At 42.9% G+C, this 144,179-nt stretch overlaps 1 protein-coding gene across 2 annotated transcripts; it reads right to left on the bottom strand.

Moving 5' to 3' along the window:
* Positions 1-34,231: 34,231 nt before the first annotated feature.
* On the bottom strand, positions 34,232-126,121 carry KCNK12 (potassium two pore domain channel subfamily K member 12). 2 transcript variants are annotated; one of them, XM_075267044.1, is made up of 3 exons: positions 125,627-126,121; positions 47,332-48,223; positions 34,232-34,521 (listed from the first exon to the last, which is right to left on the bottom strand). In XM_075267044.1, the coding sequence occupies exons 1-3, from the start codon at positions 125,967-125,969 to the stop codon at positions 34,470-34,472; spliced, it is 1,287 nt and encodes a 428-aa protein (XP_075123145.1). In that variant the 5' UTR covers positions 125,970-126,121; the 3' UTR covers positions 34,232-34,469. The 2 variants fall into 2 exon arrangements, with proteins under 2 accessions (XP_075123145.1, XP_075123146.1); XM_075267045.1 differs by lacking the exon at positions 34,232-34,521 and having other exon boundaries at positions 47,328-48,223.
* Positions 126,122-144,179: the final 18,058 nt, after the last annotated feature.

The following is a 144,179-nucleotide window of genomic DNA, read 5'->3' as shown; positions in this document are numbered from 1 at the left end:
CAGTTCCGGCATATCACCCCAGCCCTGCAGATAGATAGGTTAGTGTCACCAGTACCAGCATATCACCCCAGCCCTGCAGATAGATAGGTTACTGTCACCAGTACCAGCATATCACCCCAGTCCTGCAGATAGATAGGTTATTGTCACCTGAATCAAATTGGTCCCTTTGCAATTTACTCTATTGCCAAGATATTTCCTTTTTACTGATATGTAAATAGATTGATTAGAGCAATGAGGATGTTACCACTTTCCTCTTTGGAGCAATAATAACGTTCTCATAGCTGCAGACGAGTCATTTGCATTTTGACAAAAAAAAGCGTTATTTCAGAGACTGAGGCAGCGATTTATAGGGGTAAACACTGTTTGACTGAGGTAACTCTAACCTATTTATCTGCAGGTCTGGGTTCTGCTCATAGACTCCCTTTAAATCGCTGCCCATAATCCACATTTCCTAATTTCCCACTGAATATTCTGTATATTGTTGTTCCTTGCACTAGGTTCACACTAGCGTTCGAGTTTCCATAGGAGATTCTGTCCCACATTCCAATTACAATTGGTGGAGAGAAAAGTCCTGCGAGTGGTCGGGAGCGACACAACAGTCTATGGCAGTGAGAGGTGGAATACAAGTAGTTACAGACTTTCTGTGCACGTGACCAGGAATGTACGTGTTTTACCTTAATTTGATTTTTTTGCTCTTTTCAGCCACGTGTCAAGCATTTGGCTTTCATGTCCTTCTACTGTACTTGCCACATATGGTAATTGTCATCCAGTTATTGGCCACGTGGCACAAACCTCTACATATCGGGGCTCCCTGCTGATCCTTCCAATTGGACCAATTACCTGCAAACAAGCGAGTGTTTAGATACCCGAAGGATGGCAAAAATAGTGAATACAGGAATATTTCCAGAGAGAATGTAACAATAGTCGGACTGTACCAGAGTGCTCATGGATTACCAAGTCTCAGCTATACTTAGCCATTTTTTGAGGGCACCCCGAGGGAAATCTACTTAGAATGAATTGTCCTCTATGGAGAAGTAACCATGGAGCCAACAAGAGAAAAAGCATTGGTGTGTCAGGATTATGTGTCTCGCTTTACAAAGTTTTGTAGCTCCAAAGAGTCTCCGACTTTTATTACAAGAAAAACAATCAATGGCTTTTCTCAATGGGAATTTCACTTTTTGTTCTCATGCAAATATCCCAGTAAATAGGAGAACATTAGTATTGTGCCCCATCTGGATCCGCAGATGCAAAACCATCATCTTTCTCACTGCTAAATCCAATTTCACCCTCAAACAAAAAATGGGTTGGGCAAATTGGTGGAATATAATACAAGACCCCAAAATTCCCCTCTTGGCTCCCCAGTATCTTGTTCTGTTGCATCCATTATTACTTGGGACTTGGAAAACTGAGAAAAAGTTAGAGAGATACTGAGTGAAATAATCCTTCCATCATTTCTAATTGCTAGATTGTAAGCACTATGGGGGAGATTGATCATGTTTTGATAGTCTGCATTTCCAAAATTTGCACCAAATTTTTCAAGTATTATGCAATGTTTGAGGCATCTTTATGGCTACATTCATGTGGTGGGATTAGGGACCAATTTTAAGATGGATTCTGCCCCAAGATCAACACCAGATTCTGCCCCAAGATCGACACCAGATTCTGCCCCGATTGTAGTCATTGGATGGCCGAGACTAAAACAGGGCGCTGAAAAAAATAAATGCCATGCTCTTAGTAGTGGGCAGGATAGCTTAGCTAGTGAGACAGGGAGGGGGTGTAATGCAGTGAGTGAGAAGGGAGGGGAGCAATGACAGGGAGGTAGACAAGAAACTACATGGCAGGAAGTTAACACCTTGTAAACAAATGCAGAAGATGCCAGGAGCTCCCACAGACACCCAAATATCACTCAAAACACTGCTACAAGTATACGGGTGTATTTTTAAGCCATTAGTAGTAATAACAGACCTTTATAAAAAAATTGCCCAAAAAATTGACCGAGAATCAGAGTGTCAGCTGGGGAAGCAGAGAAACCAGACTCCCATCCTCCCCAGCTGCACTCTGCAAAGGTAATAAATGGGACTGCCCCGGTCTGCAGTATATATCAGTAATCCAGTGCAGGATATTTTTCACTATACACAGCCTAGGGGATAAATTGCACCCTGGGATGGGGGTCTGACCACTGGGACTCCAATAGATCACTAGAATGGGGTTATGTTGAGCCTCATTCTGAATGGAGTGGTGCTAGGACTGGCAAGTCCCCACTCCTCTTATCTCAATCCGACCACCAGAGATAGCCAAAGTAGAGCGCTCCACCCCCAGTCTAACCAGCAGACTTAGAGCGTCCACATCCAGGTACGTGACTATCACACCTACATTATAAAGTGCTGACTGTTCAGTCTATAATACATGACATCTCTAACGTACAGACCTGGGTATGTCATTTAGGGATGAGGGAATCTTTCTTCTTGTCCTTTATGTATATAACGCTCTCTCTTGTATTCGTGATTCCGGGATTGTGGTGGAGAATACAAGATGTGAACGTCAATGCAGTCTTTTATAATCTAGTGTCAGGTCACCAGGCAGCTCATCCTACACAATGACAGTATAATGGCAGCTCCGCAATGCTGGAATAGAATTGAATTTATCACATAAGTTGCTTTTCGTGTTCGAAATGGTCATTGCCTCCATAATTCTTAAAATAGAAGTGAAGGGAGCCGCATTGTTTCCTGCGCTGCAGCCATTACTAACCACTAACCTGGGCATAAAGATTTCTGGAATATTACATTTTATTATATTTTATGACCTTTTTTAATCTAATAGATTTAGACCTCAATGGCTGCAATGTTCTCTCGCTGCCCATGAAAACGTAGATATCCCTCAAAAAAACAAGACCCCCCCAGCGAAGGAGCAGGAAAGATAGAAAAGTTATCAGAGAATGCAGAAATGAAATGAAAATGTAACAAGTAATCGCTGCATGAAAAGAGAGATTAGACGCAGGGTTACTTTGTAACAAACATGTGTAGCCATTTTTATTCAATTTGCCAATCCTATAATGAAGATAAAGAGATGACTCTGCTGACTCTGACTAAGTCTATACAGCAAAGACCTCAATTAATCTGCGGAAGATGAAGAGTCAACCTATTGTGTCTAGTGAGAAATCGGAAACTTTTCAGGATTATTTTTACATGGACAGTCAACCAGAAAACACAAAAATAAAAGAAATATGTCCTTAATTAAAGTCTTAATAACGTAATGCGTCCTTCCCTTTAACATGCCGATGGTAGGGAAATATTAGGAGGTTTTTGCATATGGTTAGCTGCAGGCTTTGCAAGAACGTCAATTTGTGCCAGTGTCAGACGCTGCCAGGATTGTGCGAGTTTATAAACATGTCCTTGTGCACCGGAGGGGGCCGCGCAAAACAGGTGTAGTCCTTGCATTTAACTTATACGGACAGATGGTTTGCATGGAGCTGCCAGGGCGCAACCTTGGGCCATTTTAGGATAGTACATGCTTCAGAGATGAGAGTGCAATATGGATATTTATACCTGGATACTTGGATCTGGATCAGGGTATTAATATAGGATGCAAAGCAATGTGTGTCCTGTGGTTTAGCTTGTTCTTATTTATGATATATATAGTGCAGTGCAAAAGTTTTAGGCAGGTGTGTTAAAATACTGTAAGAATGATCCCGGGGTCACTGACAGATTGTGCTGCTGAATCAATTCCAAAGAGCCCACCATAGACTGCCAGGTGCTGTATTTCAGGGATCTCCGACAGCCCCATTCAAATGAATGTACTGGCACACGCTGTCTGTCCTGCTGCTCCATTCAAACCAGTGTGCAAAACATCTCAGCCCTTGTGATCTACAGGAGCCCCAGCAGTCAGACCCCCACCGATCAGCAAGTTACTCCTTATTCTTTTGGTAACTTGTTTTGGCCGGAATACTCCCTTAATAGAATAGATTGCAAGCTCACCTTGCACAGAGGCTGAAGTTGTCTCGATAAAGAAGAAACTGTCTCGTAATTCTTGCAGCATCTTCTCCCCCACCTCGGTAAATACTGATTTTATGGAAACTTCTAGATTTTGCCCTAAAACCCATTATTTAGAAATCCCTGACTCCGTTCACCCGGCTTCATGCATCACTAATTCGATTTCGAGATAATCCAGTTATGTTACGTAACCAATATCTGCTTCTCATTACCAGCGCACAAACATAGTTACTTAAATCCAGAAGCGTGGAAGGAGCGGAGAGGAAACCATAATTAATTTGTGGAAGAAATTCTGCTGGATAGAAATAATTGCGTTACGAAAAAATTGTCGCTGCTTCGTTTTATTTCCAAGGTCAGTATCCCGGCAGAGCGCTGAGAAAGCAATGCAGAGCCCTGGACCTGAGACTAAAGGGGCACCAAAGGTGAACTTGTAGATATTGCTTTACTTTTTTTCATCCTGTTTTATAGTTACATTTCTTTTTATAAGTATTTTTGAATTACAGAATAAAAGTACAAAAGTGAACGGAGGAAAGAGGATGCACAAGAGGCCACAACTACTAACAGTCACAGGGCAGTGCCACCTACTGGATCCACGGCATACTAGGCAGCACCTTCCATGTCTGTCCTTGTATGCCTGTAGGGGGAGAATATATGGAGGTATATAGCTAAGTGTGTGGGAGGAAGATGAAGATAGTGGAGCTGAGTGTCTGGAGGGAACCGTGTATGTAGTAGAGCTGAGTGTGTGGGAAAACATGGAGGTGTCAGGGCTGAGTGTCAGGAGTGAACTGTGTATGTAGTAGAGATGAGTGTGCAGGAAAAACATGGAGGTAACAGGGCTGAGTGTGTGAAGGAAAAGGTGGAGGTTACAGAACTGAGTGTGTGGGAAATGTGAATACAGCAAAGCTGCGTGCACATGCTGTGTACATGGAGGAAATGTGAAAGGACCAGAATTGTAGGTGTAGGGAGGAAGCAAAGAGGTAGCAAAGCGGTTTGTGTCGGAAGTAAAGCATATGGGTGGCAGGTTGTAGGTAGAGGGGAAACGCATGGATACAGTACAGCTAGCTGAGAGAGGAGAACATGAAGACAGCAGAGCTGTGCATAAAGGGAATATGGAGGGAGCTGTTTATGTAGTAGAGCTGAGTGTGTGGGAAAACATGAAGGTATCAGGGCTGAGTGTCTGGAGTGAACTGTGTATCTAGTAGAGCTGAGTGTGCAGGCAAAATATGAAGGTAACATGACTGAGTGTGTGAAGGAAAAGGTGGAGCTCAGAGTGTTTAGGGAAATGTGGAGGTTACAGAACTGAGTGTGTGGGAAATGTGAACACAGCAAAGCTGTGTGTAAGGCGAGCACAGGTTGTATACATGGTGGAAATGTGAAAGGAGCAGAATTGTGGGTGTAGGGAGGAAGCAAAGAGGTAGCAAAGCTGTTTGGGTTGGAAGTAAAACATATGGGCGGCAGGTTGTAGGTGGAGGGAGAAAGCATGGAGATAGTACAGCTAGCTGAGAGAGGACATGAAGACAGTAGAGCTGTGCATGAAGGGAATGTGTAGGGAGCAGTGTATATAGTAGAGCTGAGTGTGTGGGAAAACATGAATTTATCAGAGTTGAGTGTCTGGAGCCAACTGTGTATCTAGCAGAGCTGAGTGTGAAGGAAAAATATGAAAATAACAGGACTCAGTGTGTAGAGAAAAAGGTGGAGCTCAAAGTGTTTAGGGAAATTTTGAGATTGCAGAACTGAGTGTGTGGGAAAAGTGAAGTCAGCAAAGCTGAGTGTAAGGAGAGCACGGGCGATATAATACATGGTGGAAATGTGAAAGGAGCAGAATTGTGGGTGTAGGGAGGAAGCAAAGAGGTAGCAAAGCGGTTTGTGTTGGAAGTAAAACGTGGGTGGCAGGTTGTAGGTGGAGGGGGAAAGCATTGAGATAATACAGCTAGCTGAGAGAGGACATGAAGACAGCAGAGCTGTGTGTGAATGGAGTGTGGAGGTAGCAGAGCTGTGTGTGGAGGAATAATAAGCAGAACAGAGGTTGTATACAGCTGAAAGCATAATAGAGGCCAAATATAGCTAACTAACTTTTTTGTCCTTTGGGGCTAAGTACGGTGGTGGGGTCCGGCTTGCAAAAACTTTGGTTATTACTGGTTTAGAGTATTTGCCCTTTTAATGCCTATGTTTAACAAATACATATTAAAAAATTTTGGGCATACATATACATGACAAAATGAGAAGCTAGGTGTATATGTCTTATCTTAGCTTTCGTAGTCCAGGAGTCTAATAATTGCTTCTTCCATGTATTACTTTGCCTTCCTTTCAGCTCCCATACCTTGCCTAACCTTGGTCCTCCAATGGGTCGTGTGACAGTGACCCCCGCGCCCGCACAAACCATGGACACAAGTGATCCCTTTTCTGTAAGAAAACAGTCACCTCTTCTAATCTCATGTAACCCCTGTAATATAACATGTCTCCTTTAATAAGAAGCATCGCCGGCCACGAACAACCTTCCTGTCGTCTCGTAATCCTCCCTTCTCCCTTGATTTCCCCTTTAGTTGATATTAGTGATTCCACTTAGAGGGAAATCAGGAAATTGCCGGCCTGTTATTGGGATTGATGTCCAGGTCTGGGCTGTCTCACGTGTACACGCTGGGTAATTGTGTGTGAAGGTCTCCTGTATCTACTTAGTGACAGACAGAGCTGCGGCTCCCTGCTAAAGGTTGAGGTCAGTGCGCAGTGACAGGTTATATGCTCCCTGTGGAGCGCAGCCTGGCATCCTGCACCGAGCGCGCTCTCCCCTCTCGTTGCTGTTAATTGGCTGTGATTGCTTGGGAGCATCTCTTCACATGACATATGGCTCACATCGGATACGTTTGGCTTTGCCGGAGGATGATTACCGCGTATCAATGGCTTATTTATTGTGACTTTTTAACCTTTCTGCTGCAGAATCGCTGCCAATGCGTTTCGTTCTTGTTACGGAGCTTTAAGGATGACGATTATTATCATTTGTAATATTTTCCATTGCAGAGAACAGAAGTAATAATGGCAATTATCTCGGCGCTGGAAGGTTTTCTTATTTATCTGCTATAATGTCTGACGTGACGGCGATGCTCCGGTGACTGCTCTTATACATCAGTGCCACAGATATCTGTTGTAATGTCTAAGGCGGAGATATAAGTCAGGAAGGAGAGATTTCGGGAACACAAGGAACAGCCTGCAATGGGGCAAATTTATCAAGACTGGCATATTGTACGCCGGTCTTATTAAATGACCCAACTAGCTCAGGGAAACAGGGATTGTTGAAGAAGCTTCCACCAGTGCGCTTGTATGACCGGCGCTCCATACACTTCTATTGGACTGTAATCTCCAGCAGCGCCCGCGGCCCCATGACATATATACTGTGTGATACCTGCGGTTACAATGGCGGCCGATGGATTATATATGTAACGGTCATCCATACACTTTGCACTTTGCAGATACAGCGCCTTGGGAAAGTATTCGCCCCCTTGAACTTTTCAACCTTTTGCCACATTTCAGGCTTCAAACATAAAGATGTCAAATTTTAGTTTTTGGGGAAGAGTCAACAACAAGTGGGACAGAATTATGAGGTGGAGCAAAATGTATTGGATGTTTTAAACTTTTATAACAAAAAAACAGAAAAGTGGGGCGTGCAAAATTACTCGGCCCCTTTACTTTCAGTGCAGAAAACTCTATGCAGAAATTCAGTTCTGATCTCTGAATGATCCAATGTCATCCTAAATGACTGATGGTGATAAATAGAATTCCCCGGTGTAACAAGTCTCCGTATAATGCACCTGCTCTGTGATAGGCTCAGGGTTCTGTATAAAGCGCAGAGAGCATCATGAAGACCAAGGAACACGCCAGGCAGGTCCCGGGATCAGCAGTGTTTAGGTGAGCGCTGAAGTCCCATCACAGAAAACCAAGTATATTTGTACAGCTACTGGGTCTCCATCTTAAAGATACTTGAAAATATTCATTGAAAAGAAAATTAAGAAAATCTGAAACAAGTCCAGGGAATCACTTGCCGCTGACGTGATGCAACAAACTAAGAAATAGTTGGACTTCTATTGAGAACCTCCCCGTGCGGGCTCCGCACTGCGCCATTTATTACCTCTTGACCGGCGCCAGCTCATCTGAATAAGGTGTCCATAACATAATGCCATATATCCAGTTTTCTGCATGGCCAGCCGTGCTATAGGATTGTGCTGTGTCGGTAATTTACCCATATCTGCTTATTGTGCGGGACAGACTGTGCTCATCTTATGGATTCATTCCCAGCTCTGTATATAAATATATACTCAGAATATCACAATGACTTGTGAATTTCACAAGGAAACAACCAAACAGACAAAATGGAGTCACTTTATATTTATGATTAGAGATAAAACCCCATTTGTTTATTTCCAGGAAGAATAACAGAGGGACGATACAAGGCATCTAATGTATTGTGATGGATAATACAAATATTTACTAAAACAACCTTTAAATACATTCCCTTTAACTACAAGGCCCTGTGGAGATGATGGACTATGGCTAGCTATTGCTGCAGGAATCACTAAGGGACTTTCTGGGACTATAAGTCTTCCATATTGGGTCAGGACACAGTGCTCCTTCAATCAGTTGCTTTATTTTGCCTTAAAGGGGTTTTCTAGGATAAAATTAGTGATGATCTATCCTAAGAGCAGGTGATTGATATCAGATCAGTGGGAGTCTGGCACCCGGCGCCCCCATCAATCAGCTGTTCTCTGCAGCTTATAAATAGAGAATGGAGCAGGAAGCAGACAGCGCTGTTCTCTGTGTACTGGTCAGGCCGGGTACTGCAGATCAGTCCTTGTTCACGTGAATGGGAGCTAGACTGTAGTTCAGCCACTACACAGAGAACAGCGCTGTCTGCTTCCTGCTCCATTCTCTGAACAGCTGATCGATGAGGGTGCCGGGTGCCAGACCCCACTGATCTGATGCTGATGACCTATACCCATCAGTAATTTTAGCCCAGAAACCCCCCTTTGGTGTGAGTCCTATAGAATTCGTGTATTTTAATACTGTTTGGTGTCTCACCACCTTTTTTTGCAAATTTTCTCCAAAGGTTTAATCTTCCAGGAACTCCTCCTTGTTTCTGCTCCATGTTATGTTCATCTGGTTTTGGATCCTGCAGATTTTCGATCTGATTCGCTTCCCCTCTGCGGACTCCAGAATACTTTCATCTATGTTCCTAACAAACAGAAAGCTTTCCACTATCGATTTGCTTGTTCCCTCCGTTACCTTATTACGGTAACAGGCGAAGCGTCTTGTGTTGGTTTCCTTTATAGGATATAATGTGCAGCCATGCTTAGAGATTCCTTACCATATAACAGTCTCACAGAGTTCATTGTCTCTATCTGTAACATTCACATTCTCTGATACATTTATAAAACAAAATCCAGGAGAAGATCATAAAGGATGAGAACCTATAAAGTATATACTGTATACTGGTGCAGGCCATTGGAAGGAAGGTCAGGGGGGTGTAATAGAAGTGATAGCCAGGGTGGCAAGGTCCTCCACCAGGGCTGGTGCGGTGCAGAGAGGGCCTTCAGGGTGTATGATGGTGGCAGTGGTGTATGATGGTTGTAGTGGTGTATGATGGTTGTAGTGGTGTATGATGGTTGTGGTGGTGTATGATGGTTGTAGTGGTGTATGATGGTTGTGGTGGTGTATGATGGTTGTAGTGGTGTATGATGGTTGTGGTGGTGTATGATGGTGGTAGTGGTGTATGATGGTGGTAGTGGTGTATGATGGTTGTAGTGGTGTATGATGGTTGTAGTGGTGTATGATGGTTGTGGTGGTGTATGATGGTGGTTGTGGTGTATGATGGTGGTAGTGGTGTATAATGGTTGTAGTGGTGTATGGTGGTTGTAGTGGTGTATGATGGTGGTAGTGGTGTATGATGGTTGTAGTGGAGTATGATGGTTGTAGTGGTGTATGATGGTTGTGGTGGTGTATGATGGTTGTGGTGGTGTATGATGGTTGTAGTGGTGTATGATGGTTGTGGTGGTGTATGATGGTGGTTGTGGTGTATGATGGTGGTAGTGGTGTATGATGGTTGTAGTGGTGTATGATGGTTGTGGTGGTGTATGATGGTTGTAGTGGTGTATGATGGTTGTGGTGGTGTATGATGATGGTTGTGGTGTATGATGGTGGTAGTGGTGTATAATGGTTGTAGTGGTGTATGGTGGTTGTAGTGGTGTATGATGGTGGTAGTGGTGTATGATGGTTGTAGTGGTGTATGATGGTTGTAGTGGTGTATGATGGTGGTAGTGGTGTATGATGGTTGTAGTGGTGTATGATGGTGGTAGTGGTGTATGATGATGGTAGTGGTGTATGATGCTAGTAGTGGTGTATGATGGTTGTAGTGGTGTATGATGGTGGTTGTGGTGTATGATGGTGTAGTGGTGTATGATGGTGGTAGTGGTGTATGATGGTGGTAGTGCTGTATGATGGTTGTAGTGGTGTATGATGGTGGTTGTGGTGTATGATGGTGGTAGTGCTGTATGATGGTTGTAGTGGTGTATGATGGTGGTAGTGGTGTATGATGGTGGTTGTGGTGTATGATGGTTGTAGTGGTGTATGATGGTGGTAGTGGTGTATGATGGTTGTAGTGGTGTATGATGGTGGTTGTGGTGTATGATGGTGGTAGTGGTGTATGATGGTGGTAGTGGTGTATGATGGTGGTAGTGGTGTGTGATGGTGGTAGTGGTGTATGATGGTGGTAGTGCTGTATGATGGTTGTAGTGGTGTATGATGGTGGTAGTGGTGTATGATGGTGGTTGTAGTGGTGTATGATGGTGGTAGTGGTGTATGATGGTGGTAGTGGTGTATGATGGTTGTAGTGGTGTATAATGGTTGTAGTGGTGTATGGTGGTTGTAGTGGTGTATGATGGTGGTAGTGATGTATGATGGTTGTAGTGGTGTATGGTGGTGGTAGTGGTGTATGATAGTGGTAGTGGTGTATGATGGTGGTAGTGGTGTATGATGGTGGTAGTGGTGTATGATGGTTGTAGTGGTGTATGATGGTGGTAGTAGTGTATGATGGTGGTTGTGGTGTATGATGGTTGTAGTGGTGTATGATGGTGGTTGTGGTGTATGATGGTTGTAGTGGTGTATGATGGTGGTAGTGGTGTATGATGGTGGTTGTGGTGTTAGATAGTTGTAGTGGTGTATGATGGTGGTTGTGGTGTATGATGGTTGTAGTGGTGTATGATGGTGGTTGTGGTGTATGATGGTTGTAGTGGTGTATGATGGTGGTAGTGGTGTATGATGGTGGTTGTGGTGTTAGATGGTTGTAGTGGTGTATGATGGTTGTAGTGGTGTACGATGGTGGTAGTGGTGTACGATGGTGGTAGTGGTGTACGATGGTGGTAGTGGTGTATGATGGTGGTAGTGGTGTATGATGGTTGTAGTGGTGTATGATGGTGGTAGTGGTGTATGATGGTGGTAGTGGTGTATGATGGTGGTTGTGGTGTATGATGGTGGTAGTGGTGTATGATGGTTGTAGTGGTGTATGATGGTGGTAGTAGTGTATGATGGTTGGAGTGGTGTATGATGGTTGTAGTGGTGTATGATGGTGGTAGTGGTGTATGATGGTTGTAGTGGTGTATGATGGTGGTAGTGGTGTATGATGGTGGTAGTGGTGTATGATGGTGGTAGTGGTGTATGATGGTTGTAGTGGTGTATGATATTGGTAGTGGTGTATGATGGTGGTAGTAGTGTATGATGGTGGTAGTGGTGTATGATGGTTGTCGTGGTGTATGATGGTGGTAGTAGTGTATGATGGTTGGAGTGGTGTATGATGGTGGTAGTGGTGTATGATGGTGGTAGTGGTGTATGATGGCGGTTGTGGTGTATGATGGTAGTAGTGGTGTATGATGGTGGTAGTGGTGTATGATGGTAGTAGTGGTGTATGATGGTGGTAGTGGTGTATGATGGTGGTTGTGGTGTATGATGGTGGTTGTGGTGTATGATGGTGGTAGTGGTGTATGATGGTAGTAGTGGTGTATGATGGTGGTAGTAGTGTATGATGGTGGTAGTGGTGTATGATGGTTGTAGTGGTGTATGATGGTGGTAGTAGTGTATGATGGTTGGAGTGGTGTATGATGGTGGTAGTGGTGTATGATGGTGGTAGTGGTGTATGATGGTGGTTGTGGTGTATGATGGTAGTAGTGGTGTATGATGGTGGTAGTGGTGTATGATGGTAGTAGTGGTGTATGATGGTGGTAGTGGTGTATGATGGTGGTTGTGGTGTATGATGGTGGTTGTGGTGTATGATGGTGGTAGTGGTGTATGATGGTAGTAGTGGTGTATGATGGTGGTAGTGGTGTATGATGGTGGTAGTAGTGTATGATGGTGGTAGTGGTGTATGATGGTTGTAGTGGTGTATGATGGTGGTAGTAGTGTATGATGGTTGGAGTGGTGTATGATGGTGGTAGTGGTGTATGATGGTGGTAGTGGTGTATGATGGTGGTTGTGGTGTATGATGGTAGTAGTGGTGTATGATGGTGGTAGTGGTGTATGATGGTAGTAGTGGTGTATGATGGTGGTAGTGGTGTATGATGGTGGTTGTGGTGTATGATGGTGGTTGTGGTGTATGATGGTGGTAGTGGTGTATGATGGTAGTAGTGGTGTATGATGGTGGTAGTGGTGTATGATGGTGGTAGTAGTGTATGATGGTGGTAGTGGTGTATGATGGTTGTAGTGGTGTATGATGGTGGTAGTAGTGTATGATGGTTGGAGTGGTGTATGATGGTGGTAGTGGTGTATGATGGTGGTTGTGGTGTATGATGGTGGTTGTGGTGTATGATGGTGGTAGTGGTGTATGATGGTAGTAGTGGTGTATGATGGTGGTAGTGGTGTATGATGGTGGTAGTAGTGTATGATGGTGGTAGTGGTGTATGATGGTTGTAGTGGTGTATGATGGTGGTAGTAGTGTATGATGGTTGGAGTGGTGTATGATGGTGGTAGTGGTGTATGATGGTGGTAGTGGTGTATGATGGTAGTAGTGGTGTATGATGGTGGTAGTGGTGTATGATGGTGGTAGTGGTGTATGATGGTGGTAGTGGTGTATGATGGTTGGAGTGGTGTATGATGGTGGTAGTGGTGTATGATGGTTGGAGTGGTGTATGATGGTGGTAGTAGTGTATGATGGTTGGAGTGGTGTATGATGGTGGTAGTGGTGTATGATGGTGGTAGTGGTGTATGATGGTGGTTGTGGTGTATGATGGTAGTAGTGGTGTATGATGGTGGTAGTGGTGTATGATGGTAGTAGTGGTGTATGATGGTGGTAGTGGTGTATGATGGTGGTTGTGGTGTATGATGGTGGTTGTGGTGTATGATGGTGGTAGTGGTGTATGATGGTAGTAGTGGTGTATGATGGTGGTAGTGGTGTATGATGGTGGTAGTAGTGTATGATGGTGGTAGTGGTGTATGATGGTTGTAGTGGTGTATGATGGTGGTAGTGGTGTATGATGGTAGTAGTGGTGTATGATGGTGGTAGTGGTGTATGATGGTGGTAGTAGTGTATGATGGTGGTAGTGGTGTATGATGGTTGTAGTGGTGTATGATGGTGGTAGTAGTGTATGATGGTTGGAGTGGTGTATGATGGTGGTAGTGGTGTATGATGGTGGTTGTGGTGTATGATGGTGGTTGTGGTGTATGATGGTGGTAGTGGTGTATGATGGTAGTAGTGGTGTATGATGGTGGTAGTGGTGTATGATGGTGGTAGTAGTGTATGATGGTGGTAGTGGTGTATGATGGTTGTAGTGGTGTATGATGGTGGTAGTAGTGTATGATGGTTGGAGTGGTGTATGATGGTGGTAGTGGTGTATGATGGTTGTAGTGGTGTATGATGGTGGTAGTAGTGTATGATGGTTGGAGTGGTGTATGATGGTGGTAGTGGTGTATGATGGTGGTAGTGGTGTATGATGGTGGTTGTGGTGTATGATGGTAGTAGTGGTGTATGATGGTGGTAGTGGTGTATGATGGTGGTTGTGGTGTATGATGGTGGTTGTGGTGTATGATGGTGGTAGTGGTGTATGATGGTAGTAGTGGTGTATGATGGTGGTAGTGGTGTATGATGGTGGTAGTAGTGTATGATGGTGGTAGTGGTGTATGATGGTTGTAGTGGTGTATGATGGTGGTAGTAGTGTATGATGGTTGGAGTGGTGTATGATGGTGGTAGTGGTGTATGATGGTGGTTGTGGTGTATGATGGTGGTTGTGGTGTATGATGGTGGTAGTGGTGTATGATGGTAGTAGTGGTGTATGATGGTGGTAGTGGTGTATGATGGTTGTAGTGGTGTATGATGGTGGTTGTGGTGTATGATGGTTGTAGTGGTGTATGATGGTGGTTGTGGTGTATGATGGTGGTAGTGCTGTATGATGGTTGTAGTGGTGTATGATGCTGGTAGTGGTGTATGATGGTGGTAGTGGTGTATGATGGTGGTTGTGGTGTATGATGGTTGTAGTGGTGTATGATGGTGGTAGTGGTGTATGATGGTTGTAGTGGTGTATGATGGTGGTTGTGGTGTATGATGGTGGTAGTGGTGTATGATGGTGGTAGTGGTGTATGATGGTGGTAGTGGTGTATGATGGTGGTAGTGCTGTATGATGGTTGTAGTGGTGTATGATGGTGGTAGTGGTGTATGATGGTGGTTGTAGTGGTGTATGATGGTGGTTGTGGTGTATGATGGTGGTAGTGGTGTATGATGGTAGTAGTGGTGTATGATGGTGGTAGTGGTGTATGATGGTGGTAGTGGTGTATGATGGTGGTAGTGGTGTATGATGGTGGTAGTGGTGTATGATGGTTGTAGTGGTGTATGATGGTGGTTGTGGTGTATGATGGTGGTTGTGGTGTATGATGGTGGTTGTGGTGTATGATGGTGGTAGTGGTGTATGATGGTAGTAGTGGTGTATGATGGTGGTAGTGGTGTATGATGGTAGTAGTGGTGTATGATGGTGGTAGTGGTGTATGATGGTTGTAGTGCTATTCCTTTGGGATACATACTAGTGCTAAAGTCTCCCTGACAACTCGTTCACATCTGCGTTGATATTCTGTCCGGGGGAGTCCGCATGTAACAGAATATCAAACGCAATTGCAAGCGCTGGGCAGTAAAAGCACACGGACCCCACAGACTATAATGGGGTCCTTGTGCTTGCCAAGAGATCTCCGCATGAATCATGCAGACAGGATAGTAGATTGTGAACTACTTTCCTCTCTGCCTGTTCTGTGCGGAGATTTGGCTGAGGCCCCACGTTGCGGAAACACAGCTTTTTTGTTGCAGATTTTGTTGCGTTTTTTTGGAGCCAAAGATAAGAATGGCTACAAGAGGACTGGGAGATATATATGAAGTTCTTATACTTCTCTCATCCACTTCTGGCTTTGGATCAAAAAACTGCAACAAAAAAAGCTGCATTTCCACACCGTGGGTCCTTAGCCTTAAAGCATCAACATTATACTAAATAAGAGTGGAGCGGCGCAGTCTCCGACTACAAATTCATTGTCAGACAGTTAGTTATTGGCAGGAGCAGAGAAGACTTTTCATGTCCTTTCGTTTCATTTCTTTAAGTTCCAGGCTTCACGTTCTTCCACTTAGAATGAATAAGTCGGCTGAATATCCAGCTCGGGGGTCTGACACCTTCAAGGTGAATAGGAACAGTCTAGAATATTGCAAAGAAAGTATCTGTAATTGACATTGATGCCTCGGTGCACAGGCAGCAGATTTGCCCCATAGTCATGTACATGCAGAATAGATAGCAAACCTCCAATGGCTGGAAACTTCTCTCTTCTTCCTTCTAAGAACATATCACTGCTGAATCTTAAAATTTCAGGAGTCCCAAGGCAATGATCTGCAGCTGCTGTATGACAAGTATAATCTATGCTGCCTGCCGGAGAATTGCTGGTCTGGGCCCCGGTATTAGGATCAATAACATCTGCCTCTTTGAGGAATTAGTGGCTGTCGGGAAAGGAGAAGGATCTTCTGAAGGTTTCTGGAAGACGGAAGCTCTGTGTAAATTTCTCCTGCGTCTTTACCTTAACTTTTACTGACAAGTGAACTTTAAACGAGGACATCCGTAAAGTGACCCTGAAGGGTTAACGACCGTAGGCCCGCTATGGAGGTCGATAGGGTTGTATACGGTCTCTGATATCCTGATGGCTTTAAAGTGAGAGTGAAATTTGACAAGTATCATCTTCAAACCGGGACTCCAAAAACTCTCCGTAGTAGTGAATGGAGCGTCGGTCACACAGGCGTACTGGGGCTCATTCACATGGAGGGGGTGTTGACGACTTAGGTCCCCCGATTTCCTGATCGCAGAGGGTCCAGACACTTATCCCCTATAACCTTTCATGCAACTTAGTCTCATATAATAACATGTGATTCTGGACCAAAATGTAACAATGTAACAGACTTTATTTAACCCTTTATATTTTAATAGTTTGGGAATTTTTGGACCTGGGGATGTCTAATGTGTTTATGTTTATTTCTTTATATTTAGTGGTGATCTAGGAAAAGAGAGGATTTTTATATTTGATATTTTTTAAAATTTTAAATTTTTTCAAACTTTTTTTTTATTTTATAACTTTTTTTTTAGCCCTCCCACCCGGGGACTTGAACATGCAATCTTCAGATCACTTGTGCCATAGACTGCCATACTACTGTCACATTTAACTATGGCATCAGAGTGGTTAAATGCTAAAGTTAAAGTTGCTGCCACTAGGTGTCTCCCTTCTAGCTAATTTGCTGTTCACTCCCTGTTACTACGGAAGATCTGTAATTAGATACAGCAGGTTTTAAGATGGTTTCACAGTGAGTGGAAGGTGGAGGGACTGTTCTGTCTTCAGTCAGTTATTGCAGAGGGGAGGGCCCTTTGTTCTCCTCTGGAGACAGCTTCTGTGTGCAGGAACTGATAGAATTCTGCAGTATATACTATCCAAGGAGAATGTAAGATGATTATGTAGTTATATATACTTCTGACTAGCTGTTTTTGGTGTTGCAGATAGGACCTTAGTAAAACACAGTTAGCAGCTTTCCTTATTGTGCTCAGATTTCTCTTTTCCTGTGTCAGGGATGTTTTTGGCTGCATCATGTCCTGTCTTTGCAGTCTCTTGTTCCCGGATCTCCTATATTATGGTCTCTTTGGCGTTTCCCAGCTATTTGCTATTATACAAGTTACTTTACAGTTACTCCTTACAGAATTATATGTAAATAAACCAGTAGTACTAGTAATGGATAGGGGAGGGGGCAGAATGCTCTATACTGTACATGCCCCCAGCCTCAGACAGAAATATAACATGTGCTGCAGCCATAATAAGACTTTTAACAGGAGAAAATCTGATCGGACATCATGTATGAAGGTTTATACTGCCAGAAAGCAGACTGCCCAGCAAGAGCCTGTAAATAAATCAACTTTTCATGAAAACTCAGGTACTAGGGTTGGGCCGATCTTGAGATTTCAGGATCATTTTTAAAATCCGATTTCCGATCATTTTCCATCCAATCCCAATCCCAATACCGAACCTAATGAAAGTCAATGTGATTTTTTAATGATCGAAAATCGGATTTTAAAAACGATCCTGTTCACTACACAGCATGGAGTTCAAAAATTGAACGCTTAAATTTTTGGACTCCACGCTGTTTAGTGATTAAAAAATGCTCTAGCTACTTAGTCCCCTTCACTTACCTGCACAGAAGCACTGCCACTGCCGCTCCCTGTTGTTCTCAGTCTAGTCCTCTCTCATTCACAGGCCTGCAGAGCGCTGTGTGCGCCCCTGCCTCCTAGGCTAGTGTTACTGATTCTGGTAGTAGGCGGGGCTTGTTGTGGCTTAGGAGAGAGTGGACGGGTACAGGGTGGGGAGACGTGAGTGCATCACTTACATCTCCCCTCCCAGTAGCGGCCCACACTCTCCTAAGCCACATGCCCCACCTTCTCCCAGCATCTGTAACACTAGCCTGGGAGGAGGGAGCACGCACGGCGCTCTGCAGGCCTGTGAATGAGAGAGGACCAGACCGAGAACAACAGGGAGCGGCAGTGGCAGTGCTTCTGTGCAGGTAAGTTGAGTGATTGGGATTGGAATTCCATTCCCGATCTTTTTTAGACGGGTTTGGAACCAGAACGCCATTGTGAAATTTACTCGATCACCGATCGGGATCCGATCTTTTCCGATCCCGATTGCTCAACCCTATCAGATACCCTTCAGGCCCATCCACTTGTCAGAAGATCTTCGCACGTGTCCCTGGTGGGCCAACTCTAAGGTGACTACAAATGTTCTTCTGACAACTATTATGTTTAACTTCAGGGATCGTGGGTAGGGGTCAGAAATGCTCTGAACCCATAACCTTGGGCCCCCTATAGAGTTTGTACTTTTCTCGTGCAGGTCTTCTATTGCTCCAGGAATATCTGTAATATATCATGGCAGTATGGATGACAGGGGTGAGAGTACAGAGGTAAACCGCCCCGTAGCAAACTCCTATACAGAATGAGCAAATAAAATCATTCAAGGGGAAACAATTGTGCTATTATTGCAGTATTATGGCCTCCACCGGCGCAGTCAGCGGTGACACGATAATCTGCATTCTCTGGATGTCGGCTCCATGTCTATTAGACGCCAGTTATTCGGAGATTATATTGCCGGTTTATTCGCTTCTTTCTCTTTTCAGAAATACAAATAGACGGCTGGATACGGCGAGAGCGGCGATTTATTCTGCAGAGTTTTAATAGAGATCTTGACCCCTGAAGCGTCGGCTTGTATATTGTAGTCAGTGTAGTCACTTGTCTGGTTGCTCGTGTACAATGTTACTATAAGCTTTCTAATATTCTTTGGGGCACATTTATTATGGTTTCTATTTCGGGCTTTAAAAAAGTTGCAAACTTGGGTTTGCGACTTTGTAAATGCCAATTGCAACAATAATGTCCCGCCGACACAGGGGATATGAAGACTGGTGCTGCAAAAGAGCTGCTAATGCAGTAATTTGGGGACTCCAGCAGGAGGGGGCGCCACCTAACATATAATGGGACCTCCTAAATCTTCCCCGACCCAGATTTTGTGAGAGAAAGAATTGGGCATCATGCTTGTTCATTTACAGGGAGCTACGAGTAAGTCACTGCCATAAGTGACCAGTCATGGCAGCGAGTTGTTCCCCTCTCCCCATAGAGAATACATGCACACTCAGCCAAGGTGACCATGAAGGTTTATAGGGGGAAAGTCAAGAGAATTAGTCATCAGCCAAACAAGTGTTTCGCCCATATCTTATGTGTATGGCCAACCTTACATCGACCCTTCTGCTAGTGTCGAATTGGAAGGCAGGACTTGGAAGTTACTTTGTGCAGATTCATTTCTTACAATATCTTTATGGCAGAAGAATCGATGAGCTCAGCAGTGGGATCGCAAAAATATAGTCACAAAGAATGATCCGGGCACACAGATTATGTGAAACAGAAAATACTCCACGTGTATCGGCAGTCCAATGACTTGGTCTATAAGACCGGTTACTGTTCTCCAACTTGGGCACAATTCTTCATTTGAGGCATTCTCGCCTCCTCTAAAGGGATAACCACAAACACTTCTGTCCGCCAGCAATCCGGTAAGATTGGTTAGGTTTCTTTTCTTATCACCTCAACTTTGGAAGCCACTTTGAACATGTATTAGACATCTCTAGTATTTCTTGTGTCCATCTCCATTTGGGCTACATTGTAGATACACCTGTCACATGAGTTTGGAGTTACAATGTATCTTTTGAGATTCTATCATTATTTCTGTATCTTTTTGATGCCTTTGTACACTAAAATGTGTTTTCCTGGATTGTTTAACTTTCTTTATATACCATTGGTTAGATGTAATTTCATGTATATATTGTAAGGTTACTTGTCATTTGTCATCACCAATAAACATGGAGTATCTTCGGTTTCACATATCAGGTGCAGGATCTTTCTTTAGGTGGAGGATGGGATTGAGCTCCTTTCCATGCACCTGATACTTCTTGTTAACCCAAATAATGTGACATTATTGCCTATTACAATATAGAAGTATAGAAGACTGACTGCAGAAGAGACACCCCCCCCCCCCCGGTCCATCCGGTATGCCCTTATATTATTACCATTTTGTCTAGACACAAGTTTCCCCGAGACATTCTGACATTCTCTTACTATATATTTCCCATCTACACCTGCCGGCAGTTTGTTCCAAGCCTCTCCTACTCTTTCAGTGAAATAATCTTTCTGTACGTTGTTTCTGATCTTCCCCACAACTATTTTGGAATTGTGCCCCTTCCTTGCGCTTTTTACTACTGAGCCTTATTTATACCTTTATGTTATAGTTTCATTCATGTCCTTTTTCCTTTTTTTCCACAAGGTTATACAGATTAAGGTTCTTTAAGCTTCTCCTGATATTTTTTATGCTTCAGACCCTTCACTATTTTGGTAGCCTGGCTTATCACCCATTCTATTATATCTATGTCTTTTTGTAGGTGGGGTATCATCACCTCTGTACATTGGGATCACATTCTCTCTCTTCCAACTGGTTATACCTACAGTATATGTATACAGCCGAGCATCCTACAGGTTATACCTCTATCTATACAGCCAAGCATTCTGCTGGTTATACCTCTATCTATACAGCCAAGCATCCTACTGGTTATACCTCTAACTATACAGCCGAGCATACTAATGGTTATACCTCTATCTATACAGCCGAGCATTCTGCTGGTTATATCTCTAGATGTACAGCCAAGTATCCTACTGGTTATACCTATATGTATACAGCTAAGAATCCTACTAGTTATACCTCTATCTATACAGCTGAGCATCCTACTAGTTATACCTCTGGCTATACAGCTGAGCATCTTACTGGTTATACCTCTATCTGTACAGCTGAGCGTCCTACTGGTTATATCTCTAGATGTTCCACCAAGCCTCCTACTGGTTATACCTCTATCTATACAGCTGAGCATCCTACTAGTTATACCTCTGGCTATACAGCTGAGCATCTTACTGGTTATACCTCTATCTGTACAGCTGAGCATCCTACTGGTTATATCTCTAGACTTACAGCCAAGCATCCTACTGGTTTTATCTCTATCTATACAGCTGAGCATCTCACTAGTTATACCTCTAGCTATACAGCCGAACATCCTACTGGTTATATCTCTAGCTATGCAGCTGAGCATCCTACTGGTTATACCTCTATCTATACAGCTGAGTGTCCTACTGGTTATACCTCTAGATGTACAACCAAGCATCATACTAGTTATATCTATAGATGTACAGCCGAGCATCCTACTTACATGGCTGCCTGACTATACTGTGCTCTCATTTTGAGGCTGTCTGATATCAGGACCTCAAGACCCTTCTCTTCTGAAGTCCTGGCTATAAAACATCTGTCACCATTGTTTAACTTTTTTCCAATCTGGGTTGGAGACTCCTTCAAAGTGTGCACCAAGAACGGACACCTGATGGATTCCATTATACTTAATGGGGTCCACCGGACTCTGCATGTTGTTACAGTCCACCTATTTTTTGTTCCGGTCCTCCCAATGGATCAGAACAATGGAAAGGTCAACACAAGTGTGAATTTAGCATTAGTTCACTTTCCTGTTAAGGATTAGTTCATGGGGAACTAAAGAAAGTATGAGGAGTGGATGGGATTAGTGAGTGACACGGACAGCGCCCCCTCCTGCAGGCTCACGTACTGCCACACTAATACTTGCTTTATTGTGCCTAATGCTGGAAAAACAAAGTAGAAAAACTCATGTGTGAGTATAAGAGAGTCCATGTGTGTAGCTTCATGCAACTCATCTGTTCTTGTTATAAATTCACCTTGTTAGTCTGGAGGTCGAGTCTGCACTGCGCTGCTGCGTGGCCCTTCAGCTCTGCACCATTAAACTACCATAGATGTCACTGCTGTGCTAAACCTTATGCCTGCGGCGCCATAATGCTTGTGTCTATGTGTCATGATGCTGGCACGGCCCACATGACCTCTGAGGCCCGATCACAGACTTTAGCGGTCCCTGACCTAATTCAGGAGGCCATAAGAGGCCCAAATAAGACGGAACCTGCTCTGGAGCCTAAGGGAGGTGAGTATCACTGTTACATTGTGTCCTGCCACAATATTGTCAATACCGTTGACTGTGAGGTTGGATTATAATGGGGGCAAGTGGGCAATTACTTGCTGTTGGGCCCCCTGGCCGCCTTGGGATCCCGGGTGACAACACTTTTTGCTCTCATTATGATCTGCCCCCGTATGGAATGATTTGGCATCTAGCGTCTTATGATCCATTCGCTTTAATCTATATCTTGTCACGTCGTAATCTATACCTACGGCATATGGAGCGAAATGTGAAATTGAGCCCTACGCCATCTATACGATGTGTTATTTCATTTGAACATAATAAACTAGACAGTATCAAACCTCTTATACACAAGCCCTTGAGATGCGACCCAGCGCGCGGTGATCTGACACATCCCTTTGTATCTTGCCGCTTCCCGTACACTCGCCGATGTATCTTCATTGACAGTCGGCGCGGCTGTAATTGTATTCATCCTCTAAGAACACGATCTCGCTGCTAAAGGACTCAGACCTTGTTTATGCGGCACAAAGATGGAATAAAGGGCTTTATTTTCTTGATCCGCCCGACGTCTCGGCATGTCGATGTTTCATTACAATGATTATTTCATGAGTGTTTACAGATTTTCTTTCATTGACTTGCTTTTCTGATTAGACTCGCGCTCTCTGAGGATGACGATGACATCAGGATCCCTCGGACTCCAGGAGCAATTACATTACCTGGTATTAGGTCTGGGCTCTCAATACGTTTCTGGAGTACGGCAGCACAGGATGTACCGCGACACTCCGCGTCTTAGCTCGTAAATCTTCTCTATGGCTTGGTAGGTGCCATCCATTCTAATCTGGCTGCTGGCGGTCTCCGCAATCTCTACTTCTATAACATGCAAGGCCCCATGTAGAGAACTGCAGATTACGATGTGCTCCAGCCCCGTGACAACACCCAAGAATTGTCCATCCAAAAAGGAGACGGAAGAAATGGACCAAGTCTGAAAACGGACGTAAACTGAATCCCCACGTAGCGTCCCGCAGCAAAAAAAAGCGCTGAGTGAAAAACTGCGGCAGCAGCACATCGTGGCTTTCTGTTTTTTTCTTTTTAACGTAGATTGTCAGCCCCACATAGAGCTCACAATGTACATTTTTCCCTATCAGTATGTCTTTTTGGAATATGGGATGGAAATCCATGCAAACACGGGGAGAACATACAAACTCCTTGCAGATGGTTTTTTGCCCTTGGTGGGATTTGAACACCAGGAATCCAGTGCTGCAAGGCTGCAGTGCTAACCACTGAGCCAGCGTGTGGCCCCCTACATTGTGGTTTTCTTATAAAGTCCGCAGAGGTTTCCTACATGTTGTTAATTCCAAAACCTCAATGGTGTGAGTCTATAGCGTGTGTTTTCCCTGCAATGTGATTTGGTAGAATCCCATTCACTGCAGGCAGGCAAACCGCAACGTTTACGCCACGTGGGGCTCCGGTTGTAGATGGGAATTGTTGTGGCGCCTCTCAGCCAAAAATGTGCCACCTCCCTCCTTTTATATCAAAGTGGGTTGAGTGGGATGTAGACGAATGCTTGCCCAGCACATTTACTATAACTCAGGCCAGAAAACTGGAATAGATTATAATAGAAATGAGTCCTAACTGGTGCCTCAGGATTGTTAAAGGGGTCCTATCTTTAGAATCCCTATTTTTCTAACATGTAGGAATAACCTTAAGAAAGGCTATTCTTCTCCTACCTTTAGATGTCTTCTCTGCGCCGTTGTTCGGTAGATATACCGTTTTCCGTATTTAGGCAAATTAGTTCTCTCGCAGCACTAGGGGCGGGCCCCAGCACTCAAACAGCACTGGAGGCGTTCCCAATGCTGCGAGAGAACTCTCCAACGCCGCCGCCAATCTTCTACGCATGCGCAGTCGGCCTTTTACTTTACTTGTACCCTTATGAATGACTTATATGCTAATCAGTGATTATTATTCTATAAGGGGCATCTATATTTGGCTTTTGCTGCATAACATTGCATCCTTACATTGTGTGCTGTCGTCTAGTTGCCTTTGTCTGTTTTCCCTCACACAGGAATACGTTTATTACCTATACCTGTGAGAAGTTTTACCACACGTATGGATCATTATTCACATGCATGCACATAACTTGTATATATCCATACAGTGGGATATTTATGGTCTTACTGCGGTTTCTTGTTGTATCCGTATATCACTGGCGTTTCCCATCGGCCCTGCTGAATGTATTTTATAAAATTGGATAATAAGATTGATATGTTTTATAGATATATTGTTGTGATAATTCTTATCAACCTGTTGGAAATACGGCCAATGTGTTTTGGTTTGGTGTTTGCTCTGTAAGGCCTATTGTGTAGCATGAGGAACATTTGGTTTAATTGAGCTCTTGTAGTAAGCGGCCACAAAGAAATGGTAGGCCCGCTGGCAGAGCTGACTGCGCATGCGTAGAAGATTGAAAGCCAGGCCAGAAGATGACGCGTAGAAGCCGGTTCCTGAAGAAGATGGAGGTGGTGCTGGAGAGTTCTCTCGCAGCATTGGGGCCGCCTCCAGTGCTGTTTGAGCGCCGGGGCCCGCCCCCAGTGCTGCGAGAGAACTCATTTGCATAAAGACAGAAAACGGAATATCTACCGAACGACAGCGTGGAGAAGACATCTAAAGGTAGGAGAAGAATAGTCTTTCTTAAGGCTATTCCTACATGTTAGAAAAAAAGGGATTCTAATGATAGGATCCCTTTAAGAGGACGGAGCCTTTAATATTCAGATGCAGCAAGCACCAGCGAGGGAATAGATTACAGAATGCAGGTCTTAGTAGGTGGTAATAATACCCTATAATACCCTATATACTGTATACTACTTCTATGGGTTTCATTGAAGGAGAGGAAGCAAACACTTTCTACTTACATGAGTATTTGCTTTTGAAATGTTCATTCACATAAACTCTGGAAACGGAAAGTTGAATGGCCGACAGCTATCCCTCTAATACCCCCATACACATGCACACACATGATTTACCAGTGGGGATGGGAACAATGCCTTGCCAGATATCGCTAGCACTCCTTGAAAACCAATGGATGGAGCATGTTTATGTCCATTAGCCTGATCCTTTTTCCCTCCGATATCCAGGGAGAGTCAGACACCGCTTTACACATAACAGGGTCAGCAGATGACATTAACCTAATGTGCACTGACGGGACGGCCAAAGATTACCAGCCGTATCCCCATTCTCAGGCTACGTTCCTCGTCCCAAACTCGACTACACAGGAAACCAAAGTGATGCAAAACGATACAATAAGGAAAACGACCTCAGTGACCCATCACATTGTAACACAACGTATATACAATAGAGTAACCCCAGATTACAGAGATCCTCCAATCACCTTTCACTTTCTTTGCCGTTCTTTTTTGGACAAACTAGAACTTTCTGCCCCATCTCTTCCCTCCTCTTCCATGTTAAGTATTCATTCAGCCTCCATAGTACAGCAGTGAGCAGGGGACAGAGACTCGAGAGACAGGAGCTGGTTGTGATCTCATGACTTGGGGTCGGAACCAGTCCAGAAACCTGTATAAGGAACCATGGAGAAACGAAGTGGTGAAGAACTCCCCGGGGAGAACCCCTTTAAATTTGTAGATACAAGACATGACCCATCCTGTGCTCAGCTGCTGCTTCTATTATAGTCCAATTCTCCTGGATGTCACTGGAAACTGTCAGCAAGTTTGTCCTTAGACGGCCCAGACACATTAGTTGTGCTAAAGTGGAACTCTAGTAGATAACAAGTTCATTCAGATACTGTGACTAGAGTAAAACTTTACTGACAGATTTCAGCTGTAAATCCAGCAGTATTGTTAATGCAGCTCTGGATTATAATACAGTCTGTAACACAGGATCAGTCTATAACACACAGGATCAGTCTATAACACACAGGATCAGTCTATAATACGCAGGATCAGCACAAGATAATGTAGACCATAATTGTACTAAGATGTTCCTTATAGAAATGAGTTGATGCACGTGTTTTGTTACAAATACATAAATTGCATCCTCTCTTTGTTCCGTTAAATCAATGTAAAAATCATGTTGTAGATTTTGCTGCGTTTTTTAAGCTAAAGCCAGGACTGTACTGAGCAGAAGATCGAAGTCTAAGAAGTTCCTGGATAGTTCTCATTCCTTTTCTTGGCTTTGACTCAAAATAAAATGCAGCAAAATCTGCAACAAAAAAAGCTACGGCTGAGGCCCCATGTTGCAAAATCGCTGCATTTTCCTGCCGTGGAAACGAAACCTGCAAAGTGAATGAGATTCTGACTAGAGATGAGCGAACAGTAAAATATTTGTTATTCAATATTCGTTTTAAATAGCAGCTCAATATTCTACTATTCAAACGAATATCAAACCCCATTATAGTCTATGGGGAAAAATTGCTCATTTCAGGGGATCCCACCATTTGACTCAGGAGGGTCACCAAGTCCACTATGACACCCCAGGAAATGATGCCAACACCTCTGCAATGCAACTGGGACAGCAGGGGAAGCATGTCTGGGGGCATCTAACACGCCAAAGTCACTGTATTACGTCGGGATCCCTGTCAGCTTACGATATGCAGGAGCTGACTTTTTCCCATAGAAGGCTCGTCTGTGAGGAGGTGGAGTCTAAGATCGGACCAGAATGGAGACTGCTGTGGACCGATCATAGACTCCACCTCCTCCGGCAGAACCAGCGTTGATTGGGCGAATGCTCTACTCTGTATGGCATTTGGCCAATCAACGCTGGTCAATGCATTCCTATGCCGAGACGAAGCAGAGCTGGCCATGCGCTCAGCATGGCTACTCCGGAGATGCAGCAAAGCTGAGAGCATGGCCAGCAGTGCTACACCGGAGATGCAGCCACACTAAGAACCGCTGCTATACTGGAGAATCGCTGAACTCTGCTGCACACTCAGCTCTGCTGCATCAGAGATGTAGCAGAGCTGAGTGTGTGCTGAACCCTGCTGCTCACTCAGCTCTGCTGCATCCGAGATGTAGCAGAGCTGAGTGTACGCTGAACCGTGCTGCACACTCAGCTCTACTGAGATGCAGCAGAGCTGAGTGTGCAGCAGGATTCAGCACATCTCGGATGCAGGAGAGCTGAGTGTGCAGCAGGGTTCAGGGTTTGAACAGTGTCCGCTCATCTCTAATTCTGACTAATCCCATCCACACGTTGCAGAAAATCGCTACGGAAAATCTGGGTTGTCAAAAACGAACACGTTTTCCCCTATAGATTTAATATGGGACGAAAAATTGTAGAGAAAAATGCAGCAAAAACCGCTACAGAAAAAAATGCATTTTGCAACGTGTGGCCTTAGGCTGGTCCTACATGGCCATAAGGTAAGTCTGCAAATGGTCGGCAATTTAGGGTTTTCAATAGCAGACCATTTGCGGACACATTATATTCAGTACGGCCTCTTACACCACCGGATATATTATACGTGATGTGCCGGGCCTCCGCACTGAATAGAGCAGGTCCGTAAAGGCCTTGAATTCACGACACTGCACGGACTCGCCTGTAGAACTCTATGGGCGAGTGCGGCAGGACTCGGGCGTCTGTGGTGTCTATGTCGCTGATCAGCAACTTGCGGACTGTAAAATCAACACCAGCCTTAGCCTTAAGGCTAGTGTGCATTCATCTCCTATATCTGCACCTTTGTCATGTATATAGCTGCTCGGCTATCAGTAAGGCCAGGCCCGGGGTCATATCATACATAATGCAGCATGCTCGCTCTTCCTATATCTGCAGATACATCGGCCGCAGCTTATAAACTATTTAGTGTTGTCAGTGCAAAAAAAAACAACCTGCAAACAAAATACTCAAGTAGAAAGTTATTTTTGGCTGATTCCGACAGAATCTTTTGAGGCGCTCTATTCATGCAGAAATGTTCCTGTGTCTTAATGAATACGTGATGTCCTTCTGGTTGAGTGTGGATGAGTTTTAGGACCCAGGCAATTTTAGAAGGAGCGATGAACAGATGGATTCATTCTTCGCTCTGTACTGGTCCGGCTTCTACACATGTTTCCGTTCTGTCCTAATGTTGTTTTATGTATAAAAGTATAACAATGATTTGGTATCAGGAACATGAAAGTATAAAGTATATTGTATGGCGGGGACGGGGGAAACAGAAGGTACCAGACCAAGGAACGTCCAACATAAGGCTGGGCTGTTTTACAACCATTCATATCAATGGGGATATTTGCATATGCAATATATACAATAAGGTATTCACTTGTGGATGTGTCTGAATACTCCGCGTACAAAGCTCAGGGTTATAGATTCCCATCTCCCCTCTGCACATGGTGTCAAATGAATTAAACTAACTTTCTGCACTTGGCATTCATTTAGTGTTTGCATACATTATATCTTATGGCAATTCTGATTGGAAGCGATGGTCTACAGGCATCATTCCCATTGGATGAAGGCTAAATTTAAACTGTAAGACCTGTTACTATAAATGAAACGGATTGCCGGGATATCATTCAGAAGACATGAAGCATGCTACAGGTTCTGGGGTTTATTATCTTGTATTATCAGCTTTCCAACTGGAATCTTCCCTTCTTCCCCCAGAAGGTGCGTAAGAATTGGCAGCTCAAAGACAATTAGGTGAGATCCCTGTTTTAAGTATAAAACCAAATTCTACCATAACAAGGTCATTCCTATGATACAGGTGAAATTGTATATAGATGCTATCAGAGTTCTATACAAATGGAGCCATTGTTAACACGACTTTAGGCTGCTGGCAACTATTTTAGAGCTAAATCCAATTAGACAAATTACCAAAAACATAGCGAGGACAATATTACTGCTCCACTAATACTTATAGTGTTCATGTAATGTGATATCACTGTGTCACAGTACAGGGGTAATACACACAGTGATGTCATAGTACAGGGATAATACACACAGTGATGTCATAGTACAGGGATAATACACACAGTGATGTCACAGTACAGGATAATACACACAGTGATGTCACAGTACAGGGATAATACACACAGTGATGTCACAGTACAGGATAATACACACAGTGATGTCACAGTACAGGATAATACACACAGTGATGTCACAGTACAGGGATAATACACACAGTGATGTCATAGTACAGAGATAATACACACACTGATGTCACAGTACAGGATAATACACACAGTGATGTCACAGTACAGGATAATACACACAGTGATGTCACAGTACAGAGATAATACACACAGTGATGTCACAGTACAGGGATAATACACACAGTGATGTCACAGTACAGAGATAATACACACAGTGATGTCACAGTACAGGATAATACACACAGTGATGTCACAGTACAGAGATAATACACACAGTGATGTCACAGTACAGAGATAATACACACAGTGATGTCACAGTACAGGGATAATACACACAGTGATGTCACAGTACAGAGATAATACACACAGTGATGTCACAGTACAGGATAATACACACAGTGATGTCACAGTACAGGATAATACACACAGTGATGTCACAGAACAGGGATAATACACACAGTGATGTCACAGTACAGGGATAATGCACACAGTGATGTCACAGTACAGAGATAATACACACAGTGATGTCACAGTACAGAGATAATACACACAGTGATGTCACAGTACAGGGATAATACACACAGTGATGTCACAGTACAGGATAATACACACAGTGATGTCACAGTACAGAGATAATACACACAGTGATGTCACAGTACAGGATAATACACACAGTGATGTCACAGTACAGGGATAATACACACAGTGATGTCACAGTACAGAGATAATACACACAGTGATGTCACAGTACAGGATAATACACACAGTGATGTCACAGTACAGGATAATACACACAGTGATGTCACAGTACAGGGATAATACACACAGTGATGTCACAGTCAAGAGATAATACACACAGTGATGTCACAGTACAGGATAATACACACAGTGATGTCACAGTACAGGATAATACACACAGTGATGTCACAGTACAGGGATAATACACACAGTGATGTCACAGTCAAGAGATAATACACACAGTGATGTCACAGTACAGGATAATACACACAGTGATGTCACAGTACAGGATAATACACACAGTGATGTCACAGTACAGGATAATACACACAGTGATGTCACAGTACAGGATAATACACACAGTGATGTCACAGTCAAGAGATAATACACACAGTGATGTCACAGTACAGGATAATACACACAGTGATGTCACAGTACAGGGATAATACACACAGTGATGTCACAGTACAGGATAATACACACAGTGATGTCACAGTACAGGATAATACACACAGTGATGTCACAGTACAGGGATAATACACACAGTGATGTCACAGTCAAGAGATAATACACACAGTGATGTCACAGTACAGGATAATACACACAGTGATGTCACAGTACAGGATAATACACACAGTGATGTCACAGTACAGAGATAATACACACAGTGATGTCACAGTACAGGATAATACACACAGTGATGTCACAGTACAGGATAATACACACAGTGATGTCACAGTACAGAGATAATACACACAGTGATGTCACAGTACAGGGATAATACACACAGTGATGTCACAGTACAGGATAATACACACAGTGATGTCACAGTACAGAGATAATACACACAGTGATGTCACAGTACAGGATAATACACACAGTGATGTCACAGTACAGGATAATACACACAGTGATGTCACAGTACAGGGATAATACACACAGTGATGTCACAGTACAGGATAATACACACAGTGATGTCACAGTACAGAGATAATACACACAGTGATGTCACAGTACAGGATAATACACACAGTGATGTCACAGTACAGAGATAATACACACAGTGATGTCACAGTACAGAGATAATACACACAGTGATGTCACAGTACAGGGATAATACACACAGTGATGTCACAGTACAGGATAATACACACAGTGATGTCACAGTACAGGATAATACACACAGTGATGTCACAGTACAGGGATAATACACACAGTGATGTCACAGTACAGGATAATACACACAGTGATGTCACAGTACAGAGATAATACACACAGTGATGTCACAGTACAGGATAATACACACAGTGATGTCACAGTACAGGATAATACACACAGTGATGTCACAGTACAGGGATAATACACACAGTGATGTCACAGTACAGGATAATACACACAGTGATGTCACAGTACAGAGATAATACACACAGTGATGTCACAGTACAGGATAATACACACAGTGATGTCACAGTACAGGATAATACACACAGTGATGTCACAGTACAGAGATAATACACACAGTGATGTCACAGTACAGGGATAATACACACAGTGATGTCACAGTACAGGATAATACACACAGTGATGTCACAGTACAGGATAATACACACAGTGATGTCACAGTACAGGGAAGTTAACACAAGGCATTATAAGAGCTGGAGCATGTGATCCCCTCCCCCCTCCTTCCCTACTCCCTGTAAATTCTGACATTCATACAAACAGTAACTGCTGGGGAAGTATTGGGGGGGGGGGGATAGTATCTGCGTTCAGTGACCACCAGGGTATTGCGTGTCTAGTGCAGCATTGTGTCATGTTGGCAATGGCGACATTTGTATCTCTCTTACAAAATGCTATTTGGAGGTATCGCTGGCCTGATATCTGTAACCTGTGCATTTGTTTCATCGTTACTATATTACTATATTTGATACATTTGAGCTACAGTTACTGTCTGACGCATAATTATAATATCTCAGTAAAGGAGGGATCTTGTATACATCCGAAAATGGACTAATAAAAGGAGAAATGAACAATGTCCATCAGTCTGCTCGGCTTCTGTTCCGGCACTGCTTGGGTTTTGCTCTGGACTCTGCTTATTGGTCCCTTTCAACACACAGGAAATGCTGTTCAGCCAATCAGGGGCTGAGGCCGGCCTTCGCTGTGATTGGCCGAGTAGGCATTTCCTGTGTGTCAAGGAGGACCAGAAAGCAGAGACCAGCAGGGAATGGACCAATGGGGCTCCGGTGAAATGTATAAACTCATTGTAAGCTGTAAACAAATATTTTTCTCCACTAGAAAACCCCTTTAAGGGAACGCGTTGCTAAACTTACAGCCCACGTCAGCTGCTCCAATATTGGGATTTTTGGTTGAAAGTGAATTGATTAAACCTCTGAAAAAGCAAAGACTAAAGCGGAGCCCCAGGTATTGTACAGTCCCAGTATATTAATTACTTGTTATTGTGAAGATTGGACCAGGTCAATACTGTGTATTGGAGAAACTCATTAGACTCATTCAATCCCAAGGATAGATTTACACTTTACCAGTCCTGGCACAGAATCAAGTCATGAAGACGACAAGACATCTCAACAGACGGAGATGGAAAGCTGGTGCCTAAAGGGGGTGGAAAGCTGGTGCCTAAAATCAAGCTCTCCATGCCCCATGTCATCCCCTCCTCTGCAATGGTCCTCAATGATACGCGCATGCGCAGGGTAAGTCAAGCTCAGCACTGAAGTTGGGTATACATCCTTGGCTTCAACTCATCACTGTGCATGTACCAGGGCTCTGTGATGCAGATCAGCCTGGTGAAGCCAGATTTGTACAACTTGCTTTAGTGCTGATCTTGACTTATGCTGCGCATGCGTAAGATTTCATCACATTATACTGGTGACATCACAGGGGCGAGGGGAGCTCCAGTGCATCAGACGGGACGAGACAGATTGTGGGGAGCTTGTCTTTATGCAAAACTCTGCCCTTATATTTATATGTATTGGGAAAAAAGAGAGTACAGAAAACTAAACCTAAAAAATGTGTTAAAGGTGTACTTTCACTTTAAAAGGAACCCAAAATGTTGAAAAATCAATGTGTAGCATGGTATGGAGCAGGAGGAGCTGAGCATATTGATATAAAGTTTTTTGGAAGAAGTTTTAGTATTACTTGTTATTCATTGATTTAGGCATCATTCTGGGCTTAGGAGTCCAGTGGGCGGTCCTACACAGTGATTGACAGCCTTTCCTGTGTAAGGGTGTATACAGAGACATCTGTCCATGCCTGTGTAGAACGACATAGAGTAAGAAGAGGAATAAAATGAATAAATTATAACTTCTACTAAATCTTTTCCCCAAAAAAAACTATATACCCTGTTTCCCCAAAAGTAAGACCCCCCCCTCCCCCTTCACCTCCTGGACCACCTACAACCGGCAGTCATGGAAGCGTCGGCTTGACTGCCAATTGTTCCCCACTCCAGCTGCTGCATAAGACATCCCCCAAAAATAAGACAGGTCATATATTTCGTAAGAGAATTTAATATAAACACTGTCTTATTTTCAGGGAAACAGGGTATCACTCTGCTCAGCTCCTCCTACTCTATATCATGTTGCCCACATATTGCACCGCATGATGGGTTCTTTTCAAAGGGGACTTTTTTTACCACTTCTAACTTCACATATTTGCATCCTATAACAGGCTCCACTGATTCCTGCACAGTTGGAATTTTTTCTCTAGGCCCCACCGTTCCTGAGCAATCAATTCTATTATTTTTGGTACCCAATAAGATAAGTAGACTCTCCCCAGTCAGGTTGGTGGTCTCAGGCAGGAACAGGCACAAAGCTGTAATCAGAGGCAGAGAGTATCATGCCCCCTTGTCAACTCTTGTCCAAGGCCACCCACTTATATTGGGCACCAAAACTAACTGCATCGATTGCTCAGGAATGGTGGGGGCTAGAGAAGAAAGGTGGTATTTAAACAACCGATAAATTTGTAGTAGAAATTTTCAAAAACGAAACAAAAAGAAAACACCAGCCAGTAAAACAATAGACTTCTTTCAGAATTTTTTTTTTCTTTGTTTTTGTTTTTTTTATACAAATATCATTGTATCCTTTGTATCTCTTGAAATAGCACTTTTACAGCAATATGTTGTAATCATGCACAAAATAATAACCAGCTATAGGTGGAAAGCATTCTCTTAGTTGCATATTCATTCCATCAAGCACTTTGTGAATAGCAAACACAACAAAATAAAGAAGATTTTTTGTTTGTTTTTTTCTGTACAGAGTCTTATTTCATAAATCCTATCTGAACAAAATGAAGATGCCTTTAAGAAAAAAAAAATAGGTTTTCCTTTTACCCCAAGTAAATATTATCTTTAAAAAAATGTACAAAAGAGCATCGCAGGTATTAAAAATGATATCTTGTGCTTTTGCATGCCATTGGTTACATAAGGACCTGAAATCTAGAGTTTGCGTCTTCTACACCGCTCTGTGTTCTTTGTGACATCTGTAGTTATAGCAAAAAAAAAAAAAAAAAATAGAAATACCTAAAATATTAAATTCAATAAAATTGCATTCAGTTTCGAGTGGTAGGAAGTCCAAAGCACTGGTTCTTGCTGCTTGAATACCTGTTACACAAAGAGATGTTATTGTCGTTTCATATTGGCTGACCAATTGTTCTTGTCAATACTGAATATTTTATTTCGACATCCATTTACTTTCTTCCTGACACATTTTATTATGATTGTATTAAGGGGCGGGTAAAGGGTTAATAAAACATGTCCGCCTTCTTCCAAAAACAGCCACGTATCTAGCCATGGGGAGTATCTGATGCGCGCATGCGCAGGGTAAGTCAAGCTCAGCGCTGAAGTTGGGTGTTCATCCTTGGCTTCAACTCATCGCTGTGCATGTACCAAGGCTCTGTGAAGCCGGAGATATACAACCTGCTTTAGTGCTGAACTTGATTTATGCTGCGCATGCGTGAGATTTCATTAGATTATACTGGTGACATCATAGGGGCTAGGGGAGCTCCGTTGCAGCAGAGGGGATGAGACAAATTGTGGAGAGCTTGTCTTTAGGCCCATCTATCCATGGTGAGTATCTGATAGTGCAGCTATGATCTAGGTGCAATACTACACATAACCTGCAGACAAGGGTGGCGCTGTTTGGAAGTAGTCATGTTTTCCAATCCCTTTAAGAGTTTTTCCTTACTATTCCCTATGTCATTTATTTTAGTCAAAGTAAATTTAGCATGGAAAAGAATAAAAATATCAATTTTACTGATGTTAAAGGGGTGTACCACATGGAAAATGTGTTGTGACCTGCTGGCAGTATGTTATAGAGGAGGACGAGCTGAGAAGATTGATATATAGGTCTATGGGGAAATATTCAGTGTAACTTAACAGGTATCCATTGAAGTCTCTGATCTTTGTATGTTAAGAAATCTAGGAGGCGGAGCCATCGGTGATTGATAGACTTCCCTCTCTGTCAGTCACTGATAGCTCCGCCCCCTTGGTTTCTCAATCCTTTGAAAGAGCATATATAAGAGCATATACTGAATCTTTCCCCACAACCTATATATCAATCTGCTCAGCTCATTCTGCTCTATCTCACGCTACCTACAGATTGGGAGTCTTTGTACATGTGATGGTTCCCTTTAATGATTGCCCTTAGGCAGAGCCATGTGTATTGGAATCAAATAGTGGTGCCATACAGCATGGTCCCATTGAGGTTTATTGGTGGTATATTATGGCTCAGTGCAACCTGGAGGATGGTCGGTGCTGTAATAAAGTCGTGTGCAAGATCCCTCAGTATGGTTTAGAAATGTTAAAAAATTAAGAATCTTCTTCCTAGTCTGACTTATCAGAAGTTGAACTCAATACTAACTGCATAAATCTCTATGGTAAACTGTTGGGCAGTGGGGCTTTATGGCTCCCGTCCTCTCTGTAGCTCCGTCCATTAATATGGACATATAGGGACAATGACGTCATCAGACAATTCAAGCCAGCAACATCCTAACACTGTTATCTCTGCATTTACATACAGAGTTAACAGAGGCACTGATCAGCACTGCTCTAGTCCTTATCAGGGCTCAGTAGCTCTTTGAAGAGCTGACAGAGACTCCCTTAGCCATCGATCATAGCGAAGAGCATTGAAGTGGATGGACCACCCAGACCACTGCTGCTAGAAAGCAGAGGTGGTCCGAAACCTAGGCAATGAGCAATATATAACAAATGGATGGATAAGATGGCTAAAACAATGTATTGGGTAAATACATAATGACTCCCTTAGGTATCAATCACAGTGTAGAGATGAACAAATCAGCAAGGCCACTGCTGCTAAATAGCAGAGGTGGTCTGAAGCCTAGACAATGAGCTGTGAACTCCGAGGACGCCTAATGAGCAGTATATAATAAAAGGATAGATAAGATAAAGCAATGTATTGGATAAACGCTTCAGTTAGCTCAAAAGTGGTTATACAAGACTAGAAAACATGGCGGCTTTCTTCCTCTTCTCACACGTCCATTGGTCACATTGCCATACTGTAGCCCACTCCTAATCAAATTAATGGTACTGAGCCGTAGTGTGGCCATGAACCAATGGACATGATGTCACTTCCTGAGTAGAAGAAGCGGCCATGTTTTCCAATCCTTGATAACCCCTTTAATCTACAGGTTTAACTATGGTCCTGGAGGAGGGAATACCCCTTTAATGTATATGTCAGGAGCTCTCCCAGCGTATACACTATATGCAATTGTCAATGGGGGGTATCAAAGTGTTGAACTTGGGGATCCCCATTGTTATGCTTGATGGGGTCCGTGTTATTAGTGGGACCACTTCTTGGGTTAGGACAGGCCCCCCCATATTAAAGCCCCAGATATAAAGACCACTTCATTAGATCTCATTAGGTCTCAGTTCACACATCTGCTTTAGGTTAGAGGACACCTTGCAGATTTTGCCTCCCAGCATGCTTTAGGGTCTCCGTAATAAATAAGATGATGCCGGGATGTTGTCGTCTATCATCGGAGAGATGACCTGATCCGTTCCTGCCTCTGACTTAATCACAGGGTATTGGATGGAAGCCGAGTATTATAAATCTTTATGACAAGACATAAATAAAATTAATTTCCTCTTTCTGAAACTAGTTAGAAGCCGCGTTCGTTCTCCGTCAACATCTCTCCTAGTCCATAGGCCTCAAATGAATATGTTAATGGCCTTGATATTACATGCGATCCATTCATCAAGGCCCCGACTTCATCATAACACTTTTATCTCCTCTCCGTGGCTCCAACCATAACATTAGTCTTCAAGAGCCATTGAAGAAAGATGATGAAAATGGAAAATGGTCCTGAGGAAAAGCCGCCTCGGCGCTGCTAATGACCGCCATGGAATACTTAAGAGGCCGCAGTCCGTGAACGCATTTCATGGGATAGCAAACACTTAGTGGATCTGGGTTAGGTTCTATGTCACATTGGTTTTAAGAAGTAAAATGTTTATATCTCCAAAGTCCGGCAGATCTGGATGCTATGGTAAGTGAGGCCTAGCAACATGATCACAGGGGCTAAGGTTTGGCCTATTCCTATAAATATCTGCCTACCAATATCGACCACTGGAAGACAACAATAGACTAGTAGGACTGGAGTGGGAACAGATGACTATGATTCTTTTAAAAAAATTTCACCTACCCTGGCTTTTTTAAAATATAAAATTTTTGGCCGGACAACCCCTATAACATACCTCCCAACCATCCTGGATTCTGTGGGACATTCCCAGATCTGGGTTATATCCCGCCCAGGGCCGGCGTCAGCGCACGGCATAGTCGGGCAAGTGCCGGGGCCCTCAGAGTCTCTGGGGGCCCCCCGGCACTTGCTCGCCCCAGCACTTGCCTGTCCCGTCGGATGCCGATGAGCTGAATACATAGGCGATTAAAGCAGGAGCTGTGAGCTCAGCTCCTGCTTTAAAGCTGTGGCCCGGCGTGCGTGTGTAGGCGCGATGACGTCATCACATCGCGCTTACACACACAAACCGGCCGCAGCTTTAAAGCAGGAGCTGAGCTCACAGCTCCTGCTTTAATCGCCTATGTGAATGGAGTGAGAGAGCGGAGAAAGGAACGTCGGGGGAACGATGGAAGGTGAGTGTAAGTGTTTGTTTTGTATTAAATATTAACCCCTTAGCGACCCTTGACGTAACTGTACGTCATGGGTCGCATGGGGATGTATAGAGCGAGCTCACACGCTGAGCTCGCTCCATACACGGCAGATGCCGGCTGTATCATACAGCCAGGACCTGCCACTAACAGCAGCGGTCGGTGCCCGAGCCGATCGCTGCTGTTAACCCTTTACACACTGCGGTCAAACGCGACCGCAGCGTGTAAACAGCGCAGGCGGCATGGGCGCCGCCATGTTTCGCCGATCGCCGCCCTCCTGAACGTCACATGAGGGCGGTGATCGGTTGCTATTGAAGGCTTCCAGGCTTGTCTCTGCACTAGATCTATTAGACGATGCCAGAGGCCAGAGGCAGCCTCTAATAGAAGTGCTGGGATTCTGCTATTCACTGCAGTACTGTAGTATTGCAGTGAATAGTATGAGCGATCAGACTCCCTAGGTTTCAAGGTACCTAAGGGGTCTGATCATAAATGTAACAGAAGAAAAAAAAAGTTTTTAAAAGTATTAAAAAAATAAAAAAAATATAAAAGTTCAAATCACCCCCCTTTCCCTAGATCAGCTATAAAAGTAATTAAAGAACATTAAACATAAACATATTAGGTATCCCCGCGCTCCAAAATGCCTGAACTATTAGAATATTAAAACATTTATCCCGTACTGCGAACGGCGTAGCGGCAAAAAAAATAAAAACAGCCAAAAAGCGTTTTTTTCAACACTTTGCCTCCTATAAAAAATTGAATAAAAAGTGATCAAACCATCAGATCTTTCCCCAAATGGTATCAATAGAAACGTCATCTTGTCCCGCATAAAAAGACACCACAACCAGCTCCATACATGGAAATATGAAAAAGTTACAGGTGTTAGAACATGATGACACAAATTTTTTTTTCTATTTTGCAAAGTTTATCATTTTTTTTAAAAGTATCAAAAAATTTCAAATACTATATAAATTTGGTATCACCGCGTTCGTACTGACACGTAGAACACAGGTAACATGTCATTTGTACCAAACAGTGAACGCTGTAAAAATTAAACCCATAAGAAAATGGCGCAAATGCATTTTTTCTCCAATTGCGCCTCATTCTGAATTTTTTTCCAGCTTCCCAGTACATTGCACAGCATATTGAATGGTGCCATTACAAAGTACAATTTGTCTCGCAAACAATAAGCTATCATGTGACTCTGTGAACTGAAAAATGAAAAAGTTATGGCTCTTGAAATGTGAGGAGGGAAAAACGAAAATGCGAAACCAAAAAATGGCCTGGTCCTTAAGGGGTTAAGGTGGAACATAATGAAGGGGGCCCATGAAACTGGGGGGCAAATGAAGGGGAGGGGGGGAACGGCATGACACTGGAGAACATGAAGGTGGTGGGGAGAGAACGGCATGAAACTGGGGACAAAGATGGAGGGGGCCAATGAAACTGGGGGGGCAAATGAAGGGGAGGGGGGGAACGGCATGACACTGGGGAAGATGAAGTGGGTGGGGAGAGAACGGCATGAAACTGGGGACAGAGAAGGAGGCGGTTCAATGAAACTGGGGGGCAAATGAAGGAAAGGGGGGAACGGCATGACACTGGGGCAGATGGGGGGTGGAACAGCATGACACTGGGGCAAAGACGGGGGACATGAAACTGTGAGCAGATGAAGGGGGAGAACGTGATGAAACTGGGGACAGAGATGGAAGGGGGACATGAAACTGGGGGCAGAGGAAGGGTGTATATGAAACTGGGGGAGAGATGGAGGGGGGGCATATAATTTACAGGTGACTATAGGAGGATTATACTGTGTGGGAGCACATGATAAATAAATGAGAATGGGCGGAGTCAACATAAAAGTGGGTGGAGCCAAATTTGCAGCGGCGCGCAGGCCCATAAAAACCTGGAGCCGGCCTTGATCCCGCCATTCCAGTTGGCTGGAGGTATACCCCAGCTTCAACTTATCTGCATTCGGAGGACGCGGATAAGTTGAATACACTGGTGAATGAAGCAGACAGCTCAAGCTTCACCGCTGTGCTCCGGCCCCGGGAGCTGTAGGCATTAACTGATGACGTCAATCACATCGCACCTACAGCTCCAAAAACGCTACTTAACCGAGACTGCAGACAGAGCAGCAGGGGAGCGAGGAAAGGTGAGTATCAGTATTTTTAATGTTAAGCTGTGAGGGCAAATTGAAGGGGAATATGATGAAGGGGGCACATGAAACTAGGGGCAGATGAAAGGTGGGCAGATGGAGGAGGATATTAAACTGGGGGCAGATGAAGGGGGGCATGAAACTGGGGGAAGATGAAGGAGAGACATTAAATTGGGGGCAGATGAAGGGGAGCACTTAAACTGGGAGGGGTAATTAAGAGGGAAATTAAAGTGGAGACAACTGGAGGGGGACATTAAACAATGGGGGTCACTGGAGGAGGACATTAAACCGTGGGAGTAGCTGGAGGGGGACCCATACTCCTCTAGTTGTCCCCAGTTTAGTGTCCCCCTCCAGCTACCCCTACCGTTTAATGTCCCCTTCCAGCTGCCCGCGTTTAATGTCCATGTCTAGTTCCCCACAGGTTAATGTCCTGCTCCAGCTGCCATTAATTTATTTTCCCCTCCAGCTGCTCCAGTTTCATGTCCCTCTCTAATTTCCCCCGGTTTAAACTGGGGCACCAGGAGAGGGGTAGTTGGAAGGGAACATTATAATGTGGGGGCATATAATGTACGGGTGACTGTAGGAGCATTATACTGTATGTGGGCACATGGAAAAATGGATGAGAATGGGCGGAGTCAACGTGAAAGTGGGTGGAGCTAAATTTGTTGCGGCATGCGTAGCGCTCTGCACATTTTGTCCCTCTTCCTATTCTTTGTAAGTTGGGAGCCTTTAGGACCACATGCACACAACTATATTGTGTATCCGTACAACCTCCGAGTTGGACAGTGAGCAGCCGTACCAAACCTATAGAAATCCATGGGGCCATACTATATTGTTTGGCAAATCCATGACAGAACCCCGGCCTCACCCGTAGACTTTGGTGCCAGGATATATGATTAACTTGAAATACTATAGATTGTCTGAAGGTGACCTCCATATTCCATAGACCTTGCGAATGTGTCTCCATATCAAGAAAGAAACATATGACTTCCCATGTACATGTATCTCCATATTAGACAGTTCTGTAATTAAAACTAGAAAAGAAAATCTCGCTTTCATTTCCAATGATAAAGAATTTTCCCCTTGAGATTTCTCTCCCAGCTGCACCAGAAATTGTTATTTTTAGCAAAATTAATTATAGAGTTGTGTTTTATCATAAAGCGATTGTGCTGACACGGACGTTACAAAGTGAATGTGACAAACGTGTCATACGTAGTGTGCAGATCAGAAGTAGGAGGGAAATCACCGAACGATCAGCGGGAAACTGTAACGGAAGCAAAAAAAATCCTGCACTTACAATATTACCATAGTAGCGCCATTGGGATTCCAACTCTCAGTGGATGTTCATAGACACATTATTGGAGACTGTTCAGATGGTAAGTAACCTATCTATCTGCAGGGCTGGGGTGATATGCTGGTTCTGGTGACAGTAACCTATCTATCTGCAGGGCTGGGTGATATACTGAAGTCTGGTGACAGTATAACCTATCTATCTGCAGGACTAGGGTAATATGTTGGTTCTGGTAACAGTAACCTATCTATCTGCAGGACTGGGGTTATATACTGGGTCTGGTGACAGTAACCTATCTATCTGCAGGGCTGGGGTGATATGCTGGGTCTGGTGACAGTAACCTATCTATCTGCAGGGCTGGGGTGATATGCTGGTTCTGGTGACAGTAACCTATCTATCTGCAGGACTGGGGTGATATGCTGGTTCTGGTGACAGTAACCTATCTATCTGCAGGGCTGGGGTGATATGCTGGTTCTGGTGACAGTAACCTATCTATCTGCAGGGCTGGGGTGATATGCTGGTTCTGGTGACAGTAACCTATCTATCTGCAGGGCTGGGGTGATATGCTGGGTCTGGTGACAGTAACCTATCTATCTGCAGGGCTGGAGTGATATGCTGGTTCTGGTGACAGTAACCTATCTATCTGCAGGGCTGGGGTGATATGCTGGTTCTGGTGACAGTAACCTATCTATCTGCAGGGCTGGGGTGATATGCTGGGTCTGGTGACATTAACCTATCTATCTGCAGGGCTGGAGTGATATGCTGGTTCTGGTGACAGTAACCTATCTATCTGCAGGGCTGGAGTGATATGCTGGTTCTGGTGACAGTAACCTATCTATCTGCAGGGCTGGGGTGATATACTGGGTCTGGTGACAGTAACCTATCTATTTGCAGGGCTGGGGTGATATGCTGGTTCTGGTGACAGTAACCTATCTATCTGCAGGGCTGGGGTGATATACTGGTTCTGGTGACAGTAACCTATCTATCTGCAGGGCTGGGGTGATATGCTGGTTCTGGTGACAGTAACCTATCTATCTGCAGGACTGGGGTGATATGCTGGTTCTGGTGACAGTAACCTATCTATCTGCACGGCTGGGGTGATATGCTGGTTCTGGTGACAGTAACCTATCTATCTGCAGGGCTGGGGTGATATGCTGGTTCTGGTGACAGTAACCTATCTATCTGCAGGGCTGGGGTGATATACTGGTTCTGGTAACACTAACCTATCTATCTGCAGGGCTGGGGTGATATGCTGGTTCTGGTAACACTAACCTATCTATCTGCAGGGCTGGGGTGATATACTGGTTCTGGTAACACTAACCTATCTATCTGCAGGGCTGGGGTGATATACTGGTTCTGGTAACACTAACCTATCTATCTGCAGGGCTGGGGTGATATGCTGGTTCTGGTGACAGTAACCTATCTATCTGCAGGGCTGGGGTGATATACTGGTTCTGGTGACAGTAACCTATCTATCTGCAGGGCTGGGGTGATATGCTGGGTCTGGTGACAGTAACCTATCTATCTGCAGGGCTGGGGTGATATGCTGGGTCTGGTGACAGTAACCTATCTATTTGCAGGGCTGGGGTGATATGCTGGGTCTGGTGACAGTAACCTATCTATCTGCAGGGCTGGGGTGATATGCTAGTTCTGGTGACAGTAACCTATCTATCTGCAGGGCTGGGGTGATATGCTGGTTCTGGTGACAGTAACCTATCTATCTGCAGGACTTGGGTGATATGCTGGGTCTGGTGACAGTAACCTATCTATCTGCAGGGCTGGGGTGATATACTGGTTCTGGTGACAGTAACCTATCTATCTGCAGGGCTGGGGTGATATGCTGGTTCTGGTGACAGTAACCTATCTATCTGCAGGGCTGGGGTGATATACTGGTTCTGGTAACACTAACCTATCTATCTGCAGGGCTGGGGTGATATGCTGGTTCTGGTAACACTAACCTATCTATCTGCAGGGCTGGGGTGATATACTGGTTCTGGTAACACTAACCTATCTATCTGCAGGGCTGGGGTGATATACTGGTTCTGGTAACACTAACCTATCTATCTGCAGGGCTGGGGTGATATGCTGGTTCTGGTGACAGTAACCTATCTATCTGCAGGGCTGGGGTGATATACTGGGTCTGGTGACAGTAACCTATCTATTTGCAGGGCTGGGGTGATATGCTGGGTCTGGTGACAGTAACCTATCTATCTGCAGGGCTGGGGTGATATGCTAGTTCTGGTGACAGTAACCTATCTATCTGCAGGGCTGGGGTGATATGCTAGTTCTGGTGACAGTAACCTATCTATCTGCAGGGCTGGGGTGATATGCTGGTTCTGGTGACAGTAACCTATCTATCTGCAGGGCTGGGGTGATATACTGGGTCTGGTGACAGTAACCTATCTATCTGCAGGGCTGGGGTGATATCCTGGTTCTGGTGACAGTAACCTATCTATCTGCAGGACTTGGGTGATATGCTGGGTCTGGTGACAGTAACCTATCTATCTGCAGGGCTGGGGTGATATACTGGTTCTGGTGACAGTAACCTATCTATCTGCAGGGCTGGGGTTATATGCTGGTTCTGGTGACAGTAACCTATCTATCTGCAGGGCTGGGGTGATATGCTGGTTCTGGTGACAGTAACCTATCTATCTGCAGGGCTGGGGTGATATACTGGTTCTGGTGACAGTAACCTATCTATCTGCAGGGCTGGGGTGATATGCTGGGTCTGGTGACAGTAACCTATCTATCTGCAGGGCTGGGGTGATATGCTGGGTCTGGTGACAGTAACCTATCTATTTGCAGGGCTGGGGTGATATGCTGGGTCTGGTGACAGTAACCTATCTATCTGCAGGGCTGGGGTGATATGCTAGTTCTGGTGACAGTAACCTATCTATCTGCAGGGCTGGGGTGATATGCTGGTTCTGGTGACAGTAACCTATCTATCTGCAGGACTTGGGTGATATGCTGGGTCTGGTGACAGTAACCTATCTATCTGCAGGGCTGGGGTGATATACTGGTTCTGGTGACAGTAACCTATCTATCTGCAGGGCTGGGGTGATATGCTGGTTCTGGTGACAGTAACCTATCTATCTGCAGGGCTGGGGTGATATACTGGTTCTGGTAACACTAACCTATCTATCTGCAGGGCTGGGGTGATATGCTGGTTCTGGTAACACTAACCTATCTATCTGCAGGGCTGGGGTGATATACTGGTTCTGGTAACACTAACCTATCTATCTGCAGGGCTGGGGTGATATACTGGTTCTGGTAACACTAACCTATCTATCTGCAGGGCTGGGGTGATATGCTGGTTCTGGTGACAGTAACCTATCTATCTGCAGGGCTGGGGTGATATACTGGGTCTGGTGACAGTAACCTATCTATTTGCAGGGCTGGGGTGATATGCTGGGTCTGGTGACAGTAACCTATCTATCTGCAGGGCTGGGGTGATATGCTAGTTCTGGTGACAGTAACCTATCTATCTGCAGGGCTGGGGTGATATGCTAGTTCTGGTGACAGTAACCTATCTATCTGCAGGGCTGGGGTGATATGCTGGTTCTGGTGACAGTAACCTATCTATCTGCAGGGCTGGGGTGATATACTGGGTCTGGTGACAGTAACCTATCTATCTGCAGGGCTGGGGTGATATCCTGGTTCTGGTGACAGTAACCTATCTATCTGCAGGACTTGGGTGATATGCTGGGTCTGGTGACAGTAACCTATCTATCTGCAGGGCTGGGGTGATATACTGGTTCTGGTGACAGTAACCTATCTATCTGCAGGGCTGGGGTTATATGCTGGTTCTGGTGACAGTAACCTATCTATCTGCAGGGCTGGGGTGATATGCTGGTTCTGGTGACAGTAACCTATCTATCTGCAGGGCTGGGGTGATATGCTGGTTCTGGTAACACTAACCTATCTAACCTATCTATCTGTGGGGCTGATATGCTGGCTCTGCTGACAGATTCGCTTTAAGGACAGAAATGATGTTATTTCACTATACCCTTCCATGTCCTTAGATGATAATATTTAGAGAACACTTACATTGGGATTCTAATATTATCTGTTGGGGGTTGTGATCTATAATCCTATGCTGATATATGAATGCCGATAAGTAGAAAATCACAACTTTTGCACTAGTCTGACCCCACCTGGTGCATTCATTTCTTTAGGGACAAATCAGACCATCATAATTCATCAAGACTGGTTTATTGTACGCCAGTCTTGATGTCCCCTCTGCCAGTGCAGGGAGTGCTTAGTGTATTATGAGGCTGCATCTCTCCGGATCCCTTGCCCCTGGCTGGAGTAGATTTTGCCATCATTTGTGGCATAAATGATAAAGAACATGGCGCAGGGTTAGCTTTTCTACCATGTCACCAAGATTAGAAGACGATTACTCTGGAATCCTTGTCCAGTTTATGAGAACTGCAGTGTGTCCAGGCATTGTAACATAGTAACAGCACCCCTCTTGTCTGTAGGCTGTGTCTGGTATTGCAGCTCTCATTTAAATGTAGTTAGTCTGTAATATCAGACATATTGGGGAGAATTTATTAAGACTGTTTTTTCTTACACCAGTCTTAATTTATTCCCCCATTGGTGTGAGGTGTGCCTGAATTACGAGGCTCCGACTTCTTCATAATTCAGGTCCTATGTGCCAAAACTGAAATCTATGCCAGACAGGCACCAGGTCCCAGGTGTGGATGCTACTGTTATACCCCTCGTGCGTTGCGCCCCTTGTGTTAGGTGCCGTACATTCGGAACAATTACCCCTGCAGAGGACACAGCCCCAGCCCTGTAGACCATCAGAAGTAACTTTAAGGCACATTTGTTTCTTACCTCATTGGATAATATTAGAATCAGTGATTTATGCAAAACTCCAGAGAAATATGATGAGCATGATGGGAAAAATTGATGCTGATGAATGGAGAATATGCATTATAAAACAGAATGGCTGATACTTGTGGTCCAGGGATTGGGCGCTCTCTGTCCCTATTACCCATCGTGTGAAAGAGAATTGGTTTATTTTAATTAAAAATTAACTAGTCGGTAGGATATTTTCTAGACTGTCTAGTAAAAGTAGTAGATACAAATCGCAACATTGTTTAGTGGTGTGCTAACACTAGACAAGGCATGTGAGTCCCACTTCTGACACCAATTGTGGACACCACTGTAGGTTCTTCTGCTGACTGGTCTCCAATTTCCCAACATGACCCATCACAGGTAGGAGACGACTGCCCTGCACCATACAGACACCAGAAGTGTCCAAGTAAGTAGCCATATATATCCATATACACTACACAATGTTACATGCTGCAACGGCTTCATTCCATGTATTTATTTTGAAGCTGCGAAATCTGTAAAATATAATACTTTTGTCTAAATTTTCTTCTGCTATAAAAATGACACAACTCTGTAAGATTCAATCGTAGGAACTTTTTCATCTACGGCTTCAGAGCCTCGACATTCACATTTTTTAACAAAGCCTCTTCCATCGTGCTCCGATCTAGAACCTGCAATACGACTTGTCTTTCTTAAAGCTATGAGCAATTGTATAAAAAAAGGATCGACATTCGATAGCCGGCCAGCGTTTCCACCGGCCCACAGTCCATTGAGCTACATGACGTAAACATATCGAGTTTTGCCTGAGAGGATTAGAGTGATTGTTTCCTTCTATTGATGAGATGCCAGAAGATGGTGATGAAATGGGAAAAAAAATAACTTCAGTGCAAATAAAATGGTGGTTCAATGGGTTGGGGGTCCGGGATTTTTTTTTTTTTAACCATGAGTTTGAGACTTTTTTTTTATTAAAAAATATTAATGAATTTATAGAAATGTGAAAAAAAACTCTACCTAGAATCACTTGTTTCTGCCAACCTATTGTTCATGATGGCTAAAGCTCCGACCCCTCCTGAGAAGCCGTTCTGTCTCGTGTTGATGCACACAGTTCTAGGGTAACCATTGGCTGTTTCCGACAACTGCTTCTGTAATATGGCAAGAGACACCTTATTGGAGGCCGTCAGGTCCCTCATGGAGATCATCTCCCCAGACAACCTCCTTCCATCCGCGTCACTGTCGTAATTTCCTTCCGTCTCCATCGACAACTTGTTCCTGCGGAATCGAGATCCAGGGGTGATGGCATTTCGGCGTCCGAGACGCGGGTTTGATTTATGGCACTTGTTACAGCATCGGCACCGTAATTTTTTTAGAATCCAGTTTAAAACTTGCTTGATTACAATCGATATGACGTTAAAAAGTGAGTAAATGCAACAAACTCCCAAAAGTATAAACATGAAATTTCCAAACCTGTAGAATCCCTGATATTTGTACACGGCGTTTTGGCTGCTTACCAAATCTCCAAATCCAATGGTGCTAAAAGTGACAAAACAATAATACAAAGAATCAACGTAATTCCACCCTTCCACTGGGGTATACATGGCTGATGCACAGCAAGAGAGGGTAATAGCAAAGATGCCCAAGATTAGCATCACATGGTAAACCGATGGCTTCCACCCAACAAGGCTGTCGACTTCTGATACAGATGAACCTCTTCGGACTGTTGGAGGTAGAAGCCCGTTTCTTCGTAGACGTCGTTCGTGACAAGCTTTCATTACAAATGCCAAGAGCGATATTATCCTTTCCAAAAAGAGGTTGAAAAACAATATTGTCCCAGCACATCCAAAGAGGCCGTAGAAGATGAGGAATACTTTTCCCGCTACAGTGGCTGGCGTGGTCATTCCAAAACCTGAAATTGGAAACAGAAACAATCGAACATTAGAAATTGGTGAAGACTTGCATATGGTGACATGAATGAAACAATGGCTCATCCTAAATTGTGCACATGGTCATCTCCGTAGTTAGGCTTAGCAGTGTGAGTTATATTCAGCACAGATTCACCTTGAAGTTAGACCTTCGATACGTTTCAGAACTCAGAAGATGTCATTGGACTCTTCTCTAGGCTCATGAAAGAATCAATGGAAGGGTGGAAGACAATCCTATTTGGATCAGATTTTGAGGTCAATCGCCTGCTATTAGGGTCTGATCCTTATAGGATATATTCTTACAAAAGTATTTCACCTGCTTAATGGTGGGTCCTATACAATGATTGGCCACGTTTTTGCAGCCTGGTGGTTCAGTGGTTAGCACCGATGCTTTACCACGCTGGAGTCCTACGTTCAAATCCAACCAACGACCACATCTGCAAGGAGTTTGTATGGTCTTGGTCTGGGTTCTTCCCACGTTCCAAGGACATACAGATAAGGAATTTTTCAGGTGACAGATTCCCTTCACCACTACAGAACTATCGGAGACTCTGACTTATAACATGTGATGTATTTCTACAGAATCAACTGACATACAAAGATGTCACTGCCATGGAATCTATCAGTAGGAAATCTCATCTTGAAGCCATCAGATGACAGACCTGAGTGAGGACACACATCCAGTTTATGTTGTTATAGTTGAGGCCGGTACAACCTACAAGTAATAATACCGCCGAATGTTTCCTCGTACCCCTGTAAATGTTCCATTTGTCTTTACCGCCTTCTTTTTTTTTTCTATCTTACAGACAAAAAGTGTGAACAGAATAAAAGTGACGGCGCTCGGCAGTCGGGGGAATGTACCCTCACACTGTATTATTGATTGCGCCTTGAAATTCTGCTATTGGCCTTGAAGCCATAATGAGCCGTTTCGTTATCCAGATAATTTCCCTCTGCGAAGGACACACATCCATATAGAAGACAAAAGGAATCAGAGGGACACTTACTGCCGTACAATTTTCCTAATCCAGGACCCCATGGGACCCGGCAGGGCTGAATGATCATATTCTGAGGAATACTGTGCTCATGGGCAAAAAACGTAATATTCACCATATAGATACAATGTAAAAAGCAAAATGACTATAATAAAACTAAAGTCATTTCTGTTACCAAATTAGACCTATGGAATAGGGAATTTTTGGTAGAAATAGAAAATAAAATGGGACACAAGCCTCAGATGAGACCTAGATATGGCTGAATGGCTCTTGACTACTGTAAATGCCCCCCTCCCCCACTGCACTGTCTACTATAGGTCAGAAGAGCAACCTTATGCTACATCATTTTGTAAGAGGGATTTTCTCTTTATCAGTAGTTTGCAGGGTCACCTCTGCCATGAGGCAAGATGAGTATCTCGCCTCAGGCAGCAGATTGCCAAGTGCTTAGCCAGCACCGCTAGTAAAAACTTCAGAGCCTATTGCCTGAAATTGCAGCTGCCCTTAAACCCAATGTGGTTTTTGACACCCGTTGCATGTCCACACACTTGCAGCTCTTTAGCAGGGGCCGCTCACTGCTCATATCTCCCATTCCACCCATCACTTACTCTATAGGCACGGTGACGTACACAGGGGAGTTGATATTCTCTGTGTGAAGGTGCAGGAAAGAGCGCTGAGCGCCTTGTCCGGTCCACAGAGTCTTATGTAGTCATCATAATAATAATATAATACATTCTATTTATATAGCGCCAACATATTCCGCAGCACTGTACAAATTGACAATGATAATGATAATACCAATGATGTATTTTTCTTCAATTTTTTTTTCAGGATGAAACATTTGCAAGTAGAATAAAGGCTTTATATTATTGCCTTGGATTTTATGTTTTATATCTGGGGCCGCTGTTAAATGGCTGAGACCTGATTTATTTCTGATCCTGACCATTGCAACAAGGTGTCAGCGTGATGTATGAATACCTGCTCTATCTGCTGTACTAGTGTGGCGTCGGGTGGGAAGGGGTTAAAGCATATGTCCACCTATATACACTGTATCCTTGCAGAATTCCATATATATATATACAGTATATCGGCTTATTGATGAAGCCTTCAGTCAGTCATCTCTAATATCTAAGTCTCTTTTTGACTGATTTCCCCGGTTTTCTATATTTAGCTCACTGATTCCTTCTAATGTTATTGGATCAATAATGTCTTAATTCGCTGTCAGAGTTCCTTCCCTAATTGATCTATTATTTCTGGCTGCCTTGCTGATAGGAAATCCTACTAATATTATAAATGTGAAAGTTTGTGTGTTTGGATGTTTGGATGTTTGTGAGTTTGGATGTTTGTTCCTCAATCACGCTAAAACGCCTGGACGGATTTGCGTGCAATTTTCCACAAACATAGTTTTCCCTCAGGATTGAGTCACAGGCTACTTTTGGTGCCACTAAACAACATGGCTTCCTAGCAGGAGACTCACAAAAGCAGGACTCCTAGCCCCAGCTATAGACTCCCACACACTGCCTGGCATTTCCTGCCTCAACCTGCCTGCACACTCCTTACTGTCACCTCAGGAGTCGCCCTCACTCTACTCACTCACATTTACATATAGCTTTCCACTATACATACACAATACAACACATCACATTGTAATTACATGTATCTCCTATCACTGCTATATACAGTACCTGATACATATATACTCCTGTACACAGGCTGTATATACTATATATTACATGTATCTCCTATCACTGCTATATACAGTACCTGATACATATATACTCCTGTACACAGGCTGTATATACTATATATTACATGTATTACCTATCACTGCTATATACAGTACCTGATACATATATACTCCTGTACACAGGCTGTATATACTATATATTACATGTATCTCCTATCACTGCTATATACAGTACCTGATACATATATACTCCTGTACACAGGCTGTATATACTATATATTACATGTATCTCCTATCACTGCTATATACAGTACCTGATACATATATACTCCTGTACACAGGCTGTATATACTATATATTACATGTATCTCCTATCACTGCTATATACAGTACCTGATACATATATACTCCTGTACACAGGCTGTATATACTATATATTACATGTATTACCTATCACTGCTATATACAGTACCTGATACATATATACTCCTGTACACAGGCTGTATATACTATATATTACATGTATCTCCTATCACTGCTATATACAGTACCTGATACATATATACTCCTGTACACAGGCTGTATATACTATATAATTACATGTATCTCCTATCACTGCTATATACAGTACCTGATACATATATACTCCTGTACACAGGCTGTATATACTATATATTACATGTATCTCCTATCACTGCTATATACAGTACCTGATACATATATACTCCTGTACACAGGCTGTATATACTATATATTACATGTATCTCCTATCACTGCTATATACAGTACCTGATACATATATACTCCTGTACACAGGCTGTATATACTATATATTACATGTATCTCCTATCACTGCTATATACAGTACCTGATACATATATACTCCTGTACACAGGCTGTATAACACATCACATTGTCTGTATCACAACATACACAATATAACACATCAAATCACATTTGCTAGCCCACCAAACTTTTTAAAGCACTTTTACAGTTTCACTCGTCTGTGTCCGCCCAATTCTCAAATCACCGCAGACGAAGTCGCGGGTAAAAGCTAGTCTATAATAAAGATGAAAAACCATTATGTAAAGCTTTACATTACCGGGGTATGGGAATGCTTCTTATTATATGATGCACTGTAGTGTGATGTCATATGTGTATATACTGTATCTACATATATATTCCTCTTCATTATGCCAGGTTTTAGAATACTAGTTTGCCAGGGATTTACCCAAGTAACATGAATTTATTTTTGCAAACTGGGTGGCATGTACTAGTTTATACAGTAGAGAAAGGATGACACTGAGTACCCTCGCTGCCCACTTAGGACCACAGTGTGCACCCACTATTCCATCCCTATCCATTGCCAGCATGCGATGGTTTATATATACAGGGCACTTGAGCAAAGGTCCAGTCTAAGGTGTATTCTCTGCTGAATTGACCCAAGTCCGACCCAATTACAGTCCTGTTTACAATGTCATCCTGCTTTATTCCAGACTCTGCCCTTGGCTCATTCCAGAACCTGCCCTGACAAATCTGCCTGTTCCTAGACTATGCACATACTCCACCTGCCCAAACCTTAGTAGACTATGCACATACTATGCACATACTCCACCTGCCCAAACCTTAGTAGACTATGCACATACTATGCACATACTCCACCTGCCCAAACCTTAGTAGACTATGCACATACTATGCACACACTATGCACATACTCCACCTACCCAAACCTTAGTAGACTATGCACATACTATGCACAGACTATGCACATACTCCACCTGCCCAATCCTTAGTAGACTACACACATACTATGCACACACTATGCACATACTCCACCTGCCCAATCCTTAGTAGACTATGCACATACTATGCACACACTATGCACATACTCCACCTGCCCAATCCTTAGTAGACTATGCACATACTATGCACAGACTATGCACATACTCCACCTGCCCAAACCTTAGTATGTACTTGTGTACTCAACCTCAGAGTCTCTTGACCATAGGCCAACTGTCAGGAATACCACCAGGGCTACTCACTGACAATCTCCCTGCAGCAAAGTCCAGATCCCTGTATAGCAGTCAAAGGGTCAAGACCAGGGAGGCTACAAAGACAATGCCCTTAGAAGAGGCTCAAAGTCAAATATCCAACACATTCGATCCACAACCTGCTGACTGTTACATTATCATGGCAAATACATCTGCAATGGAGGAGGGTTAAGAATCTATAAGTATAGGCCACATGTAGTCAAGTGCTTGCCCTAATATACTATACGAGGTGTTCGCTTCATGTGTCTGAGACCTGTGGCCATTGCTTTCTTTTGCCTTGGCCATTACCAAGTAATTCTTTCAGATCTGCATTGTTGCAAGACCTCATCCAGATTTAATACCGATTCAGTTCAACTTCATCCCTCCAGCTGTAATAGTGATTCATCTCGACTTCATTGTGTGTCTACTGCCAGGTTTACTACTCATTCAACTCTGCTTCATCACTGCAAATCTTCAGCTTTATCACTACCAGGCTGCTTTTCTTTTTGCCAAATCCTTCATCATACCCAGCTTTCCAGCATTGCTATACCATCACATCAGCCATATATAAAGAGATTGCACCACTACAGATACTGTCCGCTGGGGATAAGTGTCAGATTGTTATAGGTCAGACCACGGGGACCAAGTGATCTGGAGAATGGGGACTAAAAAGACCCCAGAATATTTGCTGTAAATGAATGGCTTGTGCAATAGTGTAGCCAGTGCTCCATTCACTTCTATACTCAACCACTCTCACGCTTCATTCACAGGGGAAAGTCAAGGGAACTCTCTGTTCCCCATACGTTTTGGGGGTACCTAACTCCTAAATATGGCATAAGTGTCTGTAATGACACAACCGATTGCAGCTTTGTGGATCCGCCACATGTGCTATGTCCATAAGACCGTCTCCCCATGAGGTCTCCCACCACGGCATGTATGACCACAGAGAAAGGTCACAAAATCAAGAAAAATAATTCAAAGCATTATACGGTTTTTAACTTTTCCTGTTCTACGGTCAGGTCAGAAGACGACACCAATAGTGTCTTGAGTCGGTCCTAAAATTTAAGGGATGGTGAGACCAGGTAAAGGGCTGAATGTCCTCAGGTCGTACAATCTGTAACATTGAGCCAGTAAATATCTAGCGTTAGTAAATGATACTTTGTATCTGAGAATATTGTTATTTTAGATTTAGTCATATAAAATAGCGCGTGAACTTTTGCTATGTAAGTCATAACCTCATGTACTTACATGTAATAGTCTGATTCATAGGTTTGGCTTTGTACGGTATAGACACTGCATACTGTATAGACACTGCATATTGTATAGACACTGCATATTGTATAGATACTGCATATTGTATAGACACTGCATATTGTATAGACACTGCATATAACATGCTACAATGAAGTGGAAATACAGCGATGTGTAATGGAGGTTCAATTCAACCTGCTATGCTTAGATCAGGGGCTTAGCAGTAAAGGGTGCGGTGCTGGCAGTTACTACTGGACCCCAAAGGTCCTACCACTATTCTAAATGGCACAAGGTAGGTATGGACCCCATTGCCGAATTTGCTTTGAGGCTCAGGAACATCAAGTTACGCCTCTGGCTTGGACCTTACCTCTACCTCCAATAAAGGGGCCATTGTGCCATTCACTGACATCACATATTTGCTTTGTTCTGAGGGGTTCGAGCTCATGGACCACAAGGATGGAGGCTGCAAATATATAATATAATACTTGAGAGCATACATTGGCACTGAAGTTTCTTTTAATGGGGTTCCCCCTATAGACACATAGACCTACACAATATGCCAAAAATGTCTAATAGTTTAGGGTCTCCCATCTACATCCTCAATCACTGTATGTCTGATAGGGTCAAAACAAATGATAGTTGTGCTCGTCCCCCTGGTGAGTGTCAGTTGACCCTCCCCCTGCCCAGAGCTGAATGGGGGATGGGCATGTTTATTGATGATGCAGCAGTGCTCAGTAATGCTAGGTGCATACCTTGAGTCCTTCGAGTCCGCACGGGGACAAAAAAGATGTAAACAATGTCCACCGAAAAAAGTGGTTACCTGCCGACCCCATAGACTATAATGGGGTCCGCCGAGTTTCCAACAATGAAATGATGGCCTGTCCAATGGAGTAAAACCAATCTCCTCTGCCAAACCAACCAATCAGATCAGAACCTCTCCGTCACCTAAAATAAGGGGTTACGCCATTGCCGCCGGTCGTCTATTGCCTCGTACTTTCTATACCAAATACATTCGTTCTCCTGGTTTATATTTACTCTGCTCCCTGTCCCAGAAAAGTGAGAACGTCGGTGACTCTGGGCGAAATAATATCGTCTTTGTACAGAAATATTTCCTATTCTCTTTCCTGTTATCTCCAGGGCGAGCGGCGGCTGCAAACACGAAATTACTGTATTTGTTGCCTTTCTGTTGTCTTAGACGGTTTATTGTTTGTGGGTTTGTATCTCGCACAAAAACATTGCGGGAAATGACTTCACACTTCTCCGTTCATCGTCTAAGTACAGCCTGTTGGGATTATGACAAGAAAATTAGTATTATTGAGTCTGGAAATGTCATAGAGCAATGATGTGTCAATGATTCATAATTTAATCGGAGCGAGCGTTCATGGAAACCCCTCAATGGTGTTAAGTGTTTACAATGTAGCCTTTAATTAAAGTTTTATGTCTATTTCCTCCTGACAACTGGAACAGAACAGTAAGAGGCAGGAACGAGCATAGGAGATGTAGAGTTTATTTTCTAGAATTTCTCGCTTGTTTACAACAGAAAATTCTCCTTGGTCCAGATATAAAGCCTAACCATGGATACTGGACATGAACTGAATTTTTGGTTCTATGCCGTGTTCCTGTATTTGCAGTTAGTTTCCCTTTCAGCAGCCAGAGTGTCCAATAAACAGAACCAAAAATTGTAGCTGGAGCCCCCCCAAAATGCAGGTCAGAGAGTGCCCTCATGTACAGCACCAAACCCTTGATATAAAGGAACCCATTAATTTCATTCGGCTCAACCTATTATCTTATGTGTATGGGGGCCTCTTTTCAGCAGCTAGAGTGCCCAATAAACAGAGCCAACAATTCTAGCTAGAGACCCCCCAAAAATGCAGGCCAGAGAGTGCCCTCATGTACAGCACCAAACCCATAGACTTCCCTTGATATAAAGGAACCCATTAATTTCATTCGGCCCAACCTATTATCTTATGTGTATGGGGGCCTCTTTTCAGCAGCTAGAGTGCCCAATAAACAGAGCCAACAATTCTAGCTAGAGACCCCCCAAAAATGCAGGCCAGAGAGTGCCCTCATGTACAGCGCCAAACCCATAGACTCCCATTAATATAAAGGGACCCATTCATTTCAGGGACCTAACCTATTATTATTTGTATGACCTCTCCCCTGACTGATGATGTAATGGAAAGGGTCGGTGCGTCAGATTTCAGCAACCTATTTGTTTTCATGGGAAGTAGAGATGTCCGCCGGGGGCTTATTTCTACCTCCCCACTGACAACACAGACTAATACGACACTGAATATCCAGGCCAGATATTATATATATATATAAAAGTGAATACAAGAAAATAGCCAGACGTAGGAGCAACATGGTGGCTCAGTGGTTAGCACTGCAGCTTTGCAGCACTGGAGTCCTGGGTTCGAATCCTGCCAGGAACAACATCTGCAAGGAGTTTGTATGTTCTTCCCGTGTTTGTGTGGATTTCCTTCCATTCTACAAGGACATACTGATAGGGAAAAAAAAGTTACATTGTGATCCCTATATCATATATCCCTATATGGGGCTCACAATCTACATAAAATAGCAAAAAAAATTGCCAGATGATTAAGTAACAACCCCCCAGCTTTTAATATTTGGCCTAAAAATAAAATCCTATGGATCACCAAGAGATGCAAAACTGATATTTACATTACCCCATAATATCGAAACTGAGCACCAAGAAGGAAAAGCCTTGGAATTCTGGAAATCACAGGATGGATGGACATGACGATCATATGAAAATGATACAAAAAGGAAACAAAATATTTCAAATATTTACATAAGATTATTCATGGTTGGCCCAATGAATGCAATCAAGCACCAAATCATCAGGATTGGCCGCTGGCAGCAACCTTTGCAATTCCTGACCAATAATGTCTGAAATGGGCATTGCAACAAGAGGTCAGCTGATTTAGCCCCATCATATACAGATGTAGCAGGGTTAACCCGAATTTTTGCAATTGGTTAATGTGCTGCAGCGAGATATCTTATCACAGAAGAGAACAAAGACCAATGAATGTCGAGGAAAATGCTTTTTTCATTGGCCATTTGTTCTCTGCTGTGATAAGATATCTCGCTGCAGCACATTAACCAATTGCAAAAATTCGAGTTAACCCTGCTACATCTGTACATGTAGTGGGCGGCACGGAAGGGGTTAACCTCTTAAGGATAAGTCCTAGTTTGGGCCTTGCAGACTTTTATTTCTTACGTTTTTCATCTTTACAATCCTAAAGCTATAACATTTTTATTCTTTTGTCATTGTATTTTTATTGCACAATAATTACTTTTGTGTAGCTGGATTCCAAGACCCATAACAGTTTTATTTTCAGCCCATGGAGCCGTATTAGAGCTTATTTTCTGCAGAATGAATTGTAGGGTCTGATCATTTTTGTACAATTTTGGAGTAAAATTTAACTTAATTACTTTTTATTTCTTGCTTTGTTGGATGGGATGGTGATATCCTGGCATGTAATTATGGCAGCCAGTCATAGCAATGTGGTGTGTAGTCGTGGCTTGGTCTTATGAATCCAACTTCACACTGCAAGGACTGGCTGCCGAGGTCACATCATGTAACACCTTCTGTGGCTAGAATCCATTGCATCAACCCAGCCCTGCAGATATGCTGGTTCTGGTGACAGTAACCTATCTATCTGCAGGGCTGGGGTGATATACTGGGGTCTGGTGACAGTAACCTATCTATCTGCAGGGCTGGGGTGATATGCTGGGTCTGGTGTCAGTAACCTATCTATCTGCAGGACTGGGGTGATATGCTGGTTCTGGCGACAGTAACCTATCTATCTGCAGGGCTGGGGTGATATGCTGGTTCTGGTGACAGTAACCTATCTATCTGCAGGACTGGGGTGATATCCTGGTTCTGGTGACTGTAACCTATCTATCTGCAGGGCTGGGGTGATATCCTGGTTCTGGTGACAGTAACCTATCTATCTGCAGGGCTGGGGTGATATGCTGGTTCTGGTGACAGTAACCTATCTATCTGCAGGGCTGGGGTGATATGCTGGTTCTGGTGACAGTAACCTATCTATCTGCAGGGCTGGGGTGATATGCTGGTTCTGGTGACAGTAATCTATCTGCAGGACTGGGGTGATATGCTTGTTCTGGTGATAGTAACCTATCTATCTGCAGGGCTGGAGTGATATGCTGGGTCTGGTGACAGTAACCTATCTATCTGCAGGACTGGGGTGATATGCTGGTTCTGGTGACGGTAACCTATCTATCTGCAGGGCTGGGGTGATATGCTGGTCCTGGTGACAGTAACCTATCTATCTGCAGGGCTGGGGTGATATGCTGGTTCTGGTGACAGTAACCTATCTATCTGCAGGGCTGGGGTGATATGCTGGTTCTGGTGACAGTAACCTATCTATCTGCAGGGCTGGGGTGATATGCTGGTTCTGGTGACAGTAACCTATCTATCTGCAGGACTGGGGTGATATCCTGGTTCTGGTGACAGTAACCTATCTATCTGCAGGGCTGGGGTGATATGCTGGTTCTGGTGACAGTAACCTATCTATCTGCAGGGCTGGGGTGATATCCTGGTTCTGGTGACAGTAACCTATCTATCTGCAGGACTGGGTGATATGCTGGGTCTGGTGACAGTAACCTATCTATCTGCAGGACTGGGGTGATATGCTGGTTCTGGCGACAGTAACCTATCTATCTGCAGGGCTGGGGTGATATGCTGGTTCTGGTGACAGTAACCTATCTATCTGCAGGACTGGGGTGATATCCTGGTTCTGGTGACTGTAACCTATCTATCTGCAGGGCTGGGGTGATATCCTGGTTTTGGTGACAGTAACCTATCTATCTGCAGGTCTGGGGTGATATGCTGGTTCTGGTGACAGTAATCTATCTGCAGGACTGGGGTGATATGCTGGGTCTGGTGACAGTAACCTATCTATCTGCAGGGCTGGGGTGACATGCTGGTTCTGGTGACAGTAACCTATCTATCTGCAGGGCTGGGGTGATATGCTGGTTCTGGTGACAGTAACCTATCTATCTGCATGGCTGGGGTGATATGCTGGGTCTGGTGACAGTAACCTATCTATCTGCATGGCTGGGGTGATATGCTGGTTCTGGTGACAGTAACCTATCTATCTGCAGGGCTGGGGTGACATGCTGGTTCTGGTGACAGTAACCTATCTACCTGCAGGGCTGGGGTGATATGCTGGGTCTGGTGACAGTAACCTATCTATCTGCAGGGCTGGGGTGATATGCTGGTACTGGTGACACTATCCTATCTATCTGCAGGGCTGGGATGATATGCTGGGTCTGGTGACAGTAACCTATCTATCTGCAGGGCTGGGGTGATATGCTGGTTCTGGTGACAGTAACCTATCTACCTGCAGGGTTGGGGTGATATGCTGGGTCTGGTGACAGTAACCTATCTACCTGCAGGGCTGGGGTGATATACTGGTTCTGGTGACAGTAACCTATCTACCTGCAGGGTTCTGGTGACAGACTCCCTTGTATGTCACTACTGCCCTTCCACCTGTGACATAGAGCTCATCCATAACCTTCTAATTCTATGGGTTACTTTCTGCTCCACCAACACCTCTTAGGTCAGCAGAGCTTCTCTCATTAGGTGATGTCACTATTCTAGGACTGATGACATCACTGGCCATTCCCAGGCTTCTACATGTGATCTGTATTTGTTACTTCACATTCTATCAGACATGTTTCCAATACATGTGAGCTGCAATTATCAGACAGTGAAGTTGTTCTTTACCTTCTGTCTTACAGTCAGTCCTATGAGACAAAGCCTTGCTTACCAATGCTGTAATTTTCGTCTCCAGTATATTTAATTTGCCTTTATTTCCCCCTTAAACTAAAGCAAGAAATGCCAGAGCGAGGCGGAGTGCGGCTTTATATAGAACACTAATAGGACCTAAAGCCCACAGGCTGTAGCGGAGACAATGGAAGCCTTAATAAGACGCTGAAATGTGCAATACATTATGTTTTCCAATCTCCCTCCATATCGCCCCATTCTGCAAATTCCATAAAGACTCAGATTTATTTCACATGAACTGATTTGTCTTCTGGCGAAAATCAAACATGCAAAAATGTTATTCTTTACTCTCCAAGAATTCATCGAAACGTCACCTACAAGTAAACGCAACGAAAATACAATGAAAAATGAAATTATATATTTATATTTTACCAATTATTATTATTGCAATTATTTTATTTTTATATATATTTTTTAAATTTAGTATAAGATTATTCTTACAACCAGCGGCTGCAGATTTAACCTGTGACTTAGGCAGATACAACCTATAAGGCCTTGCACTATTTTCTAGGTCGCTGGAAGGGACCTTGGAGCTTTCTGCAAATTTCTGACATTACTCAGAAATAAGAACCAAGTCTGAGACGTCTTCTCTGCCCGGCTTCCTATTAACATACATTTTTGTTATGATTTTGGAAGGCTAAGGACCCATATGGTGTCCCGCAGCCAAAAAGTGCTGCAGGAAAACCAGGTATACAGGGACTCTCTGCTTCTATTATCCCTATAGGGGAACCGCCGGCCTTTCCATAGGTAGAATCATCCGCTGTGCATGTTTTACTGCAAAATGCAGATGGGACTGGACTGTAAAATGTCTACACCACGTGGGGCCCTGGCCTGAGGCAGTAATAGTCCAGATTTACTATTGTGGTTAGGACTAGACACTGGCATGAACATGGTACATATTTGGTGCAGTGTGGGGCCTCTATGGTGCAATGTGGAGCCTATTAGCTAATTTAGGTTGGACTAGAAGTTTTCGACACACTTAACATCTGGACGTGGTTCAAATGTGCCACAGTGCACCAACAATGCACCAACAATGCACCAAAGTAGTGCTGAAAAAGTAAGCCAAGTAAAAGGAAATATAAATAGAGCCTTGTCAGTCTAAATCCAGCATCAGTGACTGTGATAAATCTGGAGTAGTATCAGACTGCCTGTCTAGGTTTGCACTGTCTAGCTAATCGTAAACCTGGGCCACTGTGTGAATACAACCTAAAACCCAGACAGGTCATGTAAATAATACTAATTATCAAGTTGTGATTAGAGATGAGCGAACAGTGAAATATTCGATATTCGTTTTGAATAGCCCCTCAATATTCGACTATTCGAACGAATTATAGTCTATGGGGAAAAAAGCTTTGTTTCAGGGGATCCCACTATTCGACTAAAGGAGATTCACCAAGTCCACTATCACACCTCAGGAAATAATGCCAACACCTCTGCAATGCAACTGGGACAGCAGGGGAAGCATGTCTGGGGGCATCTAACAAGCCCAAGTCCCTGTATTACCCCACTAATAATGCAGGAGCTGACTTTTTCCCATAGGAATGCATTGACCAGCGTTGTGTTGATTGGCCGAATGCCATACAGTGTACAGCATTCGGCCAATCAATGCTGGTTCTGCCGGAGGAGGTGGAGTCTAAGATCGGTCCACAGCAGTCTCCATTGTGGTCCAATTTCAGGTATAGCAGAGTTGACACAGCACTGTTACATCTCAGTGCGCTCAACACTGCTACATCTGAGATTGGACCACAATGGAGACTGCTGGGGACCGATCTTAGACTCCTCCTCCTCACAGACGAGCCTCCGGCAAAACCAGCGTTGATTGGCTGAATGCTGTACTCTGTATGCCATTCGGCCAATCAACGCTGGTCAATGCATTCCTATGGGAAAAAGTCAGCTCCGGCATATCGCAAGCTGACAGGGATCCCGACCAGATGGAGCCCCAAAGAGCTGGGTGAGTGACATTCCCCCCTAAATAAAGGTAATCCCTAGCTAACCCTCCTGTACATCTGTCCCTGTCTCACAGTCTCATATGAACCGAATATTAAATCCACCATTCATATAAAGTGGAGGTCACCTGATTACGGCAGCCAATTACTTTTTCCGATTTTTTTTTCGATGCCTCTGTAGTTCCTGTCCCACCTCCCCTGTGCAGTTATTGGTGCAAAAAAAGTGCCATGGAAGGTGGGAGGGGATACGAATTTTTAGTGCGTTTTCCGCATGGTATTCGATTGGAATCGAATATCTCGAACAGCCTGATATCCGATCGAATACCAATTTGATCGAACGCCGTTCGCTCATCTCTAGTTGTAATATATTAGGCTAGGATTACACTGCCAATGAATATCCACTGATTTCATATGACAGAGGATCAGGACAACAGACAGAAAAACTTCCCTTTTTAATGGATATAAATGGAAGACTAATTCACTTCATTTTTAATATGATTTAGGTTTTTTTAGACAGGAACAATAACTCTCGAGCAGGGTTGAGCGATTGGGACCGGAAAAGATCGGATTCCGATCAGCGATCGAGCAAATTTCACGACTGGAAAATGATCGGAAATCGGATTTTAAAATCGATTCTGAAATCTCAAGATCGGCTCAACCCTACTCTCAGGTCTAGATAGAGTTTTATTTTTTGTTCAGAATGTATTTAGCGTGAATGAGGTTGGATACAAATGTAACATCTTCTGTTTTAATCTGTTCGTAGGTAAAACTTCTGTTTGTTGTTCTGATCCTCTGAACCTTCTACTTTCATCTGTGCTGGTCCTATCCATGAAGGCCAAACATTGCAACCCACAGGACTTAAAGGGGCTGTCCAGGACTATGATACTGAGCTCCATCTCTTCTCAGGTAGTTACCATCTCACATGATGTCACCTTCTGAGAAGACATGGAGCTCAGTATCATAGTCCTGGAGAGCCCCTTTAAAAGATCTGCTGTCGGGGACCTTCAGAGGTCTTGTGCAGTCCATGCTTCAATGGGTCACACTTGCTTTGGGAACATGAGTGGTTTCTACGTGATATTAGTCTGGGGGATTTAATGTGTAGACACTGAGCCTCACAATCCACATGATTATAAAATGCCGAAATCTTATAAAAATAACGCCAAGCAGGAGATAATCCTTTTGCCTTCCTGCTTTAATTTTGCAGATTAGACAATAAGTAAAGTTTGCACCTTAATCCATTCTAAGAAGAAAAGCGAGTAGTAATAAATGACTGTGATAAAACTGAGGAGTATAAAAGCCAACAGAACAATATAAGACACATCACTCTCTGAGCCAGGGCCGGAACGTCTTGTTCTATTTCTAAATTTCCACTTGAGAAATTTATAAGACTTTGGGTTGAGGATTATCTCATAGATCAAATATTCACAAGACGTTTCGTTGTCACCATTTATAATGCGAAGGCAACAAATAAGAGCGGGGCGTTTGGGCCGACACATTATATGGCGAGGATGAGTTCCCCTGACGCCCCGGAATCCCATAGTTGACATTCAGCGAGGACGCTAACGCCATGTACTGCAGAGATCGCTCCTGTTTGACATAAATCCAGAACGCAGGCAGAGTTGCGCTCACATTGTCACCAAGTCTTATAGATTTGTTCTTCTTGTCAGCAAAAGCATAAAAAAATTTATAAAAAATTCTGGACCTCGTGTTCTAGAAGATATCAGTGCAAACCACAGAATGGTCACATCCAGAACTTTCCAAGCAGAACACATTCATCTTAGATCATTGCTGATCAATGTGACGTCCAGCTTAAAGGGAACTTGTCAGAGACGATTCGGGACACTAAACCACGCACAGGTCCTTATGGACCAGGGGTACAGTCTCCCAAATTGCCCATATTGAAAAGCAATCCGGCCAACCCATGCGACTGTACTCCCTTTGCCAGCACAGTACACCTCAGTTTCAGTGTGTCGGACTTGTGCGCATGCGTGGTGAAGCTCGATAGTACATCCCTGGATTCACTGTAGAACTGCGCAAGTACGGGAGCAACAGAGAAGAGCCTGAACCTACTCATCAGACTCATCTCTAGGTACGTATAAAATTTTGGTTTTTTTACATGCGGCATGGGTGGCATTGATACAGGTCTACAGGTCTGTAATTGATATGCTACAAGATAGACACCCGATGGACCCCATTACAGTTACATGATACCATAGGAGTTGTGCGTTTTTGGGATAGTCCTAGTTGAATTTCTTAGCATGATGTCATGGCTTACCTCCTACCATCATAGATCTTTTGCTTGAGGACAATCCAAAGGTTCTCAGTAGGGTTGAGGTCAGGGGAGGACGGAATAACAATTTACCACAATTCATGTCACGGCGGCCATTTTAGATGATCAGAGATAAATCCCAAATTGTTTGGTTTTGTTAAAACCCAAACAGTTTGGGATACACAGGTCAAACCCGGCTCATGACAAAGCGGTCGGCCCATCTGTAATTCTGCCCTTCTCTGTGCTGGGATAGATAGTGTGGACATTATATATGTATATAGGATAACAAGCACGACACAGGTATTTTCCTCCCAGGATACAGGACAGTATACCGCCTGTTATATCGCTTGCTCTAAAGCCTATAATGTCTACTATAAAGCACTTAACACCCCCTTCCCTCTCAGACGTCATCATATATCCAGTGCATCAAAACTAATGCGCACAAATTGGCTGAAAATCAATTTATTCACCTCAGTTAAGAGTCTCGGTAAGTTATCTGAGAGAACGGCTTATGTGCACGATGGGTAAATGGCCGCTATGAAGCAACAGATACACTACAGATGAGATACGCCAATATGTGACCTGGACAAAGATGTTTCTGCTGCTCCGTGGACATGACTATGATGTGAAGGAAAGCGACCACTGCTGCAAACAGGGCACGGCAATGGAGGACGGCTCATTGGTTGCAAACATTGATGTGTCTGACTTCATGGCCGGCCTAGTAAGAAGCGCCTACATTTATTTTATTTAGAAAGATGTAATAAAGTACAAGATAAGATAAGATAAGATAAGGAATGACACGATGCAATGGCGGGCACTTCTTTGACAACACAGATCAATATAAAGACCGGTTATGTCTCTCATTACTCTTGTGCTTAGGGCGAGATGGAACGAGACAAAGATTATGACAGAGAGTCTTACCACTTCTCAAGACAGGGGCAAATCTATCGGGGGCAGAGATAGCAATTGCTCCAGGGCTCCCATGTCTAAGGGGGCAAAAGACCCCTCTGCCATGTCAGCATTATATATGGCACATGGTAGCGAGGGACCCTGTTGTAAATTTTGCGTTTAGGCCTGGGATCTTCATCTTACATATTTGCTTATGGTTTCTTGATAATATTTTCAGACTTGACACCGTGTTATGTCTCAAACCGCCCCCCAAAAAATCATGTTTCTCACAGGTATGTCATTCAATGGAGGGTTATTGGGTGAAAGATCAACTTTTCACACATTCGTCGCTCACTAATTGCGCAAAAACCATTGGAGTCCAAAAAAAATTTAAGGTACAAAATGTATCAAATCAGTGGTGTAACTAGGAATGGCGGGGCCCCGTAGCGAACTTTTGATACTTACCTCTCCTCCGGCGCACTCCTTGCTGATGCCGGCCATCTTCAATGATGGAAGAGACGTCACTTGAGCCGGGGCTTGTGTCGCGATACATAAGGATGGAAGCCTGGCCCACGTGATGTCTGGGACATTACACAAGTAGACCTGAAGCTTTCTGGAGCAAGGCGAGGTAAGTAACAGTATTTTTTATGTTAACCTCACCTCTCCTGGGCCTCTGATCATTATTAGAGATGAGTGAACAGTAAAATGTTCGATATTCGCTATTCGTTTCCCTCAATATTCGACTACTCAAATCGAATATCGAATCCTATTATAGTCTATGGGGGAAAAATGCTCGTTTCAGGGGTAGGTAATATTCGATCAAATAGAACTTACCAAGTCCATCAGTGAGGGTCGGGCTGGATTCTCCGAGAAGTCTTCTCCATGCAGTGTCCCCGCGGCGTCTTCCGGCTCTGAATTCACTCTGCCAGGCATCGGGCCTGGGCAGAGCCAACTGCGCAAGTCCACACTACAAGAAAATGGCCGCTTACAGTCAAAGCGGCCATTTTCTTGTAGCGCGAGCATGCGCAGTCAGCTCTGCCCAGGCCCGATGCCTGGCAGAGTGAATTCAGGGCCGGAAGACGCCGCGGGGACGCTGCGCGGAGAAGACTTCTAAAGGTAGGAGAAGAACCAGCGTTATTGGCAGACTGTATAGCATTCGGCCGAATTTTTCCATTCGAATAGCGAGTGGTACTCGATCAAGTACGAGTATTTTGAATACCGTAGTATTCGATCGAATACCTACTCGATCGAATACTACTCGCTCATCTCTAATCATTATACTTGGGGGTCTTGCATCTCAAGCCCACCACATTAAGAGAATTGAAAAGATATATAGAAAAACCGGGAACTGGCAGAGCGCTAAAGGCAGCAAAATCCGTAATAGACTTGAAAATTAAAAATGACGATATGCAAGATTAAGATGAATTGGTTCTGTTTTATTGCTCCAAGGACATGAACAACAGCTTAAAACGGCTACGCGTTTCGACACCGGGCGGGTGTCTTCTTCAGGCCACTAAACTATACAGTAACAGACAAATACTAGAATTAAAATCAATAATCAAAACATTAAGAGAATGTGGGTGGTGCAGAGCAGGGATTGGGGTGGGCCGAGTTGTCCCTGCTTTGGCCCAACTGATTTTTAAAAACTTGCATAGATTTCCATTTTGGCCCCAGAACCTCCGACAGATGTATGCCAGTGTATGCCAGTGTAAGGACCAGGAGGCTGTGGCATCTTCATTCATGAAGGTGCCACAGCCTCCTGGTCCTTACACTGGCATACATTCATGGTCGTATGATCCATTGACAACCTATCTAGACAACAGACGGCCACCACTAAGATGAATAGAGGAAATATTTGCAAAATTATTAATGACTTATATTTGCAATTTTTAATTGTCTACTCATGGAAATATGGTCATGATAACGGGAGACTCCTTTAATAGGAACTGTGCACAAAACTCTCCCGCCATGCTCTGGTTCCTCAGCGGCTTTACTGGCATCTCCCACCCCCGATGTCAATGCACACAGGACATGGAGGACTGGAGTCTATGTGGGGGATGCAGAGGGGTCTCCGGGGGACGCTCTCTGGAGCAATATTGCAAATGAATGAAAATCTAGTAATGATTTCATAATAATAGACAGAGGGGCGAAACTGGAGACTGTTCCTCCAAACAGATATGTTGGCGTCATGGTAGGAGAAGTAGCGGCACATGGGAGGTCCAGCCCCACTGAATTGAATGGGTTATTGACTATGATGGGTCATTTTTTAAATTGAAGGATATTTCTCTCCGCAAATCTTCGCGACACAGTGTCCAACGGAGACTAAGATGCAGATGTGACCTTGGGATTATAAAACTGTCCTACCCTGCGGCATTGGCTGGTGTATCATTCTCATGTCATTCCATTCATTTGATACAATGTCATAACATTTAGCAGCAGGATCAATGGTGTCCTAATAAAAGAACAGTGGGGTACAACGTGGACCTGTACATCGAATGCCGTTCCATAGGAAAGCAAATAAGACCTTGAGATGTATCTGCCAATTACTGGAGTAAATCCCTCTGACCCCCACGACAGGACTCAGAAATGTCTCCTCCAATCAATGTAATTGGCGCATATGTCAGTCTTCTTGTTAATGAAGATGTGTATACGGCTGCAGACTCTATATACTCTGGGGTTAGTGCAGGAAATATACCGCACTTATTACTGTATAGCTGTCTACATCACTTACACTCAGGAAATGGAAATATAAGATTAGACTGCAGTATATGGCGGATACAGAATACATCAGCCTCAGATTCCTTACTCAGCTTATTCTTAGTTTAACTGGGAAGCAAAATCTAAGCGAGCTCTGGGCAGATCCATCATCCGCGCACCAATTATATCCTAATAACAGCCACTTAATAACCTAATTACATCCATTAATTATGACAAGTACACTCATTTTCATAACATCATATTCATGTAGGTAAAGGGCTCCGGCAATAAACAGCAAAGCAGCCGCCTCCCAATAGGTCTGAGCCGCCATGTAGTCCAAATATCTGCATTAAACATGTCATCATCTCACAATCATACAGAGTATATTAGATACATTATAGGCCCATAGGACACAGATCTGTAATATAGTCACGTATAGGATATACTAGACACATGATCCGAATGCACTAGCAGCAAACTGCACGAAGGCTGCACATGGTCACACAGGCTGGACCTACATACATGTATATAATATGTCACATATTACAAGCAAAACTTGTAAGGGTGCATTCACACGGAGTAAACGCGCCGCGCAATGTGACGCGTTTACGGCGCGTGTACGCTGCGTTTTTTACGGTGCGTGATTACGCCGCGTTTACGCCGCGTTAACGCGGTGTAATCGCGCACCATAAAAAATGCGGCGTACACGCGCCATAAACGCGCCACATTGCGCGGCGCGTTTACTCCGTGTGAATGCACCCTAAGGCCCCGCTCCATTAAATACAGGATAATACACACAGTGATGTCACAGTACAGAGATAATACACACAGTGATGTCACAGTACAGAGATAATACACACAGTGATGTCACAGTACAGAGATAATACACACAGTGATGTCCAGTACAGGATAATACACACAGTGATGTCACAGTACAGAGATAATACACACAGTGATGTCACAGTACAGGATAATACACACAGCGATGTCACAGTACAGAGATAATACACACAGTGATGTCACAGTACAGAGATAATACACACAGTGATGTCACAGTACAGAGATAATACACACAGTGATGTCACAGTACAGGGATAATACACACAGTGATGTCACAGTACAGAGATAATACACACAGTGATGTCACAGTACAGAGATAATACACACAGTGATGTCACAGTACAGAGATAATACACACAGTGATGTCACAGTACAGAGATAATACACACAGTGATGTCACAGTACAGGATAATACACACAGTGATGTCACAGTACAGGGATAATACACAGTGATGTCACAGTACAGAGATAATACACAGTGATGTCACAGTACAGAGATAATACACACAGTGATGTCACAGTACAGGATAATACACACAGTGATGTCACAGTACAGGCTAATACACACAGTGATGTCACAGTACAGGATAATACACACAGTGATGTCACAGTACAGGATAATACACACAGTGATGTCACAGTACAGGGATAATACACAGTGATGTCACAGTACAGAGATAATACACAGTGATGTCACAGTACAGAGATAATACACACAGTGATGTCACAGTACAGGATAATACACACAGTGATGTCACAGTACAGAGATAATACACACAGTGATGTCACAGTACAGGATAATACACACAGTGATGTCACAGTACAGGATAATACACACAGTGATGTCACAGTACAGGATAATACACACAGTGATGTCACAGTACAGGATAATACACACAGTGATGTCACAGTACAGGGATAATACACACAGTGATGTCACAGTACAGGATAATACACACAGTGATGTCACAGTACAGGATAATACACGCAGTGATGTCACAGTACAGAGATAATACACACAGTGATGTCACAGTACAGAGATAATACACACAGTGATGTCACAGTAAAGGATAATACACACAGTGATGTCACAGTACAGGCTAATACACACAGTGATGTCACAGTACAGAGATAATACACACAGTGATGTCACAGTACAGGGATAATACACACAGTGATGTCACAGTACAGGGATAATACACACAGTGATGTCACAGTACAGGATAATACACACAGTGATGTCACAGTACAGGGATAATACACACAGTGATGTCACAGTACAGGATAATACACACAGTGTTGTCAGAGTACAGGATAATACACACAGTGATGTCACAGTACAGGATAATACACACAGTGATGTCACAGTACAGAGATAATACACACAGTGATGTCACAGTACAGGGATAATACACACAGTGATGTCACAGTACAGAGATAATACACACAGTGATGTCACAGTACAGAGATAATACACACAGTGATGTCACAGTACAGGATAATACACACAGTGATGTCACAGTACAGGATAATACACACAGTGATGTCACAGTACAGGATAATACACACAGTGATGTCACAGTACAGGATAATACACACAGTGATGTCACAGTACAGAGATAATACACACAGTGATGTCACAGTACAGAGATAATACACACAGTGATGTCACAGTACAGAGATAATACACACAGTGATGTCACAATATAGAGATAATACACACAGTGATGTCACAGTACAGAGATAATACACACAGTGATGTCACAGTACAGGGATAATACACACAGTGATGTCACAGTACAGGATAATACACACAGTGATGTCACAGTACAGGATAATACACACAGTGATGCCACAGTACAGAGATAATACACACAGTGATGTCACAGTACAGAGATAATACACACAGTGATGTCACAGTACAGGGATAATACACACAGTGATGTCACAGTACAGAGATAATACACAAAGTGATGTCACAGTACAGGATAATACACACAGTGATGTCACAGTACAGGATAATACACACAGTGATGTCACAGTACAGAGATAATACACACAGTGATGTCACAGTACAGAGATAATACACACAGTGATGTCACAATATAGAGATAATACACACAGTGATGTCACAGTACAGGATAATACACACAGTGATGTCACAGTACAGGATAATACACACAGTGATGTCACAGTACAGAGATAATACACACAGTGATGTCACAGTACAGGATAATACACACAGTGATGCCACAGTACAGAGATAATACACACAGTGATGTCACAGTACAGAGATAATACACACAGTGATGTCACAGTACAGAGATAATACACACAGTGATGTCACAGTACAGAGATAATACACACAGTGATGTCACAGTACAGAGATAATACACACAGTGATGTCACAGTACAGGGATAATACACACAGTGATGTCACAGTACAGGGATAATACACACAGTGATGTCACAGTACAGGGATAATACACACAGTGATGTCACAGAACAGGATAATACACACAGTGATGTCACAGTACAGGATAATACACACAGTGATGTCACAGTACAGAGATAATACACACAGTGATGTCACAGTACAGGGATAATACACACAGTGATGTCACAGAACAGGATAATACACACAGTGATGTCACAGTACAGGATAATACACACAGTGATGTCACAGTACAGAGATAATACACACAGTGATGTCACAGTACAGGATAATACACACAGTGATGTCACAATATAGAGATAATACACACAGTGATGTCACAGTACAGGATACTACACACAGTGATGTCACAGTACAGAGATAATACACACAGTGATGTCACAGTACAGAGATAATACACACAGTGATGTCACAGTACAGGATAATACACACAGTGATGTCACAGTACAGGATAATACACACAGTGATGTCACAGTACAGGATAATACACACAGTGATGTCACAGTACAGAGATAATACACACAGTGATGTCACAGTACAGGGATAATACACACAGTGATGTCACAGTACAGGATAATACACACAGTGATGTCACAGTACAGGATAATACACACAGTGATGTCACAGTACAGAGATAATACACACAGTGATGTCACAGTACAGAGATAATACACACAGTGATGTCACAGTACAGGATAATACACACAGTGATGTCACAGTACAGGATAATACACACAGTGATGTCACAGTACAGGATAATACACACAGTGATGTCACAGTACAGGATAATACACACAGTGATGTCACAGTACAGAGATAATACACACAGTGATGTCACAGTACAGAGATAATACACACAGTGATGTCACAGTACAGGATAATACACACAGTGATGTCACAGTACAGGGATAATACACACAGTGATGTCACAGTACAGAGATAATACACACAGTGATGTCACAGTACAGGGATAATACACACAGTGATGTCACAGTACAGGATAATACACACAGTGATGTCACAGTACAGGATAATACACACAGTGATGTCACAGTACAGGATAATACACACAGTGATGTCACAGTACAGAGATAATACACACAGTGATGTCACAGTACAGAGATAATACACACAGTGATGTCACAGTACAGGATAATACACACAGTGATGTCACAGTACAGGGATAATACACACAGTGATGTCACAGTACAGGATAATACACACAGTGATGTCACAGTACAGAGATAATACACACAGTGATGTCACAGTACAGGGATAATACACACAGTGATGTCACAGTACAGGATAATACACACAGTGATGTCACAGTACAGGATAATACACACAGTGATGTCACAGTACAGGATAATACACACAGTGATGTCACAGTACAGGATAATACACACAGTGATGTCACAGTACAGAGATAATACACACAGTGATGTCACAGTACAGGGATAATGCCCATTATGACATCATAGCATAGAGATAATGCAGACACATATAGCACACTGTGTACACTGATCTGACAGCATAGGGAGTAAGTAGTTATAGTGATGTCCTAGTTGAATTCAATTTGCCACATCCGCTTCCATCATCCATCTTTCCAGTAGAAATGCCCCCCTAGTTTTTGAGCTACATATCAGCTGCTATATGTGCTTCTCTGGTAGTTTTACCCATCACATGACCCACAAGCCCATTCACAAAACACTAAGGGCACAGGGGACATTGGGGCGCCCTCATTCTAGTGATCTCTAATCCTCTAGCCTGTAACTAGGTGTCATTAGTGGGAAAACCCCATTTACAAAGGATTTTGGTTTCTACCTGTATATTTTCCATAGACTTCCCATGTGACAGTATAACAGACGCTATCTCGTGAGTATCTGGTGTAGACAGGCAGGTGGATTGGTGAGCGCTTACTGCTGTTCTACCGCCTGCAGGCTGCGGCTATGTGCGGTACATCATGTTCTGCCACTAGTTTATTTTTAGATATATACAGTCCTATGAAAAAGTTTGGGCACCCCTATTAATCTTAATCATTTTTAGTTCTAAATATTTTGGTATTTGCAACAGCCATTTCAGTTTGATATATCTAATAACTGATGGACACAGTAATATTTCAGGATTGAAATGAGGTTTATTGTACTAACAGAAAATGTGCAATATGCATTAAACCAAAATTTGACCGGTGCAAAAGTATGGGCACCTCAACAGAAAAGTGACATTAATATTTAGTACATCCTCCTTTTGCAAAGATAACAGCCTCTAGTCGCTTCCTGTAGCTTTTAATCAGTTCCTGGATCCTGGATGAAGGTATTTTGGACAAACAATTCAAGTTCAGTTAAGTTAGATGGTCGCCGAGCATGGACAGCCCGCTTCAAATCATCCCACAGATGTTCAATGATATTCAGGTCTGGGGACTGGGATGGCCATTCCAGAACATTGTAATTGTTCCTCTGCATGAATGCCTGAGGATTTGGAGCGGTGTTTTGGATCATTGTCTTGCTGAAATATCCATCCCCGGCGTAACTTCAACTTCGTCACTGATTCTTGAACATTATTCTCAAGAATCTGCTGATACTGAGTGGAATCCATGCGACCCTCAACTTTAACAAGATTCCCGATGCCGGCATTGGCCACACAGCCCCAAAGCATGATGGAACCTCCACCAAATTTTACAGTGGGTAGCATGTGTTTTTCTTGGAATGCTGTTTCTTTTTGGACGCCATGCATAACGCCTTTTTTTTATAACCAAACAACTCAATTTTTGTTTCCAAAATGAAGCTGCCTTGTCCAAATGAGCTTTTTCATACCTCAGGCAACTCTATTTGTGGCGTACGTGCAGAAACGGCTTCTTTCTCATCACTCTCCCATACAGCTTCTATTTGTGCAAAGTGCGCTGTATAGTTGACCGATGCACAGTGACACCATCTGCAGCAAGATGATGCTACAGCTCTTTGGAGGTGGTCTGTGGATTGTCCTTGACTGTTCTCACCATTCTTCTTCTCTGCCTTTCTGATATTTTTCTTGGCCTGCCACTTCTGGGCTTAACAAGAACTGTCCCTGTGGTCTTCCATTTCCTTACTATGTTCCTCACAGTGGAAACTGACAGGTTAAATCTCTGAGACAACGTTTTGTATCCTTCCCCTGAACAACTATGTTGAACAATCTTTGTTTTCAGATCATTTGAGAGCGGGCTGTCCATGTTCGGCGACCATCAAACTTAACTGAACTTGAATTGTTTTGTAGAAAGAAATGGTCCAAAATACCTTCATCCAGGATCCAGGAACTGATTAAAAGCTACAGGAAGCGACTAGAGGCTGTTATCTTTGCAAAAGGAGGATCTACTAAATATTAATGTCACTTTTCTGTTGAGGTGCCCATATTTTTGCACCGGTCAAATTTTGGTTTAATGCATATTGCGCATTTTCTGTTAGTACAATAAACCTCATTTCAATCCTGAAATATTACTGTGTCCATCAGTTATTAGATATATCAAACTGAAATGACTGCTGCAAACACCAAAATATTTAGAACTAAAAATGATTAAGATTAATAGGGGTTCCCAAACTTTTTCATAGGACTGTAAATGTCCATCACAATGGGGCTTATAAATGTTTAATTTCTGTTGCCATATGATTTTTCATTTACTAACCCCTTAAAGAGATTTTCCCACTTTGCCTATTTGTGACATATTCACACTGTGTTCCCTGATAGATGAGGATTGAATTGTTGTCAGAACTTTAGTTTTGCAAACAAGGGCGGCCAAAAGCGACCACATCCTGCAAAATCCCAGTGGAGAGATGTCCGGAATGTCCACCATTGGATACTATGTTGTTGTCTTATGTAAAGAGTATCCAATATTCATAAACAAATGATACAAGTAACTATTAGAAACAATGTATCTTCCTGAAGACACTTCTATCTCTGTTCATCAGTCTTATCTTAGTCTTTCTTTCTTCTTTGTCCCCCTTCCCTCTCCATAGACTTCTATATTAGTGGTAACTTGTCCATGTCCACTCTTAAAATATGGGTTGTGCTAGTAAAAGGGAAATCAGTCAGATAAGCAGAGAAAGAAGCGTTTTCTTTAATAAGGAATATGACTAAGTCATTTACGGAAAGCTGTTGTAGAATTAGAGGCGCACTTTATAGAAATCCAAAATCCTGTGCTGATAAATCTCAAAATCTCTCTTTATCGTGTCCGTATTCTGGCAGTCTCCGGCGAGCTTGGACACAACACTTTCCTGTCTCCACCACCTGATACTTTCCCATCGCCTTTCATGTATACTGCTCTCCTAATCTGAGAGATTATAAGTATACGGCTCATGAGGCTGAGGCTAGCTTACTGGAGACTCCACTGACTGACGAAAACCATAAATTCTGCAATCTGATGAAATCTCCACCGACTTCAGTATAACGATGGCGGACACCCGAGCGCAGATGTGATCTGAGCCTGAGCTGTGATCTCCTTCTCCATAGTAATATGACAGGGACCGTCTGCCTGTGTGATACAAGACGTCACTTAAGATCCTGCACATTTTATTAGGTCAGGGTGTAAGTCACATGACGTAGCAGAAGAAAAGGAATTGGAACAAAGTCCAGTCTTCAGGCAGAATGTTATAGAGCAGGAGCGGAGTAGGTTGATATACAGCATTATGGAAGAATATCCAGCATAGCAGGTAATATATTCTACTCATTCTGGACTTAGCTGCCAGTCACGGATTAGGACCGCCCACTAGACTCCTAGCTCTGTATGTAGAGGAAAGGATGTCAGTCACTGATTAGGACCGCCCACTAGACTCCTATCTCTTTATGTACAGAAAAAGCTGTCAGTCACTGAGCAGGACCGCCCACTAGACTCCTATCTCTGTATGTACAGGAAAGGCTGTCGGTCACTGATTAGGACCGCCCACTGGACTCCTAAGCACACAATATGCAAGTAAATCGTATCCTATAAAGCTATATATCAATCTGCTCAGCTCATCCTGCTCTATAACATGTCGCCCACAGACCAGGCAATGTTTTTTAATGTGATGGTTCCCCTATAAGCTTAATGTATGCAGTAGACTCCTAAGCTCTCCCAGCCGGAATTGTAACATTTAGGCCTCACGTAGCGGAACGCAGTTATAAACTGTTATCTTTTATGATAAGATATCTTGCTGCAGTGGTTTCCCCAATTCCACAAGTTCGGGTTAGCTCTGCTCCATCTACATCACTAAGCCCCGGACTTAGAACTCTCTGTGTCAATAAAGATGTCTAAGAACCAATAAGAAAAATAACCATAATAATAAGAATAAGAATAATTCCTGGAATGGGAACAATTATCGCTTTGTCTCTGCTTATAGATATTTCCATATGTCTTCAGTTTGATGAGGTCGGAAATAAAAAAAAAAACAACTTTCTTAATCAATTCTTAATGGAGTCTGAATGTGCAATCTCCATGTTCAGCCTTCGTGAAATGTTAATGGCTCTTAAACTTTTCGCTAAAGTAATCGAATTGAAATTCAAAGCGCCGAGTCAGCAAAAAAAAAAAAAAAATGGATGTGATTGATCAGGCAATTACATTGAAATAAAACAGTGGGACATTAAAGCGCAGATAAGGTTTCGGCAAATTTTTCAAATTTTTTTTTTGTGTTTAAATTTTAATAGACGATATTTTAGCGCCGCCGTTTACAAGTGACGGGGAAGCGCGGCCTGAAGAGTTAAGGGATTTTATTTGATTTATTATTTATGATTGTTACTCTTCACATCAGATACTATGTAATCTACGCAGAGCTAAGAAGCTCCAAAGGGATAGTCAATGTAACGGCGGCTGATGAGAAAAAACTGCTCATATGCAAAACATAAAAAAATAATTACGAATATATTTAACGGGCCGGGACAGCTTTACGAAGAAAATAGCGAGAAGATTTTACGAGTCGTTTTTCTGCTTCGACATATGTTTGATTCATTGTTACAGACGTGGCAGATTCTGATACAATGTTTTATCGACTGCTCTGTCATCTGAGTTGATGTCTGACAATGACTTGTCTTTCTAGTGGTGTATGGAATGTTTCTAGGCATTAACCTTTAATTAAAGGGATGGAGAAGTAACACTGACTTCTATAGGAGAGTGTAGAGGGCATGCTCTGTGTCATGGTGACTGTGCAGGGAGAGGGAGGAGAGGTAGGTGGCGCTATAGCTATCACCTAGTTTCATGGGCGGATCCTGTGTTATCTGCGTTTAGGTTCATTACATAGGTGCTATCTTTCAGGACTCATGCACATGAAATTCAAAAATAGCTATTGCACACCGATTTTTAGGACACATTGGGGGAGTTTATCAATCCCTCTACCCGTATGCTAAACCTCACTCATTGCATTGTGCAAATTTTGGCAAAGCAGGGTGGAGGCCCAAGATAACACATGCCAGTTCTCACGCGATATATCTACATTGTGGCACAAGGGCATCTACTCTATGAAGAGTCCTATCAAATCTGTCCCATTGACTTCAATGTGTCTATTCACATGTCAGTTTTCTTGATGTTCCTATTTTTCTTGACATGTCCTACGTTTGCCCATTTAGACAGATCCCTCTATAGACTTAAGGCTGCATGCACACGACTGTATGCTTTATCTGTCTCTTTAATGGATAGCCCACTCACCCATTCTTTCCTTATGGCTCCATAGACATGACTGTGGATTATGATGGGTTGGTCTGGGGGTGCGTGAGCCTGGAGGGAAAACTCAAGACAGCGGCTTCATTGAAATGTATGGCTCCGTGGAGGGCGTGAATAGGATATGGATACCATACATGTACCGTTATGTAAAATTCGACATATCACAAATGCAAAACTGGTGTGAAAATATGAATTGCTGCGGGTCCCATTCAGAGAGCTGCGGGGCCCCAGTGCAAAATCTGTAATAGGGCCCCTACCTACATTAAGAATAGTGGCATATATTCTGTGGCAGAGGGACCTTTGGGGTTCAGGGCCTGTAGTGACTGCTCCCCCTATGTGGTGTCTCAGTGGTCATTCCCCTGGAATTAGACATTTATACAACAGGAGATCCCTGGAGGCAAACATTTTTTGCAATAGTTGGACACTTCTCTACCCCACCACTGTTACTTTTGAACACTTCTGTATACATGACGTCTATATTTTACCTTCATGAAGTCAATGTATTCACTGAGACAAGCCAGTTGGGATACAGAAGTGACCCCATAAAGCTCAGGACCACTGATTCTTCTATCCCCATTCTCGGCTGGCTATCCCGGGAGACAAGGGGTTACATCTACTGAAATACAATTCTTCACTCTAAAAATTCATTTTGGAAATTTTTGCCTCCACAAACAGTCCTCGAGGCTATATTTATGCATAGTAGAGAAATGAAGCAATAACGTGATACAGCAGAGTCATGGACTTTGATGAACTTTCAAGGAAGCCGACTCTACATATACATAAATAAGAAACCTTAGACTGCAGAAATATATTTCCATATCAGCTGCATAATGGAATAGTTTGCAAAATGAACCAACAAAAAAAGCAGAACCAACAATGCAATACCAATGAGAGAGCTGAGAGGACACTTTGGGGGGGTACCTGTCACCAGGTTTGGCGTCTCTAAACCATGAGCATATCCTTGTACATCTGGGGTTTACTGTCCCAACCCTGACAATATCCGTCCCATCTGTTTTTGTGTTTAATAGCTTTTTTCTTTAGCCCCCACCATTCCTGAGTAACCAGCGCACTTTAGCACCCAATATGTTAATTAGGCTCTCTACTGTCAGGTGGGTGGTCACAGACTATGTGTTGTAGCCTTGACAGTAAAGAGCCTAAGTTTGGGTGCTGAAACTTATAACCTCGGTTGCTCAGGAATGATAGGGGCTGGAGAAAAAATTCCAACTGGAGCGGAATCTGTTGAAGGAAGCAAAGAGTGGAGTTTATGGATATTGTGAATAATTCCCTTTAACTGCATATGGAAGTTGTATTGCCAGGTTTGGAACCCTATATAAGAACATGGTGGAGGTTTGGTGGCCCCAAACCTGGTACGGGTTGCCTCTAATGACCCATAAGGTGTAAAGGACTGACTGACATGGCACAGATGACTTGTAAAGTGCTGCGGAATGTTGGAACATGTTTTAAGTTTATTATTGTTACAGACCAATCATCAGACCTAGCTCTTATATTCCGGGTTGTCTGGGATTGATCCTGACTGTGACACTCGGAGTCAGGATGGAAGTTTTTTTCACCTAAGATGACGGATATTGGCTTTGTCCTCATAGGACATGTCACCCTCTGGGTTAGAATTGCAGGAGAATAGGAAAAGTCAATTTTTTTTTAACTTTCACTAAATAGTGAGATTTTCCCTCCAGAAAACATTTCACTTCTAAACGTATTTGCATTGAACAAGACAGCTCAGCCCCGTATCTATTTATCACCATGTTGTCAGGACTCCATTTGTAAGCAATGTGATAATTACGTTGGAATGGACACTTCTTAAAATTCAGCAGAACAAGCTGCCAAGATACATCAAGTAAGGGCGAGGAGGAAAACTACGTCTATTGGCAACTGTTCATTCCATAAAGACAAAGTACTGACTCTCCTTGCGGAGTCTTTAGGGCAATATCTCCCCATCAGATGTCAGACCACTGTCCTGTAGTGCCCCCTATAGTCATTGTGTGACCCTTCAGTCGGCCAGACCAGCTATCCTAACTGTAAGCAGAGCTGGATATCGTATTGTGATATATTTTACACTGATACTATTGTACTGTAGTTGAAAGATGATTTCAAGCTAGGGATGAGCAAACCGATTCGATCAGAAATTTCCAAAAGTTTGGGGTTCGGCCTAGCACAGCTTTTGAGGTTCTTCACCAACAAAACATTATTCTCCTCTGGGGCTTCCTCCTCCAGGAAAGGTGAGGGAAAATAACAAATACTTATGCTCACCTTGCCGGATCTCTCCTGGAGGTCCGTCAGTTCCTTGGGGTCATCTTCAGGCATCTTCTGGCTGATGTGACCACTAGATATCACTGGTGACACAGTATCATGATGTCAATGTATCCCCATGACATGGCCTCAGCGGTGGCCCTAGGGTGTGCGGCATCAGCTCAGGGGATGCTGGGGGACCTCTAGATGACCCAAGGGTGCCCCAGATACAAGAAGCAATGTGAGTATAAGTGTTTGTCTTCAAATGGACAAATATAAAACTTGTCTATTTTTTTAACTTCCATTTTTTCTGCCATTTCCAATACCAGTCTTAATAAAGTCTCTGATTGGTGCGAGGCGCCCCTACATCCTAATAAATTAGGAGAACTCCCATGTGCCAGAGTGCAAATCTACAGAACCCGTGTAGAAATCCTTTGTAACTCACACCAGTTTTCTAGCAATGAGTTATAATGAATTTATGGGGTCGAAGTGTCCCTGTCTCAGCCCTTCTGGCTCTCCACCCACTTTTGCAAAAAAATGGCAAGCAAGGCTCAGTACAAGGGATGTGGTGCCTCTTTGGCACAATAAAGGCCTGTGCACCAAAGATGTGCTGCATTAACAGATTGGTTAATTAATACCCCCTTTGTTTTAACACTACCATGTCACACTTGTCAAGTTAGGGCCAGAGCTTAAGAATTCAGCAGAGGCCCGGCCTGACAGGGATTTCCGTGTCATGATGTGCAAAGTACTGCAGCATTTTAGAGGTTAATGTCCTCTGGTTAACCGGGGTCTATTTAGGGTTACTTGCAGGCCAGTGGGCATTTTATTTATGGTTTAGGGGCTATTTAACTCCCTTTCTCTCTCCTATTTGTCACTCCTCACCTGAGATTTTCCCACCCGCCCTCCCTCTTTTCTGTGTCTTCCACCCTCATCTTCCTTGCTTTTTTCTTAGTGTTTTTGTTTTCTTTTTCAGGTTCGCACCGTCCTCTCTGTCACGACAGCTGGTGGTAGGAAGGTCTTGCAGGGCACACTTTAAGGAGGAGTTCCGGTGAAATACAGGGGACCCATGGAAGGTACCTCTGCGGATGTTTGTTTATCACAAGAATAAAGGTATCAAGGTGTAAGTGGGATTTCATGGCAGTATCGGGACATTTGTCTGCTCCCGAGTCGGTGCGATGCGGCTGGGAGGTTTCTTATTGTACTGCCTTGCTTATGTGGGCCCTGCCAGACCTTCCATTAAGAATTCTTTGTTATTTCCTTGTTAATATGTTAAAACATTCAATAAATTGGCTGTTGTGGCCGCTCTTACTCCATCGTACCTATTTTTGTCTGTGTCTTTATTATTTGGTCAAGGGATATTTAGTAGGCTATTCTTATCTTAATATGGGTGTGTGTGGGGGGGGTTGTGTTGTAGTTTCACCCCTTTATGACATAGGAGTATCCCGACTTAGACCTTAAGCTGGGAGAGGGAAGAGGGAGGGCTGCTGCAGCAGTGTCTCTTCCTCATGGTCTGAGACTCCTGCTGTGAGAGGGGAGGGAGAGCTTTGATCTGAGACACTCTCACAAAGCAAACCATGTCACCAGATTTCCATTGGATAGGCTGCAGCATGAGACGGCACAGCACGTTAGTACTGCAGGAAAATCTACAAAGACGGGTGTCAATGCTGGAGTGATGGGGGACTGAACAGGGGCACTGAGTAATGGTTAATCTACTTTGTTATTTTATGTTGTGTTCTTCCCTTTCCCAATTTTTTTTACAGCCCTTTACATCCTCAGTCTTGTTGTGTCTGAAGCCTTTTATGGTCTAGGGAATTTTGCAAACTTTTACAATTTTGTATCGCACAGAATGTGATGTATTTAGCTCTCCATAACCCCTAGCCACACAATTCACCTCACTGTGTATCAGGTTATCAAATCATGGATGGAACGGTAAAAAAAAAAGTAAAATATACTGAACCTCCATGAGCGGCTAATACCAGCCGAGGAGAGGCCAACAGGTGTCTACGCTCAGGATAATGCGGCTGAATGTTGGCTCGCCGAGAGGATTTACACATTTTTCATCTTCTAAAGCTGCCATTTAATATTTTACATAACATATCAATAGAAAACTTCAAAGGGAATAGAAATCCTAATCTATCTGGTAATCCAGACACAGCTTTGCCTGACATGAGCGATGTACAACCATTGGTGCCTTTTAATAAGCCATTTTTGGGGGAGATTATGATAATTGTGTCTATCTAAAAAGTTACATTTGTTAACATGAGAATTCCAGAGGGTTCTAATCATTTCTTACATAGGTGATAAGTAACACATACGTAGACATATAATGAACCGATCATTCCATATATAAAGTACGGAGGGCGACACTTTGTTACTACAATGTTGTCTTTCTGTCTGATAGTTGGATATGTCTAGTAGAAATTTTTGGCACCGCCAGATAGATCTATAGATGTGAGCACTGAGAGAATTGAGCCATATACAGATGTAGCCGTGAACAAGCGAGAGGTGCTAGTCTGCAGTACCTACGCTATTTGCATAATGCAGTTATCATCCACTTTGTAGGGTAGAATCATTTCCCCTGATGGGCCCAAAAAAACCCAATGTGACTCAAAAAGGACACAAATGGTTACACAACTCATACCATAATCCAGCTTTTTTGATGATTCTGTCAACGAATAACCATCAAACAAATGTCTGTTTGTGCCCATTTTTAGACAGATCCCCCCGACTTCATTCTTCATTCTGAACATGTAGAGAGAAAGAGCAGATACACCATCTATAAAAGAAGATACCCCATCCAAAAGAGCGGATATACCATCCAAAAGAGCAGATATAACATCCAAAAGAGTGGATACACCATCCAGAAAAGCGGATACCCCATCCAAAAGAGCAGATACGCCATCCAAAAGAGTGGATATACCATCCAAAAAAGTGGATACCCCATCCAAAAGAGCAGATACCCCATCCAAAAGAGCAGATACACAATCCAAAAGAGTGGATACACCATCCAAAAGAGCAGATACACAACCCAAAAGAGTGGATACCCCATCCAAAAGAGCAGATACCCCAACCAAAAGAGCGGATACACAATCCAAAAGAGCGGATACACCATCCAAAAAGAGGATACCCCATCCAAAAAGCGGATATCCCATCCAAAAGAGTGGATACACCATCCAATAGAGCGGATACATGGTGACAATGCTCCAAAAGCACACCGGCAAATGGTTGTATAAACTCATTGAACCAATGGGTTTTTAAATGACCCCTTCTGATCCATGTTTATGATCTTTTGATGGATCACAGAAACTGATTCCTACGCAGACGTGACCCCAGCCTGAGATTGAGTAACACCAAAACCCTCCTGCATTGGCATATCCCCTGTCCTGCTTATATACTGTCTAAACCTACATACAGATGAACATTGTACAAAATTGTACAATTCAGCCATATGATGCCCGTTAATAGAAATGTTGATCACATGGTCGATTTCCACTGTCATGTGACTGTTTGGTAACCTTCATGTCTTTAAAGAGTCCCGCAGTCATAACCTGGACTATTCAGATTCGTATCTGGGTTCATATACTTGTAATTCTCTGGCTACGACGTTGCACATTAAATCTAAGGTTTGGTATAAAATATAAACAGAACAGAAAAAAGCTCAAAAGAAATTCAAAAGAAACTGAATAAAAAGCTATTGTCTATTAAAATATTCATGGGCCAAACCGAGCATTGAATGGCCATGTCCTACAGTCTATAATCCTACAAGGCTGGGCAATGGTCTGACGCTGTGCCAGATATACAGTATATACAAGATAGATACACAATAGATACACGATTCCTTCATCTTCAGCAACTCATAAAATCCAAATCATTTAAAAATTATTTTAAATGTTTTATGAATTTTGTTCAAGTGTTTCTAACTTCTAATTCCATAAGGGAGGACAACCATCTGGTAGGCTAAGTAATTAAACAAATAAATTACAGTTATTGTATAGGAAACATGCCGCATAGATTGTAGAATAAATAATATATCTCATGTACTCAGTACAGAGATAATACACACAGTGATGTCACAGTACAGGATAATACACACAGTGATGTCACAGTACAGGGATAATACACACAGTGATGTCACAGTACAGAGATAATACACACAGTGATGTCAAAGTACAGGATAATACACACAGTGATGTCAAAGTACAGGATAATACACACAGTGATGTCACAGTACAGAGATAATACACACAGTGATGTCACAGTACAGAGATAATACACACAGTGATGTCACAGTACAGGATAATACACACAGTGATGTCACAGTACAGGGCAATACACACAGTGATGTCACAGTACAGAGATAATACACACAGTGATGTCACAGTACAGGATAATACACACAGTGATGTCACAGTACAGGATAATACACACAGTGATGTCACAGTACAGAGATAACACACACAGTGATGTCACAGTACAGGATAATACACACAGTGATGTCACAGTACAGGATAATACACACAGTGATGTCACAGTACAGAGATAACACACAGTGATGTCACAGTACAGGATAATACACACAGTGATGTCACAGTACAGGATAATACACACAGTGATGTCACAGTACAGGATAATACACACAGTGATGTCACAGTACAGGATAATACACACAGTGATGTCACAGTACAGAGATAATACACACAGTGATGTCACAGTACAGGATAATACACACAGTGATGTCACAGTACAGGATAATACACACAGTGATGTCACAGTACAGGATAATACACACAGCGATGTCACAGTACAGGATAATACACACAGTGATGTCACAGTACAGGATAATACACACAGTGATGTCACAGTACAGAGATAATACACACAGTGATGTCACAGTACAGGATAATACACACAGTGATGTCACAGTACAGGATAATACACACAGTGATGTCACAGTACAGGATAATACACACAGTGATGTCACAGTACAGGATAATACACACAGTGATGTCACAGTACAGGGATAATACACACAGTGATGTCACAGTACAGAGATAATACACACAGTGATGTCACAGTACAGAGATAATACACACAGTGATGTCACAGTACAGGATAATACACACAGTGATGTCACAGAACAGGATAATACACACAGTGATGTCACAGTACAGGATAATACACACAGTGATGTCACAGTACAGGATAATACACACAGTGATGTCACAGTACAGAGATAATACACACAGTGATGTCACAGTACAGAGATAATACACACAGTGATGTCACAGTACAGGATAATACACACAGTGATGTCACAGAACAGGATAATACACACAGTGATGTCACAGTACAGGATAATACACACAGTGATGTCACAGTACAGGATAATACACACAGTGATGTCACAGTACAGGGATAATACACACAGTGATGTCACAGTACAGGATAATACACACAGTGATGTCACAGTACAGAGATAATACACACAGTGATGTCACAGTACAGAGATAATACACACAGTGATGTCACAGTACAGAGATAATACACACAGTGATGTCACAGTACAGGATAATACACACAGTGATGTCACAGTACAGAGATAATACACACAGTGATGTCACAGTACAGGATAATACACACAGTGATGTCACAGTACAGGATAATACACACAGTGATGTCACAGTACAGAGATAATACACACAGTGATGTCACAGTGCAGAGATAATACACACAGCGATGTCACAGTACAGGATAATACACACAGTGATGTCACAGAACAGGATAATACACACAGTGATGTCACAGTACAGGATAATACACACAGTGATATCACAGTACAGGATAATACACACAGTGATGTCACAGTACAGGGATAATACACACAGTGATGTCACAGTACAGGATAATACACACAGTGATGTCACAGTACAGGATAATACACACAGTGATGTCACAGTACAGGATAATACACACAGCGATGTCACAGTACAGGATAATACACACAGTGATGTCACAGTACAGGATAATACACACAGTGATGTCACAGTACAGGGATAATACACACAGTGATGTCACAGTACAGAGATAATACACACAGTGATGTCACAGTGCAGAGATAATACACACAGCGATGTCACAGTACAGGATAATACACACAGTGATGTCACAGAACAGGAAAATACACACAGTGATGTCACAGTACAGAGATAATACACACAGTGATGTCAAAGTACAGGATAATACACACAGTGATGTCAAAGTACAGGATAATACACACAGTGATGTCACAGTACAGAGATAATACACACAGTGATGTCACAGTACAGAGATAATACACACAGTGATGTCACAGTACAGGATAATACACACAGTGATGTCACAGTACAGGGCAATACACACAGTGATGTCACAGTACAGAGATAATACACACAGTGATGTCACAGTACAGGATAATACACACAGTGATGTCACAGTACAGGATAATACACACAGTGATGTCACAGTACAGAGATAACACACACAGTGATGTCACAGTACAGGATAATACACACAGTGATGTCACAGTACAGGATAATACACACAGTGATGTCACAGTACAGAGATAACACACAGTGATGTCACAGTACAGGATAATACACACAGTGATGTCACAGTACAGGATAATACACACAGTGATGTCACAGTACAGGATAATACACACAGTGATGTCACAGTACAGGATAATACACACAGTGATGTCACAGTACAGAGATAATACACACAGTGATGTCACAGTACAGGATAATACACACAGTGATGTCACAGTACAGGATAATACACACAGTGATGTCACAGTACAGGATAATACACACAGCGATGTCACAGTACAGGATAATACACACAGTGATGTCACAGTACAGGATAATACACACAGTGATGTCACAGTACAGAGATAATACACACAGTGATGTCACAGTACAGGATAATACACACAGTGATGTCACAGTACAGGATAATACACACAGTGATGTCACAGTACAGGATAATACACACAGTGATGTCACAGTACAGGATAATACACACAGTGATGTCACAGTACAGGGATAATACACACAGTGATGTCACAGTACAGAGATAATACACACAGTGATGTCACAGTACAGAGATAATACACACAGTGATGTCACAGTACAGGATAATACACACAGTGATGTCACAGAACAGGATAATACACACAGTGATGTCACAGTACAGGATAATACACACAGTGATGTCACAGTACAGGATAATACACACAGTGATGTCACAGTACAGAGATAATACACACAGTGATGTCACAGTACAGAGATAATACACACAGTGATGTCACAGTACAGGATAATACACACAGTGATGTCACAGAACAGGATAATACACACAGTGATGTCACAGTACAGGATAATACACACAGTGATGTCACAGTACAGGATAATACACACAGTGATGTCACAGTACAGGGATAATACACACAGTGATGTCACAGTACAGGATAATACACACAGTGATGTCACAGTACAGAGATAATACACACAGTGATGTCACAGTACAGAGATAATACACACAGTGATGTCACAGTACAGAGATAATACACACAGTGATGTCACAGTACAGGATAATACACACAGTGATGTCACAGTACAGAGATAATACACACAGTGATGTCACAGTACAGGATAATACACACAGTGATGTCACAGTACAGGATAATACACACAGTGATGTCACAGTACAGAGATAATACACACAGTGATGTCACAGTGCAGAGATAATACACACAGCGATGTCACAGTACAGGATAATACACACAGTGATGTCACAGAACAGGATAATACACACAGTGATGTCACAGTACAGGATAATACACACAGTGATATCACAGTACAGGATAATACACACAGTGATGTCACAGTACAGGGATAATACACACAGTGATGTCACAGTACAGGATAATACACACAGTGATGTCACAGTACAGGATAATACACACAGTGATGTCACAGTACAGGATAATACACACAGCGATGTCACAGTACAGGATAATACACACAGTGATGTCACAGTACAGGATAATACACACAGTGATGTCACAGTACAGGGATAATACACACAGTGATGTCACAGTACAGAGATAATACACACAGTGATGTCACAGTGCAGAGATAATACACACAGCGATGTCACAGTACAGGATAATACACACAGTGATGTCACAGAACAGGAAAATACACACAGTGATGTCACAGTACAGGATAATACACACAGTGATGTCACAGTACAGGATAATACACACAGTGATGTCACAGTACAGGGATAATACACACAGTGATGTCACAGTACAGGATAATACACACAGTGATGTCACAGTACAGAGATAATACACACAGTGATGTCACAGTACAGAGATAATACACACAGTGATGTCACAGTACAGAGATAATACACACAGTGATGTCACAGTACAGGATAATACACACAGTGATGTCACAGTACAGGGATAATACACACAGTGATGTTACAGTACAGAGATAATACACACAGTGATGTCAGAGTACAGGATAATACACACAGTGATGTCACAGTACAGAGATAATACACACAGTGATGTCACAGTACAGGATAATACACACAGTGATGTCACAGTACAGAGATAATACACACAGTGATGTCACAGTACAGGATAATACACACAGTGATGTCACAGTACAGGATAATACACACAGTGATGTCACAGTACAGAGATAATACACACAGTGATGTCACAGTACAGAGATAATACACACAGTGATGTCACAGTACAGGATAATACACACAGTGATGTCACAGTACAGAGATAATACACACAGCGATGTCACAGTACAGAGATAATACACACAGTGATGTCACAGTACAGGATAATACACACAGTGATGTCACAGTACAGGATAATACACACAGTGATGTCACAGTACAGGGATAATACACACAGTGATGTCACAGTACAGGATAATACACACAGTGATGTCACAGTACAGGGATAATACACACAGTGATGTTACAGTACAGAGATAATACACACAGTGATGTCACAGTACAGGATAATACACACAGTGATGTCACAGTACAGAGATAATACACACAGTGATGTCACAGTACAGGATAATACACACAGTGATGTCACAGTACAGAGATAATACACACAGCGATGTCACAGTACAGAGATAATACACACAGTGATGTCACAGTACAGGATAATACACACAGTGATGTCACAGTACAGGATAATACACACAGTGATGTCACAGTACAGGGATAATACACACAGTGATGTCACAGTACAGGGATAATACACACAGTGATGTCACAGTACAGGATAATACACACAGCGATGTCACAGTACAGAGATAATACACACAGTGATGTCACAGTACAGGATAATACACACAGTGATGTCACAGTACAGGATAATACACACAGTGATGTCACAGTACAGAGATAATACACACAGCAATGTCACAGTACAGGATAATACACACAGTGATGTCACAGTACAGGATAATACACACAGTGATGTCACAGTACAGGATAATACACACAGTGATGTCACAGTACAGGGATAATACACACAGTGATGTCACAGTACAGAGATAATACACACAGTGATGTCACAGTACAGGGATAATACACACAGTGATGTCACAGTACAGGGATAATACACACAGTGATGTCACAGTACAGAGATAATACACACAGTGATGTCACAGTACAGGGATAATACACACAGTGATGTCACAGTACAGGATAATACACACAGTGATGTCACAGTACAGGGATAATACACACAGTGATGTCACAGTACAGGGATAATACACACAGTGATGTCACAGTACAGGATAATACACACAGTGATGTCACAGTACAGGGATAATACACACAGTGATGTCACAGTACAGAGATAATACACACAGTGATGTCACAGTACAGGGATAATACACACAGTGATGTCACAGTACAGGATAATACACACAGTGATGTCACAGTACAGGGATAATACACACAGTGATGTCACAGTACAGGATAATACACACAGTGATGTCACAGTACAGGATAATACACACAGCGATGTCACAGTACAGGATAATACACACAGTGATGTCACAGTACAGGATAATACACACAGTGATGTCACAGTACAGGATAATACACACAGTGATGTCACAGTACAGGATAATACACACAGTGATGTCACAGTACAGGGATAATACACACAGTGATGTTACAGTACAGGATAATACACACAGTGATGTCACAGTACAGAGATAATACACACAGTGATGTCACAGTACAGGGATAATACACACAGTGATGTCACAGTACAGAGATAATACACACAGTGATGTCACAGTACAGGATAATACACACAGTGATGTCACAGTACAGAGATAATACACACAGTGATGTCACAGTACAGGGATAATACACACAGTGATGTCACAGTACAGGATAATACACACAGTGATGTCACAGTACAGGATAATACACACAGTGATGTCACAGTACAGGGATAATGCACACAGTGATGTCACAGTACAGGATAATACACACAGTGATGTCACAGTACAGAGATAATACACACAGTGATGTCACAGTACAGGGATAATACACACGGTGATGTCACAGTACAGGATAATACACACAGTGATGTCACAGTACAGGGATAATACACACAGTGATGTCACAGTACAGGATAATACACACAGTGATGTCACAGTACAGGATAATACACACAGTGATGTCACAGTACAGAGATAATACACACAGTGATGTCACAGTACAGAGATAATACACACAGTGATGTCACAGTACAGGATAATACACACAGTGATGTCACAGTACAGGGATAATACACACAGTGATGTCACAGTACAGGATAATACACACAGTGATGTCACAGTACAGGGATAATACACACAGTGATGTCACAGTACAGAGATAATACACACAGTGATGTCACAGTACAGGGATAATACACACAGTGATGTCACAGTACAGGGATAATACACACAGTGATGTCACAGTACAGAGATAATACACACAGTGATGTCACAGTACAGGGATAATACACACAGTGATGTCACAGTACAGGATAATACACACAGTGATGTCCACAGTACAGGGATAATACACACAGTGATGTCACAGTACAGGGATAATACACACAGTGATGTCACAGTACAGGATAATACACACAGTGATGTCACAGTACAGGGATAATACACACAGTGATGTCACAGTACAGAGATAATACACACAGTGATGTCACAGTACAGGGATAATACACACAGTGATGTCACAGTACAGGATAATACACACAGTGATGTCACAGTACAGGGATAATACACACAGTGATGTCACAGTACAGGATAATACACACAGTGATGTCACAGTACAGGATAATACACACAGCGATGTCACAGTACAGGATAATACACACAGTGATGTCACAGTACAGGATAATACACACAGTGATGTCACAGTACAGGATAATACACACAGTGATGTCACAGTACAGGATAATACACACAGTGATGTCACAGTACAGGGATAATACACACAGTGATGTTACAGTACAGGATAATACACACAGTGATGTCACAGTACAGAGATAATACACACAGTGATGTCACAGTACAGGGATAATACACACAGTGATGTCACAGTACAGAGATAATACACACAGTGATGTCACAGTACAGGATAATACACACAGTGATGTCACAGTACAGAGATAATACACACAGTGATGTCACAGTACAGGGATAATACACACAGTGATGTCACAGTACAGGATAATACACACAGTGATGTCACAGTACAGGATAATACACACAGTGATGTCACAGTACAGGATAATATACACAGTGATGTCACAGTACAGAGATAATACACACAGTGATGTCACAGTACAGGATAATACACACAGTGATGTCACAGTACAGGATAATACACACAGTGATGTCACAGTACAGGATAATACACACAGTGATGTCACAGTACAGAGATAATACACACAGTGATGTCACAGTACAGGATAATACACACAGTGATGTCACAGTACAGGATAATACACACAGTGATGTCACAGTACAGGATAATACACACAGTGATGTCATAGTACAGAGATAATACACACAGTGATGTCACAGTACAGGATAATACACACAGTGATGTCACAGTACAGGATAATACACACAGTGATGTCACAGTACAGGGATAATACACACAGTGATGTCACAGTACAGGATAATACACACAGTGATGTCACAGTACAGGATAATACACACAGTGATGTCACAGTACAGGATAATACACACAGTGATGTCACAGTACAGAGATAATACACACAGTGATGTCACAGTACAGAGATAATACACACAGTGATGTCACAGTACAGGATAATACACACAGTGATGTCACAGTACAGAGATAATACACACAGTGATGTCACAGTACAGGATAATACACACAGTGATGTCACAGTACAGGATAATACACACAGTGATGTCACAGTACAGGATAATACACACAGCGATGTCACAGTACAGGATAATACACACAGTGATGTCACAGTACAGGATAATACACACAGTGATGTCACAGTACAGAGATAATACACACAGTGATGTCACAGTTCAGAGATAATACACACAGTGATGTCACAGTACAGGATAATACACACAGTGATGTCACAGTACAGGGATAATACACAGTGATGTCACAGTACAGGATGATACACACAGTGATGTCACAGTACAGAGATAATACACACAGTGATGTCACAGTACAGAGATAATACACACAGTGATGTCACAGTTCAGAGATAATACACACAGTGATGTCACAGTACAGAGATAATACACACAGTGATGTCACAGTACAGAGATAATACATACAGTGATGTCACAGTACAGGATAATACACACAGTGATGTCACAGTACAGAGATAATACACACAGTGATGTCACAGTACAGAATAATACACACAGTGATGTCACAGTACAGGATAATACACACAGTGATGTCACAGTACAGGATAATACACACAGTGATGTCACAGTACAGGATAATACACACAGTGATGTCACAGTACAGAGATAATACACACAGTGATGTCACAGTACAGGATAATACACACAGTGATGTCACAGTACAGGATAATACACACAGTGATGTCACAGTACAGAGATAATACACACAGTGATGTCACAGTACAGGGATAATACACACAGTGATGTCACAGTACAGGATAATACACACAGTGATGTCACAGTACAGGGATAATGCACACAGTGATGTCACAGTACAGGATAATACACACAGTGATGTCACAGTACATAGATAATACACACAGTGATGTCACAGTACAGGGATAATACACACGGTGATGTCACAGTACAGGATAATACACACAGTGATGTCACAGTACAGGGATAATACACACAGTGATGTCACAGTACAGAGATAATACACACAGTGATGTCACAGTACAGAATAATACACACAGTGATGTCACAGTACAGGATAATACACACAGTGATGTCACAGTACAGGATAATACACACAGTGATGTCACAGTACAGGATAATACACACAGTGATGTCACAGTACAGAGATAATACACACAGTGATGTCACAGTACAGGATAATACACACAGTGATGTCACAGTACAGGATAATACACACAGTGATGTCACAGTACAGAGATAATACACACAGTGATGTCACAGTACAGGGATAATACACACAGTGATGTCACAGTACAGGATAATACACACAGTGATGTCACAGTACAGGGATAATGCACACAGTGATGTCACAGTACATAGATAATACACACAGTGATGTCACAGTACAGGGATAATACACACGGTGATGTCACAGTACATAGATAATACACACAGTGATGTCACAGTACAGGGATAATACACACGGTGATGTCACAGTACAGGATAATACACACAGTGATGTCACAGTACAGGATAATACACACAGTGATGTCACAGTACAGGATAATACACACAGTGATGTCACAGTACAGAGATAATACACACAGTGATGTCACAGTACAGGATAATACACACAGTGATGTCACAGTACAGAGATAATACACACAGTGATGTCACAGTACAGGATAATACACACAGTGATGTCACAGTACAGAGATAATACACACAGTGATGTCACAGTACAGGATAATACACACAGTGATGTCACAGTACAGGATAATACACACAGTGATGTCACAGTACAGGGATAATACACACAGTGATGTCACAGTACAGGATAATACACACAGTGATGTCACAGTACAGGATAATACACACAGTGATGTCACAGTACAGGATAATACACACAGTGATGTCACAGTACAGAGATAATACACACAGTGATGTCACAGTACAGAGATAATACACACAGTGATGTCACAGTACAGGATAATACACACAGTGATGTCACAGTACAGAGATAATACACACAGTGATGTCACAGTACAGGATAATACACACAGTGATGTCACAGTACAGGATAATACACACAGTGATGTCACAGTACAGAGATAATACACACAGTGATGTCACAGTTCAGAGATAATACACACAGTGATGTCACAGTACAGGATAATACACACAGTGATGTCACAGTACAGGGATAATACACAGTGATGTCACAGTACAGGATGATACACACAGTGATGTCACAGTACAGAGATAATACACACAGTGATGTCACAGTACAGAGATAATACACACAGTGATGTCACAGTTCAGAGATAATACACACAGTGATGTCACAGTACAGAGATAATACACACAGTGATGTCACAGTACAGAGATAATACATACAGTGATGTCACAGTACAGGATAATACACACAGTGATGTCACAGTACAGAGATAATACACACAGTGATGTCACAGTACAGAATAATACACACAGTGATGTCACAGTACAGGATAATACACACAGTGATGTCACAGTACAGGATAATACACACAGTGATGTCACAGTACAGAGATAATACACACAGTGATGTCACAGTACAGGATAATACACACAGTGATGTCACAGTACAGGATAATACACACAGTGATGTCACAGTACAGAGATAATACACACAGTGATGTCACAGTACAGGGATAATACACACAGTGATGTCACAGTACAGGATAATACACACAGTGATGTCACAGTACAGGGATAATGCACACAGTGATGTCACAGTACAGGATAATACACACAGTGATGTCACAGTACAGAGATAATACACACAGTGATGTCACAGTACAGGGATAATACACACGGTGATGTCACAGTACAGGATAATACACACAGTGATGTCACAGTACAGGGATAATACACACAGTGATGTCACAGTACAGGATAATACACACAGTGATGTCACAGTACAGGATAATACACACAGTGATGTCACAGTACAGAGATAATACACACAGTGATGTCACAGTACAGAGATAATACACACAGTGATGTCACAGTACAGGATAATACACACAGTGATGTCACAGTACAGGGATAATACACACAGTGATGTCACAGTACAGAGATAATACACACAGTGATGTCACAGTACAGAGATAATACACACAGTGATGTCACAGTACAGGATAATACACACAGTGATGTCACAGTACAGAGATAATACACACAGTGATGTCACGGTACAGGATAATACACACAGTGATGTCACAGTACAGGGATAATACACACAGTGATGTCACAGTACAGGATAATACACACAGTGATGTCACAGTACAGGATAATACACACAGTGATGTCACAGTACAGGATAATACACACAGTGATGTCACAGTACAGGATAATACACACAGTGATGTCACAGTACAGAGATAATACACACAGTGATGTCACAGTACAGAGATAATACACACAGTGATGTCACAGTACAGGATAATACACACAGTGATGTCACAGTACAGGATAATACACACAGTGATGTCACAGTACAGGGATAATACACACAGTGATGTCACAGTACAGGATAATACACACAGTGATGTCACAGTACAGAGATAATACACACAGTGATGTCACAGTACAGGATAATACACACAGTGATGTCACAGTACAGGGATAATACACACAGCGATGTCACAGTACAGGATAATACACACAGTGATGTCACAGTACAGAGATAATACACACAGTGATGTCACAGTACAGGATAATACACACAGTGATGTCACAGTACAGGATAATACACACAGTTATGTCACAGTACAGGATAATACACACAGTGATGTCACAGTACAGGATAATACACACAGTAATGTCACAGTACAGGATAATACACACAGTGATGTCACAGTACAGGATAATACACACAGTGATGTCACAGTACAGAGATAATACACACAGTGATGTCACAGTACAGGAATAATACACACAGTGATGTCACAGTACAGGATAATACACACAGTGATGTCACAGTACTGGATAATACACACAGTGATGTCACAGTACAGGATAATACACACAGTGATGTCACAGTACAGGATAATACACACAGTGATGTCACAGTACAGGAATAATACACACAGTGATGTCACAGTACAGGATAATACACACAGTGATGTCACAGTACAGGATAATACACACAGTGATGTCACAGTACAGGGATAATACACACAGTGATGTCACAGTACAGGATAATACACACAGTGATGTCACAGTACAGGAATAATACACACAGTGATGTCACAGTACAGGATAATACACACAGTGATGTCACAGTACAGGATAATACACACAGTGATGTCACAGTACAGGGATAATACACACAGTGATGTCACAGTACAGAGATAATACACACAGTGATGTCACAGTACAGGATAATACACACAGTGATGTCACAGTACATGATAATACACACAGTGATGTCACAGTACAGGGATAATACACACAGTGATGTCACAGTACAGGATAATACACACAGTGATGTCACAGTACAGAGATAATACACACAGTGATGTCACAGTACAGGGATAATATTCACAGTGAAGAGCGAACATATTGAGATAGGACAAACGTTATCTTGACACGTAAAACGTTAAATACTCTGTTGCATTAAACACTGGAGGAGATTTGTCAGGACTACTGTATCACACACCAATGTCAATCTCCTGTGCGCTGAAGTTGAGATTTGCCTAATTTATCGTGTGGCAAATCCTTTTTTAGTAAATTAGGCGAATCTCCCGCAGTTTATGCACCAGAATGACAAATCTGCGCCTGCTAGGAACTGACATGGGCTGTGTGATATTTTATCCTAAATGATAAACTCTCCCCATTAACTTGACTCATTCAATGGATTTTCAGCATTCAGTGAGAAATGATCACGCTGCAGCAAGTTATGAGTGTTAAGTTAAAGTATGCTGCATCTATAGACTCGGAAGCCTTACTCATATGTGTCCTAGACTCTGACATTCAGCACAACGACTCTTATATCTGCTAAATGATGGAACAGGAGCATAAAATCTCCAGAATTACAAAGTAACCCATCTTGTCATTGTCCCTTCCATGTAGTTGGCTTGCCTTGCAGTCTCCGTAGCTCCAGCGCACGCCATATTATGCCCAATAATGTATTCTGAATCACTAAAACAGATTAGGATGTATGGCAGTAAGGTCTGCTGTCTGTCCGGGGCATGTAATGGTCACACTCGTATAGCTGTTAGTGCGATTCAGCTCGTAGCTTCTAATTTAGTTTTCCTCTATTGTTTCTGGCAGACTCTCAGCTTTTATGGCCAATATAAGTCAATATCCCTTTATACACTCCACCGAAATGCCAGTCCATAGGACAAAGTGCTGAGGAGAAAGTATTGCAAGCTCTTGTTATACATCTTATCTATTAGCCTCAATAGAAGAGGTCAGAAGCTTAAAGGAACATTCCATGGAAAACCGATACACTGTGTTATACCAAGGGCAGGACAGGAAGGGGCAGGGCATGACGTGTCCTGAATCTGTGCCATCATGCACTGATCCTTCAGGTCTGTTACAGACAGAACACATTGTATCAGTTATGTCTGGAGAGTTCCTCTCACCTTTCCTTCAAAAAAATAGACTTAATTTCAATATAAAGAAAAGTTCTATTTCTGAAAAATTGGACAGAATTTAGCCGACTAAAAGAGAATCGATCTGTTATGGGTCTCTATGACTTTTCTATAACCAACCGTGGTTTGTAAAGGTCAAGAAATTAGATCTTAATAAGCTATACTTTGCTGGCAGGATGCCATTTGATCCAGGTGGCCGGTTATGGTTTAGGGATTCCATTTGATCCAGGTGGCCGGCTATGGTTAAGGGATGTCATTTGATCCAGGTGGCCGGCTATGGTTAAGGGATGTCATTTGATCCAGGTGGCCAGTTATGGTTTAGGGATGCCATTTGATCCAGGTGGTCAGTTATGGTTTAAGGATGCCATTTGATCCAGGTGGCCGGTTATGGTTTAGGGATGCCATTTGATCCAGGTGGCTGGTTATGGTTTAGGGATGCCATTTGATCCAGGTGGCTGGTTATGGTTTAGGGATGCCATTTGATCCAGGTGGCCGGTTATGGTTTAGGGATGCCATTTGATCCAGGTGGCTGGTTATGGTTTAGGGATGCCACTTGATCCAGGTGGCTGGTTATGGTTTAGGGATGCCATTTGATCCAGGTGGCCGGTTATGGTTTAGGGATGCCATTTGATCCAGGTGACCAGTTATGGTTTACTATTTGCAAATTTGGATTACAGTTCTGTCTGACCCTCTGGATAAAGCCACCTTGTCAAATCTGGCTTATATCTTAGGAATGGCTGAACAGATTTGGATAACCAAAACACCAAATGCTCAGGGTGACAGCGCCGATCAGATGATGGATGTCATTGGGCTTTTAAGATCTGGTGACAGGTCCTCTTTAAACACATGTTAAACATATAACCCAACATTTCTTTCACTACATATTGAATTTTCAAGAATTGCGTACCCTTGCTGTAATATACAGAGGCCTCACCAATGACAGTATGTGTATAATATGATGATATTCTGGTAAGAACCTTCTAGAGACATCTCAGTTCTGAAGTCACCCTGTACTACATCACTTCATGCTAATATAATGAAGCCTACATAAAATGATGGAGTCGGTATCTCCGTCTGCCTACACACTCAATGCCTGTTTTCGCTGAACTGGAAGCTGAAGATTTGTACAAGAAACATATTATTTCTTGAGCTGATCTTGCAGATAATGTAGCTTCGGTTTCCTTACTTATCCTTCCGTATTAGATAAAACAAGTGTAAGATTTTACTGAAGCGCTGCCAGCACAGGAAAAATCGTGTCACAGTAATATCGGAAAAGACACAGGTCCTGAGGCGAGGCTTGATATGCCAGAGTCTTTATCTCCTATATTTAACCTCCTAATGTTGAAGGGGAGTCAAAGAAAAGCAGAAAGATGATACAAGTATGGAGACCGGAGAACTAGGAGTCATCAAACTGCCGCGTCTCCTTCTATCCATGTCCATGTCTCCTTCTATCCACCTACCGAGCTTTGGATTGGGCTTAGACATTGTAGCCTCTTTATGATTCCCTAGGAGTCCAACACTTTGTATCCCAATGATCAGACTTATTTTTAGGCTACATTGTAGCCAATACTGGTTGCGTGTTCACTTTTCGGTTGTATTTCGCCAGTACGGTGAGCAAGATCCCGTTCACATTACTCCTGAAGATCGTAACAGAAAGGGGATATATGTATTTATAGATAACTGGTAGCCCAACCAGATAAAGACGGAAGCTGACAGTATAGACTAAGAACCAAGGAGTGGATACAAGCACCACTAACATATTAGGAAGGCGCCATTACATGTAAAATGGCAGCAGTACTCACCCAAGTACCACTGCCGCCTCATACAGCAAACTGGTGGGAGTGCCAAGTGTAGGACCCCACCAATCTGATATTGTTGACCTGCAATAGGGACAGGTCATCAATATTTAAGTTCTGGACAACTCCTTTAGGGCTGAAGCTCCACCTTGCTCCATTTTTTGAGCCAAAGCCAAGAATGGCTACAGAAGGAAGTGTATCGGAAGTTCTTCTATTTCTCCCTCCTGCTCCATCCACTCCTGGGTTTGGTTCAAGATCCAAAGCAAAATCTGCAACAACAAAAAAAAGCTGCGTTTCCGCATTGTGGGGCCTCACCCTAAAGGTGTAGAAGGGAAGAGACTGTTGGAAATGACATGAATGATACCAAGAAGACAATGAGGAATGGGAAGGACTCACTTGCTGCTGATGGTGCTCATTTTGCACTGGTTCTGTATTCCAAATTTTGCTATGGGGCTATATAAACTCTTATTCCTTCCTTGGTCTAGTTACATTGTTATTTGCCTTGACTGGTGTATTACGCACCAATGGTGTCTCACCGCTAAGTCTGATCACTGAGATGTCGCCTAGTAAGCCTGCATGAGGTAGAATAACGCAGTGTAACAAATTGTTACGTTTTTTCTTATTAAAATCCCCTTCCCCTTCAAACTGAATGACTCCCATAATAACAATGTATCAGAACGAATTGTAACCTTCTCGCTTTTAGCAAAGTATCTATTTTACTCCTTAAAATTCTGTTATAGAATTTACATAATTGGTTAATTTGTGTTTTCGTCTTGTCAATTTTTAGGACTTGCTGAAAATAAAATCCTGTATTAACAGATCAAACTTAAAATAACGTTCAGCCTTTAGACTAAAAGAGTAGATGACTGTGCGCAGCTATTCCTGGCAGGCTTGTCAAACATTACATGCGAGTGATTTATTCTCATCATTTGGAGCCGGAGAAGTTTTTTTTATCTTTTTGCCTCATTTGGGCTATCCTTCCTCTTGTGTAACATTGCAGGCGAATGGATTGAACGGGACACTAACTATGCTGATATATAGCGATAATATAGAGTATGCTATATCTGATACTATCCTACTAATATTATCAATGGGAAAGTTTGTGTGTTTGGATGTTTGTTAGTCAATCACGCAAAAACAGCGGAACGGATTTGGATGAAATTTGGCACATACATAGTTTGTAATCTTGATTATCACATCGGCTACTTTTTATCCCAGTAAATGACATGGCTTCATGAATGTTATGAATTTATGTTCACATACTATATTACACTGCTCCAACAGCAGCTTATCTCAGGTCCCAGGTCTGTTATCTCTCTGTGTAACCACACGCTAACCCTCAGGGATTCTACATTTGCATATTATCTGACGGCTGCTGAAACGCCGGAGTAGGCGGATCATCAACGCCAACAATACGCTCATTATATGGTGTCCCAGCCAGCTGCTGAGATGCCGGAACAATCACAGGCACAGTGTGAGGAACAAGTTCAGCAGCAGGAGAGCTTAAGTGCTGCCGAAACGCCGCACTTAAGCTCTCATCAACGGCAGCAATTTGCTGAATATAGACGGATCATCGACACCAACAACAAGCAGACGAGGTCTTTAGTCCACCATTTTTGATATCTGAATGCAGCAGTGGTCACTTACGTGTTCATCCAATATATTCTGGTCTATGGGCCATACTGTAAGGACTTGGCACCACCATTTTAGTGATTGCGGGCGTTCCATTGTTTAGACTTTTATCACCTATCTTGGTAATTATTAACCAATAGTCATCCCAGGACATCAGATAAGTAAAGGGATTGTATCAAGTTTTGAAGATACAGTTTTGGGGTTGCGCCATTATAGCCAGAGGACAGGGAATAAGTGTCTGATCACCGAGGGCTCAAATGCCGGGTCCCCGAGGGATCAGGCCGATGGGGGACTGAAAGTGTCTCTAAAACCTCCTTGTGAATGAGTGCTTACATGACTGGTACTCCATAGACTTCTATGGGGCTGACACAACTGGAAGTGAATGCAGTGCTGGTCATACAAGTACAATGACGTTCCAATTTAAAAGATTATTGATTTAGAGCTTGGATCCACTAGAGGATCCTACATTAGTGCAACAATGGACGTGATCTAGAATGTCCCGTACTTGAAGGACATTTTTTATGTACAGACAGTATGTATCACATAGGCATTATGTGCGGATTATTTGCTAATATTGAAGGTAAAGGTAAATGTCTTATAGAGATCTCCGCGGGTCTCCAGGTGATTTGTCTACTCACAGCACAGAGTTGTGATTGATACTAATGGGCTTTCCTTTCAAGGTCGAGAATTTGGGAGGAACTCGGCGCTTTTCACTGCAAAATGAATTACAAGAACAATCCACCTTAACATAAAGAGGAAAAACAATCGATAAATTCTGTTTAGGACAAAAAAACTTACTTAAAGCTGTTATTTTTCTTACTCACTGAGACAATGACCAGATATCGCACCTTACGCTTTACCGAAGCCAATCTGCTCTGCACATCTATTTTCCTTGCTTGTAGATAAAGACAGTTATCCAGACTCTCCAGGTGCAATCCTTAAGGCCGAGCTCCGCTCAGAAACTTTATATTCAAGCGTGGCTATGGTTAACCCTTTCACTCCATCCCCCTCCATATCACATATTAAGTGCGGTGTCCAGAAAGCTACGATATATTAAAGGGGTTTTCCAGGCAGAAAATCTTTTTTTTTTATTTTTTTTAAGAAAGGTCTGTTAGTGCTAGTAATGGGTTAATAAGTACACCCATATACTGTTAGCAGTGCTTGGAGTGATTTCTGGGTGTCTCTGGTGGCTGCTGCACCCTCTGCATTTGTATACTGGTATAGCTTTCTGTGTAGCTTCTACCCTAGTTCCCTCTCGCTCCGTCCCCCCTCCTCTCTCTCTTAGTTAAACTTCCAGTCCCTGTCTCCCTAGCCAAGCGATCCTGCCCATTACTAGCCCCTCCCATTCTCCCTTTCCCCCTAGCCTAGCGATCACACCCATTATTAACCCCCTCACCCTCCCCCTGTATCCCTAGCCTACCAATCCCACTCATTACGAGCCCCTTTCCTTCCCATCTCCCTAGCATAGCAATCTCACCCATTACTAGCCCCTTCCATCCTCCCTGTCTCCCTAGCCTAGCAATCCCACCCATTACTAGCCCCTCCCATCCTCCCTGTCTCCCTAGCCTAGCGATCCTGCCCATTACTAGCCCCTCCCATCCTCCATGTCTCCCTAGGCTAGCTAACCTGCCCATTACTAGCCCCTCCCATCCTCCATGTCTCCCTAGCCTAGCTAACCTGCCCATTACTAGCCACTCCTATCCTCCCTGTCTCCTTAACCTAGCGATCACACCCATTATTAACCCCTATCACCCTCCCCCCGTATTCCTAGCCTAGCAATTCCACCTATTACGAACCCCTTCCCCTCCCCCCCATCTCCCTAGCTAACCTATTCTGCCCACTACTAGCAGAGAGAAAGAGGGGAGGAGCCATTCCTGGACACAGGAAGACTTAGTAAGTATTGATAGGGATAGGGGAGGGGTAAATGTAACGGTGGTATTCCATTTTGGAAGCGATGAAACGGAACATCACTGGATTATCAGAAAGTATCTCTGGGGTGGTGACATGACCGCTCCAGGGATATGGCTAACTCTAGATTTTTTTTTAAAATTGAAGTAAAATAGAAATTAGGTGGGGGAGGGAGTTTAGTTTTGGAGTGAATTCTTAGTTTATCCTGGACAACTCCTTTAAGCATGTATGAAGGTGAAGTGAGATACCATCGAGCATATTATATATGTAGAATCCTAGTAGACGACTGGGTTAAGAATTGGTTTATTTGCACCTGTTTGATATTATATTACATTGTAACAAATGTTATTGCTAAATGGGAACAGTGTTGCTTTAAGTGAAACAAAACATACAGACTGTAGATAAGATGATGGTGCAGCCTTTGACTTAGGATATATTACTTAGAGAAAGGAGCGGGTTCTCTTCTTCCCAGCCAAGGAGAAGGATAAGGATGGAGCACCTTGTTAGGACAACCCATTAGCAAGTCAGGGATAGATTGTGCAGTCAGGAGTTGGCCCATCACTCAGCAAGGGAGACAATGACTGACCCCAGAGAGTATCATCATCCAAGCTCAACTCCAATTTCATGGAAGATCTTCTGTCTTACTTGTCTTACTTCGAGTAAACTTCTAGTTGTTACAACATTCATCGTTGTCTCTTGAGTCCTCCATCCTGCACTACCCAAAGGCATCCCAGCGACCATCAGGCTCAGACTTACAATAGGGGCTACACTAAGCAAACATTGTACCAGACAAGACAGTGAGTCCTAACAACCTCGTCATGGCTGACCTTGTGACGGTCACTGTGTCTGAGGTCTTGGTGACCCTTTCTGGAGGAAAGAAAATGATGAAGAAATAATAAAATTTTATTGGTTACAAATAAAGAATTTATAAAAGAAGAAATAATAAAATGTATCAAGGTCGACCTTTGGGCATATTTGAAACAATGTAATTTTTACTTAGAACAGTTTAACATTTAATCAACTTTTTGGTCCGGTCGGCTCCAGAAACATCAAATGTAATTTATTTGGACTATTAACTTAAAAACGGGAACTAAATGTAAAAGAAAATGATATTGTGACCGGAATTCTCCAGATCTACGCGATGATATAAAAGGAGATGATTTAATATCACATTAAGAAAACGAAGTTACGCCAAAGTTGTAAATCAATTCACTAAGTTATTATATCACCGGAACTGAAACTGTAAAATAACAGAAATTAATAAAAAGATTCATTTTAGGAAATGGATATTTTTCAATTCTCAACTTAATCAAATTAAGGAAATAGAGGAAAGGTAGAAAAGTGAAGGCGGGATTCTGTTTGCATTGGGGAATCAATACGGCCTGATCTCAGCCAACACTTTCCTATCTGCAGAGATGGCCCCTTCTTGATATTGTGATGGTGGTCTGTGCTGTGTCTTTGCTCTCCTGCTCTTTTTTTCTAGGAATCGGAGTTGACTGGAGTAAATAGAGATTGTGATGAACTGAACAATCCTTGCTGAATGAGATCAATGTATTTGACAAGTGAGGTTGGGATTGTGCAGAGATAGAAAAAAATGTGAATCTTTCTTTTCCATAAACAGCGCCACTCTTGTCTTCAGGCTATGTTTGGTATTGCAGTTCACTAATATTAAAAGATGACCCATCACTAGGTATGAAAAGTCTAATGACATCCATTATCTCATCCTGAGCATTTTTGTGTTGTTTATCCGAATCTGTTCAGCCATTCCAAAGATATAAGCCCTTTTAATATTCTGGATTCTGGTTAATTAATATTTTAGAATTCTGGAGGAGCGTAGTTCACCTGTATTATGTTCTTTTTTTCTTTTTCTTTTTTTTTTTTAATTTAAAGTTTATTGAACAAGAGCAAAGATAACAACAGATAATATTGAAATCAAACTGGAGGAGAGGTGGAGGCGCAGCTCACACCAACATCCCGAGCAGCGAGTAGCAAGGAATCTGGAGTTCAATAAACATTTATAAAAAAAATTTTTGAACAACAACAGACACATATCGACAAAAAGAAAGAAAAGAAGAGAAAAGGAGGGAGAAAAGAGACAAGAGGGAGAGACAAAAGGAAGAGGGGAGGGGGGAGGGGGGGAATGGAAATCGTAGCGATAAACCAAAATTTCACATTTTACATTATACCAGACCATAATATAATATCCTAGATTGTAATAGGCGCAAACAGGAAGGACCGCTACATCTATTGCTTGTGATGTATTAACGATTTTCTAACCAGGGAGACCAAACCTTCACAAAGACCTTATGATTTCTCTTGGTCCTACTCAGCATTTCCTCAAATCTCGCAATTTGATTGACTTTTGCAAGCCAGTGGGCAAAAACGGGCACTTGTGAGGATTTCCATAGTAAGGGGATTTGCAGTTTTGCGGCTGAAAGTAGGTGGTATACCAGAGTCTGTGCGTGTGACTGGAGTTGTGGCACTGGCGTAAACAAAATAAGCATGGAAGGAGTAAGTTCAAAGGTGTCGAATCCAAGCGACTTGATCTTCGACTCCACAGCAGACCAATACTGCCGAATGGATGGGCAAGTCCACCAGATATGTAACAAAGTTCCACTAGCCCCGCCGCACCGCCAACAGAGATCCGAGTCTACTAGGCCATGGGAGTGCAACCAGGAGGGAGAGCGATACCACCGTGATAGCAATTTATAGTGGTTTTCTTGGAGCCTAACACAAGTGGAAATCCCGTGAGACCTGGCAAGAACCAATTTCACCAAGTCATCAGTAAGCGTAACACCCAAGTCCAATTCCCAGCTATTGATAAAGAAGGGTTTAGTAGTAGTTGGAGGCCTAATTATTTTGTGGAAAAAGGTAGCAACCTTAAACTTCTTAGTGCTCGCTAAAAAGTACATCTGCTCATAAAGTGTGGGGCCTCTCTTCCAGTCCGGAATTGAGTCAAAGAGTCGTTTGCAGGTGGCGTAATGGGAGACATGAAGAAAGGTGAGGACTTTCCGTCTGTCAGCAAAAGCAGGCGTTTGTGGGAGTTCTTCTGGAGGAGGCAAGCCTCCCTGCTCACAAAAGGACGCCAGAGGAACCTTAAGAAGCTGCATCCAAAAATCCTCCAAGGGTCGAGCAATCTCCGGAAGGCATTCAGGTATCAGTGCTGCTGGGAGACAAAGGGAAGGAGCCGGAGCAATCCTGTGTCTAAACTTTTCCCACGTCTGTAAAGCACCTCCCAAAACAGCATCACGCACAGAAATATTTCTACTTTTCCGCTTAGAAGAAGTCGAAGACCACAAGTCTGCCAGAAAATAGGGACCATACGTAGTCGTCAAGAGTCTACCTGTATTATGTTCTAACAGGGATGGGGAATGTGCACGACCAATATGGAGCCTCACACCCTAAGAGAGGTGAATCATTTTAGAGTAAGGACCCATCTTACAGAGGTCACCTTGTCACTATCAGATGGACTTCTACAATTTGATCAAAATGTAGACCAAGAACCTCATATATTCCTATATACCGTATTTCTATAGTGCAGTAATGCCCTTGGTGCTAAGCTGGTGCAACTTTTTGTATTTGCATTTCCATTGCAGCCACAGCCACGTGCACCGTCACTACTTGTTCACATTTCCACGTGTCTATCCAATACACTAGGTTACCACTCGCTACAGTCTTGCAACCAACAATGACAGATCCTCACCGGCAAACACCGTCTAAGACAAATCATTTACAAACCGCACAAAAGACGCGATACATCACAATGATAGAAATCCAAAATGTCTTCAAACTAGACAAGAGATGAATCCTTCTTTGTTCTGCCGTCTCGGTGTTATTTTGCCAGCAGACGCGCCGGCAGCCCACGGGGAATGAGATTAACACCATTTTGCCAGGGTCAGATGTCGGTCAGTAGAGAAGTAGTTATTGAGTGATAAATAGACGGAGGGTCCGGCACCGCCGCAGTGAGACTCTTGTCCTTGTCTCTCTAAAACAGGCATGACAATCTGTAATGACAGGGAGGGTTTAGAGGAGTGGATTAAATCTGGAAGGGTCAGACGTTCTCCACTGGAAGAATCCGCCATCTCCTGAGGGTTTATATAAGCGGTTCTCCTCTCTCAGGCTTGTTGTAGATGAATGTTTTATCTTTCTAAGCACATTTGTAGTTCAGAGAAGACAATTGTCATCTCCTTATCAGTCTGCAATGTCACACGGCAATGGAAAGTGGATGCTCGGGTGTCTAGTGCCAAAAACGGGCTCCATTTCCAGGGACGTTCTCTAGATAAAGATATGCCGGTATAACATTCCAGCAGGTTTGTGGAACTTCTACATTCATGGCGACATTCACATTGGTCAGGTAGAAAAGGAACTTACTCCGGGAGGATCTACAATGATAGCAGATGTAATGGGATCCAATCACTTAAAGGAGTTGTCCGGGGAGTATTCGTTCATGCACCTAGTTCAGCTCCTTGGGATTTACAAAGTAAAACCAGCCCTCATAGCATAGGTAAGTGACATCAGGAGAGACGTGAGCCCGGGGGTCATGACCTCGCCAAAAACCCTGAGTCTATGAAAAGCATTCCGCCAGACCAGGTACGTGACTGAATACCACCTGCACAACCCCTTGAAGCCTCCGCATACAACATGACCAAGTGTGCAGGCCCATTATGTTCCAATTAGTTATAGGGATCCTATCACTCAGACACAATTTTTTATAGGTACCGCGTCGGAATAGCCTTAAGAAAGGCTATTCTTCTCCTACCTTTCATTGTCTTCTCTGCGCCGCCGTTACAATACTGTGCAAGTGGCCATTTTCTCGTGGCCTGTGGGCATGCGCAGTCTGCTCTGCCTGAGGCCCAAGGCCTAGAAATTACAAGCCACCACCGGAAGAAGAGGCTGAAGAGGCCGTTCCTGAAGAAGATGGAGGCGGCGCTGGAGGGAGTTCTCTCGCAGCATTGGGGACGCCCCCAGTGCTGTCTGAGCGCTGGGGCCCGCCCCTAGTGCTGCAGGAGAGCTAATTTGCATACCGACAAGAACCAGGATTGTAGGCGAACGACAGCTCAGAGAAGACGATGAAAGGTAGGAGACGAATAGCCTTTCTTAAGGCTATTCCGACGTGGTAACTAGAAAAAATTGTGTCTGAGTGATAGGATCCCTTTAATGGAAGGAACTTCCGACTGCCATCCATGTGACTTCCAAGCTCCAGTGATTTCAATTTCCATTTTCATGGAGCTGGATTGGAAATGTTCCAAAATGATCTGAAATGTAATGGAGCATTGGAAGCCCCCTCGGACTGCAGACTTGGCCATGTACATGAGGTCTAAGTCTGTTTCCACTCATAACATACGTATATTATACTTCATAGGATTGTATTATCCTGTACTGTGACATCACTGTGTGTATTATCTCTGTACTGTGACATCACTGTGTGTATTATCCTGTACTGTCACATCACTGTGTGTATTATCCTGTACTGTGACATCACTGTGTGTATTATCCTGTACTGTGACATCACTGTGTGTATTATCCTGTACTGTGACATCACTGTGTGTATTATCTATGTACTGTGACATCACTGTGTGTATTATCCCTGTACTGTGACATCACTGTGTGTATTATCTCTGTACTGTGACATCACTGTGTGTATTATCTATGTACTGTGACATCACTGTGTGTATTATCCCTGTACTGTGACATCACTGTGTGTATTATCTCTGTACTGTGACATCACTGTGTGTATTATCCCTGTACTGTGACATCACTGTGTGTATTATCCTGTACTGTGACATCACTGTGTGTATTATCCCTGTACTGTGACATCACTGTGTGTATTATCCTGTACTGTGACATCACTGTGTGTATTATCTCTGTACTGTGACATCACTGTGTGTATTATCCTGTACTGTGACATCCCTGTGTGTATTATCTCTGTACTGTGACATCACTGTGTGTATTATCCCTGTACTGTGACATCACTGTGTGTATTATCCTGTACTGTGACATCACTGTGTATATTATCCTGTACTGTGAAATCACTGTGTGTATTATCTCTGTACTGTGACATCACTGTGTGTATTATCCTGTACTGTGACATCACTGTGTGTATTATCCTGTACTGTGACATCACTGTGTGTATTATCCTGTACTGTGACATCACTGTGTGTATTATCCTGTACTGTGACATCACTGTGTGTATTATCCTGTACTGTGACATCACTGTGTGTATTATCTCTGTACTGTGACATCACTGTGTGTATTATCCCTGTACTGTGACATCACTGTGTGTATTATCCTGTACTGTGACATCACTGTGTGTATTATCCTGTACTGTGACATCACTGTGTGTATTATCCTGTACTGTGACATCACTGTGTGTATTATCCCTGTACTGTGACATCACTGTGTGTATTATCTCTGTACTGTGACATCACTGTGTGTATTATCTCTGTACTGTGACATCACTGTGTGTATTATCCTGTACTGTGACATCACTGTGTGTATTATCCTGTACTGTGACATCACTGTGTGTATTATCCCTGTACTGTGACATCACTGTGTGTATTATCTCTGTACTGTGACATCACTGTGTGTATTATCCCTGTACTGTGACATCACTGTGTGTATTATCTCTGTACTGTGACATCACTGTGTGTATTATCCTGTACTGTGACATCACTGTGTGTATTATCTCTGTACTGTGACATCACTGTGTGTATTATCCTGTACTGTGACATCACTGTGTGTATTATCCCTGTACTGTGACATCACTGTGTGTATTATCCCTGTACTGTGACATCACTGTGTGTATTATCTCTGTACTGTGACATCACTGTGTGTATTATCCCTGTACTGTGACATCACTGTGTGTATTATCTCTGTACTGTGACATCACTGTGTGTATTATCCCTGTACTGTGACATCACTGTGTGTATTATCTCTGTACTGTGACATCACTGTGTGTATTATCCTGTACTGTGACATCACTGTGTGTATTATCCCTGTACTGTGACATCACTGTGTGTATTATCCCTGTACTGTGACATCACTGTGTGTATTATCTCTGTACTGTGACATCACTGTGTGTATTATCCCTGTACTGTGACATCACTGTGTGTATTATCTCTGTACTGTGACATCACTGTGTGTATTATCCCTGTACTGTGACATCACTGTGTGTATTATCTCTGTACTGTGACATCACTGTGTGTATTATCTCTGTACTGTGACATCACTGTGTGTATTATCCCTGTACTGTGACATCACTGTGTGTATTATCTCTGTACTGTGACATCACTGTGTGTATTATCCCTGTACTGTGACATCACTGTGTGTATTATCTCTGTACTGTGACATCACTGTGTGTATTATCTCTGTACTGTGACATCACTGTGTATTATCCCTGTACTGTGACATCACTGTGTGTATTATCTCTGTACTGTGACATCACTGTGTGTATTATCTCTGTACTGTGACATCACTGTGTGTATTATCCCTGTACTGTGACATCACTGTGTGTATTATCTCTGTACTGTGACATCACTGTGTGTATTATCTCTGTACTGTGACATCACTGTGTGTATTATCTCTGTACTGTGACATCACTGTGTGTATTATCTCTGTACTGTGACATCATCCTTACCCCCCTATGTGAGGGCGCTGCTACATGTGATCTGTGTCTTCTCTGATATTCTGGTGTTTTATATCTTTCACGTTCCTTGCAGTGGAAACTCAAGCACATAAATATCTTTGACTAAATTGTTCACATTTAAGCGGCTAAACAAAGCCGATGTATTCCGTCCTGTCCCACTGACCTAATGAGGAAAGACGTCTAAATGGATTTGCGTTACTGAGGAGTAATTTGGAGAGTTGCCATAGTCACTTTGTATAAATACATTCACAGGCCATTAAATAAAGTCCCTCTGGTAGCCGACTCATTAGCAGGTCCCTACAGGGGTCGTGCGGGTCACAGCCGCAGCTGGTACAGGACACTTCATCTACAATTAGACCGAGGCTACTGTGGACTTGTAGAAGAATAACGCATGGACATACAGGTAATGGAGTGAATATAGAAATGTGCAAGAAATGCAAGGAATATACAAAAACTGCAAAAAGTCTAATCTTAAAGGGGTTGTCCAGTTTCAGCAAAAAAATTAATGTTTGTATAATAAAAAGTTATAAAATTCTCCAATATACTCCTTGTATCAATCTCTTATGGATTTCTAGATCTGTTTTTAGATCAGTTCAGTATTCCCCACCATCAGTGCAGGACTGTATAGTATTCCCCACCGTCAGTGCAGGACTGTATAGTATTCCCCACCGTCAGTACAGGACTGTATAGTATTCCCCACCGTCAGTGCAGGACTGTATAGTATTCCCCACCATCAGTGCAGGACTGTATAGCATTCCCCACCGTCAGTACAGGACTGTATAGTATTCCCCACCGTCAGTGCAGGACTGTATAGTATTCCCCACCATCAGTGCAGGACTGTATAGCATTCCCCACCATCAGTGCAGGACTGTATAGTATTCCCCACCATCAGTGCAGGACTGTATAGCATTCCCCACCGTCAGTGCAGGACTGTATAGTATTCCCCACCGTCAGTACAGGACTGTATAGTATTCCCCACCGTCAGTGCAGGACTGTATAGTATTCCCCACCGTCAGCGCAGGACTGTATAGTATTCCCCACCGTCAGTGCAGGACTGTATAGTATTCCCCACCATCAGTGCAGGACTGTATAGCATTCCCCACCATAAGTGCAGGACTGTATAGTATTCCCCACCGTCAGCGCAGGACTGTATAGTATTCCCCACCATCAGTGCAGGACTGTATAGTATTCCCCACCGTCAGCACAGGACTGTATAGTATTCCCCACCGTCAGCGCAGGACTGTATAGTATTCCCCACCATCAGTGCAGGACTGTATAGTATTCCCCACCGTCAGCACAGGACTGTATAGTATTCCCCACCCTCAGTACAGGACTGTATAGTATTTCCCACCCTCAGTGCAGGACTGTGTAGTATTCCCCACCGTCAGTGCAGGACTGTATAGTATTCCCCACCATCAGTGCAGGACTGTATAGTATTCCCCACCGTCAGTGCAGGACTGTATAGTATTCCCCACCCTCAGTGCAGGACTGTATAGTATTTCCCACCCTCAGTGCAGGACTGTGTAGTATTCCCCACCGTCAGTGCAGGACTGTATAGTATTCCCCACCATCAGTGCAGGACTGTATAGTATTCCCCACCGTCAGTGCAGGACTGTATAGTATTCCCCACCGTCAGCACAGGACTGTATTGTATTCCCCACCGTCAGTGCAGGACTGTATAGTATTCCCCACCATCAGTGCAGGACTGTATGGTATTCCTCACCTTCAGTGCAGGACTGTATAGTATTCCCCACCATCAGCGCAGGACTGTATTGTATTCCCCACCGTCAGTGCAGGACTGTATAGCATTCCCCACCATCAGTGCAGGACTGTATAGTATTCCCCACCGTCAGTGCAGGACTGTATAGTATTTCCCACCCTCAGTGCAGGACTGTATAGTATTCCCCACCATCAGTGCAGGACTGTATAGTATTCCCCGCCATCAGTGCAGGACTGTATAGTATTCCCCGCCATCAGTGCAGGACTGTATAGTATTCCCCGCCATCAGTGCAGGACTGTATAGTATTCCCCACCATCAGTGCAGGACTGTATAGTATTCCCCGCCATCAGTGCAGGACTGTATAGTATTCCCCGCCGTCAGTGCAGGACTGTATAGTATTCCCCACCGTCAGTGCAGGACTGTATAGTATTCCCCACCGTCAGGGCAGGACTGTATAGTATTCCCCACCGTCAGTGCAGGACTGTATAGTATTCCCCGCCATCAGTGCAGGACTGTATAGTATTCCCCGCCATCAGTGCAGGACTGTATAGTATTTCCCACCCTCAGTGCAGGACTGTGTAGTATTCCCCACCGTCAGCGCAGGACTGTATAGTATTTCCCACCCTCAGTGCAGGACTGTGTAGTATTCCCCGCCATCAGTGCAGGACTGTATAGTATTTCCCACCCTCAGTGCAGGACTGTGTAGTATTCCCCGCCATCAGTGCAGGACTGTATAGTATTCCCCACCGTCAGCGCAGGACTGTATAGTATTCCCCACCGTCAGCGCAGGACTGTATAGTATTCCCCACCGTCAGCGCAGGACTGTATAGTATTCCCCACCGTCAGTGCAGGACTGTATAGTATTCCCCGCCATCAGTGCAGGACTGTATAGTATTCCCCGCCATCAGTGCAGGACTGTATAGTATTCCCCGCCATCAGTGCAGGACTGTATAGTATTCCCCGCCATCAGTGCAGGACTGTATAGTATTCCCCACCATCAGTGCAGGACTGTATAGTATTCCCCGCCATCAGCGCAGGACTGTATAGTATTCCCCACCGTCAGCGCAGGACTGTATAGTATTCCCCGCCATCAGTGCAGGACTGTATAGTATTCCCCACCGTCAGCGCAGGACTGTATTGTATTCCCCACCGTCAGTGCAGGACTGTATAGCATTCCCCACCATAAGTGCAGGACTGTATAGTATTCACCATTGTCAGCGCAGGACTGTTTAGCATTCCCCACCATCAGTGCAGGACTGTATAGTATTCCCCACCGTCAGTGCAGGACTGTATAGTATTTCCCACCCTCAGTGCAGGACTGTATAGTATTCCCCACCATCAGTGCAGGACTGTATAGTATTCCCCGCCATCAGTGCAGGACTGTATAGTATTCCCCGCCATCAGTGCAGGACTGTATAGTATTCCCCGCCATCAGTGCTGGACTGTATAGTATTCCCCACCATCAGTGCAGGACTGTATAGTATTCCCCGCCATCAGTGCAGGACTGTATAGTATTCCCCGCCGTCAGTGCAGGACTGTATAGTATTCCCCACCATCAGTGCAGGACTGTATAGTATTCCCCACCGTCAGTGCAGGACTGTATAGTATTCCCCACCATCAGTGCCGGACTGTATAGTATTCCCCACCATCAGTGCCGGACTGTATAGTATTCCCCACCGTCAGTACAGGACTGTATAGTATTCCCCACCGTCAGTACAGGACTGTATAGTATTCCCCACCGTCAGTACAGGACTGTATAGTATTCCCCGCCATCAGTGCAGGACTGTATAGTATTCCCCACCGTCAGTACAGGACTGTATAGTATTCCCCACCGTCAGTGCAGGACTGTATAGTATTCCCCACCGTCAGCGCAGGACTGTATAGTATTCCCCACCGTCAGTGCAGGACTGTATAGTATTCCCCACCATCAGTGCAGGACTGTATAGCATTCCCCACCATAAGTGCAGGACTGTATAGTATTCCCCACCGTCAGCGCAGGACTGTATAGTATTCCCCACCATCAGTGCAGGACTGTATAGTATTCCCCACCGTCAGCACAGGACTGTATAGTATTCCCCACCGTCAGCGCAGGACTGTATAGTATTCCCCACCATCAGTGCAGGACTGTATAGTATTCCCCACCGTCAGCACAGGACTGTATAGTATTCCCCACCCTCAGTACAGGACTGTATAGTATTTCCCACCCTCAGTGCAGGACTGTGTAGTATTCCCCACCGTCAGTGCAGGACTGTATAGTATTCCCCACCATCAGTGCAGGACTGTATAGTATTCCCCACCGTCAGTGCAGGACTGTATAGTATTCCCCACCCTCAGTGCAGGACTGTATAGTATTTCCCACCCTCAGTGCAGGACTGTGTAGTATTCCCCACCGTCAGTGCAGGACTGTATAGTATTCCCCACCATCAGTGCAGGACTGTATAGTATTCCCCACCGTCAGTGCAGGACTGTATAGTATTCCCCACCGTCAGCGCAGGACTGTATTGTATTCCCCACCGTCAGTGCAGGACTGTATAGTATTCCCCACCATCAGTGCAGGACTGTATGGTATTCCTCACCTTCAGTGCAGGACTGTATAGTATTCCCCACCATCAGCGCAGGACTGTATTGTATTCCCCACCGTCAGTGCAGGACTGTATAGCATTCCCCACCATCAGTGCAGGACTGTATAGTATTCCCCGCCATCAGTGCAGGACTGTATAGTATTCCCCGCCATCAGTGCAGGACTGTATAGTATTCCCCGCCGTCAGTGCAGGACTGTATAGTATTCCCCACCGTCAGTGCAGGACTGTATAGTATTCCCCACCGTCAGGGCAGGACTGTATAGTATTCCCCACCGTCAGTGCAGGACTGTATAGTATTCCCCGCCATCAGTGCAGGACTGTATAGTATTCCCCGCCATCAGTGCAGGACTGTATAGTATTTCCCACCCTCAGTGCAGGACTGTGTAGTATTCCCCACCATCAACGCAGGACTGTATAGTATTTCCCACCCTCAGTGCAGGACTGTGTAGTATTCCCCGCCATCAGTGCAGGACTGTATAGTATTTCCCACCCTCAGTGCAGGACTGTGTAGTATTCCCCGCCATCAGTGCAGGACTGTATAGTATTCCCCACCGTCAGCGCAGGACTGTATAGTATTCCCCACCGTCAGCGCAGGACTGTATAGTATTCCCCACCGTCAGTGCAGGACTGTATAGTATTCCCCGCCATCAGTGCAGGACTGTATAGTATTCCCCGCCATCAGTGCAGGACTGTATAGTATTCCCCGCCATCAGTGCAGGACTGTATAGTATTCCCCATCATCAGTGCAGGACTGTATAGTATTCCCCGCCATCAGTGCAGGACTGTATAGTATTCCCCGCCATCAGTGCAGGACTGTATAGTATTCCCCGCCATCAGTGCAGGACTGTATAGTATTCCCCACCGTCAGCGCAGGACTGTATTGTATTCCCCACCGTCAGTGCAGGACTGTATAGCATTCCCCACCATAAGTGCAGGACTGTATAGTATTCACCATTGTCAGCGCAGGACTGTTTAGCATTCCCCACCATCAGTGCAGGACTGTATAGTATTCCCCACCGTCAGTGCAGGACTGTATAGTATTTCCCACCCTCAGTGCAGGACTGTATAGTATTCCCCACCATCAGTGCAGGACTGTATAGTATTCCCCGCCATCAGTGCAGGACTGTATAGTATTCCCCGCCATCAGTGCAGGACTGTATAGTATTCCCCGCCATCAGTGCAGAACTGTATAGTATTCCCCACCATCAGTGCAGGACTGTATAGTATTCCCCGCCATCAGTGCAGGACTGTATAGTATTCCCCGCCGTCAGTGCAGGACTGTATAGTATTCCCCACCATCAGTGCAGGACTGTATAGTATTCCCCACCGTCAGTGCAGGACTGTATAGTATTCCCCACCATCAGTGCCGGACTGTATAGTATTCCCCACCATCAGTGCCGGACTGTATAGTATTCCCCACCGTCAGTACAGGACTGTATAGTATTCCCCACCGTCAGTACAGGACTGTATAGTATTCCCCACCGTCAGTACAGGACTGTATAGTATTCCCCGCCATCAGTGCAGGACTGTATAGTATTCCCCACCATCAGTGCAGGACTGTATAGTATTCCCCACCGTCAGCGCAGGACTGCCCCTTTTGACTAGACATTTCAAGGAAAAATTAATGAACACATATAAATCTTTTTCCAAGTGAAATGTCTAAGTACCGGTCTGTTTTACATGATGAAACAATTTCCTTTTATGTATCGGAGGTAAAAATAGTTTCTAGGTCACATCCGTGCGTTGCGGTGGCAAGTTAATGTGCTTTATTCCAAACAATAATATCATCCCTTCTCTGGAGGGATCTTCATCAAAGCAATGTGAGCACACGTTACAGTCACACTGAAAGCCGCCGCCGCCGCTTCTGAGCCGTCAGATGACTTTGTGCTGAGTTCCCTACCAGAGAGATGGATGGTAGATGCAGAGACGCAACGCAAGCTCCAGTCTACATCAATCATTACGGTTCTCCATATCCTTCACTCAGCCAGAACTCTTTATCAATCAGATGGCATAGAGAAGAATAGGAACTGGAAAATAAGCTAAGATCATCACATATCACCTACAATCAGGCAGAATTTCCAGATTCATCGGTTTAAATTTTTTACATTTTTTTTGTTAATTTGTTTTTTGCTATGTATTTTTCTTTGCACAATGGATATTATTTTTTACTTTAACACTATATACAGAATATTGAATACTAGACCTATTGAATGATACAGATGTCTCCCCCCCTTACCTTTCATCTTGTGTTGATATACCCTTTGATGGATACCATGAGAAGGACAACTTTTTAAAATATTTTTTTTTTTTTTGCATTGCTCCCATTTCCTGACTTTGTAAGACAAAGTTGGAAGCCATTCATCTTACATAGTTACATAGTTACATAGTAGATGAGGTTGGATGAAGACATCAGTCCATCAGGTCCAACCTATAACCCTACAATCCTCTATAGTGTCAATCCAGAGGAAGGCAAAAAAAAAACCATGAGGCTCCTGCCAATTACTCCAATCCCTGGATCAACGTGTCCTTAACAAAATCTAGAACCCATAACCCATAATATTGGTCTGTTCAAGAAAGACTTCAGGCCGCCACACATCTCAGGATACTAAATCCAAACCATGAGGAATGATAAGGCCGGACACATCGGTATCCTAAAACATGGCGAAACTTTTGAACAACTTGTAACTTTCTGTCGGCATTTGTGTCATTGATATTGTAACAGATTTTGTCTCCTATCCTGCACTGACATCCACTCTCTGTCTCTTATATTTTCTTTTCCCAGTTTTTGTTGGCAAATTTTTTTTTACTGGTTCTGACTGTGATGAAGGAAGAGTAGGGGTGTAATACAGAGAAGCTGAGGCCGGAGGAGTCACCTCTAACACTTATATCTCAGGTATTAGAATACATAGAACCGTGCTGCTGGTGCCATATGAGAGCTGAGATTCTTGGCTTTCACAGTTCTGCCTATGTTATTTCCAGAGATATCATCAGTTGGAATACAAGAGCTGTATGTATGAATGCATATCCCAATACAGAAATGTATCTTGTTTTTTTGCACTATTTGCCCATTATTGGTTACCCCTTCTAGACATGGGGTCTCATCTAAGTTGCTGGGAACCAAAATCATTCTTCTAGGACCTGCACATCAACTGACCTACTATGGCAGGCAAAGACAACCTTCTGCAGTGAAGTCTATTGAAGGTCCAACAACAGCCTAGGCTATGTTCACAGGCTGAATACTCTGTCTGTATTTATGTCAGTTCTGCACCTAAATCCTTGCAAAATCCATTATCATGCTGCTGGAAGTCCAGGTGAATGAGGATCACTGAAACATTCCCTGTTTCTTTGAGAAAACTACTCTCTTTTTTCCAAACCAAAATCAGTCCCACCAAGGACTCGGGTATTCAGGCACCAAAATACCATAGGTACAACCTGTGCAGCGGCCCATGGGCCTGGTAGGTAAGGGGGCCCGCTGTCACCTTGACTGCAGCAAGCAGCATTATTCTTCCTATTAAATAAAATGAGCCTGAGCTATTGAGTTTACATTGTAACTCACCCAGTAGCTTTATGATGAGCTATTGGACAGCAAGGGGCCCATATATGGTTTTTGCACAGGGGCCCTTTTCTGTTTGTGTCTACCCCTGCTTGCTTATTCTTGCTTCCCAGGGGCATAGATATAAGAGGTGCTGAAGTAGCAGTCGCCACCGGGCCCTGAGCCCTGAGGGGGGGCCAAATGTCCCTCTGACATATAAATATACCAGTATTCTACATGACAAAACCTCGGTAGGGGTCCCTTTACAGATTTTGCATTGGAGCCCAGAAACTTCAAGTTACATGACTGTTACTGACCACTAGGTATTCAGTTCCACCATATGTTATACGTACTGACCAATGGCCACTAGTAGACCATTCGCTTTTCGATACAATGTTTAGTGGTTATCTCATAGAGGTTTCACTGTTCTATCCCATTCACATGCTCAGTAAAATATTACAAAATAATTTCGAGTTTCAGATGTTGATCTAACAAATGAATGGATTTGGCCACCACTTCTCGGCTTGCTAGGACCATGAATGGCTACACTGGATGGTAGAGGCCACGAAGTAGACGGAGGTCCCAGGCATCTCAATACTCCGGCCCTTCCTAGCAAGTCTTGTAATTTACTCTGCAGCCATAGACTAATGACCCGAGCCTTGTCCTAATTTATACGTTCCTTTCTGAAGGCCATGTTGGTTACTGCAGGTCACATGTTTGTATCCAACTAAGCAATAAATAATTTACTGACGTCTAAATGGCGCACGTGTGATATTATAAGGCAGGGTAAAGTCATTGGCTTATTGATCACATGTAGCGCTTTATCAGCTCCATCTATAGACAAACCTTTCAGCTCTGCAAACTTTGTTCCCTGTCGAGTGGATGTATAAGATGCAGAATATGCTGAGAACAGGAAATGAACAAGGAGTCGATATTCCCGGGAATAATCATTGTGATAATCCATTATTAATACCGTACAATGCCGTAACCTATATGGTCGCACAGTGCTGTAAAATGTCACATAATCTATGTTACAGCCAATGCATGGAACATTCTTACTTTGCAGCATTTTTTCCATGACTGCCTAGATCTTGTGCACAGCACTGTATAAATCCACAGCACATGCAGAATATACAACAATCTAACATTTGCTTTGAAAGCATTCACTGAAGTGAATCTACCGCTGATGGACATGAGTTAATGTCTAATAGAGTGGAAACGTTGCACACAAGATTCCTGGAGTATTGTGCAATGAGATAAGAATAAGATGTGTGATTTGCATTGAGACTTGAAGACAAGACTATTCAGGCTAGGAAGGAATCTTACTAATGTATTGAAATAGCATTGCTTTGTATCCAAGGGTATAAATACAACAGAGACAGACCATGTGCTTGCTATAGAGCCCTGGATTATTCTCATCCCTTCAATACTGCGTCCTCAAGGAGGTTTACTGAGCTTTGGATATTGATGACCTATCCTGAGGATACCTGGCACCTGGCACACCTACTGACCAGCTATGTGTAGAGGCTGCAGCATTGATCTGCAGTGTCCGATGTCAGACCCCCACATATCTGATATCGATGACCAATCCTAATAATGGTCTATCAAGTGCAAGCAAAAACTCTTTATGGCTGAAGCCTCGTCTTGTGGAAAAGCTGCTTTTTTTTGTTGCAAATTTTGCAAATTTTTGAGCCAAAGTAAGGCTCAAAAAATGCAGCAAAATCTGCAAATAAAAGCAGCGTTTCTTCAATGTTGGGCCTCAGCCTAACTATTGGGTCTTAAGAACCTCCAAGGACTCCTTCCACCAGAGCAGCTACATTGTTAGTAAGGAAAGGAGTGAAGTGTTGGCCCTAGGGTCATGAAAATGAGGTGGACCAGTCCCTTCTGCCATATCCAAATATCCAAATATCCATATAACACACAGGGGGCACGTCATTGCAGTAAATTGTAATAACTAAGAACATGCAATAAACATATATTAGAGACATGAAAAACTGATCATTTGTCAAAAAATGAAAGCATGCCATATATTGGTTCATAGTGTAATTATAGAAGTTAGGTAGTGATACCATATTAAGAATGCTAAGGAAGGAGAACCATCAACACAACTATAAAGTATACACGTAAATGGAACACAGATGCAATACCAGGCACTGCCACAATACATGGATGGCACTGTGGAGTACAGAGCTTTGTAATCAATAAAAGAAACATTGTATTTACAGGAGCGGCAGATGTGCAGAGCTGGCCATTAGTGCACGGACCTAATCATGGTTAACTAAGGATAGATCGTGAATTTACAAGATGTGGATAATCCCTTTAAGGCGAAGGCCCCACGTAGTGTCCGCAGCAAAAGAGCAACGCGTCAACAACAATGTATCGCAGTTTTCTCGCAGTGCTTTTCACAGAACGTTCACAGAGACTTCCATTATGCATATAGGGAAACCATCAGCAATTCCAGAAACACAACGGTTTTGTAAACTGCATCGTGTCCGCTGCGCATATTTTACTGCACTGTGAGGATGGAATTCGCTACAGTGGCTGTAAAATGTTACGTTTTTTCCCATGGCATTTTTTGCCGTGTTGTGTTTACACCACATGGGCCCAGCCTAAGTGTATAATGCTACAAGGCATCGCAGCAACATCTGCAACAACAAAGCTTGGGGTCTTAAGGTGCTGAAATTCTGCTGTAAGAACACGTGCATGACATACAACATATAGTTTCCATGTAACCGCCGGCTGCTGATCCTTTATACTAATGTTTTCCAGTCTCTAAGGATTCTTCAGATTTCTTATATCATAAAACCAATTTTTTAAGAAGGATGGATGAGAAACTGCCAAGCAGAAGACAACCAAAGTCCGCCATAGCACCGCTGACGATCTCTGACTATCCATCAATATGACTGGCATGAAGAAAACATGTCACCTAGGAAGTGGAGGAAAATCTGAATATCAAGGACTGGTAGAGATCGGGCTCATTCAAGAGCGACCCCCGAAAATCCTGCGATGTCAGGGGTTAAAGGGTTTTAAAGAAATGGTTTAATATGACTTCTTATTATAATGTCATTGTGAATCCTGTACTATTCTACTATAACTTTCACTTTCACGTAGATCCAGAGCATAAACCTCCCCTCCCCCTCTTACTGTGATGTACATGAGCAGTGATGTCATCGAAGGGGCGGCTGAGCTGAGCCAGATAGCCAATCTGCTTCAATCTCATACAGACCGGGGGAGGAGCTCTCTGCTATGCTGAGACTAAAGCTGGGACTAGGAGATCCTGAGACTGGAACTTGTGGCATGAGAACAGCTCAGACTTAGTCAATTCTATTTGCAAACCAAGGAAATAGGTTTTGTTTTCTTAGCCCTGGACAAACCCTTTAAAGGAGATGCGCCAAGTTACAAAGTTATTCCCCCCAAGGCCACTAGGACCTCCACCGATCCTGAGAATGGGGATTCGGGTCCCCAGTCCCTGCTGCTCCATCCATTCTCTATGCAAGTCCTGGAGATAGAATAAAATGACAAGGTGCATGATCAGCTTGTCAATACATTAGGACGGGAAAATGGGAGCCCTGTTCTCGGGATCAAGTAATCAACCAATTCCCTATCAACAGGTTAGCAGATATCTTCATGATTGGCAGGGTCTTTCCACTGATCCCAAGAATGAGGTCTGGTTAGCCCAGCCTTATAGCGCATCCCCGGCCTGCCGCTCCCCTCCTCCTCTGTGGGAGCCCCAAAGATTCCCGAGTGCTCTACTCCTCAATCCTTGGCACTAGAGAATGAATGGAGCCGCGGTGCGGTGCTCGGCTCTGTACTCGGTATTGGTGGAGATCCCAGTGGTCAGACCCCACCAATCATGAAGTTATCTCCAAACCTACTCATTTCATAACACGGGGAACCCCTTTAACTGGAGAATTCCTTTAAGAAAGAAGAATCCCTGAGCGATTGGTTACAAGAAAGGACTGTGGCCCGGCCATTGATATAAGAGGCGTTGCTCCACCAACCCCCTGATCGCAGCACAGTGATACCCCATAGGGGACATTACTTTGCAATTTCTTGGTATGACTTTGCTGTGATGCCACAAGCTGTGCGGGTGCTCATTTTCCTAGGTTTCCTGTTGTTTCCTCTCGTGAAATGGATCACTGCAATTTCTTTCCTACTTATTCGTGAATCCTAATAATCGTATCGCCCGGACTGTGAGCACATTGATCACCGAGCGCAGATATTTGCCATCCTGGCCGGAGCCGGTGCAGTTCTGTGTCCTCAGTACAAGGACATATTATAATAGCTGCTGATATTGATGGCCGTGTATCCTGCAAGAGCAGACGCAGGCAAATCTTAGATTGAATTAGGTGCAAAGCCTGGGGAATACTTAATGGCTGCAACGTGTCAGTCTCTCCTTAAAGGGGAGGTTCACCCATGGGCCTTCATTCAGCTGGGTTTATATGTCATGGTGGAGAATTGGAATTGGCAATATCAGTAATAGTCATCAGCCAAGACTTTTATACCCATACACAGTACTGTGTAAAAGTTTTAGGCAGGTATGGAAAAAAATGATTCACAGTAAGAATGCTTTCAGCAATCGAAGGGTTAATAGTTTATTTTAATAAATTGAAATGAATGAAGAAAATAGAAATGTAAATCCCATCAATATTCGGTGTGACCTTTGCCCTTTGCCCAAATCAGGGACTTGCAGACAGTTTTTGGCAGCACTGGGCAGGGAGGTTGTTCCCGCCGCCATCTTGGAGAACTAAGCCCAGATCTTCTGTGGATGTTGCCTGTCCAATCCGTCTGTCTCTTCATATCATCCCAGACAGACTGGAGGATGATGAGATCAGGGCTCTGTGGGGGCGGGATCATCACTCCCAGGACTCCTCCTCCAAAGGGCAAAGGTCACACCGAATATTGTTGGGATTTACATTTCTCTTTTTTTCATTCACTTCATTTTGTTACTTAACAACATTGTAAATTATAAATTTAAATTTTATTCTAAAAATAAACTATTGACACTGTTTTTTAGGCATTCTTATTTTGCAGCATTTTTTTACACCTACCTGCAACTTGGGCACAGTACTGTACATATATATATATATATATATATATATATATATATTATATAGACAGACTGTATGTGCAAGTAAAAGTCTTATAGAGACCCCATTATAAGTCATTAATGATGTAGATTATAATATTCAGGCACAAACTCTACTGCGAAACCCTGCAGCAAATCTTTGGCTCATATGTAGATCCAAAGCTACACACAAAGACTGGCACAATCTATATGAAGCCTATAGAGGGCAGCCTTGCATTTTGTTTTTTACTTCAGTTACCATGACAACATACATTATAACATGCTAGTGTATACATACATTATTCTGCTGAATTGTAACTTTTCATACAATGCACCAACTGATACAATGTATAAACACAGTCAAAGAGTTAATGTCTGGTGAGGAAAATGACAGAAGACTGACAGACAGATAGATAGACAGATAGATAGATAGATAGATAGATAGATAGATAGATAGATAGATAGGAGATAGATAGATAGATGATAGATAGATAGATAGATAGATAGATAGATAGGAGATAGATAGATAGATAGATAGATAGATAGATAGGAGATAGATAGATAGATAGATAGATAGATAGATAGATAGATAGGAGATAGATAGATAGATAGATAGATAGATAGATAGATAGATAGGAGATAGATAGATAGATAGATAGATAGATAGATAGGAGATACATAGATAGATAGATAGGAGATGATAGATAGATAGATAGATAGATAGATAGATAGATAGATAGATGATAGATAGATAGGAGATAGATAGATAGATAGATAGATAGATGATTGATTGATAGATAGATAGATAGATAGATAGATAGGAGATAGATAGATAGATAGATAGATAGATAGGAGATAGATAGATAGATAGATAGATAGATAGATAGGAGATAGATAGATAGATAGATAGATAGATAGATAGATAGATAGGAGATACATAGATAGATAGATAGGAGATGATAGATAGATAGATAGATAGATAGATAGATAGATAGATAGATGATAAATAGATAGATAGGAGATAGATAGATAGATAGATGATTGATTGATAGATAGATAGATAGATAGATAGGAGATAGATAGATAGATAGATAGATAGATAGGAGATAGATAGATAAATAGATAGATAGATAGATAGATAGATAGATAGGAGATACATAGATAGATAGATAGATAGATAGATAGATGATAAATAGATAGATAGGAGATAGATAGATAGATAGATAGATAGATAGAAGATAGATAGATAGATAGATAGATAGATAGATAGGAGATAGATAGATAGATAGATAGATAGATAGGAGATAGATAGATAGATAGATAGATAGATATAGATAGGAGATAGATAGATAGGAGATAGATAGATAGATAGATAGATAGATAGGAGATAGATAGATAGATAGATAGATAGATAGATAGGAGATAGATAGATAGATAGATAGATAGATAGATAGGAGATAGATAGATAGATAGATAGATAGATAGATAGATAGGAGATAGATTATAAAGAGATAGTTTAGGACTATTTAATATGGAAGGTAAAAGTTGTATTTGCACCTCCACAGCTCTTACCTATAGTTGAGACGACGGTCCCTACAAAGTACAGCGCTCCAGTGAAGTCCCATCTTGGCCTGAGGGCGTCTGCCCTGATCCCGGCTGCCATTGCTGCTTCATAATCTCTAAGGAATGAGCGCAGCTCTAGAAGGCTGATATTAAAGGACTCACTGAAGTTCTTGAGGACCCGGTCCCAGCGGTTATGAGCTTTAGTTTCAGATGGACTCTCTATGGTGGAAAAGATTGTGGCTCCTGCTATAAGGTAAAGTACAATGAAAATGGCTAAGAGAAGGAATCTCCCGTTGTCTTCATTCAGTGGCAGTAAGCAACAGCAGCTTTTAGTTCTCCTGCTAGACATCATCCAAATTTCAGCACCACTGGGCGGCTGGACAGCAACCAACACCTCATTGGATGGAGAGGCATTTGACCACACTTCATAAGGAGACAATCCACAAAGTATAATTCGCCTTTTCTTCTGTGAGTTCAGGGGGGGCACCGCTTGTCATGGGAGAGACACAGAGACTTATTATTTAGGCAATGCTCCATGTGCAGTAAAGTGGGTGACGGTGCTGTCTACAGATGGTTGTCCCTGGTTTGGCTGGTCGGAGTTAATCTGCATTCTGCAAGGTCCAGAGATTTGATGGGAATCTGCGATTATATTCTTCCCAATTTCTCATTTTACATTGTATCTATGTTCGGGTGACATTGACAAATCAAGTTTCAATGTAAAGCCCTTGGGGATCTCCAGCCTGTGGGTCTTCTGTGCGTGGATGACACAGTAGTTAGTGATACAACACATGGCATCTCACGGTACAATGTAGCATCTGAGATCTTGAGTATCCACTGACCATGCATGCAGGTAGTTTTATGGCACTTGGTAATGTTGCATACTCGAAAGATACTGCTATATAATATAGCTTAATATTCAATGGATGCAAATCCACATGCCCCCAATGTATAATATTTCACCCATCCCATGACCTTCAGTGCAAATCCTTAGGATTTTCCTTAGAAATTTGTATCCATTTCATCCTTATCCGTTTGTAATAGGGGATTTTAGACATTGCAAAAACCATCCATTGCATTCACGACAGCCCATTCCCTGTGACCTCTGCAGATAGAGCTAAAGGTTTTCTTCTTGGCTTGTACCTTGAACCAGAAATAAAAATTTGGCTCATGAACTTTTGTATGACAAAGACAAGATGACAAAGTTTCACATTCAACACCTTAATACTAGTCTTATACAATGTATATAGGAACTATACTAAGGTTATACATCACCATAGGAGCAAAGCAGCAAAAATCCAGGGTAATGCAAATCAATAATGGTTTTCTCATCTATCGACAACACGCCTTATAGGAACAATAGCATCAATAATGAAATGGATAGAATTCTGATCTATGGATAGGAGTCATTGGTAGAAGACACATACCTTGAGTCTTGCGTGATCTTCTATCTGAGCAGGTTCCTTACTGCAGCCATAGGATATAATGTATCGATAGAGGGGAATAGATTAAGGCGTTTTCTCTTAGTTAAGGAAATACTTGTGTCTTCCTGCAGACAGAGCTGTGCTTTCTCCCATTTGCTTGCTCTGGGTTGCATAATCAGCTTAGTGTAGTTTCTGTGCAGTTTGCTGCCTGCTCACTGACTTCAGCACCTTGGAGAGCGCAGTGTTGTACTGAGGTCAGCAGTCATCTCCAGCACTGAGGAGGAAGGGCTGCTGCAGGCGATATCATGCCTGGATCCTGCACCGCTCTACTACACAGCAGTGAGTGCACATCAAGGGCTGCACCTTCTCATGGACGCAGGATAGCAAGACACAAGGATACATTAAGGAGAAGATAATAGAGGCTTTACATGTTACGCTCATGGAGCAGATCAATGGAGAATATACATGTGCTATTTCCCATACTATGCTCCTCTGCTATCATACATGTATACAGATGTGGAAGAGCTGAACTTACCATTTAGATGTTTAGTAAGACAGGGAAGAAGCTTTGTCTGTGGTCCTAGGGAAAAACAGTGATATAAAAGAAGGATAAGAGGAGCACTGTACACGTGATACATATAGTAACATGTGTCATACAGGTGACACGTACAGTAACATGTGTCATACAGGTGATACATATAGTAACATGTGCCATACAGGTGACACATATAGTAACATGTGTCATACACGTGATACATACAGTAACATGTACCATACAGGTGATACATATAATAACATGTGCCATACAGGTGATACATACAGTAACATGTGTCATACACCTGATACATATAGTAACATGTGTCATACAGGTGACACATACATAAACATGTGACATACAGGTGATACATAAAGTAACATGTACCATACATGTGACACGTACAGTAACATGTGCCATACACGTGATACATACAGTAATGTGCAATACAGGTGATACATATAGTAACATGTGTCATACAGGTGACACATACAGTATCATGCGCCATACAGGTGACATGTACAGTGGACCCCCTCCAGTTTGCCTATTGGCCGGGCATTGGGGTAGATGACACTATCATCCACCTTCTTCACAGAGCTCTCTCTCACCTGGAGAAACCCGGGAACACTGTGAGAATAATGTTCTGTGATTTCTCCAGTGCGTTCAACACCATTCAGCCAGGGCTACTGAGGGAGAAGCTGAACCTTGGTGGAGGGACCATCACCTGTCCTACTGGATCCTAGACTACCTGACAAACCGCCCTCAGTATGTGAGAGCCCAGGACGGTGTGTCTGACCCTGTAATCTGTAGTACGGGGCCACCACAAGGTACAGTTCTTGCCCCATTTCTCTTCACACTGTACACTGCTGACTTTAGGCACAACTCCTCCAACTGTTACTTACAGAAGTACTCCGATGACTCTGCTATAGTCGGCCTTATCACTGATGGCGACGATAAGGAATACAGAGACTTACACCGGGACTTTGTGGAATGGTGCCAGCAGAACCAGCTCAGGATTAATGCTGGGAAGACCAAGGAGATGGTGGTGGATTTTAGTAAACAGAGAAGTGCTCCGACCCTGGGGTAGATCCAAGGAACATGTATTGAGATAGTCAGGACCTATAAGTATCTGGGCGTGCTCCTCAATAATAAACTAGACTGGGCTGATCACCTGGGGGCGCTGCACAGAAAGGGCCACAGCAGACTCTACCTGCTCAGGAGGCTGAGGGCCTTCGGAGTCCAGGGGACACTTCTTAGGGCCTTCTTCTACTCTGTGGTTGTCTCAGCCATCTTTTTCGGTGTGGCCTGCTGGGGGAGCAGTATATCAACCAGGGACAGAAATAGACTTGACAGGCTGATCAGGAGGGCCAGCTCTGTCCTGGGGAGCCCCCTGGACCCAGTACAGGTGGTGGGTGACAGAAGGATACTGTCTGTGGTGACCTCCATGCAGGAGAACAAATCCCACCACATGTATGGGACCTTGATGGGACTTGGCAGCACTGTAAGGGACCGTCTGCTTCACACCAAGTGTGAGAAGGAGCTATTGCAGGTCCTTCCTTCCAACCGCGACCAGGCTGTATAATCTACATCAGACCAAGCGAAGACACTCCGCACAGAGAACTAATGATTATGACTATGAAGTCTTCCTTCTTTCTTCTTCCGTTCCTTAGCTGCTATGGACTCCTAGTATATCTTCTCTTCTCAGCTTATGTGTGTCCTGTAATATATTACTCTGTATTATCCTGTATCTGTATTACTAGGCTGCTGTAACATGCTGAAATTTCCCCACTGTGGGACTATTAAAGGATTATCTTATCTTATTACACAGTAGTCAATGACAGCAATGGATTGTCTTTGTAATTCATGTACGCCCCAGGTCCTCCAGCATGTGTCAGACTCCTTGTAGCCATGCCAAGTCCTCCAGAATGATCAGGTTCTAGAATATTGACCACCTAATGAAAAGTCTTCATTCCCTAACTAAGTTTTACAAAAAGTTTTTCCAAACCAGACATCCCCTTTACCCTTCATTCACAGCCCCCTCCTCTATAATTATATATATTTTTTCTAAGTACAAACCGATGTTCTGAGTTTGGGTCAGTAAATATTTTCATAGGTAAATCTCAGGAGTCGATGCAATAGTTCACCAGGCAGAAGAAGGTAATTACATATAGTCTAATGTACATCTCATTGATCCCTACCATATGTGTGATGGATTTGTGGACTCACGCCAGCTGCCTTGCCCGCCTTTACTTTAATATTCTGAAAGTTGCTTATTTATAAGCTATTCATATAGTAATTGCTGGGAATAGAATCCGCGCCAGACTTTGCTGTGACTTCCATATGAATTGAGCTAAATTTATCTACATTTTCTCATGAAACCATTGTAAGGCTGAGGTCCCACATCGCAGAAATGCAGCTTTTTTGTTGCAGATTTTGTTACATTTTTTGAGCCAAAGCCAATAATGGCTACAATAGGGAATGGGAGATGTAGAGGAAGTTCTTACACTTCTACCTTTTGCTCAATCCGCTCCCGGCTTTGGCTAAAAAAAATTGCATCAAGATTTGCAACAAAAAAAGTTGCAATTCTGCAACATGGATCAATAGGACATCGGTGGGGATCCTTCTCTCTGTACCCTCATCTGTTGCTGCAATGTACAGGTGCTATGTCCTGGGACAGGTATCTGGAGTCTGACCCCCTCCATCTGCTATTGATGGCCTATTCTAAGGATCGGTTATTAATAGTGAAATCCTGGGCAACATCTTTAATACAATATCTTGATATGCTAGCAAAACCCTTGACAGGCTGCAATTCACAAGACAACCACTGGGTGACTCCACCTAGACATGTATAAGATATAAGACATTACAATACCATGTTATGCTGAAAAGATGATCATCTTGAGACAACCCCTTGGGAAAGGTAAGGAAGAACACAACTGTAAGTATTTATAAGTCTTTTATAACATCCATTTATCTTAATAAGACACGTGGACAGAAGTTTCCTTCATGAGACAGAGGCATGGGCCCTCTGACATTGCGGTTTCTTTTAAATTGGACATTAAGTATTAGATTAATCATATAGATATTTTACTATACTCTACTTCCGCCCCACGTTGGGTCCTGATCTTGTCCCTTACCTAGATATAGTATACAGCAGTAGCCTGGAGCCCAAGTGGAGGCAGGTCTGGGTAGGAGCGGGGGTCGGGGAGTCATATATCGTCCTATTCACTTCTTCACCTTTAGCGTTCCATATAATATTGGGGAATAATATTCGCCTTGCTGTGGCGACATTGTGCACGTCCTTAGTATGCCAAAGACAGACTCCGTTCTAAAAAAATCAATGTAGCGATCTTAAAGGTAAATGGCAAGAAGATAAATAATACCGCATATTGACAGTGACTTTACTCCCATTTACTATCTCATATTTCTTCTGCTGCTATCCTGGGTACTAAGCAGCTGCTGGGAGCAAGCAGTGTGAACACGGCCCACAGCTCTGCGGATACCCTGACAATGTGTATTGTGCTATAACAGATTGTCACTTGTCAGCGCAGCAGCTGCTACTAAACAGGTGGAGAACTTCAGCTCTAGGACCGCGGCGGCCTCTGGGTATGTCAATATCAAGATGTTCAGATTGTTTGTACCCAGAGGTGCCCAGCCATATAAATGGAAGCAAGCAATGCCAAGGCATGACGACACAGCGGGCTAATGGCGTCGCCCATCATACACAGACCCAGCGACTTAGGGCGTGCTCACAGACAGCAAAAACATCCCATTAATTTGGATTGTTCATTGTTTTTTGCTTGCTTTTGTTTTTGATGTAGATTGTGAGCCCCATATAGGGTTCACAATATACTTTTTTTCCTATCAGTATGTCTTAGTAGAATGGGAGGAAATCATGCAAACATGGGGAGAACATACAAACTCCTTACAGATGTTGTTCTTGGCAGGATTCACACCCAGGACTCCAGTGCTGCAGTGCTAACCACTGAGCCACCATGTTACCCCCTGGATTGTGCATTGTGTGCATTCATGCTCTATGAATTCCTTATGACTATTGCTTAGATTTAGATTTTCAGTGGTGCAAAATATACCCTGCAAATGTCCCATGTGTATCCGTGCGATGCAGATCTGAGCAGTGCTTATTCTGTAAACCAAGTTCTCCTCTTAAACATATTTCTAAAGAATTCTGGATGATATATTAAAGAATTCTCCATACAACTATCTGTATTTTTTTTTTTTTTTTTTTTAAAAAGGAACAAATCATTCAATTTTAACTCTGTCCACTAAGCCTAAAAAAAGAATGACACTTTCCAATTTTGTAGGCAAGTCCAGTCAGGGGAGGCGTTCCTCACAGTTTAGTGTCATCACTGGGCGGTAAAGAGCGCCCCCTCTGACAGTACAGGGCTATGGACGAGTACAGCCAGGAGGGGCGTTCCTCAGAGCCCAGCTAGAATGTCAGGGACGCCCTTCCTGACAGTGGGCAGAGATAGTTTCGGCACCCGGGCTCAATTTTAAGAACTTCCCATATATTTCCCATTCCTCTTGCAGCCATTCTTGACTTTGGCTCCAAAAAATGCAACAAAATCTGCAACAAGAAAAGTTGTGTTTCAATGGGGCTTTGGCCTCAAAGTGTTTAAAAAGTGACAATTGTATCAATTATGTTAAAATGTATTTGCGTTTTGTTTGATAAGTCCCATTGTACCTGTTATTTCCCTGTATAATCCAGACACATCTGTAGACTTGTTGGGGGGTGAATACTTTTGCAATGCACCATGTGTTAATCCGATATGATGGAGGGTTATCGCCGGGGACTCCGGGTGCCTTACGTTTAGGCTCATGTGGATATACTGTAGATTTTTAAGCTTCAGAGAAATCAATTTGCTTGTGTTGCTTTATTTTAATAGATTTCTTGTTACTTAGAGAAGATTAAACTTGGTCATAAAATTGTGAATTTGTAGAGCCTGGAGCTGTGTATAAATGAGTGCGCCCGTCTATGGAGGGTGTACACCGCAAACTTATTGAGTTGTTAAATTCTCCAAATTCGTCTGGTTCAGACTGAGCTGAAATGAACTGCGCTCAAATAGAAGGAAAAAACTGAAAAATCGCCGGGCCGTGCACATCTCTGCAGGCAAAGTCTTCTCTAGGGTCACCTTGGACGTCACCTCTGCTAAATCCATAGTAGCAAAATCTGCACCAAAAGTCAATGGGGAGGTTGGAAAGGGAGAAAACCAGGAAGGAAACAGGGTGCAGACATTTATACCCCAAAGAAGAACATGATCGGGCCATTTGATTCCAAAAGTGGCCATCAACTGGATCAGGACCAGGACATCTCAGGACAGGGGACCAAAGGTTGTCCCTGAAGTAGAGACCCCAATAAATCTACCCCACAGACTCACACTATCATCATGGCTTCTGGTTTCTGTAACTAGAGTTGATTCGAATAGTATTCGAAACATAGTTTCGAATACCTCACTCCCATAGGCATGAATGGAAGCGGCAAAACACCAAGTGGTTAAGCGCCGGCCGCGCGCCAGCTGCTTCCATTCATCCCTATGGAGCGAGGTATTTGAAACTATGTTTCTAATACTATTCGCTCATCTCTACCTGTAATGGATCCAATGTCTGATGAATCCAAGTAGACAGGGACCTTAAAGGGGTCGTCCATGAGAAGAAAGGAATGGGGTTAGCCCAATTTTTAAAGGGCTTATGCTGATCATTGGAGATTGACAGCTGGGGTCCCCATCATCACAAGAATGGGGGGGTCCCATTCTCCATCTAACTGGAACACATTGACACTCCATTCATTTTCCATGGCTTGACCAGGCTGGCGAATCTCCGACATAGACAGTGAATGGAGCGGCATTGTGCCTGTTGCCCCATTTGGAGGACAAATCCTGTGGCTATGGGATAACATTACAAATTGGACTAATGGCTGAAGGATATAACAAAAAAACAAACAGCCCACCACTACTCGCCTGCTCCTGTGGTCTCCGCCATCTTTGCCTATTTTCTTGAGGTGATGTACAGCCATGTAACCCGACGCAGCCAGTCACTGCCTATAGCCATGAACAATTTACATGTCTCCTGTATAAATGACACATATTAGCAGTAATAGTAATAACTGTTATTATCATCACAGCCGCCGCCGCCATTCGCCATCACTACACACAATGCACAGGGCCGGCCTTGTCATATCCGTCGACACCGCAATATATGAACGCGGCACGAGATGATTATAGTATGTGGCAGGCGACATGGATTTCATGTCTCAGAGGACGACATGCGGCAGATAGCGATGTGGCCGGGCTGGAGCTACGTGTTACTGTGTTGCGCTATATATCATGTTACTGCAGAGTATTTCTGGGGAGATTCATCTCTTCATTCTTCTTCATTCTGCCTTCACTTGATAGTACAAGACCAAATACTAAAATGGCCGGATTCCCAAGGAAGTGTCTGATGTATGAGAAGTAAAACGAGTATATCAAGAACTATCCGTGGTCCTCAGATTATTAGATTTATATTCTACATGTTTATAACTTTTATGTTATTTTTTAATCTTTTATGTGACTGTCTCTATAGCATGTGACTATCTTATGTGACTGTCTATATACCATGTGACTATCTTATGTGACTGTCTATATACCATGTGACTATCTTATGTGACTGTCTATATACCATGTGACTATCTTATGTGACTGTCTATATACCATGTGACTATCTTATGTGACTGTCTATATACCATGTGACTATCTTATGTGACTGTCTCTATAGCATGTGACTATCTTATGTGACTGTCTATATACCATGTGACTATCTTATGTGACTGTCTATATACCATGTGACTATCTTATGTGACTGTCTATATACCCTGTGACTATCTTATGTGACTGTCTATATACCATGTGACTATCTTATGTGACTGTCTATATACCATGTGACTATCTTATGTGACTGTCTATATACCATGTGACTATCTTATGTGACTGTTTATACACCATGTGACTATCTTATGTGACTGTCTATATACCCTGTGACTATCTTATGTGACTGTCTATATACCATGTGACTATCTTATGTGACTGTCTATATACCATGTGACTATCTTATGTGACTGTCTATATACCATGTGACTATCTTATGTGACTGTTTATACACCATGTGACTATCTTATGTGACTGTCTATATACCCTGTGACTATCTTATGTGACTGTCTATATACCATGTGACTATCTTATGTGGCTGTCTATATACCATGTGACTATCTTATGTGACTGTCTATATACCATGTGACTATCTTATGTGACTGTCTATATACCATGTGACTATCTTATGTGACTGTCTATATACCATGTGACTGTCTTATGTGACTGTCTATATACCATGTGACTATCTTATGTGACTGTCTATATACCATGTGACTATCTTATGTGACTGTCTATATACCATGTGACTATCTTATGTGACTGTCTATATACCATGTGACTATCTTATGTGACTGTCTATATACCATGTGACTATCTTATGTGACTGTCTATATACCATGTGACTATCTTATGTGACTGTCTATATACCATGTGACTATCTTATGTGACTGTCTATATACCATGTGACTGTCTTATGTGACTGTCTATATACCATGTGACTATCTTATGTGACTGTCTATATACCATGTGACTATCTTATGTGACTGTCTATATACCATGTGACTATCTTATGTGACTGTCTATATACCATGTGACTATCTTATGTGACTGTCTATATACCATGTGACTATCTTATGTGACTGTCTATATACCATGTGACTATCTTATGTGACTGTCTATATACCATGTGACTATCTTATGTGACTGTCTATATACCATGTGACTATCTTATGTGACTGTCTATATACCATGTGACTATCTTATGTGACTGTCTATATACCATGTGACTATCTTATGTGACTGTCTATATACCATGTGACTATCTTATGTGACTGTATATATACCATCTGATTATCTTATGTGACTGTCTATATACCATGTTACTATCTTATGTGACTGTCTATATACCATGTGACTATCTTATGTGACTGTCTATATACCATGTGACTATCTTATGTGACTGTCTATATACCATGTGACTATCTTATGTGACTGTCTATATACCAAGTGACTATCTTATGTGACTGTCTATATACCATGTTACTATCTTATGTGACTGTCTATATACCATGTGACTATCTTATGTGACTGTCTATATACCATGTGACTATCTTATGTGACTGTCTATATACCATGTGACTATCTTATGTGACTGTCTATATACCAAGTGACTATCTTATGTGACTGTCTATATACCATGTTACTATCTTATGTGACTGTCTATATACCATGTGACTACCTTATGTGACTATCTCTATACCATGTGACTATCTTATCTGTTGTGTTAAGCTGTTCTCCTGCTCCTTATCTTCAGTCTGACTGCTTGTATACCTTATATCCATCTCAGTATTCAGTATCACATATACAAGTCTATGAAACAAGGATGAGTTGAGTAGGAATCTCCTATAGACTGGTTAACTGATTTATTGCCTCATTCTGTGCACTATTAGCCTCTCATCTACAACCTAGCAGTGTTAAAATTTGCAAGGAATACCAAAATGTAACAGTAGCAATTATTTGAGTCTTTTCTTACCCCCCTCCCCTCTACATTACTAATATGGGGAAGAAAATCTGAAAAGTGGAGAGGAACATATATTTTTTTAATAAGATATATTATAAGTTTTCATATTTTAACCTGGACTATTCATTTATGTAAAGTTTATATATAACTGGATGTACGCTTTAAGACCTCATAGGTCAAACCCTAAAATGACTTCATACTTCAGACGTCAGACCCCCAAATAATCCAGACCCCATGCCATAAAATGACCCCAGATATCAGAACCTACAGATTACTCCTATATATGCTCTGCAATCCCATCGGTGAGAGTTTAATGGCTTTAGTTTAGTTACTTTTCAGTTTTCAGTGAGTGCAGAGACTCTGAGCCATCACTACAGTCGGATATGGGGGAGGGAAAGGAGCATTTTACTTTAACATGATATATTACAAAGTCAATTCTTTTTGCACAGACTTCATGATATGAAGGACGTATGACATATGTAATGCATCGGTACTCTATAATTACCCTTTGCAGCTGCCATAAAGCACATACCCGGCGTCTACGCGTATTATTATATTATTATATCTTATAAGTGAGTTTTGCATTTTGGTTTTATTTCCTGATCCAAGTTCTTCTTTTCCCTATAATTGCATCCCCTCATGTTAAACACCTATTTATCTCCCCACCCCTCCCCCTCTTACAAGTCATAAGCGAGTATCGGCGACTTCTTCGGGGTTATCTGGCGACCGAGCGGTCTTTCCCTGCAGATCTGCACATTTCCATGGCAGGTTATGTCTGTCTCTTACTTCTGTCTCCGATCATCTATCATCTATAATTATTTCTCCTGGGCTTGTGCTATATAATTAGGTAATGACGGCGGTTTATAGCGCATTACAATTACTATATTTTCATTATTGGATATGCACTTCGGCACAAAGCAAAGTCTCATTACCTGCTCGTACTGTCATAAATCCACAGGAAGTCTTTTTTCGTTTTCCATATTGCTTCCATTTGTCTCCATTGGCATCGCTTAGTTACTTGCCTATTATGATTATTCCCTATTGGTGGGTCTAACGCTGAGAAAAGATGGGGAGGGCTGGGAGGGGATTGGGGTTTTGCAAATATTGCACCCAAATATGTAGACCCTATAAAAACACTCACTAGCTCAGAACCGGCCCCCACCGGTATCAGACAGATTTGGGCTGATGCCAACTTTTCATTGAAGCATTTAAGTTCCAATCCAACTCCCACTTTTTTGCCTTGTTTTGGGCCAGAATGGGCAGAATTTTCCAAAATTGGTAGAAAAATTCAGAACAATTCTGGCACATTTGGGACACTTTGTAGCTCTCCACCCATTGGCCCTATGGTTTGGGTGGATATGGTAGACACAGAATGTGAACGCTTGATACATGTGTGCAAGAGACTCTATGAGATTCTGGACTGTGTAACTCAGGGGTAGGGAACGTACGGCTCTCCAGCTGTTGCAAAACTACAACTCCCAGCATGCATACTGGCTCTGCTGTTCTGGGAACTCCCATGGAAGTGAATGGAGCATGCTGGGAGTTGTAGTTTCACAGCAGCTGGAGAGCCAAAGGTTCCCTACCCCTGGTGTAACTGTTGTGAGTCAGACCTGGCTCACTCCTTGTTCCTGCTGTGTTGTGCGGAGGCACCCGACCCAATCCCTATCAAGTGCCTGTACTGGCGCTGGGATAGGCCGCAAGCTTCCGCTTGATTGTGCGGAGGTTCTGGTTTCCCCCTAGCACCAGAACCGGCACTTCCGGGGTCAGGTGGGTCAGCGGCGGGCCTGAGGCTATTTAGGCTACGCTTCTGCCTTCTGATACCACGTCACCTCCAGTTATCGACTTGGCGTGACCACGAATCTGCTCCTTGGGTATCTGCGTCAACTCCCTGGATTACCTTCCTGTTCACCTACCACTCCAAACCATCTTCTCTCTGGGACTTCACTCTAAGGTTAGTGTCCGAGTCCTCCTACTCGGGGTTCGCTGGGTGAGTGTTGCTCTCTGGGCAGTTGCGGATCCGGGCCATGGACTTTAACCAAGTCCAACTCCACCATCAGGAGCGCTGGTAAAGAACTTTGGGGCCTTGTTCTGCTCCAGTTGGGAGAGCGTAGCACACCCAGGACTGTTTTTGCCCCAGCACTTGGGGATACTAGCTGCCCAGGACTTACTGAGCTATTTGTTGCATCCAGTTCCTAACAGTTCCCCTAATAGGTTGCTTTATGTCATCCATATATTACGGATACAATATAAATGTCTGCGGTCAGGATTCCCTTTCAATCAATAGGGACATGCTTATTCAATTATAATATATTACTAAATAAGCGATGGAACCCCATTCCTGTATAACGAAAGCAACAACAACTTAGTATTAGCACAAAAAGAAGGGTAAAGAGGGGCCACACGGTGGCTTAGTGGTTAGCACTGCAGACTTGCAGCGCTGGAGTCCTGGTGTTCAAATCCCACCAAGGGCAAAAAAACATCTGCAATGAGTTTGTATGTTCTCCCCGTGTTTGCATGGATTTCCTTCCCATATTCCAAAAAAGACATACTGATAGGGAAAAATGTACAGTGTGAGCTCTATGTGGGGCTCACAATCTACAAAAAAAAAAGAAAAAAGAAGGGTGAAGCAATAAAAGCAGAAAGGTTGTAAGTTACGAGCCTGAGCTAAAATACGGATGAGTAATCAAGTGCGTCGTGTCTCATCGCATGTGCTGGCAATTAATAATGTTCTAGGTTTGTTGTGCCAACCATAAAGCCCTGGGAATATACATGGTTTCTAATACAGTATATTCATCTCCTGTATACTCACGCTTCATTGTATCGGTCATGTTGTATCTGAGCTGTAAAGTGACATGACGCTATAGGCTCAATGGCCCAGATTTACTAATATTTAGGCAGTGTACAGTGAGACAGGCAATCTGAAAATACACCAGATTTATCACAGTGACTACTGCTGGATGATAGATCTGGAGTATCTTTATACTGTCTACTTTATGTGTATACCATATTTCAGTTGACTTACTTAGATACAATTTTGGCACGGTTAAGCCGCTCTTCCTTTTTCAGAAACATCGCACCCAAGTTGAAAAATTTTAACCCAAACTAGGTGCGCCGAGATGAGCCAAGGATGTTCCACACTTACGTCAGTGACCGGTTACATTAGTTATGTGGGCCAATGTAACAGAAGTGAAAAGTTACAGAACATTTACACAAACTGTTACACAATAAAGATGAAATCAAGCAGATGTTTGCACAAATAAGACTAGGTTCACACACATGCGGGGATTGGATGGTGGATCGGTGACTGACTTAACCGAGTCTTAAACTTGTACAAATCTATTAGTGAGACTTTGCTACAAATGTATCCATTCTAAGAACCCGTTCTATGTCCTTGTCTGTTCTTGACAAGCAGAAAATATTCGCTTTGAATTGCTGAAGCAGAAATTTTCTGCTTGGCAAATTAATGGTTAAATTCCTAAATGTGTAGTGTTTGTAGATATACAGTGTTATATGAAGTGTGGTATATGTCTGGTGTGTTATGTTGTACATGTGCCTACCAGGGTACTATAGACTTATGTTATACTGATAGTGTTGCCTTATCTTAGTGTATGTACATGTATAGTGTATGTATATGTATAGTATAGGTATAGGATATGTATAAGTGTGTATGTATATGTCTGGTGTGTTGTGTAGTACCAGGGTACTATAGACTTATGTTATACTGATATTGTTGCCTTATCTTAGTGTATCTACTTGTATAGTGTATGTATATGTATAGTATAGGTATAGGATATGTATAAGTGTGTATGTATGTGTCTGGTGTGTTGTGTGGTTCATGTCCCTACCAGGGTACTATAGACTTCTGTTATACTGATATTGTCGCCTTATCTTGGTCTGTTTCCCCATAAAGCGCTTTTTCTCTTGCTTTCCTGCAGCATTTCTGGAGCTCTGACCTTTCCCTTCATTTATTTTACTAATTATGTTGCCTGTAATAAAGAGAAAAATCATTATTTCCTAAATGATCCCCTCAGGTGAACAAGAATCCAGATAAATTATAGAAATCTTATAAACACATTTCATTTAAAGGAAACTTGATTAAGGTGCTTCATGCATAGAGTTAACTTAAAGGGGTTGTCCCCATGTACGTCACAAGCCGGGGCCGAGACCTGAGAGTCACATGATCACAGAGACCAATCAGCAGTCACTGGAGAGAGACCGATGACATCACTCATTGACGCCATGGAGACACATAGGTCTGCATAAGAGCTGTATACATAAAATTGTAGGATAACAAATTCACTTAGTTTTTTATTTTCAATGCACTGGAGCCATAAAGGGATATAGAAGGAGTGATATATGTTACTAGATTCTACAAGAATATTCTTACACAACATAACGTAGAGACATTGAGGGGTTCACAATACCGGACACCACATTCTGTTTGTTGGATTTTTTCCCATAGACTGGGGTGGGGGGGGGGTATTGATTTTTTGCCTCGTCTCAGATTTGAAGACTCGGCACATTTGTACGTCTTGTTCTTCGGCAGACATTCTGCATTGGCAGGGCGACGTCTTTGACGGATTCCAAATCCTCCTCTTCTCCGAAGCAAGAGAGTAACAAATGAGCAAATAAATATTAAAGGACATTTCGGGCAGAGACGGGTGTGAAGTGCTGAGCTGGCCGCGGTGGGCTCATCCTCAATTGCTTGTGTCAATGTCTTATAGACAGTTTTGTCTTGCTGGGCTGTGAATTTGCACCATCATCTCTGCTGATCCTCCGACAGCCTGAACATCGACGTCCCCGAAGGCTCCGAGGGAAGAGGAATCGAACTGTGAGCTCAAGTATCTTCTCCTCAGGAGTCGGGTTATTTGATAAATGTTACTAAAGTTGTGCCTTGAAATCTCGTGTAACAGCGGAGAAAAATGGCCAATCTATTCCTGCGGGTTCTCAGCTTGGCACAGAGAGGTAGCAATGAAGATCCCGAAGAGATACAATGTAGCGCAACGGAAAGGGAACTGATCAAAAGCTCCAAAAACATAAGAGAATTGTGAGCTGAAACAGGAGACCCCTCCAGGATACAAATGGGGTTGACTCTTGTTTTTTCCTAAACCAGGGCCATGATGGTGCCCCTTAAAGGGAGTCTGTCAGGTCTCAGATGCCTCCCAAACCAATAATAGGGGACTTTAATAGAAGTAGAACCATAAATTCAAAGTCACAGGTCAGTGAAGTAATGAAGAGGTGATCATCATTATGGATATGCAAATGAACTGGAAGTGCACTGGGGGCGGGGCCTGATTGACCAGATTTAGCGACGGACAGGTGACACGATATACTTACATAGAGGCATGTGTTGGAGATTTTATTGTGAGGTCTACATTGCGGAATATTTATGCCGTATAACTCTGATGTGACCAAAACAAGAGCCTTAATGGTTTTATTAACCGTCCATGTTTATACGTTGTATCTCATTAAGAGAACCCTTGTTCATCTGGATGTTATAGAAGTGACCCGCACTTAGGACAATCCTTTATCAGAATGGAGATCTACTCTATAGCAGTGTTTCCCGTTAGACTTGGGCCAAGCATGTATTACATAGTCGGCCATTCATGCCCAGGGGCGCTATATAATGTTATATTTACCCTGTAGTGACCGCTGTAAGAGAGATCCCTGGCTGAGGCTTCCCTTGGTGGGATGAAATGGGTTGTCTTTGATGGGACATCTCCATTAAAGGGATACTAAGGATCAGAAGGGGAAATGTCTCATTAGGAAGAGACTGGTCCAGGGACTTATTAGACCATGCATTCTGCACAAAGAATCCTGGGTAAAGAATTTGGTCCTAGCGCCATCTAGAAGGTAATGCCTTTTTTTTTTTTTTTTTAAGAAACCACCAGTGAGTTTTTAGTTGTATTTCCTTACCCACAATTCTTAGCAAGGCATGCAAGGTCTAATAAGTCCATGTACCAGTCTCTCCCTAATGAGACATTACCCCTTCTCACTCAAATCAAGATCTCTTTTAGTAGGCAGTGCAAGGAGCAAATTCCTCTTTTTCACCAAGGAGGTTTTATTTGTACCTTCTAACTAGGGAGAACCAGACGTTTTTGTATCAGTTCCAACCCCAAGATATCATTGAAACTAACTCCCGACTCCCAAGCGGCTCCACCTTCCCCCCCTCCAATTGTGTTCACATGATTCAGGATTGGAACCAGTCCAGAAACTTGTTATTTGTCCACAGTAGAACTTCTAGGAAATATCGAAACTCTTCTTGAGGAACCCAAGAGGAATGCTTTGGTTTTAAGGTGTCCCTGAAACTTTTGCATCTGTTCTTAGAGAAGTCGTGTAGAACAGGCATTGGCAACATGCAAACCCAGGGAATGCAAGGCTCATTGCACCGTAGACCCATTCATTCAAACCCCCCCCCCCCCAACAAGATGTCCTGCACATCCTACTGAGTCTGTAAGACATAACATTAGAAGGGGGGAAATCACTTCAACCCTATGGGCGTGTTAAGAGAAGCTTTGGATTTGCAACTTTGTAACAGGAAAACAAGACTCCTGTCCCTACAAAGTGTATTTTTACATGACTTTTTATTTTATTTTTTAGGATACTTTGTAACATTCTTTATATCATATACAATATTCTAATATGCTTTCTGTATTTATTCGCTTTGTAAGATCTCGGCTTGCTGCATTTTTCATTTGTCTTTGAAAGTTTTTATCTGCGATTAAAACTTCCGAATTCCCATTATGCCTCACATTTCTACCACAGAACATGGCGTCGGTGCCAGAGTCTTAAAAATTCTGGGAACGCTTTGCGCAATCACATAAACCAAAGGCTGCCTTGTCATTTTCAGTGCTGTAAAAGGTCTTCTATAGCAAATATACATCAAAGGTCATAAAATAATATCATCACGAAGACTTTGTATCCAATACAGCGAATTAGAATAGTAGAGATACGAGCGGAAAGAAGATGGAACACAAGGATAGAAGTTTCCCGCAGTCAGACTATAATGAAATATTTAGATACATTTAGAGAGAAGAGAATTTGGTTTCAGAAAAGTTTAATTACTTTGTAATAAATAGAATAACGATAATAAAAAGTTCTAATTTATTCTGTGCGTTGATTCTTCTCAATATTCACAAATGGTTTTGCTGTCGCTAAATGGAAACAATTGTGTGAGACCTAAAACTTATCACAGATGAGGGTTTGTTACAATTATATCCGATGTACTGGACAATAACAAATGGATACATTGATTTGTTTTTGTAAGGCCTGGTTCACTTCTGCGCACAATTCTCTGTTGTTTGGGTTCGCCGAACGCGTTAAAGAAAAGTTGGCTGAACCAGATGACTAACTTACGCCAATGTCAATTGAAGGGCCCATCTGAGAAACTGAACAACGGAGCGACAGATTGCTAAAAGAGTGCCCAGCAGAGTCCATGGACCATAATGGGGTCTGTCAAGTGTCCATCTGTCACATATGGATCATTCAAGCACATGACACAGTGCAGTTGTCAGTTGTCGACTCACTGAACTTGCTTAACCTTGCACTCACCCTTCAAACAGGCTGCAAATTGAGCGTAAGTCGCACTCCATATCCATACCGCCACCACCACTTAATGGACACCAACCCAATCTTGGTTGCAGAATGGACAAACCACAACTCTCTCAGATGTGACAGCTCTGTTAAATCCAGTGTCCAGCCACATCTCCCTGCCAGGGTGCCCCCCTCCTCTTATTCCCCAATGCAGGAGCCTGAGAAAGAAGGATGTTTTTCTGGCTGCGTTGACATCATTACTCCTCCCTTCCTCCTTTGACATCTGTTTGTCCAGGAGTAATAAAATTGCTTGGCTGGGGCCAAAAGGGACAATCTCCGCTTGTATATACATGAAACACTGAAGCAAATTGATCAGCAACGTATACAACATGCAGAAGACGGAAACCTG

This window comes from Leptodactylus fuscus, chromosome 3, assembly GCF_031893055.1.
Source record: "Leptodactylus fuscus isolate aLepFus1 chromosome 3, aLepFus1.hap2, whole genome shotgun sequence".
NCBI lineage: Eukaryota > Metazoa > Chordata > Amphibia > Anura > Leptodactylidae > Leptodactylus > Leptodactylus fuscus.
The sequence above is the reverse complement of the archived record's forward strand: the minus strand, read 5'-3'. Positions and strand labels throughout refer to the sequence as shown.

Excerpts from the sequence above, each read along its gene's own strand:
- KCNK12 (XM_075267044.1), bottom strand. The coding sequence starts at position 125,969 with ATGATGTCTAGCAGGAGAACTAAAAGCTGCTGTTGCTTACTGCCACTG. Across the intron at positions 48,224-125,626 it reads GACCGTCGTCTCAACTATAG|GTTTTGGAATGACCACGCCA; the intron begins GTAAGAGCTGTG and ends TTCCAATTTCAG. Across the intron at positions 34,522-47,331 it reads GCAGAAACAAGTGATTCTAG|GTATTCAAGCAGCAAGAACC; the intron begins GTAGAGTTTTTT and ends TTTGTGTAACAG.